The sequence below is a fragment of the Carcharodon carcharias genome, chromosome 1, assembly GCF_017639515.1.
Source record: "Carcharodon carcharias isolate sCarCar2 chromosome 1, sCarCar2.pri, whole genome shotgun sequence".
Taxonomy (NCBI): Eukaryota; Metazoa; Chordata; class Chondrichthyes; order Lamniformes; family Lamnidae; genus Carcharodon; species Carcharodon carcharias.
In genome coordinates, this window is record NC_054467.1 from 6,591,665 (window position 1) to 6,713,141 (window position 121,477).

A 121,477-nucleotide genomic window follows, 5' to 3' on the forward strand; every position below is an offset into this window, starting at 1 on the left:
CATTCTCATTCATCACAAACTGTTTCCCAGACATTGACTCTACTCTCTCCCTGATCACTGCCTAATGCCTTTGAACCTTGCTGTCCTATTTGATCCCAAGATGAGCTTCCAACAGCATTTCCACTCGATTACTAAAACTGCAAGCTTCCACTTCCAAGTAACACTGCCCAAGTATGCCCCTGTCTCAGCTCATCCGTCACTAAAACAGTTGTTCATGTCTTTGTTACCCTAAGACTTGACTATTCCCATGCACCACTGGCCAGTCTCCTATGCTCTACCCTCTGTAGACTTGAGGTCAGTCAAAATTCTTCTGCCATGTCCCATCTCACATCAAAACCCATTCACCCATCATCCCTCTGCTCACTGACCTTCAATAAAATTATCATCCCTGTTTTCAAATCCCTCCAAGGCCTCACTGCTCCTGACCTCTATATTCTCCTCCAGCACACAGCCCTCGGCGATACCTTCACTTGTCTAATTCTAGTCTCTTGTCCATCACTGACTTTCATCGCTGCACCATTGGTGGCTGTACCTTAGCTACCTGGGCTTCAAGTTGTGGAATTTCCTCCCTAAACCCCTTTCTGTCCCTTTAAGAAACCTGCCCTAATACTTAATTTTGTGTCAAGTATTTTGTTTTATAATGTTCCTGTGAAGTGTCTTGGGACATTTTATTATATTAAAAGCATTGTGGGGTGTTGGTTACAGATCAGTATGCCTTAAAGAAGTCTCCGTAATCTTCTGCAGGTTAACTGTAAGTCTTAATTAAATGCTAAAACTATTTACACGCGAGCAGTAAAAGGTACAAGCTAAGAGCTGTCTCCACGTTTAGGTCCACACATGTATCTGCTCAGCACCACACTGACCCCTGGGTCTGGATCATGTGCCTTCTTACATCACAATGTGGGCGGTACTGCACTCAGTCCCACATTAACACTATATTTGACAGACCCTTATACGACAAAACATGCCATGATAATACAAGTTGTTATTGCTGCTCAGGGCAGTGTATAAGTGCAAGTTGCTGTAATTACTGACCAGGTTATCTGTTCTTTGCCAACCTACTTCAACCCTGTAAGGTGATGACGGAGTGCCCCTCTCAAGCATTTGTTCCACATTTTTACCAATTTGCCTGCTTGCATTTATTTCTGGGAACAGTCTGTATCTGGCTTACAGTGAGGTACTCCTGCTTAAAGTCAACCAAGATTAAAGCAAGGTTAATTATCTCAGAGATGCTACAGTTCCGCCTAACATCAATCAATGTCCCATGAATTAAAGAGGCTGCTGATTATGCTGCTGGAGAATATTATTTAGAAACTGCGTCATGGAAACCAGGGAACTTTTCCCAATCAATTTCTTTTAAATAAGAACTTCCTTTGCAGTGAATTTTATTGGTCACCGAGGTGAGGGGTGTTAATGTTGAGTAAAAATCACAAAGAACTTGCATTTCTACAGCATCTTTCATGGCATCCTAAAGCACTTTAATTAAGTAGTTTTGAAGTGTAGTCACCATAATGCTGTGTAATACAGCAGCCAATTTACACACAGCAAGTACCCATAAATGGCACTGAGACAACGATCAGATAACCTGCCTTTAGTGATGATGTTTAATGATGAATATTGACCAGGAATAATTCCCCTGTTCTTCACAGGAGTAGTGCTGTGGGATCTTTTACCTGCACCTGAGAGGACAGATGGGGAATTGATTTAATACCTCATCCAAAAGACTCAGGCAGCTGCAGCAGTGCCTCAGTTTTGCATTAGAGTTTTGGTGTGGATTCTGTGCTCAGGTCTCTGGAATGAGACTTGAACCCACAACCTTCTGAATCAGGAGCAAACATGCTTGTTCATCCTTCTAATGATCATCATCTGGGGTATTTGGTGGGATTCTGGTGGGTACGTGGGTGATTGCTAAGGCCACTCTGAGCCTTGAAGGATCTGCAGCAAACAGGACAGGACACAGCGGATGATTAAATTTTGGATGAGTTGCTGGCTCCTTGCTTTTTCTCTCTGTCTCTGATATGTGCTTGCTTTCAAAGGAGGTGGAAAACTGTGTTGGTGATTAAGAGCTCATGCTCAGCACACATCTCCAGCAAGAGAAGACCATTGCTTTCACACCTGCCAATCCGTTTTTCCCGATGACCCCTTTCCCACGTCTGGTAATCTGCACCAACTCTTGCATTGAGGTCACCAAGAATGATTTGGCACAGTGGTAACCAAGGAGTGGATGTCATCATAGAATTTATCCTGCACTTCATCACGGCTGGCCACAGTAGGGGCATACACACTTATGAGAGTTGCTTGCCTTTGCTGGGTGAGTTTAAGTGCCATCAGACAATCATGAACACCCTTGGGAAGGCAAGTCAACTTACTAAGGAGATGGTTCATAACATCAAAGCATATGCCAGCTCTGCGCTTGTTCTTGTTTTCTATGGCCACTCCCAAAAAAATGTAACTTGCACCAATTTCCTTGAGCTTCGCCTCCTCAGGTAGACAGGTCTTGCAAGGGGAAGGTGATGACCAATACAAGGTGAACCACTCCAAAGAGTGCGGTGAGTCCACCTGTGAGAGGTCCTACCCCTCCCTTCCATTTCCTAGACACCTTACTCACTGAGCCTCAATGGATCTGTATGTTCCAATTCAACTATATATATATATATATATTGATTGACTGAGCATATTTCACGTTGAAGCCTCAGTTAGCAGACAGATTCAGGGGCGGATCTGTGTCCCAACTCACATGAGTAAACAGTAGGATCTCCCAATATAAAAGATCCTCGCCTCCTCAAATTTCCTGAGCAAGAAAGTTATTTCAGGATTGTTCCTTGGGCATCTATTAAGGTTGAGGAACCTCTGAAACCTAGCACAGCTGGGAACTGAGGAATTGCCAATTTATCACTGTGTGGCGTGGTGTTGACATTTAGAACCACTGTAGCTATACAGATGATCGTGGGCCCAAATTTTGCTGGATAAATGATGCCAAGTTTATAACCCACGCTGTTATTAATGTGCAAATTGGCCAGCAAATTCTGGGGAGTAAGAAATGCGGTGTGAGTTGTGATTCGGCAGAACATACTTCGCGCAAATAGCATCTCGCCTTCGCCTCCCCATTACTTTTTAAAACTTTGATTTGCACATTAATTGCCCATTAAACTTGTCATGAAAGTTAGGTCTTGTGCTTAACAGTATAAGTACTCTTTCAGAATTGTGGTAATTGTTAATGCAATAGCAATCAATGTCTCTGGCCAAGAAAGGGAACAATTTAAACTGTGGAGTTTTATTCTTGCACGTAGTAAATTATTTTAGAAAGTTTTTATTTTAAATTGTCCTTGCTTTCTTTACTGTCTCTTTTTTTCTCTCATTCTCATTCCAATCTCTTTTTCCCTCTCTTTATTTCTCTTTCTGTCCCTGAATTGACTCTAATTCACCCACTTTCCTTCTCTGTTGTTCCTCTGCTTCTTTCTCAATCCTTAAATCTTATTGGTTAGGTGTGATAGAGAGTGTCTCGCTGTTCATGGTGGTCTCAAAGGTGCCGTGTTGCCTTACTGCACTGTTACCAGCTCAAACTTCCAACAAGCTACAAGACAAAGAACTTTGGCGTTGAAGGCTGCAGGAAAAATGTTGAATAGAGGACACTGGGAAATTCCTTAGTCCATAAAGATTTGGGTCAATGTGCCCTGTTACCATCCTGAGCTCCAGGATTGGGTAGCATAGTGGTAATGTTACTGGATTAATAATGCAGGGATCTGGATTGAAGCTTTATAGACGTGAGTTGAAATTTCCCAGCTGACAAATTTTAGTATCAATTAATTAAATGCATCTAGTATTTTAAAACATTGTCTTATTAATGGTGGTCATGAAATTACAGATTGTTGTAAAAACCAACTGGTTCACTAATTTCCTTTAGGAAAGGAGATCTGTTGCGGTTTCCTGGTCTGGCCTACATGTGACTCCAGACCACAGCAATGTGGTTGACTCTGCCCTCTGAAATGGCCTAGCAAGCCACTCAGTGCTATGGAAAAGTCAAAGAAGACTAAAACCAGATGGGTCATTTGGCCATTGACCTAGACACTGGAAATGACAATGGCACACTACCTCATCGACCATGCAAAGTCTCGCTCACTAACATCTGCGGAGTTGTGCCAAAGCTGGGAGAGCTGTCCCATAGACTAGTCAAGAAACAGTCTGACATAGTCATACTCAGAATCGTACCTCACAATTAATGTCTCAGATCCTCCATCACTGGTTCAAGAAGGTGGCTCACCACCAACTGTCTAAGGACAATTTGGAATGGGCAATAAATGCTGGCCTAATCAGCATCGTCCACATCCCATGATGGATTAAAAAAAAAAATTGCTGAATTGTTTGAATTCTTTTTGGATTGTGGTGAGCTCCAGTAAAATCTGATTACAAAAGGGATTGAACATGCATAGCAGGCATGATCAGCTAGACTGCCTTGAGCTGTGTTCACACCTGTTAGGGCTGGAGATTAGCTCATTGTATCTACCCACTCATCCAGGGGCTGTGGGACAGATGTTGAATACCCAGAGGATGGGATCAACATAAAGTATAGGATCAGCCACAATAAAATAATCATCTTTTTTCCAATGCAGGTGAGTTAACAGGAGAAAGAATAATGGAGGGAGGAGAGAGGGAAGTTAAGAGACAAATTATGAAGTATTTCCCTTAATATTCTTTTTGTATGAAGTGCAGGTATTTGAGATTTTTAAGTTTCTTCATAAAATCTTTCAGGTGAGACAATAATTGAAGCCCATCTGACACCAAGCCACATTAACAAGATATTGGGACAAGTGATCTAAAGCTTGGTCAGACAGATAGATTTTAAGGAGCATCTTAAAGGAGAAGAGAGAGGTAGAGGGGCAGAGAAGGCTAGGGAGTGAATTCTGGAGTTTAGGGTCCAGGCACTTGTGCATGGTGAAGCGATTAAAATAGGGGATGCACAAGAGGTCAGAACTGGAAGAGCGCAGATATCTCAGAGGACTGTAGGCTGGAGGAGATTACAGAGATAATGAGGGGTGAGGCCATGCAGGGATTTGAAAACAAAGATGAGAATTTTAAAATCGATGCATTGCACAACCAGGAGCCACTGCAGGCCAGTGAGCACAGTGGATGTTAGGTGAACAAGTCTTGCTATGAGTTAGACATGGGCCGCAGGGTTTTTGGATGAATTGGAGTTTACTGAGGGTGGGTGGAAGGTGAGAGACTGACCAGGAATTCATTAGAATAGTATCTAGATGCAACAAAAGGCATGAATGAATTATGGTTAGTCAGGCATGGTTAGTAACACTGGCCTATACGATCGCTTCTGTAGCTCCTTGGATTCCTTGGTTAATATTGTAGAAAGATAGCATTGGGAATGGATGAATAGCCATCAACAACAACTTGCATTTCTAGAACATCTTAATGTGGTACAATGTCCTAAGGCTCCATTACCAAAGAAAATTTGACACCAAGCCACATAAAGAGATATTAGGACAGGTGCAAGCTTGGTCAAAGAGGTTGATTTTAAGGACTGGATAAAAGGGAGGAGATGAAGGTAGACTTTTGGTGGTTTAGGGAGGGAATTTTAGAACTTAGGGCCCTTGGCTACTGGAGGCACAGCCCCTGATGATACAGCGAAGGAAATCAGGGATGCGCACAGGCCAGGATAAGAGACGCAAAGAGATCTCAGAGGGTTGTAGAGCTGGAGGATGTTACAAAGATAAGAAGGGACAGGGGCAGGGAGAGATTTGAACACGAGGATGATAATTTTAAAATCAAGGCAATGATGGACCGGCAACCAATGTAGGTCAATATACAAAGGGGTGAATGGGGCTTTGTGCGAGTTAGGAAGTGGGCAGAGTTTCAGATGAGCTAAAGTTTACGGAGGATAGTTGATAGGAGGCTGACCAGGTGAGCATTGGAATAGTCAAACCTAGAGGTAATAGTCACCGTCTTGGGCACAAACACAAAGAATGGTCACTTGGATAAAGAGTTGGACAATGGTCACTGTTCGTGAAATGGTCCCCCAGAGGGAGGGAATACCTTCAGGGTGGCAAGAGAGAAAAAATGGCAAAACAAAGGGATAGGAAGGATGCTAGAATATAGCTCTCTTGCCTAGGGCAATGATGTTCCCATTCATACAGGCATGCATTAGTTTACTGATGATAGGTGGAATGGTAAACTGTGGGGAGGACACAGAGAGGCTACAAAGAGATAAAGACAGGTTAGGCGAGTGGACAACAAGACGTCAGAGGGAATATACTACAGGGAACTGCGAAGTCATTCACTTTGATCATAAGAATAAAAAAGCAGAATACGTCTTAAAAGGTGAGAAACTTGTAAGTGTTGATGTTCAAAGAGGCTTGGGTATGTTTGTACAAGGAACACAGAAAGTTAGCATGAGAGTGCAGCAAGCAATTAGGAAGGCAAGTGGCATGTTGGCCTTTATTTCAAGGGGATTGGAGTACAAGAATAAAGAAGTCTTGCTACACTTGTACAGGGTTTGGTGAGACCACATCTGGAATACTGTGTGCAGTTTATGTCTCCATATTGAAGAAAGGATATACTCACATTGGAGACAGTACAGCGAAGATTCACTAAATTGGTCCCTGAGATGAGGGGGTTGTTCTGTGATGAGAGGCTGAGTAAATTGGGTTTATATTCTCTGGAGTTTAAAAGAATGAACAGTGATCTCATTAAAACCTACAAAATTCTGAAAGGTGGACAGTGAGATATTGCTTCTGCTGGTCAGGGTATCTAAAACGTGGGGGCACAGTCTCAGGATAAGAGGCTGATCATTTAGGACTGAGATGAGGAAAAATTACTTCACTCAAAAGATTACGAATCTTTGGAATTCTCTACCTCAGGGGGTTGTGAATGCTCCCTCGTTGAATACATTTAAGACTGGGATAGACAGATTTTTGGTCTCTCAGGGAATTAAGGGATAGGAAGTAGGCAGGAAAAGTGAAGTTGTAGTCCAAGATCAGCCATGGTCGTATTGAGTGTCAGAGCAGACTTGATGGGCCATGTGGTCTACTCCTGTTCCTATTTCTTATGTTCTGGATCAAAGGTGCTATATACATTCAAGCTCCCCTTATTGTCACAGCCTCAGTGTAAGGGGTCGGCCATTTCGGACTGAGATGAGGAGGAATTTCTCCTCTCAAAGGGTTGTGAACCTTTGGAATTCTCTATCCTAGACAGCTGGGGATGCTCAGTCGTTGAGTATATTTACAGAATCACAGAGTCTTTACTGTGCAGGAGGAGGCCATTCAGCCCTTCGAATCTGCACTGGCTCTCTGAAAGAACATTTTACCTAATCCCATTCCCCTGCCTTATCCCCATAACCTTGCACGTTCTTTCTGTTCAGAGGCAATCTAATTCCCTTTTGAACATCTTGATCAAATCTGCCTCCAGGATAAGGGGGAGGGGGGTCAATAGATTTTTGGGCACTAAGAGTATTAAGGGATATGGGAACAATGTGAGTTGAGGTAGATTAACCACAATCTTGTTAAATGGCGGAAAAAGTTCAAAGGGCAAATGGCCCCACTCCTGTTTCTAATTCTTAAATTTTTTCCCAACCAGCTTATATTTCAACTCTTTCTTTGACTCGAACTCAAGTTCTGTCGAAGGGTCATGAGGACTCGAAACATCAACTCTTTTCTTCTCCGCCGATGCTGCCAGACCTGCTGAGTTTTTCCAGGTAATTCTGTTTTTGTCTTAAATTTTTATGTTGTTGTTGGTGTACATAGGCTTTTAGAAAGTATTTCAAAAAGTCAGAGATAAAGGCCATTCCATGAGATTAAGGCAGTCAAATTCACAGATAGGAAGCTGAGAGCCTTTTCTGATGAGTCAACCAGTTAAAAAGATAAGATCTGTAAGTAAGCAGAACAATGGGAGATCAAATACCAGGTAATAAATGATACTTAAAAGATGAATGGTGATGAATGGCAAAATATGGAGCTTATGTCACAATGCTGTAACATAATGAGTAACCAGCATATAATAAACATGGCAGTCATTTATGATAAAATACAATTTAAGACTGAGATAAGGCAGAATTTATTTTCTCAGAGGGTTGTTAATCTTTGGAATTCTCTTCCCTGGAAACAACTGAAGGCTGAGTCATCGAATATATTATATTCAAGACCGAGCTTGATAGAAGTTGATCAACAAGGGAGTTAAGGATTATCAGCGTAGTATAATAGGGTTAATAGATGGGATATGCTATTATATGATATAATTGATGTATCATTGACATCAGTCAGCCATGTGTTGGATTCTTGAGAGGGAGGTTGGAGAGGTCAGGAGCAACATGCCTACTCTGTAGCTTGTTTAGGTGTAATATTAATAAACAAGTGTTAAGCAAGTATCAGAGTATGACTACAGTCTGTCCAGTAACCAAGGACAGGGGGACCATCTAACAGCATGGTGGGAGCAGTAGAGATATCAATATAAAAAATAAAAACAGAATTACCTGGAAAAACTCAGCAGGTCTGGCAGCATCGGCGGAGAAGAAAAGAGTTGACGTTTCGAGTCCTCATGACCCTTCGACAGAACTTGAATGAATCCAACAAAGGGGTGAAATATAAGCTGGTTTAAGGTGTGTGTGTGTGTGTGTGTGTGTGTGTGGGGTGGGGGAGGTTTGGGTAGGGGGGAGAGAGAGAGAAGTGGAGGGGGTTGGTGTGGTTGTAGGGACAAACAAGCAGTAATAGAAGCAGATCATCAAAAGATGTCACAAACAACAGAACAAAAGAACACATAGGTGTTAAAGTTGGTGAAATTATCTAAACGAATGTGCTAATTAAGAATGGATGGTAGGGCACTCAAGGTATAGCTCTAGTGGGGGTGGGGGCAGCATAAAAGATTTAAAAATAATGGAAATAGATGGGAAAAGAAAAATCTATATAATTTATTGGAAAAAACAAAAGGAAGGGGGAAACAGAAAGGGGGTGGGGATGGAGGAGGGAGCTCAAGACCTAAAGTTGTTGAATTCAATATTCAGTCCGGAAGGCTGTAAAGTGCCTAGTCGGAAGATGAAGTGTTGTTCCTCCAGTTTGCGTTGGGCTTCACTGGAACAATGCAGCAAGCCAAGGACAGACATGTGGGCAAGAGAGCAGGGTGGAGTGTTAAAATGGCAAGCGACAGGGAGGTTTGGGTCATTCTTGCGGACAGACCGCAGGTGTTCTGCAAAGCGGTCGCCCAGTTTACGTTTGGTCTCTCCAATGTAGAGGAGGCCACATTGAGAGCAACGAATGCAGTAGACTAAGCTGGGGGAAATGCAAGTGAAATGCTGCTTCACTTGAAAGGAGCGTTTGGGCCCTTGGACGGTGAGGAGAGAGGAAGTGAAGGGGCAGGTGTTGCATCTTTTGCGTGGGCATGGGGTGGTGCCATAGGAGGGGGTTGAGGAGTAGGGGGTGATGGAGGAGTGGACCAGGGTATCCCGGAGGGAACGATCCTTATGGAACGCCGATAGTGGGGGTGAAGGGAAGATGTGTTTGGTGGTGGGTGGCATCATGCTGGAGTTGGCAGAAATGGCGGAGGATGATCCTTTGAATGTGGAGGCTGGTGGGGTGATAAGTGAGGACAAGGGGGGCCCTATCATGTTTCTGTGGGGGCGGATGCGCGGGAGATGGGCCGGACATGGTTGAGGGCCCTGTCAACCACCGTGGGTGGAAAACCTCAGTTAAGGAAGAAGGAGGACATGTCAGAGGAACTGTTTTTGAAGGTAGCATCATCAGAACAGATGTGACGGAGGCGAAGGAACTGAGAGAATGGGATGGAGTCCTTACAGGATTTTTTGTTTTTGTTTTGGATTTCCAGCATCCGCAGTATTTTTGTTTTTATCTCTGTGTTTAATTGACTGCCACTGCTCTTCAAGAAATGCCTACCTCCTTGAAGAAGTTCTGTTCGTCTCTGCGACAAGATTTCCGTATCTCTCTTTTGCCTTGCTCACCTTCATTGCTTTCCATTTCTCTCCTGGTGTTTGACAAGGTGTTTACTAAAACCTGCTTTCACAGCCATATCTCCTTTCTCAGTGACTGTCTCCATCTCCGACTTACCCCACGTGGATTTCAACTGAAATTCCACCCCTCATGTTTCGAACCCACCCAGGATTACAGGTATCTCCGGGACATTAAACGTTTCGCGGACTGCTGTCCCCGTCACATTCTGAAATCCACACTCAGTGCCATGCACCGCCATATGAACACACTCGACCTCTCCCTCCAGCAGCACCACCGTACCCTTTTTCAAAGCTGCGCGTGCCCCCAGTTTCATTTTATTCTTCGGCTCATCCGACGCCTCAACAAGAAACTTTTTCTCTTTCTCTCAAGTGCTAAGGAACGCAAGCTCCAACAACTCATCGACACCAACACCCATCTAGGACCCTCCACCCCTGCCTGTCCCTCCGTCCCCACCCCATCTTCCAATCCCAGCCCCAGCCGTGTATTCACTATACCCCCTGACCTTCCCCTCTCCGATGCTGAACGTTCAGTGCTCAGCAAAGGACTTAGTTTCATACCCTTATGCCCTCACCTCAATGAATTTCGGGCTCGGCATGATGCTGAAATCTTCTTCTGCCGTCTTCGTCTCCGGGCTCACTTCTTTGGGCAGGAGTCCTCTCCCCGTTCAACGGATCCTTTCACCCACCTCCAATATTCTCCCTCCACCTGGACCCCTCCCTCTGGATTCTTACCTTCTCTTGACCTTTTCATTGAGAACTGTCGGCGCGACATTAGTCATCTCAATTTCTCTGCTCCTCTCACCCTTTCTAATCTCTCTCTCTCTGAACATACTGCACTCCGTTCTCTCATGTCCAAGCCTGACATTGTCATCAAACCCGCTGACAAGGGTGGTGCTGTTGTTGTCTGGCACACTGACGTCTACCTTGCGGAGGCTGAGCGTCAACTCGCAGACACTTCCTCCTACCTCTCCCTGGACCATGACCCCACCACTGAACATCAAGCCATTGTTTCCAGGACTGTCACTGACCTCATCTCCTCTAGGGATCTTCCTCCCACGGCTTCCAACCTGATAGTCGCCCAACCTCGGACGGCCCGCTTCTATCTCCTACCTAAAATCCACAAACAGAACTGCCCCGGTAGACCGATCATGTCAGCTTGCTCCTGCCCCACAGAACTCATTTCTCGTTATCTTGACTCCCTTCTCTCTCCCCTTGTCCAGTCCCTTCCCACCTACATTCGTGATTCCTCTGACACCTTACGTCACATCAACAATTTCCAGTTCCCTGGCCCCAACCGCTTCCTCTTCACCATGGACGTCCAATCCCTCTACACCTCCATCCCCCACCAGGATGGTCTGAGGGCCCTTAGCTTCTTCCTCGAACAGAGGCCCGAACAATCCCCATCCACCACTACTCTCCTCCGTCTGGCTGAACTTGTTCTCACGCTGAACAATTTCTCCTTCAACTCCTCTCACTTCCTCCAAATAAAAGGTGTGGCTATGGGTTCCCGCATGGGCCCCAGCTATGCCTGTCTCTTTATGGGGTATGTGGAACATTCCTTGTTCCAGTCCTACTCTGGCCCCCTTCCACAACTCTTTCTCCGGTACATTGATGATTACTTCGGTGCTGCTTCGTGCTCCCGTCGGGACTTGGAAAAATTTATTAATTTTGCTTCCAATCTCCACCCCTCCATCATTTTCATGTGGTCCATCTCTGACACTTCCCTTCCCTTCCTTGACCTCTCTGTCTCAATCTCTGGTGATAGACTGTCCACCAATATCCATTAAAAACCTACCGACTCCCACAGCTCCTCACACCCCGCTTCCTTTAAGGACTCCATCCCATTCTCTCAGTTCCTTCGCCTCTGTCGCATCTGTTCTGATGATGCTACCTTCAAAACCAGTTCCTCTGACATGTCCTCCTTCTTCCTTAACCGAGGTTTTCCACCCATGGTCGTTGACAGGGCCCTCAACCGTGTCCAGCCCATCTCCTGCGCATCCGCCCTCACACCTTCTCCTCCCTCCCAGAAACATGATAGGGTCCCCCTTGTCCTCACTTATCACCCCACCAGCCTCCACATTCAAAGGATCATCCTCCGCCATTTCCGCCAACTCCAGCATGATGCCACCACCAAACACATCTTCCCTTCACCCCCCCATCGGCATTCCATAGGGATCGTTCCCTCCGGGACACCCTGGTCCACTCCTCCATCACCCCCTACTCCTCAACCCCCTCCTATGGCACCACCCCATGCCCACGCAAAAGATGCAACACCTGCCCCTTCACTTCCTCTCTCCTCACCGTCCAAGGGCCCAAACACTCCTTTCAAGTGAAGCAGCATTTCACTTGCATTTCCCCCAACTTAGTCTACTGCATTCGTTGCTCCCAATGTGGCCTCCTCTACATTGGAGAGACCAAACGTAAACTGGGCGTCCGCTTTGCAGAACACCTGCGGTCTGTCCGCAAGAATGACCCAAACCTCCCTGTCGCTTGCCATTTTAACACTCCACCCTGCTCTTTTGCCCACGTCTGTCCTTGGCTTGCTGCATTGTTCCAGTGAAGCCCAACGCAAACTGGAGGAACAACACTTCATCTTCCGACTAGGCACTTTACAGCCTTCCGGACTGAATATTGAATTCAACAACTTTAGGTCTTGAGCTCCCTCCTCCATCCCCACCCCCTTTCTGTTTCCCCCTTCCCTTTTTTTTCCAATAAATTATATAGATTTTTCTTTTCCCATCTATTTCCATTATTTTTAAATCTTTTATGCTGCCCCCACCCCCACTAGAGCTATACCTTGAGTGCCCTACCATCCATTCTTAATTAGCACATTCGTTTAGATAATATCACCAACTTTAACACCTATGTGTTCTTTTGTTCTGTTGTTTCTGACATCTTTTGATGATCTGCTTCTATTACTGCTTGTTTGTCCCTACAACCACACCAACCCCCTCCACTTCTCTCTCTCTCCCCCCCACCCAAACCTCCCCCCACCCCACACACACATACACACACACCTTAAACCAGCTTATATTTCACCCCTTTGTTGGATTCATTCAAGTTCTGTCGAAGGGTCATGAGGACTCGAAACGTCAACTCTTTTCTTCTCCGCCGATGCTGCCAGACCTGCTGAGTTTTTTCAATGTAAAAAATACATCGGTTATCGAAGGGACCACACAGTGAAGGAAAACTCAATAGCAGCTTGTACCTACAACCCAACCAAAGGAGGAGGCAAACTGGGGAGTGGTAATGAAGACCTTACCTAGTGAGCAGTCCCTGCCTAAACCCTGCCTGTCTGACTGTCTCGGGGGTCCACAGAGAGGCCACCAGTGGGAGTTATGGAAATGCCATTTCCTTTGATATCAAGCAGCACCCAGGCAGCCTGGGAGTCTGTGAACCTATTTAATGGGATTGCTCTGTGCAACATTCTCCACACCCGGTTCTTCTATTGTTTCCTGCTGAGCCTAAAATTTTGGGTTTAATTTTATACCCATTTTGAACCGGCCTAACTACAGGAAATTCTCAGCCCTGGTGCACTTAAGTGCAGGAATTGACAGGCAGGAGTGAATGGATCAAGGACGAGAGGGCACAGATTTGAAGTAATTGGCAAAACAAGCAAAAGTGACACGAGGAGAAACTTTTTCACGCGCTGCGTGGTTAGGGTCTGGAATGCATTGCCTGAGAGTGTGGTGGAGGCAGATTCAACTGAGGCATTCAAAAGGGGACTAGGCAGTTATCTGAAAAGGAGAAATGTACAGGGTTATGGGGAAAAGGCAGGAGAATGACGCAAAGTAAATTGCACATTCGGAGAGCCGGTGCAGACAAGATGGGCTGAATGGTCTGCACTATAAAAGTATTGTGAATTCCCTGTGATTCTACGAGGAGTAAAAATTTGAGGACATCCAGGAGCAGCATCATTATGTGAATGACACAATTACACCAGAGCTCACTTGATATTTCACTCCCTGATTGTGTGCATCTCTGGGTGCAAGCACACAGGAAATTCCTACACCATGACCAGAAAATGGTGTGGGCTGCAAAGTGTTTGTGTTGGCCTCTGTCCTTGTATTCCTGGCATCCACTCCAGCTATGTGATGCTATGTGTTGGGAACACTGAAACAAAACTTTAAGCTAAAAACATGTGTCACGTTGCCCTTTATTGCAAGGGGATTGGAGTCCAGAAATAAAGAACTCTTGCTAAAATTGTACAGGACTTTGGTGAGACCACATCTGGAATACTGTGTGCAGCTTTGGTCTCCAAATTTAAGGAAGGATATAATTGTACTGGAAGCAGTACAGCGAAGGTTCACTAAATTGGTCCCTGAGATGACGGGGTTGTCCTTTGAGTAAATTGAGCCTATATTCTCCAGAGTTTAGAAAAATGAGAGGCGATCTCATTGAAACATACGAGATTCCAAAGTGGCTTGATAGGGTAGGCGATGAGAAATTGTTTCTCCTATCCGGGAATCCAAAACACAGGGGCTCATGATAAGGGAACCGATCATTTTGGATTTAAACAAGGAGAAATTTCTTCACTTAAAAGGCTGTGAATCTTTGAAATTCTCTACCCCAGAGGGTTGTGGATGCTCTCCTTGAATACATTTAAGGTGGGGATAGACAGATTTTGGTCTCTTGGGGAATTAAGGGATATGGGGAGTGGGCAGGAAAATTGGAGTTGAGGCCCAAGATCAGTCATGATCGTATTGAATGACGGAGCAAGCTCGACAAGCCATATGGTCTACTTTTGCTACTATTTCTAGTGTTCTTGTGTGTCAGCAGGTTAACAGAAACCCCTGATCCACTGCGCAAAAACTCAGCCAAAAAATCTAAGTCTTAAATCAGTGCGAGATTGAATTTCTTTCTCAATGAGCTGACTGAGAATATCCTCAATTGTAACATTTAGGGGAAAATTATATTTGACCCAAATCAGTACAATCTCAACTTTTCCTTTACTCATTATTTCCATATCGTTCTCATCTCTCCCTCAATCCTTATTTATAGATTCATACAGAAGGAGGCCATTTGGCCGATCCACCCAGGCCTCTTTGCAAGAACTAATGGACTAGTCCCGTCTCACCCCACCCTACGCCGATCTTCCCCCCACCCACCCTACGCCGATCTTCCCCCCACCCACCCTACCCCGATCTTCCCCCCACCCACCCTACCCCGATCTTCCCCCCACACCCTACCCCGATCTCCCCCCCCCACCCTACCCCGATCTCCCTCCCACCCTACCCCGATCTCCCCCCCACCCTACCCCGATCTTCCCCCCCCACCCCCCCCCGATCTTCCCCCCCCACCCTACCCCGATCTTCCCCCCCCACCCTACCCCGATCTTCCCCCCCCACCCTACCCCGATCTTCCCCCCCCCACCCTACCCCGATCTTCCCCCCCCACCCTACCCCGATCTTCCCCCCCCACCCTACCCCGATCTTCCCCCCCCACCCTACCCCGATCTCTCCCCCCACCTTACCCCGATCTCCCCCCCCACCCTACCCCGATCTCCCCCCCCCACCCTACCCCGATCTCTCCCCCCACCTTACCCCGATCTCCCCCCCCCCACCCTACCCCGATCTCCCCCCACCCTACCCCGATCTCCCCCCCCACCCTACCCCGATCTCCCCCCCCCACCCTACCCCGATCTCTCCCCCCACCTTACCCCGATCTCCCCCCCCACCCTACCCCGATCTCCCCCCACCCTACCCCGATCTCCCCCCCCACCCTACCCCGATCTCCCCCCACCCTACCCCGATCTCCCCCCCCACCCTACCCCGATCTCCCCCCCCACCCTACCCCGATCTTCCCCCCCACCCTACCCCGATCTCTCCCCCCACCTTACCCCGATCTCCCCCCACCCACCCTACCCCGATCTCCCCCCCCCACCCTACCCCGATCTCTCCCCCCACCTTACCCCGATCTCCCCCCCACCCTACCCCGATCTCCCCCCACCCTACCCCGATCTCCCCCCCCACCCTACCCCGATCTCCCCCCCCACCCTACCCCGATCTCCCCCCCCACCCTACCCCGATCTTCCCCCCCACCCTACCCCGATCTTCCCCCCCACCCTACCCCAATCTTCCCCCCCACCCTACCCCAATCTTCCCCCCACCCTACCCCAATCTTCCCCCCACAGCCCTTTTTCCTTTTCAAATATTTATCCAAATCCCCATTTGAAGGTTATTATTGCGCCCTGCTATCCAGATCACAACTTGCCACATAAAGAGTTCTCATCTCCCCTGATTCTTTTACCAATTACCTTAAATCTGTGTCCTATGGTTACCGAACCCCCAGCTAATGGTGCAGTTTCTCCTTTTCTACTCTAACAAAACCCTTCATAATTTTGAATAGAACCTGCCATCCAGATCTCAATCATTCACTCATTAACTCTCTCTCTTTCATTTCATCACCTTGTTTTTCCCTCTCTCTGTTTCTACCGTTGTTTCTGTCCTTAATCCAACAGCCTCTCTCCCTCTTTATTTCCATCACTTTGATTCCATCACTCATTCCTTTCTTTCAGACTTTGTTGCCTTAATTCTCCCTCCTTATTTGGGGCAGTTAATTGTTTCCCTCTCTATGTCTTTTCTCTCTCTCTTATTTCCATCCTCCAGGTTCTTGTTTGCTGCCGTCTCTCTCGTTTCCAGCAGTTTATTTTCCCTCCTCCTACTCCTCACTATTTTTCTCTACCTCCTATTTTCCTCCTCCAGGCTTCTTGTTTGCTGTTATCTCTTCCTCCGCCCCCCACTCCCTCCCTTCCGGAAGTCCCGCCTTTGCTTATCCCGAAGCGCCTCCTTGTCCCGGGATTTGGTTTTGCCTCTGGTCCCGGGATATGATGTGTTAAGCCCGGAGTTGCGGCTGTGCAGGGTCCGCCGAGCGCTACCTGTCCAGAGGCGGGAGGAGGCTCCCCCTCCACCTCTGCCCCGCCGCCAGACACATTGTAGCCGAGCCCGGAGACACTTTGTAGCCACGGCCTCGCCAGCGCTGGTATCAATCTCCCCCCCCCCTCCCTGCCTGACCGCCTTCAACCTTCCGCCTTTCCAGCCAATCCTTACTCCATGAACAGCCCAAGATGTCAGGGAAACATTACAAAGGACCTGAAGTCAGCTGCTGCATCAAGTATTTCATATTCGGCTTTAACATTATATTCTGGGTGAGTAAAACGCACGCACAGCAACACCAGCTGGGGAGTCTTATTCTGACAGCTGTGCTTTGGGATGCCTGTACACGAGGGGGAGAAGTGGGAGGGAGGTTTACAGAGAAGGATGCAGGATAAACCGGCCTGGGAAACACTGTGGGAGGCTAAAGACAGATAGAAAAGATCCAGCAATTGTTCAGTGTTAGAGATTATACAAGAGAGGCTTTGTGTGTGTGTGTGTGTGTGTGTGTGTGAGAGAGAGAGAGAGGGAGGGAGAGAGAGGCCAGAGAGTTGTGTGAATCATGTACACTGGGCGTGCTGGCATTGTTTTTACAAAAAGAGAAAGTTATTTTAAAAATTGTACCATAACAAAATATATTGCAAACTGACCTTGTACAGTATTATTAAAGTGTATTTATCTCCTGTTTGTTTGGCTTGTGTCCACAGACCAGAACGTGTGACACTTTGTAATTTGCACAGGCTGCCTATGGTATTCAAAGGACCCACTCTCAGCACTTTTATAATCAAAATCCAGGATTTTTTTTTGTATTTACTCTGGTCAAAGTCTTAATTTAGCATGAATGAGTTCTGCGTTAAACTATAAGATAAAGGTCAGTCACTCTGTTGCAACATCATTTACATGGCCAGTGTCATTCTGAATGTTAAACATACCCATGTAGTTGATTGGAAATTATTGGGTCAAAGCAGTCATATTTGTGTACGTGTGTGTCTGTGTGTAAATGTGTGTGTGTGTGTATATATACATACATGTGAGTGTGTGTGTGTTAAATATAATTGCCATTGCTCATGGCAAGGCAGGAATGTATTGTTTTTATAAGGACAGGAGCTGTATGAAAATGTAAATGAATAGTAGGTAATTGTGTAAAATAGTATGTAGGCGTGTGCCCTATTAAGGCTTGAAAGTGTAACTGATCTTTGAAATGAATGGTGGGTTCACATAGAGGTTAGGTTACAGTAAGAATCTCATTTATTTGATGCATAGGTTAAGAGTTTGCAGATGTGAAATTTCTTGGTCAGGTGGATTGGAAACAAAGCATTTTAAGACTGCTTTATATCTGTAGGAAAGAGAATTGTGACAGTAGGAGGTGAGAAATGTTATGAATTATCCTAATTGTAGCATTCATTGTTTTTAATAGTGTACTTTTAAAAATTTATGCCCCTGCCTTGTGGCTGTTTTGTTTTTAGCTTGTTTTATTGCTTATTGCAACTTTTGAGGAAATGGAAGTGAAGTTGGGGGTGATGCACTGAAGGGCGGTGGAGAATAGTGGAGCAGGGGTGCCAGAATTGGGAGCCAGTTACATGGAAACAATGATCCAATAAGTGGAGTAGGAAAAGAATGTCGGTGACTAAGAGTGACATATGTTTCATGTAAAACTCTGATAGAAATTGGTGTTTGCTATGTGAAAGACATAGTCTAATAGTTACTAGATATGGCCAGCTGATTTAAAAAGTCAATGAGCTATATTTTCAGGTAGAACTGAGAGGCTATCACTATCAGTAAATACTGAACAGGCTGGGTCTCATCTCTCCAGGAACAAGGATGCAAGGTTGGGGACAGGGGGGTGACCTGAAAGAGGCCTTTTGAAAGGATTCAATAGGTTAGACATAGAGAAGATGTTTCCAAAACCGTCAGCCATAAATATAAGATAGATGCCAATAAATCCAACAGAGGATTTAGCAGAAAATTCTTTACCCCAAGAGTGGTGAGAATGTGGAACTCATTACCACAGGGAGTGGTTGCAATGAAAAGCATAGATACCATTTAAGAGGAAGCTAGATAAACACATGAGGAAGAACACTATGCAGATAAGGTGGGAGGTTTATGTGGAACATTAATGCCAACATAGACCAACTTGGATGCCCTGTATCTTTTGTACATTCTAGGTAATCCAAGAATCCCAGGAACATCCTAAAAACCAGGAAAAGTCCATTTAAAAAGTTGTCCTGTAATGTAGCAATCCTTGACAATCTAGGCCCATTTGGTGGATTGCATTTGGAGTAATCATCCATCTGAATTTGGTTTCCCCTGCCTCTCAATATAACTGAACTGTGTATTCTAACTACTAATGAAACGAGCCAATACTTATAATTTAGCAGGCATTGCAAAGAATTGTAATGTTTCCATACTATTTCTTTTTATTTGTTTAAATGGTACCCTTAAAGCAACAGCATTTTTGGTAAAGGACGAAATGGCCCTATAAGTTACCCAGTCAGCTAGGCCGGACATCTGGTAACTCTGTTAATGCAACAATTGCCAATGAGAAAACCACTTAAAAGAAAAATAAAAATACAGGCTGTATGACATGCATTACACTTTAAGAAATAATTAATACAGAATGCTAGGAAATGTCTTTGAGATAATTTGTTATTTTATTTTTGATCATTTCTGTGATGCCTAGAGGGCAACTAATAAATTATTGTGGTGTAAAGTGCTGTCAGAAATCTACAGCATTGTAACTTTCTCCCCTGCAATGCACTGTGACCCAGCAACACTGCAAAACTCAATCTGTCAGGGCATGTTCATGCTCTATTATTTTTCAAAAGATCCTCTGCAGCAGTAGGGTAAAGGGCAGCCATCAAAGGTTGCTCGGGGAGGCAAAGAATTAATTCCGTGTACCAGGGATGAGGCACTTCACTTATGTGGGGAAAGAAAGGCTTGCATTTATATAACTTTTCACAACCGCTGGACATCTCAAAGCCATTTACAGCCATTAAAACACTTTTTGAAACATAGCAACCAGTTTGCACACAGCAAGCTCCCACAAAAAGCAATATGATGTTGACCAGGTGAACTGATTTTTATGATGTTGTTTGAGGTAGAATTAATTAGGGGACTAGAGAAGCTGGAATTGTCCTTTCAAAGAGAAGGTGAAAGGGAGATTTAAGAAGGTGTTCAAGATGATGGGTTTTGATAGAGTAGATAGAGATAACTGTTTCTCTTGATAGGAGGGTCAGAGGAGGCAGATTTAAGCTAATTGGCAAGATAGGCCTCTGCAAAGTCTTGGGATGCATTATTAAAGATGGTGCTGTATTACAGCTTTGATCAAAATAAATTCAGAATAAATATTTTGTGGTCTGAACTAGGTAATTTGAATAAAATAGATAAAGGCAAAATACTGCAGATGCTGGAAATCTGAAACAAAAGCAAGACATGCTGGAAAAACTCAGCAGGTCTGGCAGCATCTGTGGAGAGAAAGACAAAGTTAACGGTTCAAGTCCGCATGACTCTTCTTCAGAATAAAATAGTGTTAGAGGTTGTTTTTATTGGAATTGGCAGATAATTCACGTGAAGCAGCTTTAGAATTAAGGATAGACTGTATTTGTGAAAGAGCTGGCACTGTTTAAAACAGCCGTTAGTAAACTTTCAGATGCAGACAACGTCAAAGGAAAGACAGCAAATCAGAAATAAGGGCTCTGTTTCCTGGACTTGGAAAATCTGGGGGGGTGGTGGTCACTGGGCCTTGGACCCCCTGCAAAAGCCACAGAAGGTTGGATATCCCTGGGTGTTTAGATTGTTTGACTGCTCTTTGTGAAGCTGTTGAATAATAATGTTCCAGTTAAGCTGCTTAAATAACAGGGTCATTTCAACTTGACCACGCAACTACATAGGCTGGGTGTTGATGTGCAAGGGTTGTTGAAACATTCAGTCTGGTATATTGCTGCAGTATTTTTTTGGGGGGGGGGGGAAGTCAAACAAGATTTCATGATATCAGAGAGGCAAAAGACAAAATACAAATCGGAAGAGCTAATGTTGCTCTCTTAAGTCTCTGGTCAGGTCCTATTAGTGTGCAGCGTGCAGTTTTTGATTCTACCCATTCTTCCTCTGCTAGGGTAAACAGTACAGAGGAAACAAAGACTATACTGGGAGCCAAGGGAGGGAGGCTGAGGAAGTGCAGCTTGTTCTCCTTGGTAAAGAAGCTTTCAGACTACTGCATAGAAGTTTTTAAACTTACAAAGAAGTTGGGCTCAGGCAAATTGTTTGCACTTGTTGGCATTTATTCAGCCAAGTGCTGCTTTGCACGGAACATTGGGGAGAAGGATAGAGATGCACTCTGCATGTGTATTGTGCCCTTGCATTAATGAGAGCATTAGCAGGGAGAGCATACGCTCATTAAAGTCAGCAGATTCAAATCAGTGGCACTCTCTGGTGCTATGGTGACTGGCGTGACACTCCTGAAACATGGGTAATTCAGCTGCTGTGATGGAACCTTAGCTACAGACAAGCTGGTTGCCAGCTGCATAAATTGTTGCAAAAGGGCTTACCCGGGGCGCGCGCGCACACACACACACACACGCGCACCCCCCCCCCCCACCCAAGGTGACCAACTCTTATGAAATAAGGGACATTTTGACCGGTAGGGTGCTGGTGACCAATTGAACAAGGGGCTGCTGGTGACCTTAAGATAGTTTGGGGAGGAGGGATGGGTTTCTGGTAAGTGTGAGAGCAGGGGTGGGGATTGTGTCTGGTACAATAGGAAAAGGGGGTTGGTGCTGGGGGGATGGTTGTGGTTTAAAGCAACCAGAACTTACAACTTTCCTTTTTGGAGTCACAACATCATCTCTCTGCTGGCTAATTCACAGACTTGCTGTCCTAGAAATATGGAACAAAGATATGGGACAAATGGTCAAAATGAGGGGCAGTTGGTCACCCTGACTGCCCCTTTCCCTCCCCACCCCGGGCGAGGTAAAGGCAATAGTCTCTCATTGAGGGCACAAGTCATCCCAGCATAACAGTGGTGCAGATTCTTAAGTTGCTGCCTGCTTCACTGAAGGAGAGTTTGACAGGAGGATACGTAACTTTAATATTAAGAGCAAATGCAGGAATTCATTCAGAACAATTTCTCACTGTGTAATTGATACTGAATCATGCAGGCCATTCAGCCCATTCTGCCTGTGCCAGCTCTTTGGCCCACTTCTTCGGCCCTTTTCCCTCCAACGTCCTGCAAATGTTTCCTTTTCAAGTGTAGAGCTGGCATAACTTCATAAATATTAATCGTGTTATCGGAGAAGACCATTGAGGCAGACAGCAGGTTGGACCAATTTGTACTATGGCTTTTGTGTTGAGGGAGAAAATGGCATCAGCCAAGAAGGTTGGGCTTGTTGGCCCAAAGCACTGTTCTTAGTCCCCCTTTTGATTCTGTTTTCCTTGGTACGAAGGTGTAATCCGTGAATACTTCTCATTACTCTCTTGGACGTTGTTTACAAACGTACAACATAGATGGATAAGAAAAGACCGGCTGCTCCGTAATCCTGCCCCTCACTCATGACCCTTAGCACCCATCACAACTGGACACCCACCCACCCCCCCCACCACCTGCCCCTTCTTGCCAACTGCACCTGGGTAATCTCCTGAAGAGGCATAAAAAAAGTTCCAAAGAAATAACCCGGGGTCAGTTCGACCCTGACTTGAGTTTCCAACTACATGACCATGTGCTCACGAAGGCAGCCCATTTCCAGCATTGTCACATCACTAGACTCCATCCCTGCCTCAGCCCACCTGCTGTTGAAATCCTCTGTCCATGCCTTTGTTAACCTCTCAACAATTATTCCGATACGCTCCTGGCCGGCCTCCGTCCCTCCACTCTGCATAAACTTGAGCTCGTACAAAACTCGTCCCCTGCATATTAACTTGCAGCGATACCCGTTCACCTATCACCCCTGAGCTCACTGATGTACCTTGTATCTTGGTTAAGCAATGCCTCAATTTTAAAATTCTCATCCTTGTCTTCAAATCCCTCCATGGCCTCACCCCTCTCTATCTCTAATCTCCTCCAGGACCTTTGCGCTCCTCCAATTCTGACCTTTTGAACATCCTTGATTATAATCGCTCCACCATTGGTATAAGACCACCCACGGGTGCTTTTTTCCTGCAGCGGTTCAGTACAACTGAGTGGCTCGGCTGGGCCATTTCAGAGGGCGACTAAGAGTCAGCCACATTGCTGTGAGTCTGGAGTCACATGTAGGCCAGAATGGGTAAGGATGACTGATTTCCTTCCCTGAAGGACATTAGTGAACCAGATGGGCTTTACGACAATCTGGTGGTTTCATGATCATTATTAATGAGAACACCATTTCATTCCAGTATTTTTATTATTGAATTCAATTTCCCCTGACCCTCCCCAGCTGTTAAACTGGAATAATCTTTCAAATAGGCAGACTGTCTTAGTCCTTTAATTATTTTACAAGACATAATCAGATCACCTCAAAGTCAATGCCACTCTAAATTGAAAGAGAAAACCTTTTCTCGGGAGTGCTTGCTGACTTGTTGATGAAAATTTGGTCCATGGGAGCTTGGCATGAAATATATATTTACGTGAAATAGTTATGATATTGGAGATCAAGTAGCACTTTGACCCAGCTGGACTCTGCTCACTGACCTGTGAAGCCCTTTCTGTCTTTAAGGAGAGTGCTCATTAAGGCTGGAAAGCAGGACAAGCAAAGATAGCCCTAGTAGGGGTGGGGTGGGGTGAAGGAATCAAAGCAGACTGGGTGACCGCTTTGCGGAACACCTTCGGTCTGTCCACAATCATGACCCAGACCTCCCTGTCGCTTGCCATTTTAACACTCCACCCTGCTCTCAGGCCCTCATGTCCGTCCTTGGCATGCTGCATTGTTCCAGTGAAGCTCAACGCAAACTGGAGGAACTGCACCTCATCTTCCGACTAGGCACTTTACAGCCTTCCGGACTGAATATTGAGTTCAACAATTTTAGATCATGAACTCTCTCCTCCATCCCCAGCCCCTTTCCGATTTTCCCCCCCACCCTTTTTTTTTCCAATAATTTATATAGATTTTTCTTTTCCCACCTATTTCCATTATTTTTAAATGTATTTCCATCCATTGTTTTATCTCTACCTTTTAGCCTTTTTTGATTCCTTCACCCCACCCCACCCCCATTAGGGCTATCTGTACCTTGCTTGCCCTGCTTTCTACCCTTAATTATCACATTCCTTAGATAATATCACCACCTTCAATACCTCTTTGTCCTTTTGTCTGTGACATCTTTTGGTTATCTCCACCTATCACTGGCCCTCTATCCAGCTCTACTTGTTCCACACCCCCTTAAACCAGCTTATATTTCACCTCTCTTCTATTTTTACTTAGTTCTGTTGAAGAGTCATACGGACTCGAAACGTTAACTGTGTTCCTCTCCGCAGATGCTGCCAGACCTGCTGAGTTTTTCCAGGTATTTTTGTTTTTGTTTTGGATTTCCAGCATCCACAGTTTTTTTGCTTTTATTTAAGCAGAGTGTATCAGCTTAAGGGACTGAATGGCCTACATTCCTAAAAGTTGAGTAGAGACCAGAATCAAGTGATCTAGACTGCATATGAGCCAGAGGGTGAATTTGGGCGTTACTATAGTATATTACTTAAATTGCTTCTTTCTGAAATGGGGGAGGGGATCATCCAAGGAGCGCAATAGAAAGTAAATGATTGCCAGGGAAACTTGGTATATCCCGCATTGGCAGGTTGAGAATTCAGTTACTAATGGAGATATTTTCACTTCACTGAATACATGATGGTGAATATTTCTCAAAAGAAAAGTCCAGCCGTCTTCTGCCCTTATGTTCCGTGTTGCTATGGCAATGAGTTAAGAGACCAAGTAAATGCTACTTTTGCTTTTAAAGGGGATTTATCCTTTCTTTTGTCCTATTTTTCTTTGCTATTTCCACCCTACAGCTAGTGGCCTTTGCCTATGGTGCTCTGAATCAATTGCTCAGAAAACATGAGTGTGTGGCCCAAGAATAGTTATTTGGCTTTGTGATATTTTTTTTGAATTTGTTCTCTATTGACCTGCTTTCCTGAAACCCTTCCCTGCATCCCAAGAGTGATGAATGCAAACCCAGCAAATTGAGAGTACAGGTGGATTGAACACCATTGCTACTGCAGTGTACCATTGCTATCCCACTCTACTGGATTTTATAAAAACATAATGCATATAGAATTGTAAAATGACACAGGACAGAGGGAGGCTATGTGGCCCATTGTGCCAGTGCTAGTGCATTTGAAAAAGCCATCCAAATTATAGTCCACTGCCCTGCAGATTTTTCCATTTCCAGCATTTATCCGACTCCCGTTTTGAAAGTTACAGTTGGATCCGCTTTCACTGCCCTTTTAGGCAGTGCATTTATGGGGAGATGGTGGCATAATGGTAATGTCACTGGCCCAGTAATCCAGAGATCCAGGCTAATGCTCTGGGGGCACAGGTTCAAATCCCACCCCAGCTGGTGGAATTAAAATTCAATTACTAAATCTGGAATATAAAGCTAGTCTCAGTAATGGTGACCATGACAGCTACCGTCATCGATTGTTGTAAAAATCCATCTGGTTCATTAATGGAAATCTGCCGTCCTTACCTGGTCTGGCCTACTTGTAACTGGGTCTTAACTGCCTTCTGAAATGGCCGAGCAAAAAATCAGATTGTAACAACTCGACGTGTAAATTTGTCATTCCTCATGTCATCTCTGCCTTTTTAATCAATTACCTTAAGAATATAAGGACTTTTGGGCCCATCTTTGCTGATCAGTCCAGATCGAGACACCCTTCAGTTTGTGCACTAAGGGTTTCCAGTGTTTAATTGTAAGTACTGATCACTGTGTGAAGAACAACTTCCTCACACGAGTTCTAAATTTTGCTTGATGTAACCTCTACTCTATACTTAGCTGGTTGTCATGGTTTAATTTGAAGTCGTGTTCCATGTCCACCTTTCCTATACCACTCAATGCCTTATAAACCTTTGTAGGGTCACCAATAGTTGCCTTCTTCCAATGTTCAAAAGCCTAAGCTTATTCAATCTTTCGTTATATCGGTTCTGTGATTCTAACCGTCAGTTTCTTGGCCCAGCCCTACACTAGGATTTGAACACTTTTCTCCTGTCAGTCTTCTGCCACCAGTCTTACTCTAACCATTTTGCTGATTTTTCTTTTTTTGCAATGTCTCTGTTAAATTTCAGCTGTCAGTGTTTGTGCATTATGCCAAGTTCTTAATTTGTAGTTCTTGGGGTCAGAATCATTTTTCCTTCCTAGTTTGTTTTGGTTGGTCTGTTGAGTTTGACCAGCTGGGTCATACAGTCAAAGTCCCAACACTAATCCTGGGGCATTCCATAATGCACTTTTTCCCACCTAACCCTGATCTCTCTAAGAAGTATCCATTATTTCCCATCCAACAACCACTTTGGTTTTCTTTAATTTCCAGGTTTTATCTTGTGTCATGACTCACTGGAGATAGCACGCTGTAATATCAAACCCTACTGCTCCCCAAACCACGACAAATGTGAAAAAGTCTGGCCAAACCATCAGATTGCCCCAATTCTACCTAACAGTTTAATTTAGGTTAACAGAATACAAGCGTCGGGTTTGTAAACTTAATAAGTAAATAACTGTTTATTGAAAAAATTGTCTTTAACTAGTGGCAAAAGAAAGAAAATTCTGGAGTACAGGATTCAATGGGTTGATTTTGATTGATGTCTTCCAAATTCCTTTCAATTCTTGATGATGACATGAGGTGGTCTTCCAGCACTTACAATATTTAGTTCACTGGTTGAGCACTTGCCTTTCAATGTCTTAACAATGATTTTGCCCTCTGTCTTTTGACAGGGGTTTTCAGAGAAATAGCAGGTTATAGAGATATGAGAAGAAAAGCCAGCTGGCTAATTATTGTGTAATTACTGGAATCTTCCACACACAGGGGAGAGAGGTTTTAGGTCTTGTTCTTTTCAGGCTAGGAGTTATTCAGCTGCCCTGCTCTTCACACTAAACCTTGATTACATTGTCAGGCAGCTCCCTTGGTCCAGGACTCCTTTCCAGCACCATCCTGTCTTTCGTGACACACTCTGTTCCAGGTCTGCAACATTGCATATACCTCTCACCCTGTTTCAGTGGACATGACTTTCAACATGCAACCATTGTAATTCTAATCCGCAGCCCAACAGAAAATAAAAAGAAATATTCCTCACACTTGTTAATAACTGAACCTTTCATCTGGATCTTTGGCTTTCGGGAAGCCAAATAAATTCTGCTCCAGGGTTCACCTGGGAGACAATTCCTCAAAATAGTGAAGGGGTTCTGTCAGGCAGGATGTTCCCCACTTGAACTAGTGTTGGTCACTGTTGATACTAAATTAATAAAAAGAAAAGAATTGAGCCTGTAATGATCCCCATATGTCCCAAAGCACTTGAATTTTGAAGTGCAGTCACCATTGTAATGTAAGGAATGAGGCAGCAAGCTCCCTTAAACAGCAGCATAAGTACCAGGTAATCTGGTTGCGATGTTGGTTGAGGGATGAATATTTGCTCCAGGAACCCAGGTTTCCTTCATAATTGTGTTCCAATCTTCCTTTTGTTTCAGTGTTCGGGGCAGACACACTCCTGTTCCCTGTGTGTGTGTGTGTGTGTGTGTGTGTGTGTGTGTGTGTGTGTGTCTATACATATATATATCTTTATCTATATCTCTCACACACACACACACTCTCTCTCTTCTGATCAACTCCCGCAGTTGCACACCTACCTGTTTTGCAGGTAGTCAATACCTACCCTGCATTGACTTCTCCTCCCTGTACCTGAATGGTCCCTTTAGGAGAGCCCCAAGGTTAGGATGGAGAGCAATGAAATGGAGGCTGAGAAGAACCAGCCACATCATCAGCCACTCATCTTCATCCTGTAGCTTGGTGTCTGTTTCTGCTCTGTCAGATACTTCTGGATATTAACATTGCTCACTCAAACTTCATAAGTGTAAATTATGGTTTTTTTTTTTGTAATCCATGTATCGCCACGAGCCTTCTGCATTACCCTGGGACCAATGTGTCCATCTCTGTGCGAGACAAGATGCTGCCATGGAAACTGTGAACAGCCAAACCAAAATCTACTCTACTCATATTTGGCTCAGGTGTTGGGGGGAGTTGGAAGAAGGAAGAAGAGAGGAGATCAGCAAAATGTTTCTTGTGCAAATTTGACCAGTGCTGCCAAATGTTGGAGTATCATATTGTCAGGAGATCAGGATGGTATATGGTTCAAGCAGATAGTCTGACGTAAGTTTATTGTCTGCAAGAAGAACCTTTTGGATGTGGTGAAGCTTTGCTTTGTCTCAAACAATATTGTAGAATAGAACATTGCACGAATATGGTAGTGGATGAAATAATTACTTGTGCAGACTTGCATTAACGAGCAGTGATTTAGGAGTCACTAATGAAGCAGTTAATCTAAGGATTGTGTTTTTTTTTGTTGCTTATGTTGAATTTGTATTTTTTAGTTTCCTTTCACTCATCATTCCATTTAAAAAATGCCATTTGACATCATAGAAACAGGAGGAGGCTATTCAGACCCATGAGGCTGTTCCACCATTCAACTACATCATGTTTGATCCATATCCTAACTCCGTCTACCTGTCTTGACATCCTAATGGAAAGTGAACATCCGTTCAGTCTGCCATCAGTGGGTAATTCTTAGAATATAGAGTAGATTTCCCAGCAGTGTAAAGGAAAAATCATGGGTAAATCATCCTGGATGTGCAATTTGCAGAGCTCCCAGCAATTGTACAGAGCATGGCATTAGTTAATGCCAGTAGGAGGTTAATTATCAGCCTGCAGCAATGGATCAGTGGGCAGTATCCTTACTCTGAGACAGCAGGTTATCAGTAAAAGTCCCACACTGGGGTCACAAATTCCAAGCTGACACTCCAGTGCAGTAGAGAGGGAGTGCTGCACTGTCAAGGTGCCATCTTTTGGATGAGTTATTAAACCGTGGCCCTGTTCTCTCTTCTAGGTGAATGTAAAAGATCCCATGGTAATATTTTGATGAAAAACAGGGAAGTTTTCCCAGTATTCCGGTCCAATACTTATCCCTCAAACAACTTCACTTAAAACAGGTTATCTGGCCATTATCACGTTGCAGTTGTGGGATCTTGCTGTGCAAAACATTGGCTTTTGTGTTTCCTACATTACAACAGTGACTATGCTTCGGAAGTCGTTCATTGGCTGTAAAGTGCTTTGGGAACAATCTGAAGTTGTGAAAGATGATGTATAAATACATGTCTTGAATTTTTTCAGTAGCTCACACATGGAGCACAGGGACATGAGAGTGATACCAAATACTCTACTTGCAAAGCTAAATAATTCTACCATGGCCAAATGATGTGAATAGGCGAATGTTTGTTTGCCCAATGTAAATTTAAAATAATGATCAATGTGCACGATTGGGACAACGTATGTTTTCTGTTAGCCTGCAGAACAGTGTCACAGAACAGTTGCACATCGTGACACTGCTGTTTGATTAAATCTAGCTGAGGAATTAACAATGTTTCTTGTTGAAAATGAAAAACCAGGCGAGGGAGAGAGAGATAGAGAGAGGAAACCAGAAGTGTTTCAGATAGATAATGCTGCAAAAAGCCAGATAATGACTGACGTGGTCCCATAAGAAAAGAATAAAAAATATGGTTACAAATCCTGGTTTTACGTTTACAACAGCTCATAACATAAAAGCTATCTGAATTGGGGAAAAAAACAAACTTGTATTGAGAATCCAGCCTCAGGATGTCCAGCGAAGGTCTTTTGAAGTGCAGTCACTCATGTAATGTACAAAATGTAGTGGACAGTGCACAGCAAGCTCCCACAAACATCAATGATATAATGACTAGATCATTATTTGTTACATTGATTGAGGGATAATTGCTGTCCATGACACTGGGGAGAACTCCCCTGAAGGTCCCAGAAATAGTGCCATAGGACTCTTTGTGTCTACCTGACAGGATAGAGGGTGCATTGATTTACTGTCTTATCTGAAAGATGACATCTCTGACAGTGCAGCGTTCTGTCAGTACTGTAATGGGAGTATCAGCCTAGATATTGTGTTCAAGCAGTATGTGATAGGGTTAAATGATCCCACAACCAATGGACCAGGTCTAAGCTCTGCAGTCCTGCTATATCCAGTTGTGAAGGTGGTGGACAATTCACTGGAGGAGGAGGCTCCACAAATATCCCCACCCTTAATGATGGGGGAACCCAGCACATCAGTGCAAAAGACATTGCAGCATTTGCAACAATCTTCAGCCAGAAGTGCTGAGTGAATGATCCATTTCAGCCTCCTCCTGAGGTTCTCAGCAACACAGATGCAAGTCTTCAGTCAATTTGATTCACTTCACGTGATATTGTGAAATGGCTGAAGGCACTGGATACTGCAAAGACTGAGCCCAACAACATTCCAGCAATAGTACTGAAGACTTGTGCTGTCAGCCAAGCTGTTCCCATACAACTAAAACACTGGCATTTACCTGGCAATGTGGAAAACTGCCCAGGTATGTCCTGCACACGAAAAGAGGACTAATCCAACCCGACCAATTACTGCCCCATTAGTTTACTCTCGCTCATCAACTTAGTGATGGAAGGGATCATCAGCAGTGCTCTCAAGAGACACTTCCTCAGGAATAACCTGCTCACTGATGCTCAGTTTGGGTTCCACAAGGTCCACCCAGCTACTGACCTCATTACAGCCTTGGTTCAAACATGGATGATAGAGCTGAACTCCCGAGGTGAGGTGAGAGTGACTGCCCTTGACCTCAAGGCAACATTTGACCGAGTGTGGCATCAAGGAGCCCTAGCAAAACTGGAGTCAATGGAAATCGGGGAAAACTCTCCACTGGTTGGAGTCATGCCTAGCATAAAGGGAGATGGTTGTGGTTGTTGGAGGGCAATCATCTCAGTTCCAGGACATCACTGCAGGAGTTCCTCAGGGTTGTGTCCTCGGCCCAACCATCTTCAGCTGCTTCATCAATGACCTTCCTTCCATCATAACGTCAGAAGTGGGGATGTTCACTCTTGATTGCACAACGTTCAGCATTCACGACTCAGATACTTTAGCAGTCCACGTCCATATGCAGCAAGACCTGGACAATATCCAGGCTTGGGCTGATAAGTGGCAAGTAACATTTGTGCCACACAAGTGCCAGGCAATGACCATCTCCAAGAAGAGAGAATCTAACCATCTCCCCTTGGCATTCAATGGTATTACCATTGCTGATTCCACCACTATCAACATCCTGGGGGTTACCATTGACCAGAATCTGATCTGAACTAGCCAAATAAATACTTTGGCTACAAGAGCAGATCAGAGGCTGGGAATTCTACAGAGAGTAACTCACCTCCTGACTCCCCAAAGCCTGTCCACCATCTAGAAGGCACAAATCAGGAGTGGGATGGAATACCCTCCACTTTCCTGGATGAGAGCAGCTCCAAAACACTCAAGATGCACTGCACGAATTCACCAAGGCTCCTTTGACGGCAGCTTCCAAACCCATGACCATTATCATCTAGAAGGACAAGGGCAGCAGATAGACGGGAACACCAGCCTCTACAAGTTCCCCTCCAAGCGACTCACCATCCTGACTTGGAAATCTATCACAATTCCTTCACTGTCGCTGGGTTAAAATCCTGGAACTCCCTCCCTAACAGCACTCTGGGTGTACCTACACCACATGGACTGTAGCGGTTAAAGGCAGCTCACCACCACCTTCTCAAGGGCAATTAGGGATGGGTAATAAATGCTGGCCCAGCCAGCGACGCCCACATCCTGTGAAAAATAAAAAAAAAAGTCTCTGGAACAAGGTAATTTAGTTGAGTGCAGGTACAGCAGTGGAATGAATTGTGAATTTTGGAATGCAAAGTGTTCAGAGGAAAAATTACATCTTGACCAGATTACCAATATCTTCTCTATCACAAAGCACATAATACATGGCATTATGATAAATGTTCTGTACTTTACACATATGATTAGGGTGCCTGGGTTGGTCAGTACAGTGATACTCATTATCAGCTGGTGAGATGTGAGTGAGGTAACCCTCAGGAACTCTCAAGCCCTGAATACGTTCTTGTGACTACCAGAAAGAGGTTTATATAGCTGGCTAAATCAACAGCAACTTGTATTTAAATAGCACCTTTGCTGTAGTAAAACTTCCCAAGGTGCCTCACAGGAGCATTATAAATCAAAATATGATACCTCCTGATGTGGCTCGGTATGTGGACAGGTAACCAAAAACTTGATCAAAGAAGTAGGTTTTAAGGGGCATCTTAAAGGAGGGTATAAATGTAGAGGGGTGGAGGGAAGGCAGGAGCTTGGGGCCCAGTCAGCTGATATCGGGAACGCACCAGGTCAGAATTGGAGGAGAGCGGAAATTTCAGAGGGTTGTGGGTCTAGAGGAGATTAGGGATAGGGAGGGTGAGGTCATGGAGGGAGTGAAAACAAGGACGAGACTTTTAAAATTAAGGATTTGCCTAATTGGGGCCCAGTGTGATTAGTGAACGGGTTTTAATATGAGTTTGGATGCTGTTGAATTCATGGAGGGTAGAACTTGGGGGTGGGGGGAGCTGGTCATGAGTGGGTTGCAATAATCAAGTCTTGAGATTACAACATGGAGGGTTTCAGCACCCGAGGAGCTGAGGTGGAGCAGAGTTGGGCAGTGTGACAGAAGAGTAGAAAGGGGGTCTTAGTGACGATGCAAACATGTTGTCGGGAGCTCATCTCGGGGTCAAGTGTGACACCAAGTTTGTGAACAGTCTGGTGCAGCCTAAGGCAATTTCCTGGGAGGGAGATGGTGTCTGTGGCTAGGGAGTAGAGTCCTAGGTAGGGACAATGGCTTTGATCTTCCTGGTATTTAGTTGGAGGAATACGGCAGAAGGAAGTTGCTAGCAAATTCGCTGTATTGGAGTGAATTTCTGATCACCCTGGACTGGACACTGGATAATTGTTCTGATAACATTGTGGAGGTGGGGGGTGCAGGGGAGGGTGGGAAGGTTGGAGTAAGTGATGTCAATATACATGTGTACCTTGACATTGCGCAATTTTTAAAGTCAACATTTTTAGAAGAAAATTGGCATAAAATGCTTTGAACTGGGGTCTGGATGCCCTCCCAGTTACCATCCCACAGTGCAATTTAATGTTTGTGGTCAATAGCAGCAACCACTGTGTGCTGTGCAGCATGTTGTATTCTTGATAACTAGGTCAAATGTAATTTCCCCCCCCCCTTAGTTGGTGTCAATTGATGTGGTTGGATTGGTCAGAATGATATCCTATACCAATTACTGAGACATCATGAGTTAGAGTATTCTCAGGAAATTAGATTTCTTATACTCAGAATATGTGCAACATCTGTTGTGCCTGACACCTACATGGTGACTGTAGCAGAAATAGTCTTTGTTCCAGTAAATCCTCTGAGTGTTTCTTTCATCTTGACCCCTCTTTCTATGGCGTTGGCTCAGTGGGTGATCCTTTTGTCCCATTTAGAAGGTCGTGTGTCAAGTTGAACTCCAGAGACTTGAGCACAGAATTCAGCCTGACGCTCCCAGTGACTAAGGCTGCCAAGAAAAATAATTTATGTCACTTTAAGAAAGGAACATGTTCATTTATATAGCGCCTTTCATGATACCATAGATCCCAAGTGAGTTCATTTACAGCCAATGAAGTATTTTTAAAGTGTAGTCACTGTTGTAACGTAGGAAATGCAGCAGCTAGCTTGTGCACAGCAAGCTCCCACAAACAGCAATGTGACAATGAACGGATAATCTGTTTTTTTAGTAATGTTGATTGAGGGATAAATGTTGACCCAGGACACCGGGGATAACTCTCCTGCTGCTCTTCGAAATATTATCACAAAATCTTTTACGTCGACCTGAGACATCTGACAGGCATCCTGACAACACAGGCAGCAGATAGGTCAGGAGGGCTGGCTGCGTTCAGCCCACACGTGGAACTAGATCGTCTTTTTAGTATATCAACATGTTTGGATGAAAACAGGATTAATATGTGCTAGGCTTTGAACTGGTAGCCTGGCTGCCATTCACCATTGTGTTGTGAAACTTAAATGTACTTGATCAATTGCAGCAAGCATTCTGCTCTGTACGATATATTGAGTCTTTGATAATTGGGTCAAATATAAGCTTTCCCTTGCCGTGTTCCAATTGCTGCACACGCTAATGTCAATTTATTCCCTTGTTTCATGTGAAACTAATACTAGAACTTTAATCTTTCACACAGTGTCATCTTTATGCTGTTTCTTTATGAAGTAATCTAATAACAGAGGATTGTGCCCTTGCAATAATTGGTGCCCTCCTTTAATATGTCAAGTAACTGATCAATTCATGTTATGAAAGATTGTGGAGTTTATTGTCCATTTCCAGTTATTGATCTAATTGTATTGCACATTAGATATTGGCATCAAGTTTCCCTTGGTAATATCAATGTAACTCCTGTGGAATTGGCTAAACCTGTAAAAAGATCAAGGAATTCTAAATTCGAGTGAGTTACGTCCAAAACCACTTACATTCGAGATTTCCACAAAATGCTATAATTGCTTCAAGATTCAGTTGGTCTGAATCTGGCCCTGCCCACAAAATTGGCCACCCTTCACGTTTAAAATTGTGTGATTCTGTCGATTGCATTGGTTCAGGCAGACACTTCAAATTGTGCTCATTTTCTTAGGTATGCAGCACATTTTAAAAGCTTTCTCCACATTTAAAAAAAAAAAATTATTTTACTCAAAAACTGACCAGTTAGAATTGGTGGAACCATTAAATGTAGTTTTGTTTCACGTCATTTTTAGTGATTTTTAAATAAGGTTGCTCACAGTTGCTGACTGGACGTGAACCGATTTAAAGTGATTGGCAAGAGTGGGAAAAGGTTTTTAGGCAGCGAGCAGTTACAAATCTGGAATGCACTGCCTGAGAGAGTGATGGAGGCAGATTTAATCGTGTCTTCCAAAGGGAATTGGTTGAGCGTCTGAAGGGTAGTCATTTACAGTGATATGGGGAAAAGGTGTTGGATTGGGACTTGCTTAATTACTCACGCACAGACTTGATGTGCCAAATGACCTCCTCCTCCTCCTCTGCTGTAACCATTCTATTGACTCATTGTGAGAATAAGTTAAGGGGAATCAGTAGAAAGGGAAGCTTGAAATCTTCTGGCTCCAGCAACCCAGCACTCCAATGGTTACTAAAGGCCTAGACCACCCACCAGTACTGTTCTGAGCTAAACTGAGTGCCCGCCATGAGTAACAAACAAGTTGCCCCCCCCCCCCCCCCTTCAGGTACCATGCCCTAAGAGGGCTTTGGTGACCATGGACTGGTCCATGAATACACTTAGCAAAGTACTACAGTGGTTTGCTGTTGCCTTCTGCAGTATGGCTGACCAGGAAACTCTCCCACTCTTTACCGCCTGCCATCAGGCCTATTGGAAGGATTTACAGACTGATAATCAACCTATTCGACTTTGTTATGCATCACCTTCCATGGCCATCAAGTCCTGAAGTGGACTTTGAACCCTAAGATTCTGGCCCAGAGGAAGTGATGTTACTACTGCACCACAACACCTCTCTATGCCCCTCTACCACTACCCCTGAAACATTTGCACACCCATCCAGCACGAACAGTCCTGCCAAGGTATCCGGAGAGCAGGGAGAGCATTTTCCCCCTGCCCCGCCCTGCTATCAATTCCCACCCTCCCCAACCACCTCACCATTTTTATTTAATAGTTTGATTAGCTTTGTTGGGCAGATAAGTGGCGGATAGAATTTAACCCTGATAAGTGTGAGGTGATACACTTTGGAAGGAGTAATTTGACAAGGAAATATTCAATGAACGGCATGACACTAGGAAGTTCTGAGGAACAAAGGGACCATGGTGTGTGTGTCCATAGATCTCTGAAGGCGGAGGGGCACGTTAGTGGGGTGGTGAAAAAGGCATATGGGACACTTGCCTTTATCAATTGAGGCATAGATGACAAAAGTAGGGAGGTCATGTTGGAGTTGTATAGAACCTTGGTGAGGCCACATCTGGCGTACTGTGTGCAGTTCTGGTCGCCATATTATAGGAAGGATGTGATTGCACTGGAGGGGGTGCAGAGGAGATTCACCAGGATGTTGCCCGGGATGAAACATTTAAGTGATGAAGAGAGGTTGGATAGACTTGGGTTGTTTTCGTTGGAGCAGAGAAGACTGAGGGGCGACCTGATCGAGGTGTACAAGATTATGAGGGGCATGGACAGGGTGGATAGGGAGCAGCTGTTCCCCTTAGTTGAAGGGTCAGTCACAAGGGGGCGTAAGTTCAAGCTGAGGGGCAGGAGGTTTAGGGGGGATGTGAGGAAGGACTTTTTTACCCAGAGGGTGGTGACGGTCTGGAATGCGCTGCCTGGGAGGGTGGTGGAGGCGGGTTGCCTCACATCCTTTAAAAAGTATCTGGATGAGCACTTGGTACGTCATAACATTCAAGGTTATGGGCCAAGTGCTGGTAAATGGGATTAGGTAGGTAAGTCAGGTGTTTCTCACATGTTGGTGCAGACTCGATGGGCCGAAGGGCTTCTTCTGCACTGTGATTCTGATTTGTTTTAGATTTTTATCTCAAATTCTAATTTAACAAGCTTCCCATGGTAACATTAGGTTTAAGTGAGATCTGTGACTCTGTGGGTTTCACCATTTCATCTCGACATCTTTCATTGACCTCTTGTCACAACTTTCCTTTGATTCCGGTTGCACCTACTTGGCTAAGTTTTCCCTGCTTCCAACCCAGAATTCACCACAACCTCAAGAAATGCCACCGCCTCCTCAAGATTTCAAATGGGAAATTATTTTGTAACTGTTGTCATGACTCACTGGGGGATAGTGCACTGTAATGTCAAGCCCTGAGCTAATGTGAGAAGTTTGATTAGACCTCCGAATTGCCCCAATTCTACCCAACTATTTAATTTAGGTTAAAAGAATACGAGCACTGGGTTTGTAAACTTAACAAATAATTAACTGTTAATCAGACAAATTGTCTGTAACCAGTGGCAAAAGAAAGAAATATGAACTTTTAACTCTATAACTTAAACTCTACCCTTTCTTAAACCCCTATACACAAACAAACAAACAAACACACACACACACACACACATGCATAAACCACACAAAACATGGATTTCAAGGGTGAGATGAAACAGTTCAATAGCACCAATCTAGAGTTCAGGATTAGATGGGTTAACTTTGATTGCTTTCTTACAAATTCCTTGCAGGTTGTTGTGGCTGATGCAAGATGGTCTCCCAGCACTTGCAATCTGTGTTTCTCCGGTTGCATTTGCTTTTAATGTCTCTACTGGTGATTTTTCCCCTTTTCCCCCTGACAAGGGTTTCTCAAAGAAAGCAGGGTACAGCGATGTGAGGAATGGCCAGCTCGCCACTATGGCAGGATTACTGGAGTCTTCCAAAACACAGGAGAGAGAGGTTTCAGGTCTTTTCTCTTTTCAGGCTAGGAGCTTATCTATTGCACTATCCTCACATAGAACCTGGCCACTTGGTCAGGAGCCAATCAAAACGCTGTCGCTAGACAGTTCTCTCTTAAACCAAGTCTCCTTTCAGCACCATTCTGTCCAACCTGGTACACACTGTTCCAGGATAGCAACATTATAGATTTTCTTCTTCCTGCTCAATTGAGCATCTATCTTAAACTCCAGCCATGGCCGTTTTTAAAGCCACAGTCCAATCTTAAAGCCACAGTCCAAGAAAAAATAGAAATTCGTTATTTACGCTGGGCTGACTTTGCTTTTTGTCTAGCATTTATTGCCCATCCCTAGTTGCCCTTGAGGAGGTGGTGGTGAGCTGCCTTCTTGAACCGCTGCAGTCCCTGTGGTGTAGGTACACCCACAGTGCTGTCAGGGAGGGAGTTCCAGGATTTTGACCCAGCGACAGTGAAAGAATGGCGATATAGTTCCAAGTCGGGATGGCAAGTGACTTGAAGGGGAACTTCCAGGTGATGCTGTTTCCATGTGTCTGCTGCCCTTGCCCTTCTAGATGGTAGTGGTCATGGGTTTGGAAGATGCTGTCTAAGGAGCCTTGGTGAATTCCTGTCCTACTATTTAGATAGCTAGATAATTGGTCTATTAAAAATCATCATGCGGCAGGCACCAAATATGTTGAAGATACAAATAAAACAAGTGATCATAATTTATGACATAGTTATAGATGATCATTAAAATAAAAATAAAGTATAAAATAATAAAAGGATTGCACAGACATACGAATAATTACAATACGTTGCAAAATGTAGGTCTTGATTTACAGAATAGAAATGAAAGGTCTGCGTTTTGTATTAATGTCCATGGATTATATGTTGTCAGGTTGAATTCATTAAACTCTCAATCATTTACATACTGTTTGAGTCTTATAAAGTAAGGGACTGGGCTGTCTCATAGTCTCTTCGTTCTATATCTTATTTGTGAAATAGTGTCTTTCCTCCTTTGTTCCATCATGCATTTCCTTTTGTGTGGTTATGACAAGAGATGGAAGCGGTTCCTAATGTTGTCTCGGGCCACCTCATTAACCACCCCATCTGCAGGTGATTATGCTAAGGTTGCAAGTTTGCCATCGTAACTCAGTCTTTCCAAATCAGATATCGCTCTGGTGAATCACAATTGGAGTTTCTCCAAACTAGTGGACTTCCAAAACTGAACACGATCCTCTAACTGAAGTTTGACTAGTGTACTATGTGATTGCAGTAATATTTTATGTTCTGAATCTGGAATAAAATGCTAGTATCAGTCAAGTGACCATGAAACTACTGGATTGCTATAGAAACCCATCTGATTCACTGATGTCCTTTAGGGAAGGAAATCTGTCATCCAAACCTGGTCTGGCCTACATGTGACTCCAGACCCACAGCAATGTGGTTGACTCTTAACTGCCCTCTGAAATGGCCTAGCAAGCCACTCAGTTCAAGGGCAATTAGGGACGGGCAATAAATGCTGGTCTTGCCAGCGATGCCCACACCCCATGAACAAATAATCACAAACTCTTGTTGCTAAAAGGAAGGGGAAAATAATTCCAAATGCACGGGCTGGTGGTGCCTTTAAGTGTTTAATAGGCACAGGAGTTACTCTTTGATGTTTTGTGGCACTGTGCAGAATACTTCAGTAAATTAGCTGATTTAAAAAAAAAGCTTCAGTCTGTATTCAGGCTTTCAGATTTTAAAGAAGTACAACTATACATCATAGTTCACAAAAATACCCTTCACCATCATAAAGGTTTCAAAACAGGGAAGTGCAACAGGGTCATGGAGATTACTGGAAATGTCTCAGATTCGTTGTCTAGTGGACTGCCGTAAGCACAGCTTGATGCATAATAACTGACAGTGAACACGCAGCCTCCTCCGCGCTGGCATTCAAATGGCACAAAGCGTGTTGGTGAATGCGGCAGTGCTGTTGTGCAGGCAGGGCTGAGACAGTTGTTTCTGCTTTTGAGGCGCGAAACAAAAGAAAATTTCCTGAGGTAGAATGAAAGCTTTTCGGTCCCACCTCTAGCACCGGTGCCCATTTTACTTCTCCCCCTTGTTCCCAGTGCCTGCGATGGAGTGGAGCCAGTAGAATGCAAAGCTTCTCCACCCACCTCCCAACAAAAGGAGCAAGTATGTTTTAAAGACCGCATAACATCAGAGCGAATCAGTCAGGAAAGGCAAGTCCGAACTGCATCGAGTACTTAAAAAAAAAAGCTTAATTAAAAGGGAATGCTTGAGATAGTATGTCCTGTACAATGCAATAACACCCTTGACATTTTATATTCTTTAAGATTTGGTTTTATTGCCAGTTACCATGGGAAGCTTAATATAAACATCGTTCAGCGTTGATTCATTGTATTGCACCACTCCTCACTGTGTCAAAATCATTGCAATGGCCTGGATATCTATCAGGCTTATCATTGCACAGCTTTAGCACTGAACAGAGCAAGTTCATGCACCACCCTCACAATCGCCAATAATATTAACTTTAAAGGTGTTATGCTAAACTCAAAAATAAACCTGCATAAACTACGTGAAAAACTCCTGGAAGTTCCCATCCGGTTCCGTAGACCCTTAAGTGTACTTCAGATGATCTCACAAGTCCATGAGACATTAAAAGTAAAAGACTTGCATTTATATAATACCCTTCATGACTTCAGGATGTTCCAAAGTGCTTTAAACCCACTGAGGCACTTCTGAAGCGTAGTCACTGTTGTTATGCAGGAAATGCAGAAACCAATTTGTGTACAGCAAGCTACAACTAACAGCATTGTGTTAATGATCAGACAATTTTTTTTTGAAGGATAAATATTGGCCAGGACACAAGGGAGAACTCACCTCTTCTCTTCAAGTAGTGCCATGGGATCTTTTATATGCAGCAAGAGGACAGACAAGGCCTTGGTTCAAAGTCTCATCTGAAAGGCAGCACCTCTGATAGTGTAGCATTCCCTCAGTACTGCACTGGAAATGTCAGCCTAGATTTTGTGCTCGAGCCCCTCCAGTGGGACTCAGATCCACAACCTTCTGGGTCAGAGGCCAGACTGCTCCCCACTGAGTCATGGCTGATGACATTAGGAAATGCTAAGATTTTACTTACAAGGTCAGAGCCTGAGTTTGATGGTCATGACTCCCTGACCACTTGGAAAAGCTGTGGCAATGCTTAAATTAGTTTTATTGTAGCTGTATTTGTTAACTGGATCCACACCAGTTGGTGAAGTTAAAACTAAGACTCAGCTGCTTTCTTTGCTGAAGAGAGCTTATTGACTTAGCTCACAGTCAACACTTCTCAAACACACCATCTATCCCCACTTATAGGTGTACAAATAGGCGTCATCTATTTAACAATGTAATTGCCATTAAACTGTAACAGTGTAATTAATAAGACATTGACAGTATTTGGTCTGATGCCTCGAAACATGATTTCCATACCGTCAGCTGTGTTGGGATCTTGACTAACCGGTTGGGTTACCCAATACTAATGTTGTGATTTGCATGAATGCTTATTGCCTTATATACTTGGAATAAAAACTGAAGATGTTCTTGTTCAAAATTCTTTTTTTATCAACTCATGTCACCCATTTTGGTTCGTTGGGGGCAGGGGCGAAGGGAGAACTAAAGAGTCCTGATAATCATATATTACAACTTTCTCCTTCCCAAACAACTCCAATTGTTAAGTCTTTGTAATCCTCTACTCCAGAGGGCTGTGAATACTCACTGGTTGAGGATGTTCCAAGACTAAGATTGATGGATTATTTTTGTACGCTATGAGAATCAAAATATTTGGGAATAGGGCGGAGAAGGCGGATTTGATCAGCCATGATACTGAATGATGGAGAAGGCTAGCGAGTAATATTCCCTCTAAGCCATGCAGCAACCAGGAAGCTATCACTCACCTGCAAGTCGTCACCTGTAAGATACCTCGTGTGCCTGGCTATGCAAAAATGATTTAAAGGTACCATGCGCTTAACCTGCACACCAAAAAAAATAAATTAGAGGGGACGTTACTTGAGGGGCTACATCGAATCATAGAATGGGGACACAGAACAAAAGGAGACCATTTGGCCCATTGTGTCTGTACCGGCCCTCTGTAAGAGCAACTTACCTAGTGCCACTTCCCAGCCTTTTCCCCATAGCCTCTGCAATTTTTTTCCTCTTCAGACAATAATCCAATTCCCTTTTGAAAGCCATGATTGAATCTGCTTCCGCCAACACTTTCAGGCAGTGCAATCCAGATCCTAATCACTCCTCGTGTGAAAGTTTTTCCTTTGTTTACCATTGTTTCTTTTGCCAGCCACCTTAAATCAGTGTCTCCTGGTTCTCAATCCTTCTACCAAAGGGAACAGCTTTTCCCTATCTACTCTGTCCAGACCCCTCATGATTTTAAATATCTCTCAAGTCTCCTCTCAACCTTCTGTAAGGAGAACAGTCCCAACTTCGCCAATTTATCCTCTTAACCGAAGTTTCTCATCCTGGGAACCATTCTCTTGAATCTTTTCTGCACTCTCTCTAATGATTTCACATCCTTCCTAAAGTGCCGTGCTCAGAATTGGATGCAATACTCCAGCTGAGGCTGAACCTATGTTTTATACAGGTTTACCATAAGTTCCTTGCTTTTGTACTCTATAAGAGGGGCATGGAGTACAAGAGAAAATAAGTTATGTTGAGCTTGTTTAAGTCACTAGTTTGATCTCAGCTGGAGCATTAAGTCCAGTTCTTGGTGCCACACTTTAGGAAAGATGTGAAGGCATTGGAGAAAGTGTGGAAAAGATTCACAAGAATGGTTCTGGGGATGAGGAACTTGAGTTATGAAGGTGGATCGGAGAAGTTAGGACTGTTATCCTTAGAGAAAAGAAGGCTGATAGGAGATTTGATAGAGGTATTCGAAATCATGGGACTGGACAGAGCAGATAGGGAGAAACCGTTCCCATTGGTGAAAGGATCGAGAATGGGATGCAGGTTTTAACTAATTGGTAAAAGGGACATGAGGAAAACCTTTTTCACACAGCGCATGGATAAGGTCTGGAACGCACTGCCTGAGAGTGTGATGGATGCAGGTTCAATGGAAGCATTCAAAAGGGAATTAGACTGTTAGTTGAAAAGGAAGAATGTGCGGGGTTATGGGGAGATGATGAGAGAGTGTAATTCCAGGGTTTAGGGCTGAGGCAGCCGAAGGCACAGCTACCCATGGTGGAACGACTAAATTCAGAGACACACAAAAGGCCAGAACTGGAGGAGTGCAGCGATATCACTAGTTAGCAGGGCTGGAGGAAGTTACAGAGATAGAGAGGGTGCACGAGAACAAGGATGAGCACTTTAAATTCACGGCATTGCCAGACCGGGAACCAGTGCAGATCAGTAAGCAGAGGATGCGCTGGATGAATCCAGTAATTATAAGATGTAGGATAATGAGACGTAGTTATGCAAATGTAATTGATTAAGGATGCACTTCCTAAAGTGTTTTATTTTGCAAGCAAACAAAGCGAGTTGCACCAAAATGAACACCGCCTCAGGTGTTTTCATGCCAACACTGTCACACCCCCAGCAGATATTGGTTTGCCGAAAATTCTTTCGTGAAGATAGTAAAATATTTTCCAGTTCCGTGTTTTTTTTGTTTTTGATCTGTTATTTCCAGCATCTCTCCCGTTTTCCTGTGAATAAATTTCAAACAGTGTGGGTAAAAACAGGCAACATAATTTTTTAAAAAATTCTTTCATGGGGTGTGGGTGTTGCTGGAAAGGCCAGCTTTTGCTGCCCATCCCTAATTGCCCCTGAGCTGAGGGGCTTGCTTGGCCATTTCAGAACAGTTAAGAGTCAACTACATTGCTGTGGGTCTGGAGCCACATGTAGGTCAGACCAGGTAAGGATGGCAGATTTCCTTCCCTAAAGGACATTATTGAACTAGATGGATTTTTGCAATAATCAATAGTTTCATGGTGACCATTAGTGAGACTTTCAATCCTAGATTTTATTAATTGAACTTAAATTCTACCAGCTGCTATGGTGGGATCTGAACTCGTGTCCCCAGATCATTAAATCTGGGCCTCTGGATTACTAGTCCAGTGACAGTACCAATACTGGCCTCTCTCCCTGAATGCCAGGATTGTCATGCTATTGATGTTTAGGTACTAGATGCCATTAACTGTTTCCATACTGAAATGTGTAGGGAGCATTTGGCCTTCAAGCCATTGAGATCAACTTGAAGGGATTCAAATCAATATTGCAAACAGGCTGTCATAAATGCCACTATAAAGTAATGTTACATCATAGAAAGAGGCCATTCAGCCCATTGTGCCTATGCTGCATCTTTGAATGGGTTATCAAATCAGTTCCACTCCCCCTCCACTTTCCCCATAGCTTTGTGAGTTTGTCCTATTTACGAGTATTTGTCAAATTCCATTTTGAAGGTTACTATTGAATCTGCTCCCAGCTCCCTTTCGGGCAGCCTGTCCCAGATCACAAAACTCTGTGTAAATTAGAAAAATGTTGCCTTTTTGCCAATGACCTTAAATCTGCATCTTCTGGTGACTGAACCCCTGCCAGTGAAAACATGTGCACTGAAAGAACAAAAATGTCTTTGCGTCGAGAAGTCAACTTGCTGACTCTTAGAGCTGTAAAACAGTTTGTGGTACAAGGTGGCTTGGGAGGAATATCCATTGGATGACTGCGTTGAAAGCAGTTGAATGTTCTGTTAACCACACCACTCACACTAATTCCCCTGCACTTCGGTCAGGGACCAACACTGCCCAGGTGGTAGAACTAAAGCAATGATCCACACTTTACATACCTGTTCATGATAGAGTGCACTCAGAATCTAAACTGGTCAGAGGAGCAGTAAGAGGCTATTCAGCTCATCAAGCCTGTACCGCCGTTCAATTAGATCATACCAAATCTATATCTGAACTCCTTAATATCCCTACCTAACAAATCTATCAACACAACAGCAAAAGACTGCAGATGCTGGAAATCTGAAATAAAAACAAAGAATATGGAAATCTTCAGGTCTGGCAGCATCTGTGGAGAGAAGCAGTTAACATTTCAGGTCAATGACCTTTCATCAGAACTGGAAAAAATAGAAATATATTAGTTTAAGTAGGTCAAATGAGGGAGGGGGAAAAAGGAACAAAAGGGAAGGTCTGTGAAAAGCTTAAGTTGTCATTAAATGACAAAAGAGTTGGCAGAGCCAAAGGGGGCAAGTAAAGAAACAAAAGATGTGTCTAGAAGAGGTGTGAATGACAATAATGAAAAGCTGCCTTCTGAAAACATAAACAAGAGGAAAAACAAGATTTAGACTGAAACATGCAAAGACAAAGAAACAAAATCTGAGGCGAGATCACGGTCTGAAATTGTTGAACTCAATGACGAGTCCATAAGACTGTAAAGTGCCTAATTGAAAGATGAGGAGCAGTGACTTATTTCAACTCCTAACGAATCAAGAGTTGACAGGTCAGGTGGAATGAACTCCGGTTTGTCTATTTACATTTTTCTAAAAAAAGATCATGATCAGTCAGCTCAAGCAGGAGACAAAGACAATCTAGCTTTGAGAATTCATCATTGATATTGAAGTCACTGGTACCTATCTGTTTGTTCTCTGCGATTCCGTACCAGGAACCTCTCAGATCAGTTCAGATCACTGCCTTTAGACCATAAGACATAGGAGCAGAAATTAGGCCATTCGGCCCATCGAGTCTGCTCCACCATTCAATCATGGTTGATAAGTTTCTCAACCCCATTCTCCCGCCTTCTCCCCGTAATCTTTGATCCCCTTACCAATCAAGAACCTATCTATCTCAGTCTTAAATACACTCAATGACCTGGCCTCCACAAACTTCTGTGGCAATGAATTCCATAGATTCACCACTCTCTGGCTAAAGAAGTTTCTCCTCATCTCTGTTCTAAAAGGTCTTCCCTTTACTCTGAGGCTGTGCCCTCAGGTCCTAGTCGCTAGGACTAGGACAAATCATTCCATTTACAAACATTGAATTTTCAATTTCAATCACATATGATGTAATGCATTAAGAAGGGGAAAGGCTAACAAATGTTGTGGCAGCTCTCCATCCCAACAGTCTGCTCTCTTGATTCTTCTTCATTGTCACTATAAAATATTTTGTACCTCCTTTATTGCTAGAGTGTGACTCTAGCAGAGACTGAGATGACACAACTGGTTCTGCTGAATACCAGTGACTTCACTATGAATGGTGAACTCTCAAAGCTAGATATAGTCTTTGTCTCCTGCTTTAGCTAATTGGTCATGATCTGTTTTTAGAACAATGTAAATAGACAAGCTGGAGTTCACTCCACCTGACCTGTCAACTTTCGATTCATTAGGAGTTGGAATAAGTCACTGCTCGAGGAATGTTAATGTGTTACTGATTTGTCTTGCTCTTTGATATAATAGCTCCTTGATGTTTACAGCCCTGTGGTATCATGGAAAGTACCGACAGGAAATTTGACTATTTGCAGGATGATTGAATTTAAGGAGTGCACTGATACTGTACTCCATTGTATAATTGTTTTAACACGGACCTAAATGTCAGTTTTACTCTTCAATAATCAGAGTCTATTTCTGCCAGGCCACACCCCCGACTGGTATTTACTCCACCTACAATGCAGGATAAGCTTGGCCTAAATAGCCAAGTGGTTATGGTACTGGGCTTGTAACCCCAGGATCAAGAGTTCAAATCTCACAATGGCAAACTATGAAACAATGTAACTTCATCTGAAACAGATGGAAACGTGTTTGTACTCGAAAGAGTTACAATGCAGGATAACCTGTTCAGGAACAAACTCATGCCCTGTCACTTGGAATGTTCCAAAATGCAACAAACTCCTACACTAGACTGTGGAGATGGGAATAGAAACATGAAAGTATTTTAGGCAGAAAAGATCAAGAGAGATAAGATGACCCAGTGACATTGTCTGTCACAGTTTGCTATGGAATGGTAAGACTGAGGCCTGTGTGCATAATTCCACCCATCGCAATGAGCACGTGCGTATCTGTAGAACCTGTTCACATTAGCTGATGGTATGAGAGCTAGGGGACACTGATTTAAAGATTTGGCCAAGAGTTGCAGGGAGGATGCGAAGAAGAGCTTTTTTGTGCAGCAAGTGGTAATAACCTGGAGCTCGCTGCCTATAAAGGTGGTGGAAGTGGATATGATCAATGATTTCAAAAGGAAATTGGATGGACGGTTGAGGGGAAATAATCTTGCAGGACTATGGGGATAGAGCAGGGGATTGTGACTGACAGGGTTGCTCTTGAGAACGCTGACTCAGACTCAATGAGCCAATGGCCGCCTCCTGTGCCATAATGAATCTATGACTCTTTAAGTGCATCTGTGTACACGTGTACAAACTCGTGCACACTAACCTTTATCATTGTGATGTAATAAAAGGAAGTTATGTGCTTTTCTACAACTGAAAATTCACTCCAGGACTATCCTTATGCATCTCTCCTAACCACCAACTGTATAGAGAAATTGGCAGTGGCTGGGAAGAGTCAGTGTGGGGGTGGTGGTTTGGGATGGGGGTGAGGTTGATTATCTCACCTGCCAACAAAAAAATGTTAGAGATCCCTACCTTCTAAAAAAAACAAAGCTGATTTAAGCCATCACGTCATCGCTACATCAGTTTTTGACATCAACTTTAATCTCTGCCCTAGGTCTCACTTAATTTAACTGTCCAATTAGTTCACCATTCTAACATGTCACTTTTGAAATGTTCCATCTTATAACTATGCCTGCACCAACATAAAAAAACGCTGATACTTTTAAGTGAGATCACAGTTTGTTTATTTATTGTGTACCAAAGTCAATTTATTACAGATGTTTTAAATTCTGAAATTGCTGTCTCTTACTCATACTGCTTCCTCCTCATATAATTATCATGTTAATAAGTACTGTAATGTATCTTTACACCACTCAACAGGGAACATAATGTACAAAATATTCATGGCTTACTTAAAATGCTGCCAGGCAGGAATACCTAATACATTTTGCAATAACAACGTATCTGGAAGGAAGTAAACACGCACACGCACATGCATGCATACGTGTGCGCGCACACGCTGACACTAAAATACTGCATCAGCAACTTTGGAACACAACATATGAGAGACACCAGATGAGTTGTAAGACATAATGCAGCTTTTGGCTCACTGCAAAAGTTCTTGCCAACTAATAATGGAGATAGTTACTCCAGATACTCACAATGCAAACTTGCTACAAAAATACAAAACCTGAAATGAAACCAGCATGCTGATCCATAAAGCCCTTTCACAACAGGGGATAAAGCACAAACTGGTTTGTGATGGAGTGCTTGTCTGCAATAATCACACTAGAAGCTTTCCAGGCAAGCTTCTATGTCGTCCTTCCTCTCTGCAAAGGATATCAATTTAACATTATAATATCTACCCGGCTAAGTGGAAAATTGCCCAGTGACGTCCTGTATACAAAATGCAGGACAAATCCAACCCAGCCAATTACTGCTCCATCAGCCTACTCTCCATCATCTGTAAAGTAATGGAAGGGGTCATCCAACAGTGCTATCAAGCAGCACTTGCTTAGCAATAACCTGCTCACTGATGCCCAGCTTGGGTTCCGCCAGGGCCACTCAGCTCCTGACCTCATTACAGCTTTGGTTCAAACATGGACAAAAGAGTTGAGCTCCTGAGGTGAGATGAGAGTGACTGCCCTTGACATCAAGGCAGCATTTGACAGTGTGCCATCAAGGAGTCCTAGCAAAACTGGAGTCAATGGGAATCGGGGGAAAACTCTCTGTTGGTTAGAGTCATGCCTAGCACAAAGGAAGATGGTTGTGGTTGAAGTCAGTCATCTCAGCTCCAGGACATCACTGCAGGAGTTCCTCAGGTTAGTATCCTCAGTCCAACCATCTTCAGCTACTTCAATGATCTTCCTTCCATCATAAGGTCAGAAGTGGGGATGTTCGCTGATGATTGCACAATATTCAGCACCATTCGTGGCTCCTCAGATACTGAAGCAGTCCATGTCCAAATGCAGCAAGACCTGGACAATATCCAGGCTTGGGCTGACAAGTCACAAGCGACATTCACAGCACAAAAGTGCCAGGCAATGACCACCTCCAACAAGAGAGAATCCAACCAGGGCTCTTGACATTCAATGGCATTACCATCACTGAATCCCCCACTATCAACATCTTGGAAGTTACCATTGACCAGAACTTGAGAACTGGACTAGCCATATAAATAATGTGGCTACAAGAGCAGGTCAGAGACTAGGAATGGTACGACGAGTAACTTGCGCCCTTACTACTCAAAGCATGTCAAGCATCTACAAGTCAACTTATTACAGATGTTTTAAATTCTGAAATTACTGTCTCTTACTCATACTGCTTCCTCCTCATACATTACAGTACTTATTAACATGATAATTCTATCTTTACACCATTCAATAAAGTCAGGAGTGTGATGGAATACTCCCCACTTGCCTGGAAGAGTGCAGCTCCCACAGCACTCAAGAAGCTTGATATCATCCAGGATAAAGCAGCCTGCTTGATTGACACCTCATTGACAAACATTCATTCGCTCCACCACCAACACACAGTAGCAGCAGTGTGTACCATCTACAAGATGCACTGCAGGAATTCACCAAGGCTCCTTCAACAGCACTTTCCAAACCCACAACCTCTACCATCTAGAAGGACAAGGGCAGCAGAAAGATGGGAACACCACCACCTGGAAGTTCCCCTCCAAGCCACTCGCCATCCTGACTTGGAATTATATCGCAATTCCTTCACTGTTGCTGGGTCAAAATCCTGGAACTCCCTTTCTAACAGCACTGTGGGTGTACCTACACCACCATGGACTGCAGTGGTTCAAGAAGGCAGCTCACCACCACCTTCTCAAGGGGCAATTAGGGATGGGCAATAAACACTGACCCAGCCAGCGAAGCCCACATCCTGTGAATGAATAAAAAACAACATATTATTCAACCTGACAAACTATTCCACTTGCCACCATTTTTGCAAGGTTTTAATAAACACAGAGATGATCTCTAAATATTCCTGGATCATCATAGTATATGCTTTTCCTTAAAACCACCAATCCTTTTATTATAAAAAACAAAATCCTTTTATTAAACTGATAACTTAGTTTCTTGACAGGTGCAAGTTCACGTTTTTAAAAATATTCATTTACAGGATGTGGGCTTCGCTGGCTGGGCCCAGCATTTATTGCTCATCCCTAATTTCCTTGAGAAGGTGGTGCTGAGCTGCCTTCTTGAGCCGCTGCAGTCCCTGTGGTGTAGGTACACCCACAGTGCTGTTAGGGAGGGGGTTCCAGGATTTTGACCCAGCGACAGTGCAGGAACGGTGATATATTTCCAAGTCAGGATGGTGAGTGGCTTGGAGGGGAGCTTCCAGGTGGTGGTGTGCCCATCTATCTGCTGCCCTTGTCCTTCTAGGTGGCAGTGGTCGGTGGTTTGGAAGGTGCTGTCTAAGGAGCCTTGGTAAGTTCCTGCAGTGCATCTTGTAGATGGTACACACTGTTGCCTTCACACACACCCCTGCTCTTATAAAGATTAAAATGAATGACGTGCTTTGTTATAGCACCATTCATGACTGCAGGGCATCCCAAAGTGCTTTACAGCCAATGAAGTACTTTTGAATTGTAGTCACTGTTGTAATGTAGGAAACACATCCACCAAATTGTGCATAGCAAACTCCCACAAAATTCCATGTGATAATGTCCAGATAATAAGACCATAAGACATAGGAGCAGAAATTAGGCCATTCGGCCCATCGAGTCTGCTCCGTCATTCAATCATGGCTGATAAGTTTCTCAACCCCATTCTCCCGCCTTCTCTCTGTAATCTGGTTTTTGTGATGCTGATTGAGGATAAATATTGGCTAGGGCAACGGGGTAACTCATTTGCTCTTCTTTGAAATAGTGCCCCAAGATCTTTTATGCTCACGTTAGAGGGTGGACAGGCCTCTGTTCAATGTCTCATCTAAAAGACAGCTCTTCCAACTCTACAGCATGTCCCTCGGTGCTGCAGTGGAGTGTCAGCTTTGATTTTTGTGGTCAAGTCCTGGAGTGGGATTTGAACTCATGATCCTTTGACTCTGAGGCAAAGGTGCTACTATCTGAGCCACAGCTAACACTGTACAGAAAAGGTGTCAGCCTTGACGCGTTGGAAGCGCTGTCGCCTCTCAGGTGGGAGGGTATGGGTTTAAACCCCGCTTCAGAGACTGGGGCGGCAAGATGGATACTTCAGTTAGCCTGTGCACCCTTTGGCTCCTGTTATCGCAGCCCTGTTTATCTGATGCACTGTTCCAATCCTGGGCCCTAAACTGTGGACTTCCCTCCCTAAACCTCTCTGCTTCTCTCTGCCCCTTTAAGATGCTCATTAAAACTCTTCAGTCAAGGTTTTCATCTCCTTATATAGTTCAGTGTCAAATTTTGTCAGATAATCACTCCTGTAAAGAACGTCGGGTAAGGTTGATATAGCAGTGCAAGTTTTTATTGTTTAACCTTCTACCGATATTGGGCCCAGTGACATTGATCAATCCCATTTACTCATGCGATTGTGTTCCTGCACGATTATGACTCCGATGAGGAGTGTGAATGGCAGGTTCAGTAGCATGGGAACCAGACCACAACACAGAAACGGTGCTCTGGTTGGACTGGAATGTCAGATTGCTCTGGTCCGCAGGTGACAGCAAAAATGAGGAACAAAGCACGGTAAACCTTGGTTCAGTGAGGAGCCCCCTTGGCTTTGAGTCAGGCAGTTCAAGTCTCACTCCAGGGGATTGAGCATGTAATCTAGGCTGACACTCCCAGTACAGTACTGAGGAAGTTGGTGCACTGTGAACAACCTTTAACCTTCCCTGCTCTAAGGAGAATAATCCCAGTTTCACTGGCATCTCCAACTTTTCCATCCATTCCTTGAATCCGGCTGTGGTATTTAATTCTGATTGGATTAAGAATAGGCAAAGTGCTCACTGATAGCATTGTGCCAGCTAGTGAGTTGGAGGTGAGGTGGGACATAACAGCAGGGCTAATGGTGAGCAGTCTTTTTAAATAGAGTCACTGTGACCCACTGGAAAACAGAACTCATGACAGAATCTACAGTAATGTCTCCTGATAAAAGATTGATTGCTCTCAGGGGAAAAAAAAAGTACAGAGAGTAGAGGATAGTTACGCAATATAAATTGTGTATGTAAAATCAATATTAGGCAATAGTGAGTGATTGACAGGAGAAATTACCCAATCATCCTTTTTTTGGCTGGGTGTAGAATATCACTATAATTTTTAGGACTAGGGGCAAAGGTGGGGAAGTGGGACTCATTCAGTTGCTCTTGTAGAGAGCTAGCAATTGGCCAAATGGCCTCCTCTTTTGCTGTAACTATTCAGTGAGATCATTCTGAGAGATTATTTGAGATCAGCCATGGCTCGGTGGATAGCACACTCACCTCTGCGTCGCAGGTGTAACAGTAGGGTCTGGTACATGGTTAAAGTGGGACTTAGTACAGTACTGCCCACGCAGTGATGTAAGAAGGCACATGACCCAGAGTCAGGGTCAGTCTACAGATGGACAGAGATGTGTAGAGACCTAGGATGGAGTCAGCTCCATATCTGTACTCTCTATTGTATGTATGTATATAGTTATGAGTTGTTAATAAAGACTTGCCGTTCATATACTCAAGACTATGAAGTCCTCTTCAAACAGGATTCTTCAACAAGGTTCTGGGTTCAAGTTTTACTCCAAGGCTTGAGTAAAAAAGTCTGATGTTTCCATGCAGTACTGAGGGATTGCTGCGCTGTCTTTCAGATGAGACATTAAACCTCATCGGGTAGATGTAAAAGATCACCTGGCACCATTTTGAAGAAGAAGAGGGGAGCTATTGCTGGTGTCCTGGCCGATTTATTTATCCCTTAATCAACAACATGAAAACAGATTATCTGGCCATTATACCATATTGCTGTTTGTGGGAGCTTGCTGTGCGCATATTGGCTGCTGTGTTTCCTGCATGACAACAGTGACTATACTTCAAAAAGCACTCCATTGGCTGTAAAGTGCTTTGAGACATCTGGCAGCTGTACCAAGCGCTACATAAATGCAAGTCAGAATTTCTTTTCCTTTTATGATTTTGTGGTTCTTCCTTTGGTCTGTGTTCTTGTAGCAGTCAAACCATATTGGCCATTTGCCTCAAGCAGTTTTGCGGTATGTAGAAAAAGAATGTTTGTGGGATTCACTTGGCCAAGTGTCCAAAGCATTTAAAACAGTGAAGTAGGTGAAAGTTCAAGATGATTGTGCTGTGCTGTTGCTGATCCTTGTTGGAGCAGGGCATCTAACAGGCAGTCCCGTTAGTTAGATATTTTCTCTCACCTTTCAGCTTGGAATTGCTTGAAGTGCAATTTGATAATGGGGTCAACAGTCTCCCTCTTTTAACTAATGTGATTTAGAGATTGAGCAAGAGACAGGAATGATGGAGAAGAAAATCAGGTGAGTTGGAGTCAAGTCAGGTAGAGAAAGAGAAATTGAGAGAGAAAGTGACTGGACTGAGCGAGAGAAAAAAGACAAATGACTTAAGAATTTTAAGTGTCATTAACAATTTGCAGGAATGAGGCCCTACGGTTTCAATTATTCTCTCCCTGTGCTGGAGAGATTGAGCATTGCAAGATAGGAAGTCTCATCATTAAAAAGGGTTCTTGAGTCATTAAGTAGATACCCTAACTTCAACTAGTGATTAAGATGCAAATGTAGCCATCTCATTACAGTCACGAGGAGCTTGAGGGCAAGTCAGAGTGTTCGTGAGGCTGACGGAGGAGAGGCATAAGATGTAATTCAGCAATTTGTGGCCATTCACACCTCACTAAATACCTGTTCCTCATTACAAGTGGCTGGGTTGTTTACGTGATTAATAACAATGAGCCCCATTAAACTCACCAGCAAACTCAGTCTCATTTATGAAACTTGCTCTGCTGCTGTACTCTATAAGCAAGGTGAAGGTCACAGTGGAGAAGATACCATTTTAACTTGTTTCAGTGGTTTAAAGAGATAAAGCTGCTGAAGACATTCCACTGGCAGAACTGATGCATCCTTTTGAGACTCTCTGCACAGTGTCTTCTAAAGACTGCATTCACATTGCACTTTGGGCACAGTTGCTTGAGCACCAATGTCATGTAGGCCAAGTGTAGCCATTATCAGCAGCCCCAATTTGCATTTATTCTGTAGACATAACACAAACATCCTATGGCACTTTGCAAAGATCTGGATAAAACATTGATGCTAAACCAAATAAAGGTCCGTGAAGTGGGAGAGGTGGGTTCTAAGGTGGGTTTTAAAGTTTGAAGGGTTTAGAAAGGGAATTTCCAGAACATTTCCAAATCTCCTTGGAGGCTAATGACTGCAAGTTGGATGTAGGAAGGTGGGAGTTGGGTGAGGGAGAAATGGGATGATGCACAAGAGATCAAGTCAGAAGATTGAAGAATTCGGGGAGAGGTTGTAACCTCCTCCAGCACTACAACCCCTCAGATCTCTGCACTCCTCCAACTTCAGCCTCTTACATGCCCAATTTTAATCACTTGATCAGTGATGGCTATGCCTTTAGGTGCCTCGGTCCTAAGCTCTGGAATTTCCTCCCTAAACTTCTCCACCTCTTACTCCCGTAACCATCTGTTAATGTGCTGAACATCCATCTGGCAAAGGAAGAAGTTGGAACCAGCCTGTCTTCAACATGGGTATATTCACAAAACCCAGTATCACATAAGCGCAGACTACTTTTCCCTTCCACATATTGGAAACTGATTCTTATATCTGTGCCCTAACATTTCCTCAATTAGTATCAGCTGCTCTTAATCACAACTAGAGCACACACTCAATTGTCACAGCATTTGCTACATTAACAACTATCTGAGCAATGATTGCCTTAAGACAGATGCACTGCTGTTTCAACAACACCGCCTAAATCTTTGACCTCTACTACCTAGAAGGGCAAAGGCAGGTGGGGTATGGGAACACCACCACCTTCCCTCCAAGTCATGCACCATCCTGACTTGAAACTGCTTCGCTGTTCCTTCACTGTCACTGGGCCAAAATCCAAGTACTCTCTCCCTAACAGCCCTATGGCTGTACCTACATTAGATGGACTTGCAGAAGCTCAAGAAGGTGGCCCACCACCACCTTCAGGGGCGGCCAGGGATGGGCAACAAATACTGGCTTTGACAACAGTAAAGAAAGGACACCTGCTTCAGGTGATAGAAACCTGCTTATTGGATCTTCAGTCATGTCAGAGTGGCAGTCATGTTAAATAGAAGCTTTCGAAAATTTCAGCCTTTGTATGCTAACCAGATAGAGCAACCAAACAGAACATTTTGGATGATTGGTACCAATGACTGGGAAGCTTAAAGGAACAAGGATCCTCTCCTGTTTTATCTTTCTTCCCTTTGCTGGAAAGGAATTTGTCTTTTCCAAGTTTTGAAAGTCAAGGCTGTCCCTTCAGGAAGCACATGTCAGTGGTACTTTGTGTTCAGTGCAAACATTCGCTGGCAAAGAGCTGATAATCCAGGGACATGAGCATGGCAGCTGTACTTTGAGAGCCAAAAGGCAGCTTGAGGCGGTTTAACATTTACACTGCCATATTGTGTGTGTGAAATTAATCAAATGGCCTTTAATGTGCAGGCCAAGATGCAATAGAACCCTCTAGATTGATGAATCCCCTTGTGTTTTCAGCCTTCAATAGTGAAATTAGCTGAGAGTTTCGGATGATGTCCCGTACAATAGAGGATTGTCCTTCTAACAGAGGTTCTGTTGAACAGCCATAAACAATGCTGCAAGCTAGGAATGCAACTGAAGTTTCCCAAAGCAATTTTCTATCACAAACAGGGTTGGAACACTTTGGTCTTATCACAGACAGCCTTGTATATCCAGCAAATAGAGCTGTCCATTTCTCATCATCAACGGCGTCGATTACAAAGGCACAGCTTATAATGTAGTAAGCACGTGAACTATTTTGTGCAATTCAGTGAGTAGATGTGACCCGTTGAGTCTGCGTTGACTGTTTGAAAAAGAAATCCAGTTACTCCCACTCCCCTGTCTTTTCCCCATATCCATGCAAATTTTCACCTTCAAGTATTTATCCAATCTCCTTCTGAGGGCAACCAGTGAACCTGTATTTACCACAGGTTCCAACAGCGCATTTCCAAATCCTAACCATTTGCTGTATAAAAATATTTTTCCTCATGTCGTCTCCAGCTCTTTTGCCAATCACCCAAAGTATGTGCCCATGAGTTATCAATCCTTCAGCCATCAGAAACGACTTCTCTGGTTGGAATCCTTCCATCTGCGAGAAATTATAGGATTGCAGCCTCTGGGTGAGGTCAGGCGAGATCGTCTGCTGCCCTTCTATTGATGGCTGAACAAGCCGATTCTGCAAAGGCAAAGTCTGCCACAAGTGCCACACATGAAGTTGCCCCTTGCCGGTGATGTGGGATGATCTCTACTGATGCCTTATTTGCAGGGCTGGCGTCTGCTTTGGACAACATGTAGTCATGGTGGCGAACTCCTTCCCACAGCTGGTGTCGCCATTTCCATCGATAGTCAGCTAGAGTTTCCCATTTGTCGTGATTGATGTTGAGGGCTTTTGACAGCATGAGAATGCGCATGAGTTGAGTGGGTTGGAATCAAATGATGGCAGAAAAAACGGTGGTTGAATAATGGGCCACCTTCAAAGAAACAGCATTGCAGGCAATGTCAAGGTATATTCGTTTGAAAGGGGAAATGTAGGACTAATAAATTCAGAGCACCCCAGATCTCGAGACAGATAGAGGTAAAGATGAAAAAGAAGTGTGCGTATGACAGATGTCAGGTAGAAAGCACAATGGAAAATCAGACTGAATAGAGAAGGATTAGAGGGGAAGTGTAAAAACTAATAAGGTAAGTAATAACTAATAACTAATAAGTGAGGTGATAGCATGAAAAGAGACTGGCAGCTAATATAAAAGGGAATCCCAAGGTCTTCTATAAGCATATAAATAATGAAAGGGTGGTAAAAGAAAGAGTAGGGCCTATTCGGGATTAAAAAAAAAGGGGACTTGCATATGGGGGCAGTGGAAAAAGCAGAGGTATTAAATGAGTACTTTGCATCTGTCTTTATAAAGGAAGAGGATGCTACCCAAGCTAAGGTGAGAGAGGCGGTAACTGGTACACTAGAAACATTTACAATTGAGAAGGAGGTGGTGTTAGATAAACTATCCTTTACTTAAAATAGATAAGGTACCAGGACCGGATGAGATGCATCCAAGGGTACTGAGGGAAGTAAGAGTGTGTTATGGTACAGCTGATGGTAAATGCTGAGCTGCTCAAATCCCAAAGGGAAACTTGAAACAACTGCCACAACTGTTTTGCAATTTGTATAAATTTCAAGATGTGTGCCTTGAATTCTTATAGGTTCCTTACAAACTAAATGAAAACTTTATTAATATAAGAAATGATTTTAAGTACACATATAGACCGACAAATTACTACTGTGATGACTTCTAAATCCCCTAGTTAATGTAACTCTCAGTTACACTTTTTTTAAGGCAACAGTAAGACACATAGATTTTAAAAGACTCAGGCAAAGAAACATGATACCCTGAACAATCCAATTCAACATGAGTTATATTAACTTCAGTTCTTTGTAGACAGCAGCATGAGGCTTAGATGCTGGAGGCTTTTTCACACTTGTTTTAGATCTTAGAATGCCTTCCCTTCGTCACAGCCTTCTTGAATGCAAATTCCCATTGTTTCACTATGTCTTTGGACTTTACCTCTTTAATAATAAAAAATCTATCAAAGTGCCAATTTTACCAGTAATCTTTGGGAAAAATAAACACTGTTTCTGAACTTCTCCTGGCTAGGTGAAACATTTCAATCCTCCTTTGAATTCAAGCTAGTCTGGTTTATTTAAAAATGCAAATGTTCCCTTTAACACCTATGTTTACCTACTTAATATTTCAAACTTAGCTTATCCTCTGTTACATCAAAGCCTTCAGACCAACTGCCTTTAATTCAATTAAGTCGCCCTCACACACACAGATATAGACACAGACTCCACTATTACTCTACAATAAATTCCAACAACATTATGAAATTATTATATCTTCCTGACAAGCGGAAGTTGCAGAAGCAGTAGTGATAATCTTCCAGTCTTCCTTAGACACAGGGAAGGTGTCAGAGGACTGGAGAATTGCGAATGTTACACCTTGTTCAAAAAGGGGTGCAAGGATAAAACTGGCAGCTGCAAACCAGTCAGTTTAACTTCAGTGATAGGGAAACTTCTGAAAACTATAGTTCAGGACAAAATCAATAGTCATTTAGACAAGTGCATGATAGTTAAGGAAAGCCAGTATGGATTCATCAAGGGAAAATTATTTTTAACTAACTTGCTGGAGTTTTTTGAAGAAGGACAGAGAACGTTGATAATGGCAATGCTGTTAATGTATATGGATTTTCTAAAGGTATTTGATACAGTGCCACACAACAGACTTGAACAAAATTCTTGCTTGAATAAGAAATTGGCTGAGTGACAGGAAACAGAGTAGTGATAAATGGTTGCTTTTCAGATTGGAAGAAGGTTTGTAGTGGAATTCCCCAGGGGTTAGTTTTGGGACCCTTGCTCTTCTTGCTATATGTTAATGACCTAAACTTTGGTGTTCAGGGTATGACTTCAACATTTGCTATGATACGAAGGTTGGAAATGTTGTCAACTGTGATGAGGATAGTTGTGAATTTCAAAAGGACATAGACATGTTGGTGGATTGGACAGAGAAGTGGCAGATGAAGTTCAATGCACAGAAGTGTGACATGATTCATTTTGGTAGGAAGAATATGGAGAGACAGTATAAAATAAAGGGAGAAGCTCTAAAGAAGGTGCAGGAACAGAGGGACCTCAGAGTATATGTGCATAAGTCATTGAAGATGGCAGGGCATGTAGAGAATTTGGGTGAATTTTTTCACTCAGAGGGTGGCTGGAGTCTGGAAGAAACTTCCTGAGATGGTGGTGGAGGTAGGCTCGTTTGAGGTATTCAGAAGGGAATTGGATTACTATCTGAAAAGAAAGAATGTGCAAGGTTACAGGGACAAGGCAGGGGAGAGGGACTAGGTAGAATGCTCTTTCAGAGAGGCAGTGCAGACTCGATGGGCCAAATGGCCTTCTTCTGCACTGTAAAGATTCTGTGATCATTGAATGGGAATTTTGGGTGCCCTGCTGCTCTCTTGGCACAGGCTACTGCCCTGTGTAGCATATTCTGGGGGATGCAGTCATCTTCCATCCTGCACACATGCCCAAGCCAGCGAAGTCGTCTTTGCTTGATTAGTGCCCGCATGTTTGCCCTGAAAAAGACTGCTTTGCTGGTGACTTTGTCTTGGGGGTGGGGGGGTGGGGGGGTTGGGCGGAACCTGATAGTGATCAATAAGTTAATAGAATTTTATAGGATAGACGTAAAGAAAAATTTTCCACTTGAGAAAACCAGAACTAGGGGCCATAAATATCAAAGAGTCACTAATGAGGTCATTAGCTGCTTACCACGAAGGGTTAAAGAGATCTCTGTCCATTAGAGAGAGAGAGAGAGAATTGGTTATATAGCTTGAGGCACACCACTCAGCATCAAGCATGGGGCAAAGGCAAGGAGGCAGTCCTCCATGAACCACCACAGTCGATATGTGGATTGAACCTTTGCTGATGTCATTCTGCACCACATTTTAGTCATCTTTGCAACGGAACTAATACCCCATGGTCACTGATAAACCCATAGGAAATTCAGGAAGAATATCTTACTCAAAAGAGTGATTAGAATGTGTAACTTGCTACCACGAGGAGTGGTTTAGGTGAATAGCATAGATGAATTCAAGGAGAAACTAGGCCCACACATGAGGGGGAAAGGAATAAAGGGCTATTCTGTTAGGGTGGGATGAAGTAGGGTGGGAGGAGACTTCTTTGGAGCATAATCACTTACACAGACCTGTTAGGAGATAGGCCTGTTCTGTCCTTTAAATACTATATAATTCTATATCGCATCTCACTATGCCACATACAAAGATATGTCCATTTGGATATTCTAAGTAAGGAGTTATTGGGCCTGATTTTAACTCTGTGAGTGAATGTATTTTGAATGCGTTAAAATCTTGTCCACCATCACATTTGCTTGATTTTAGTATTTCTTAAGAAAAGTCTTCAGTTCCAGCTATGACTTGCTAATTTGGCACAACTGGTCATCTGATATTCGAATTGCCAGAGCTTTCTTGGCCTCGATGCAGTCTATATGATTGGCTGAACAATGTTTTTCTAGCCTCACCGGGCTGATTTCCATAATAATGCAAGCAAAATACTGTGGATGCTGGCGATCGGAAATAAAACAGAAAGTGCTGGAAAAGCTCAGCAAGCCTGCCAGCATCTGTGGAGAGAGAAACAGTGTTAACGTTTTGAGTCCAATATGACTCATCTTCAGAACTTGATTCCAAGGCTGATTTCCATGCCCGAGTGTGAGAGAAATGTGTTGTTGTATGTAATGCATCTGTCAAAACAGAATCCCAAATGCCTAATTTCTGCAGTGGAAAATTCAAAGCACTGATCCCCTAGTGTTGGTGTAAAGCAAATATTGCCTTTTATAGATGTTTCATCATTTGTTGTAGTCTGGTAATATCAGTATGGTCAAAAGAAACATGTTTGGCCATTGGAGTGATTTTTGATGTATAGATTAGTTCATTGTGCAGTGTAATGAATGAGCTGCTCCTTCATGTGACTGACCCATCTATGTTATAAACTGAGAGTCGGTATTGACAAGAGTATGACATATACATAGTCTTCTGTCAAGCTCCATCAGCTTGTTTCAATAGCTCTCACCACTTAGTACAAAGCTTTTGGGAAGCCAAGGTTAATCACTTCGGTTCTTCACGAATTATAAGGCTTATATCAGAACTAGGAAGCAGCCTTATAGAATGACCAGCATTGAGGGTAAATAGTTAGTGGGGGGAAGATTTTAATTGGTTAGGTGAGTGGGAGGGGAAAAACAGACTAATTTAATGGACAAGCAGAAGATATGGGTGGTGTGCATATGTCCAATAGAAATAAAACAAGTGTGTTACAAACACAAATTCAGCTTAAAGGGTACGATGCAGCCACAATGCAGACATAAACATAAGGAATAGGAGCAGAAGTAGGTCATATGACCCTTGAGTTTGTCTGCCATTCAATAAAATCATGGCTACTCTGTCAACTCAACTTTCCAATCCTATCCCCATATCCCTTCACTCCCTTAGTGCCCAAAAAATCTATCAATCTCCAAGCTGAATACACTTCACAGCTGAGCATGCTCAGCTCCCTGGAGTAGAGAACTTCAAAGATTTACAGCCCCCTGAGTGAAGAAATTCTCCCCATCTGAGTCTCAAATGGCCCATCCCTTATCCTGAGGCACCCCCTCATTTCCTCAACCCCATGTTCTGGACTCCCCAGCCAGGAGAAACATCCTCTCCATATCTATCCTGTCAAGCCCTCTTTAAGGTTTTATATGTTTCAATGGTGTCATCTCTTATTCTTCTAAGTTTCAGACGAGATAGGCCCATTCTACTCAGATAATGATCAATCAAGGAGATTGAAATGGATCTGTTTTCACAGCAGAAAAAGGGGACAAATTGCCAGCGGTACAAGCTAATCTAAAATACGTCAAAGGGAAGAACTTAGTGGATTTAATACAAGTTGTAAAAAAAAAAATGGGAATAGAGAAATTAATAGGGCTTAAGTCAGACAAATTTTCAGGACCTGAAGGTTTCCATCCTGGGGTATTAACATAAATAGGTGTAAAAGTTGCAGATTGATCATAATTTTATAAAGATCAGGAATTGTGATGTTGAATTGCAAACCTCACACTGTTATTTAAGGAGGGAGGGAAATACAAAGCAACTTCACATCAATTGTAAGGAATTTATTGGAATCTATCATCAGAGTGATCGAGTACTAGGACAAGCAGCAACTTGGATTTATGATAGGTGGGTCATATCTGAGTCACCTAATTGAATTCTTTTGTGATCATATTATGGTGCCTATGAGTGTTGTCTATGTGGACTTTGACTTCCAGAAGATATTTGATGATGTTCCACACAAGAGTTTATAAACAAAATTGAGATTGGTTGACAGGATTGGAGGTAACCTTATGACATGGGTTGGTAATTGGTTGGGAGGTAGGAGACAGAAGGAGGGATAAAGAGAGTGTACTTCAATTGGTGGGATGTGAGCAGTGGTGTTCCCCAGAAATTTATAATGGGGCCTCAACATTTCACCATGGTTTGAATGAAGAGAAAAAGAGAGGTTGTCTATCCAAGTTTTCAGATAGCAGCATGAAGGCACAGTAAACTGTACAGGTGGGAGGAGAAAGTTACAAAAGGACATTGGCTGGCATTTGCCTTGAGCAAGGGATCCAAACTTAGTTTTCATGTGCAATGTAAATGCATATCTTGGAGAGAGGGGGCACTTAACATATAAAATAATGAAAACTTCTACATCAGTACTCACCTCATTTTGAGCTATGGTTTTGCCACTGGGAACTTGTGATTTGTCTTTTAGAATTAATTAATTTAATGAATCTGCTTCCACCACCCTTTCGGGCAGCACATTCCAGATCACAACAACTTGCTGCATCTCTTCATCTCCCTCATTATTCTTTTGCCAATTATCTTGAATCTGCGTCCTCGGATTACTGACACTCCTGCCAGTAGTAGGAGTTTCCCCTTATCTGCTCTATTAAAATCATTTCTAATTTTGAGCACCTCTACTAAATCTCTCCTTAACCTTCTCTGCAATAGGAGGTTTTCTGGTGTCTCCTTGTAACTTAACTCCCTCATTCCTGGTACCATTCTTCTCAACATCATCCCCAAGGTCTTGGCTTAAAAGAAGAAGCCAACCGAGTCCCCTCATTAGATAATTAAATTTAAGGTTTCCCCATTTAAACTTGGGAAGAATACATTGGAATGGGAATATAGAAACAGAAGTGGAAAAGGAATACAGGAACAGAAGGAACAGCCTTTCAAGCCTGTTCATTTAGAACGTGGTGTAATTAGATCTCACATACACTCTGTTTTTACTTTGAGTTATCTACGTAAATGACTTAATCACATTTCCAGTACATATTTCAATTTTAAAAATGAGATATTATTGTGTAAAGAAAACATGTCATCAGCCTGGCTCCAGCTGGTCTAGAATTAAAGTTGAACATTGGATCTGTATGAGCAGCCAGTACTTACCAGGGACTGGAAAAGGAACTCAGAGTCTAGAGGGAAATAATCTATTTAAAACATTTAATTTCATCTTAGGCTGTGCAAAACCCAAGTCCTGGCTTCCAAGAAAATTCTTCCTGATAATTGAGAGTCCAGTTTAATTACAATTGTGGGGATTGTGTTCAAAGTAAGGAAAACAAGGAAGTTAAAAGACTAGAATGCGGACCCCACACCCCCCTGAAGTTTGGATTGAGAACTGCAATAAATTGGCTCCAGTCTCCACCTGCACGCTGTTTCCTCACTAGTCCTTGGAGTATTGAATCTTTTTGGCAGGATCATGGTGCGATGTGTTTTCTATGTTAACATCTGTCTTAGTGATCTGTTGATTGCTAACATTGCAAAAAGGTTTTTTTTTAAAAAAAAAAGAAACAACTGAAGGAAATTGATCCTTGGTAACACAAAAGCAAAACACTACGGGTGCTGGAAGTCGGAAATAAAAACTGAAAATGCTGGAAATACGCTGCTGGCTAGGCAGTATCTGTGGAGAGAGAGAGAGAGAGAGAGAAACAGAGTTAATGTTTCAGGTTGATGACTTTTCATCGGGATGGTCAAAAGTTATGGATGTGTGTCAGCTTTTAAGCAAGCACTATCTCCCCTGCCAGTGCAGTATGGCTATTTGTGCATGTGCACTGGTCTGTGCTGAGCTTGCTCCACTGCACCCAGCCTGCTGATTATTCTATAAAAGTGCAGCTAAAATGTGGCTTTTATAGGCAGGAGGTGTGTGCAGTACTTAAGATTTGCAATATTTTATAGCTACAGATGAATGGCAGAAAAATGATTAAATAATTACATTTCCACTAACAATGTTTAAACAGTAAAATTCACAAAAGAGGAAAGAAAAATATTGCTGATGCTGCAATTGGAGATGGAAAACTCTGGAGGCATTCGATGGAAGATGCTGCCTGATTGCCTGCAAGATTTTCTGTTCCTTCGTTTGCTGCTTTAAATTATCCACTTCTGCTCTAAAATGGTGCAATAGTTTTTTCTTTGATACTGAATGAATTTCAATCTAGCACTGTCAAGTCTATGAAATCCTGTTCAGCTGATACAACGCGCCAGTCCCAAATATGGACACCCCAATTAATCACGGCTGAGAGAGCCAGTAAACATGGCGGAGAAACACTAGGAACTGCGCGGAAGTGTCACTTTGGCAGCAAGCGCACCCTTAAGGAAGTGCAGAGGCAGAGAAATGGGAAGGGGAGGAAAGGACAAATGGAAGTCTATGATAGGGTGGATGGCAGGAGAGGTTAAATGAGAAAGAGAGGGTTTATGCAAGGTAAAGAGATAAGAATGGGGCAAGTAAGATGGGGCAAAAGATGCATAATAACTTTGTTGATGCAAACAAAACATTTAGTTGTGGTGGCTTATTTTATGCTGTGACCCTCAAGGAGCTGGTGAGTGAGTCTGGAGGGATAGGGTTGCATGAAACATCAGCCATCTGTAATTGCTGGTTCTTCACATATAATTTTAACATCTTGGAAAGTTACTTGAGTTTGAAGGTGTGCGTCTCGGCCAGGTCCTATCCATACCACAGAAGAGCGATGGATTCATTTTTTGATGTTCATTTGGAACCTCAACTTGTGATGAGTGAATTCAGTCCGGAGGAGCTGAAAACTTCTAGATTTCCTGATTCAATGCCTCGTCTGTCAGCTCACTAGGACCCCAAGAAATATGTTCCAACAACAACAACTTGCTTCATGTAGCATCCCAAGTGCTTCATAGAAGCGTTATCAGACAAAATTTAACACTGGCCCACGTAGAGAGGTTCATGAGTTTACATTTGCAATCTTCTCCCAGATATCTGACAATTATCTGTTAGCCTTTAATTTGTCTAAGTAGTATTTTTTAAAAACAATTTATGCTTTTGTTGAGGCAAGTTCAAGGCAATCAAGCACTTTCCCTTGGGGCTCCCAGCTCCTCTTCTCTGGCCTAACCTCAGAAGAGTGTCCCTCCTAAACTAGCTCATCTGCTGCTGAAACCTTCAACTATTCCCCTGTTACCTCTAGTCCCAGCTATTCCAGCGCTGTCCTGGCTGGCTTCCCACATTCTATCCTCCTCAAACTTGAGGTCATCCAAAACTCTGCTACCTGGATCCCAAATCGCACCAAGTCCTTCAGCGCAACCCTCATCTAATTCCAGATTCCTACACATCCCAGATGTCAATCACTCCACCATTGGCAGTCATGCCTTCAGCCACCTAGGTCTTAAGCTCTGTAGCATCTCCTGTTCATTCACCACCACCCCCCCCTTCAAAAACTCTGCCTCTCTGTCCTCCTTTAAGATACTCCTTAAAATCTATCTCTTTGACCAAGTTCTTGGATATCTGCTCTCATACCTCCTTATGTGGCTTGGTATCAAATTTTGTTTGATAAATGCTCCTATGAAGTCCCCTTGGTATGTCTTACTAGGGCCATAGGTGCTGTATAAATACAAATTGATGTAACATGACAATTTTCCAATTCCCCATACCAAGCATGCTAAGGTGTGTCTTAAGTAAAGATGCCACGTAAAATGGGGTAGTTTTGAGCCTAGGAAGATTTTGCGTGGCTGAAACTCAATTCACACTGCGGCCAGTTGAGATGAACCTTTGTCCCACTAATCTGATTTTGGGTTTCAACTCTGGTCTTGGATAATGAAAGGTCATAATCTGGCCTGTTTAGCCGTCTCTATAATCCAATAACAGCTGCCTTGCATGAATCAGAATCCCAAAAATAGAGTCTGAGGAGGTTGGAAAATAGGGAGTGAGTGGGACAGAGTTAAAATAATTAAGCAGGCAGAATAAGGCTCACGTTTGAGTTTAGTCACTTGTCAGCTCCCAAACCAGTTCTCTTAACTTTAATGGGCGCTTCAATGTTATACTATGGCCAAAAGACCCACTCTGCAGATTTTAAAGGATTTGTGGAATTTTATGACCAGCACTACACTGAACGATTCACATGTGTTTGGCTCTAGAATGCTTTATGCTCCTGCATTGAATTTTCAGTTTCTTAGGTCACAAACTGTCTGGCTAGAGGTGCACCTTGTTCTCATGTAGCTGCTGCCAACAATTTTTAAAAGAGACCTCTGACTTTCTTAAAAAAAACTTGAGTCTAATTCCTGCCTTCAGGTACTACCCCAAGCTGGTCTTGTGTGACTGCAACACGTGAATGTTTACTGGAAAAGTTGGAATGTGCTCTTCTCTATTGTCTCAAACTGTTGGGACAATCCAATTTGAGAATTTTGTTTTGTTTTATATATTTAAAAAAAAACAAGTCCTCCTTCATCCCATTGGCCCCTGGACATTTCCTCTGTCTGCTTTGGGAATTAACCCTTAGAATTCTGAACTTGACTTCATATCAAAATCGTACTTCATTGGCTGTACATTGCTTTGGCATGTCCTGACATTTTGCAAAGCACAATATAAATGTAAGTTCTTTCTTTTACCCATTTGCAGAAACTGGCTGTCTCATCAGTGCAGTGACTGACATTTTTAAAAATATTCAGCTGCTGCCATTTTTGGAAGTTTTAAGAAGTGAAGTAATTCAATTTTAAGTGCTGTACATTTTACCATCTGAAAATGCATTGGTTCGTTATGTCTCTGTTGCAGCTGGTCCTGGATCAGCTGAAGTGACAGATGGGGCGTTGATCTGTCACGATCTCATGTGCAGCCTTTGAGAAGTGGTCAGGATGCCAGTGAGCAGGAGGATACAGCTGCAGGCTGCCAATCCAATCTGCACCTGAAAGCCCCACTCTCTGCAGGGCAGCCTGGCTTTTAACACTTCTGTTTTTAATTAAACTGATTTCAATTGACAGGTGCTGACAGATTCACTGAAAACCATCAGTTATACTGTCATCGGTTAAGGGAAGGTAGCTTCTTAAAGGACTTCAGATGTGGCTATGCTAATGTTTTGTAAAGTTAACTTTAACATTGTGACAAAGTTTTCAATTTAACTGGTTTAAATGTCTCCAAAATGTAACTTGATGGAGGTTTATGGATAACTTTCTAAATGTGCATGTGCTGCTGACTTGACTTTTGTTGTAGTTCACATACTAACCCTTGTTGGCGTTCAGATGGCTGAGATAGCACTGTGTCTATATCTCTGTGCGAAATTGTACTGTGTTTTTGTGTGTGTGTGTGTGTGTGTGTGTGTGTGTGTGTATATGCACCTGTGTGTGTGTGTGTCTATCTCTGTGTCTCTGTCTGTCTGTGTACACATGCAAAAATATTGCACACCAGTGGACACGGTAGTATTACTGTGAATGTACGAGACAGCGTTGCTGTGTGTGTGTATACATGTGCACAAAATGGTCAAGATATACACATACAAGTCATATGAAAACGCCCCTGTTCTTCGAATAGTGCCATGGGATCCTTTAAATCCACCTGAGAGGATAGATGTCTCACTTTAACATTTCATCCGAAAGACAGCACCACTTACGGTGCCTTACTTCGGTGCTCCACGGAGAGTGTCTGCCTGCTTTTTGCGCTCCAGTCTCTGGACTGTCTGTCTGTGTGCACTAATCCCTGATTCATTCATATTGCAGACTTATGTCTGTTTGTTCCTTTTCAAGTGTTGTAGTTCTTGATCTCTAGCATAAGTGAGGTGATTTGCGATTAGCAGTGCCAAAACTGAAAAGATTGTGACAGTGCAGTTGCTTAAAAGTTGTAATCACAACTCCCATCTCTGTCCTTGTCAGGGACATTACTTATATAATTTACTGTTGAATATTTTTTTGTTTTTAATATGCTCAATCTTTAATGTTTCAGTTGCTAAAAAGTCAACTTTTGTACAGAGAAAGTCAAACTGTAGAAACTGAAACCAAGGGGTACAGCTGGAGTGCTCTCAGAACTTATTGCACCGTATCCACTTGTAAAGTTACAGACTGAATCTTGAACTCTCATCACAAACTGACTTATACTTCACTGATATTATGCATTTCCTATTTATTAATGACTCTTATATTTTTGTCCTACTTCTGCTAACAAGCACAATAATCTCTACAAGTCTTTAAGCATCGTAATCATTTTGAGTGTTGCACTCAATCTACTGTACACAAAATAGCGAAGGTCACCTGTTGACATTATGTATATCAGGTCGAGGTGCCCATGTTGTCATTTGTGTAGCACCACATAGAGTATTCAGAATGAGTGCATTTGGCCCGTGCTGTCCCTGTTAAAGAGCTATCCGAATAGTTCCACTCCTCTTTCAAAGCCGGCAGTGGCACGATGGGCTGAATGGCATCCTTCTGTGCTGAAAGATTCTCTGATTTCATGAACTGTTTGCCCAAATAATTATTCAAGGCTAAAGCTTACTTCACCTTAGTAAATTAAGCCTCTGTAAGATGTGATAAGTAACAGTGTGGGACAGTGAGAGGAATTATCTTGGAAGGACAGACCTTTCTTACTGTAAGTAATAGAAAGAAACCCATCACCTAACTCTCCCGAACGGTACAAAGTCAACACAGCTCAGATCCCATTAGAAAAATTTGTCAAAAAAAATTGGGTTAAATCAAAGAACACTAGCAGTGTACAGGTAAAAGCACCTCATGTTAGATAACAGTAATGCAGCTGTGGTAATGATAGCCATTATATTTGATTTTTATTGGTTTGATCTGTTTGTTTCTTAAGAAAAATACTTGAAAGACTTGAATTTAGATCAGGCTTTTCATGATCTCCACATATCTCAAAGTGCTTTACAGCCAATGAAGTACTGTTTTGAAGTGTTGAAGTAAAAATTCATTCATGAAATGAGGCAGTTGCTGGCTGGGTCAGCATTTATTGCTCTTCGCTAATTGCCCTTGAGAAGGTGGTGGTGAGCTGCCTTCTTGAACTGCTACAGTCTATGTGGTGTAGGTATACCCACAGTGTTGTTAGGGAGAGAGTTCCAGGATTTTGACCCAGAAACACTGAAGGTCAAGACAAGTCAGGATGGTGAATGGCTTGGAGGGGAACTTCTAGGTGGTGGTGTTCCCCATATGTCCTTGTCCTTCTAGATGGTAGTGGTCGTGGGTTTGGAAGATGCTGTCTTAGGAGCCTTGGTGAATTCCTGTGGTGCATCTTGTAGATGGTACACACTGCTGCTACTGTGCATCAGTGGTAGGGGAGTGAATGTTTGTGGATGTGGGGCAAATCAAGCGGGCTGCTTTATCCTAGACTGTGTCAAGCTTCTTGAATGTTGTTGGAGGTACACTCATCCAGGCAAGAAGGGAGTATCCCATCACACACCTAATTTGTAGATGGTAGACAGACTTTGGGCAGTCAGGAGGTGAGTTACTTGCTGCAGGATTCCTAGCCTTTGACCTACTCTTGTAGGCACAGTATTTATGTGGCTGTTCCAGTTCAGTTTCTGATCAATAGTAACCCCCAGTATGATGACAGTGGGGAATTCAGTGATGGTAATGCCATTGACTGCCAAGAGGCGAAGGTTAGATTCAGTCTTGTTGCAATGAAGGAAATGTGGCAGCCAATTTTCACTCCACAAATTCTCCAAAGAGCAATGTGATAGTGACCAGATAATCTGTCTTTTTTGATTGGATACTGTGGAGAAAACCCTCTTTTCTTCTTCTTCGAAGTAGTGCCATAGGATCTTTTACACCCACCCAAACAGGGAGATGGGGCCTCAGTTTAACGTCTCATCTGAAAGACGGCACCTCCGACAGTTCTTCCTCAGTACTGCGCTGAAAGTGTCAGCCTTGATTTCTGTGCTCAAGTCTGGGGTGGGATTTGAACCTGGAAACTTGTGATTCAGAGGCGAGAGTGCTACCAACTGAGCCAACTGACACTACTTAATAAAAGACAATGGGAGGAAGCTGCATGCAGGTTTAACAGAGGAGAAGCAAGGCTGGAAACTGATTTTTAAAACATGATGAGAGTCAAGGAACTGGGCCATCCATTTCAGCCTAGAGAGTAACACTACATCCTGATCTTACAGAGCCTTCTGCATGTCTAACCATTTGGATCCACTAACCTAAATTAGCTCCTGGTTTGGTAATGCCTTGATATAAAAGTTCACACTCTTGTTTTCAAATTCCTCCATAGCCTTGCCCTCCGCGCCCCCCCCCCCACTTCACTGCAAGTCTCCTCTAGTTGTTCAGGCCCCTGAGATCTTTGTGCTGCTCCAATTCTGGCCTCTTGCACATCCCTGATTTTAAACATCCCACCATTGGTCGGTAGAGCTTTCAATTATTCCTTCTCTGTCATTGGGTCAAAATCCTGGAAGATCTTTCCTAACAGCGCTGTGGGTGTTCTTACAACACATGTTGTGCAGCGGTTCAAAAAGGCAGCTCACCACCACCACCTCAAGGGCAATTAGGGATGGGCAATAAATGCTGGCCAAGCCAGTGACACCCACATCTCATGAACGAGTATAAAAAACAGCCCTAATCACAAATTCCTTCCCAAGACTTCTCTCTCTCCTGTCTATCTCTACCTTTAAAATGCTTCTTAAAGCCTACCACTTAGACCAAGCTTTTGGTCACCTGTCTGAATGTTTCTTTGAGGCTCAGTGTCAGATTTTGTCTGATAATGCCTATTAAGTACCTCACAATGTATTACTATATTAAAGATGCTGTATAAAACAAGATATGTTGGACAAGATTAGTCAGGGCTGACTCTATATTAGTCACATTAGGTTGGCCTGTGTGCTGCTTCCATTGTTGTGTCTGCCAACTCTACTGTTCTGACTCATATGTGAAGAAATTTGTCAGAAATCATGGAATCATACAGCCTAGCTCTAATTGTCATCTTGTTTTGGAGTAATCCCCTACTCCCACCAGAGTAAATTGTTTCTCTCCCTCTACCCTATCGACTAGGGCCTTGGCCAATGCCTGGGCTGGAGAGTTTTAGTTATGAGGAGAGATTGGATAGTCTGGGGTTATTTTCCCTGTAGCAGAGGAGATTGAGGGGGGACATGATTGAGGTGTATAAAACTATGAGGGGCATAGATAGAGTAGACAGGAAGGAACTTTTCCCCTTGGGGGAGGGATCAATAACCAGGGGGCATAGATTTAAGGTAAGGGGCAGGAAATTTAGAGGGAATGTGAGGAAGAATTTTTTCACCCAGAGGGTGGTGGGGATCTGGAACTCACTGCCTGAAAGGGTGGTAGAGGCAGAAATCCTCATAACATTTAAGAAGTATTTGGATGTGCACTTGCGATGCCATGGAATACAAGGCTATGGGCCTAGTGCTGGAAAATGGGATTAGAATAGTTAGGTACTTGTTTGACCGGCGCAGACTCGATGGGCTGAAGGGCCTTTTTCTGTGCTGTAGACCTCTGTAACTCTAAATACTTTAATTATTTTGACCTGAATTACCGACACACAGTAGCAGCAGTGTGTACCATCTACAAGATGCACTGCAGGAATTCACCAAGGCTCCTTAGACAGCACCTTCCAAACCCATGACCACTACCATCTAGAAGGACAAGGGCAGCAGATACAGGGGAACACCACCACCTGGAAGTTCCCCTCCAAGTCACTCACCATCCTGACTTGGGAATATTTCGCCGTTCCTTCACTGTTGCTGGGTCAAAATCCTGGAATTCCCTCCCTAACAGCATTGTGGGTGTACCTACACCATATGGACTGCAGTGGTTCAAGAAGGCAGCTCACCACCACCTTCTCAAGGGCAACTGGGGATGGGTAATAAATGCTGGCCCAGCCAGTGAAGCCCACATCCTGTGAATGAATTTTTAAAAATTGAGATCACTCCTTAATCTTCTATGCTGGAGAGACCATAACCTAGTCTATGCAGCCTGTCTTTATGCTTTAATCCTTTTAACCTTTTAGTTTTTGTCTCTGATTGCACACAGGTTAATTGGTTTTGTTTACAAGATTGCCTGTCCTAGTGCTTTACTCCATTAGAGGTAGCCATGCATAGTAAATGGGTTTTCAGTATTGTGTTATCATTGTGCCAGGCTGGGGCTCTTCCCTTGAGAAGAGAGAAGGCAGCTGAAGGGTGATCTGATAGAGGTCTTTAAAATTATGAAATCGTTTGATGGGGTAGAGGTAGGGAAGATGTTTCTATTTGGGCAGGAGGTGGGGGTGAAATTAGGGGGCATAAATATATGATACTCACTAATAAACCTATTAGAGAATTCAGGAGAATTTTCTTTCCCAGACAGTGGTGAGAATGTGGAACTTGCTATCACAGGGAGTGATTGAAATAAATAACATTGGTATTTAATGCATTAAAGAGGAACCTGGACAAACAAATACGAAGAAAGGAGTGGAAGGATATATTGATAGGGTGAGAGGAGACTTGTGTGGAACATAAATACCAACATGGACCAGTTAGGTTGAATAGCCTGTTTCTGTACTATGGAATTTGATACAACAAAAACATTTTGTAGTATGAAAATCCTTTTACTTTGCTTTAGAACTGCAAAATATTCCCTGTTATCATGGAGAAATTCTAAGGCAAATAAAAGACATTTCCATGGTAACTTGACCTCAATGTAGTTTCTTTAAGGCAACTAAAACTGTGAAAATTGCATCTAAATTTAATCTCCAAATTTTGCAATTTATCATGGACACCTTTATGATACAGTATTTCTTTCACTTCTTGTCAATTGTCTTTTACTGAAGTAGGCCATTTAGCCCATCGGCCCATTGCTCCTGTGCTGGCTCTTTGAAAGAGCCATCCAATTATTCGCACTCCCCTCTACTCGTTCCTCATATCCCTGAAATTAGTGTCCTTTCGAATATTTATTCAATTTCTTTTTGAAGGTTATTGTTGAATTGGCTTCAGCTGTCCTTTCAGGCAGAACATTCCAGATCGTCGTAACTTGTTTTTTAAACACAGCGAGTTATTTTCATCTCTCCTCCTTATCTTGCCTTAAATCTGTTTCCTCTGGTTACCGTCCTTTCTGCCAGTGAAACAATTTTTCCTTATTTACTCTATCTGAACCCTTCATGATTTTGACCACCTCAAATAAGGACATATTCTCCTGCCAATCCCATGCACAACATTCTGCAGTTCTGACACCATAATAACCTCTCAGCCAATTTTACTGCTTATTAGCAAAGCTTCAGCTTTATTTAGACAGTATCATAAATGCGTTGAGCAAATAGGAGCTTGTAATTTAATCTTTGGGTCTACTTCAAACTACACAAGCATGGTTGCCACGTTGTATTATAACAACTGATATAGTACCTTCAACATAGTAAAATTTCACAGAAGCAATTATCAAACACATTTTGACACTTAACCACGTGAGGAGATATTAGGACAGTTAAGCAGAAGCTTTGGTCAAAGTGGTAGGTTTAGTGTTTGAAGATGTGATAGTAAATTTTCTTCAAAATGGGTATTGTAAATCAAGGTCTCACTTGCCCACTTTGGATCGACTTTGAAAAGCTATAGCTGTGTATTTTGCTCTGAAAGGTGGATGTCTGTCTGCAGCAAAAAGGGGTTTCTGCATCCTACTAAGTGAATTCTTTATGGAATCATACTGCACAGAAGGAGGCCATTTGGCCCATTGTGGCTGTTTTGGCTTTTTTGAAACAGCTAGCCACTTAGTCCCACAGCCCTGCTCTTCCTACAAAGGACTTGGGAACAGGAGTAGGCCATGAAGCCGTTTGAGCCTGCTCTGCCATTTGGTAAGATCTGATTGTGGCCTCTACTTTCGTGCCTACCCCTTATATCCTAAGAGAGGAGAAAGAGGTAGAGAGCCGGAGAGATTTAAGGAGGGAATTTCAGAGCTCTGGGGCCAGGCAGTTGAGGGCAGGACTGCCAGGAGTGGAGCGATGATGACCAGGGATGCTGAGGAGGCCAGAATTGGAGGAGTGAGAGACCTCTGAATGTTTTAGGGCCGGAGGAGATTACAGAGGTAGGGGGGGAGGCCTTGGAGGGATTTGAAAACAAGGATGAGAATTTCGTAGAGTCATTGCCTGACTGGGAGCCAATGTAGTGAGCACAGAGGGCGATCGATGAATGGGACTTGCTGGGAGTTAGGATACCGGCAACAGAGGTTTGGCTAACCTCAAGTTTTATTATAAAAGCAAAAAAACTGCTTTGCATCTTCTTTGCAGATGCTGCCAGACCTGCTGAGTTTTTCCAGGTATTTTTGTTTTAGCTCAAGTTTTATTTGAACCCCTAGAGCAAATGACAGCTTTTTTTTTTTTGCTTACTTGCAGGTTTCCACACTTCAAGGCATGAGTAGATTGCAAAGGCTATCTCTACACATTTGAAGTCTAGTGATGTATGCACATAATGTATTAGCTCTAAGCGCTTCATTGAAGAGCTGCAAATCTTTCAAAATAAAACGAGGGAGGTGCAGGTAGGGGAGTGCTCAAGGAATATTCTGCAGCTGAAAGAGTTTCTTTGCCAGCTTGTAAATTAAATAATTTACTACCCATAACATTCGATGCTACAAAAGGATGATTCTTTGGCAAGCTGTAAGCTCAGAGCTTTAATGAACATGCGCAATGGTTTATGTGATGTGAATAAAATAAGACCGAACAATACATTGCTGCATAACTATGTTTTATAAGAACAGATCCACATATGTAGTTTCAGTGAGTAATTGCATTGCGTACTGTTACTTTAGTTTGCAGATGTGTTAGTAGATTTTTTTGAAAATGGGTACTTGTAAATCAAGGTCTCGCTTGCCCGCTATGGATTGACTTTGAACAGCTAAAGCCGTGTTTGTTGCCCTAAAAAAAATACAGGTGGATCTCTGTCTGCAGCAAAAAAAGGGATTTCTGAATCCTATTAAATTATGTCTTTTTATAATCATACTGCACAGAAGGAGGCCATTCTGCCTGCCATGCCTGTGTTGGCTCTTTTTGAAACAGCTAACCAATTAGTCCCATACCCCTGCTCTTCCTTCAAAGGAAACATAAGACTTGGGAACAGGAGTAGGCCATTAAGCCATTTGAGTCTGCTCTGCCATTTGGTAAGATCTGATTGTGGCCTCTACTTTCCTGTCTACCCCTTGTATCCTTTGACTCCCTTCTCAGTCAAGAATCTATCCAAATGAGCCTTAAAAATGTTCAATAACCCTGCGCCAACTGCCCTCTGGGGAAGAGAATTCCACAGACTGATGAACTAGCTCTTATAGCCATGTAATATTTTTCCTTTTTAAGTCTTTATGTCTTTATCTAATTCCCTTTTGAGAGGTGTTATTAAATCTGCTTCCACTGCACTTTCAGGCAGGGCCTTCCAGATCAAAACTCGCATTTAAAACAGAATTTTCCTCATCTCCATCTCTGGTTCTTCCACCAATTACATTAAATCAGAGTCCTTTAGTTACTGACCCTCATGCCAGTGATAATAGTTCCAATTTACTTACTCCATCCGAATCCCTCCTGATTTTGAGCATCTCTATTAAATCTCCCCTTCGCCTTCTCTGCTCTAAGGAGAACAATCCTGGCTTCTCCTGTCTCCCCATATAACTGAAGTCCCTCATCCCTGGAACAGTTCTAGTAAGTTTCCTTTTATTATCTCCAAGGCCTTGATGTCCTTTCTGAAGTGTGGTGTCCTAAAGTGGACCCAATACTCCAGCTGAGCCTAAACCAGTGATTTGTAAAGGCTTAGCATAACTTGTTTTGTATATTTTTAATAGATGACGTAGCAGGAGAGAGCAACAGGGGGGAAAAAATGTTGCTGGGAGCAGGGTAGGACTTTTATTGTCGTTGCAGGCACCAACAGGCCAGAGACTTCTTCACCTAGACTTCCATAACCTTACTTAAACCATTACACCGGAGATCTAGGACCTTACATCACTCCTGACTTCACAGGAACAGTTGACAACTATTTAGCCCCGTGAGGCCTGTTCCACCACTCAATAAGAGTGTGACTGATCTGTAGCCCAACTCCGTCTGTCCATCTTAGTTCTGTAACCTTTCATACCCTTGTCTACAAAAATCTGTCTCAGTTTTGAAATTTTCAATTTGGCCTTTGGCTCAACAGCTTTTTGGGGGGCAGGGTTCCTGAATTCACCCCTAAATGGCTGATCTCTAATTTTAAGGTTATGGCCCCTTGTTCTGGACTTACCCTCTGCCCCTGCCACCACAGGAGACTTTCTCTCTATCTACCCTAATCAAACCCTTGTCTCAAGCATCTCAACTGGATCATTCCTTAATCTTCTATACTATATACTTCAGTGTCTCTACAAGCCTAAAGTTTATTAGTGAATGTTGATCTTCCAAAGACCAAACTAACTTCCTCCTTGTTTATTTCTGTTTTGCAGTTTTTGGGAGTGGCCTTTCTAGGAATTGGTCTGTGGGCATGGAGTGAAAAGGTAAGGCCGCCGAAATACGGAAAACACACAAACAGCATTACATAAAATAGCCCCAGGCTTACTTTGGTTTCATTTTAACAAAATGTCCTCAGTGGAGAATATTCCTGTTTGATTAGGGTGACCAGATTTTCAGAAGTCAAAATTGGGACACGTTGAAAAATGTTGGGAAGGTTGGGCCCTGTGATGATGCATATGTTGGGTGACCAATGACTATAGTCTGGGGGAGGGGCAGTTTAAGATGGGAGGTCACGTGATGACATCTCCCAGAATATATCTAGTCAGAGTTGGCAACCCTACTAAGACATCAGTTGAACATGCCCCATGATTCTTGGACCTCACTAGTTGCCTAGCAGTCTGTCATGGCACCATGCTGCGCTTGGGCCTTTGTGATTGGTCCTTACTACTGTCAATCATCCTCATGCCCACTCACCTTCTTAGAAAAGAACAAGCTAGATCTATATCATCACTGACTATTAAATTGGATGGCATTGGAGGAGCCAGGAGGACTTGAGGTGACCAGAGATTAAGCGTGACCTTTAATTAACAAGTTCAACTGCATCCATTACTTCTGATGAGTGATTGACCAGTCACGGGGCCACATAGCACACCCCGACAGTCTCCGACTGACCAATCAGAACTGGATATTCACCTTGTGGGCTGTAGTTTTTGGGGGAGAGAAAGTAATTTGAGAAATTATTTATTTTTCTCATGGGGGAAGATATAAGAGGTAGGGTGTAAATAAAGTTAATGCAGCTGGAGACTGTGCCAGAAAACAAATGGAAGAACACACAATTTTCACGATTAGAGCTGTCCCATTGAGTACCATTTTGGGGGTGGGGGGGGGACAAAAACTTTACTCCCAGCTCTGGATGCCGGCGAGAAGGATTTGTGTGTGTGGAAGAGCGCCTTGGCACAGCCACTTAATGGTCAGTGAGTGGGTGGCGTTCTGATTCCCAGGGTGCAGAACAGTGCAAGAGGGTTTTTTTTGGGTTTACCAACAGTAAATGACATAAAGGAGAGGGGAGAGGAAGTGAAGAAAAGGGACACTGATGTTGTATGAAAAGATGAATGCTGACTTAGATATGGTTCATGTAAGAGGGAAAATTGCAAAGTGGGACACCAACTATTATGAGTAAATTGGGATGTTTAATGAAAAACCAGGGGGACATCTGGTCACCATGTATTTGGGTGGAGGGAAAGGGGGATGGGGTACAGAATGGGATAAGGGAAACAGAGGAGGGGGGGGGGGGGTTAGGGTAGAAGAGAGCGAGAAAGTGGGGAATTGAACAGGGTAGAGAGGGGAGAGAGCTGGGGAGATTGTAGCAGTGGGAGGGGGAGAGAGGAGACATTTGAAGTAAAGCATGCTGAGTTCTTGACAACCCCTGAGTTATAGAGTGACATCTTTAAATCGCAGTCAAGGGATAGAAAAGATTCAGTGCAACCAATTTCTAGCTCAATTTGCTGATTGAAATTCACTGCAAGTTGGACTGCTCTCTGAACAGTTCCCACTGCCTGAAAGGTCAGATTTTCAAAAGGAAGGAATTAAATTGAAGGGCATTGAGGCGCTAGAGAAGGTACAAAAAAGATTTACCAACATGATACCAGAACTGAGAGGGTATAACCATGATGAAAGCCTGAACAGTCTGTGGTTCTTTACCCTAGAAAAGGAAGGCTGCTGGCGGGAGCCTGATGGTTTCTTTTCAAATGATGAAAGTGTGATAGGCTAGATGTGGAGAAGATCTTTCACCTGTGGGGGGAGACCAAAATTAGTCGGTATAAATATAAGATGGTCACTAATACTCTAACAGGGAATTCAGAAGAAACTTCTTTATTTGGAGAGTGGTGAGAATGTGGAACTTGTGACCAACAAGGAGTGGTTGAGATGAATCATATAGATGCATTTGTGGGGAAGCCAAATGTACAAGCAGAGGGAGAAAGGAATGAAAGGCTATGTTGAGATAGTGAAATGAAGGGGGTGGGAGGAGGATAATGTAGATCACAAACACTGGCATAGACCAGTTGGGCCAAATGGTCTGTTTCTATGCTGGACATGCAATAGTAATTTTCCAAAGGGAATTTAGTATATAATTTGAGGGCTTTAGGGAGAGAACAGGTGGGAGTCTGGACTAATTGGAGAGCTCTTTCAAAGCACTAGCATGACAACAATGGGCCAGATGGCCTCCCTCTGTGCTGTATGATTTTATGATTCTGCATCAATGCCTTTTACTTGGGGCTGCAGATCGTGACTGATTCAGTCCTGGAATGTAGTGGTATTATTTAATGAATAATGAATGTAGTCAGAATTTTTTTTTAACGCATACAATTGGCCCCTGAAAACGACAAATGAAAAGGATACAGAGAATTTTTGTTGCAGTGACGTGTGGAGCATTGGGAGTGGATAGCAGATGGGTGTCTGATGAATTAAATACAGAGTTATTAATAATACACTGGATTGTTTCAGTAGTGCTCAGTTGTCTATCTGGGTCACTAAACCTCCTTGGCCCATGTTCTAATGTTACGGGCTCATTAATTGGGTCCAGAATTAGTGTTATTTGAAATTTAATGGTTGTAAATGTTTATGACATTGAAAACAAAATGGTTTGCAGCAGACGCATTTTCAAAATTTTGGTTGAAAAAAAATTTGCATTTTTATATTTCATAGCCACAGGACATCCCAAAGCGCTTGACAGCTAATGAAATACTTTTTGAAGTCTAGTCACTGCTGTAATATAGGAAACGTGACAACCAATTTACACACAGCAAACTCCCACAAACATCAATGACTTGATAATCAGTTTTTGTCGTTATTATTAAGGGATAAATATTGCAAATTATTGGGCTGGATTTTCTCTCCGGGGTGGGGGGGCAGGAAGCAGAGGACGGGACTGTTTCCGGGTGCGGAACCCACCCCTGGGGGGTAGAAACACAGCCAGAGGTGCCATTTAACGATAAGCCGTTAAACTGAGGCGCTGTCTGCCCACTCAGGTGAACGTAAAACCTCCCATGGCACAATTATGAAGAGAAGGGGGCTCACTAAGAACAGATTCTCTAGTCATTATCACATTTATGTTTGCAGGAGCTAGCTGTGCGCAAATCGACAACGTCTCCTTTCTATTCAGTTAGGTATAGTGGATGGGGTTGAGACTGGAAGGAGCTGGAGAGGAGGAAACTAGAAAAAAAGAGAAGCTGTTTAAAGCAAGAAGATCTATCCCTAAAGCACCGTTTTTGACTTTGAGTTGAACTAAAAAATAAACGATGGTGGCACATGCACGGGGGTTTTATGTACCTTGTTATAAGACTGCAGTGAGTTGGAATCTGTGGGTTTACTTGTGGTTGTACGCAATATGCACATTTGGGAAAGGTACCAGAATTTGGTGAATGGCCCGTTTGTGAAGTTTGGTTGTGAGTTGAAGTGTTTTTGCAGCGTGGGTTTGACCAGCTTCCTCCTTGCAGGAGTCGTAGATCAAAGCCAGTTGGTGGCTCTCGCACCTTTATTGTGCCAACATCATTAAAACAGATTACCTGTCGCTGTTTGTGGGAGCTTGTTGTGCGCAAATTGCGGCCGTGTTTCCTAAATTACGTCAGTGACACCAGTTCGAAAGGAAAAGTAGTTCATTGACTGTAAAGCGCTTTGGGAATGTACTGAGGTTCTGAACAGTGATATAAATGCAAATTTGTTCTTTCTTTAGCAAAGTAAGAATCCTGGCAGAATTTTGAGTTTCTTCCTGTTCTTCCATCCACTCCTCCCCTTACCGCCTCCTCCAACTGTCGTTTTCCTTTTAAATTATCCTGGCAACACTTCCAATAGGATCATCCACTAACTGCTGAAATCGTAATCTGATTTGTACCTTTAAGAGTGCTGTACTTTATAAATAGGATTACCTAGAAATTGAAAGGCTGAAACTAGGCTGTTCAGCCCAACCAGTCTGCATTGAGGTTTATCCTACACTTACGCAACAACCTTAATCCCATATACCCCTGATCGCTTCTCGGCTTTTTGGCTAAGATCAAGTGTAGTCGTGAAGCGATGGCTATAACCAGTCGAGCCCCATACCATGGGGTACATAACACCGTTCGGGTGACGATGAAGGACAGCGAAGGAGGAGCACCCATGGATCGGGCCTTCTTCATCAAGTGGATCTTGTTGAAGGCGTGTGGATTTGAAGTGGAGGAGATCTACTTCCTGCAAGACTTCCCCGGTGCTGGATTTTTCAATGTGACTTTCAAGCGTGTGGCAGCCTGTGTCAAGTTCCTGAAGGTGTTCGAGGAGAAGAGACACCAGCCGGAGATCAAGATCCTGACGGTGGAGCCGCTCTTTGCTCTGCCGTTGCAATGGGACCGTGTAGTGACGGTGGATCTCTACAACCCCTACGTCCCTGTCGCCGATGTGTTCACCTTCCTCGCCAGGTACGTCTACAAGGTTGGGAGGTTAGAGATGCCTTCGGCATTTGGACATGCAAACACCAGGTCAAGGTCATGCTCAAGACCAACGGTAAGGGAGCCATCTTCCACCCTCCTTCCAGCTTCGCTATTGGGGGAAGCCGTGGCTACTTTGTCTATGCTGGGCAGCCCAAACTTTGTCGCTCATGTGACAAGTCTGGTCATGTGGTGACCAACTGCAGCACCAGCCTCTGCAAGACCTGCAAACAGGAAGGGCACCCGACAAAGGACTGCAAACAGACTAAGTGTGTGACAAGGCAGGTCACCTCTACAAGACCTGCCCCAAACGCTGCCTCACTTATGCACAGGCAGCCAAAGCCAACGAGGGGTTTGTGTCACTACTTCCAAGGATACTTGCAACCCTCCAACAACCAAGGTCCCAGGGAGAACAACGGGACAAAGGAGGATACAGAGAGAGACAAGGTGGAGGAAAAGATTGAGGCAGCAGACAGCCAATCAACAGCACTGCCCCCTGAACCTCCCACTCCTCAGGAGCGCGAATCAATGGAGGAGGAAGCAGTGGAAAATCAGCAGGGGGAGTGGCAGCTGGTGAAGAGAGCCAAAAGGAAGAAGGGGCTGAGAAGGGACCAAGCCACTTCCCAGACAAATGGCAAGAGGCGTCTCCCATCCGACACAGATGACAAGGGGAGCTGCTCTTTGGATGAAGAAGGGCCAGGGCGGCACCTACAGAAGAAGTGGCAAAGCTCTAGGTAGTTGGAGGACGAGACACCCAAACTCCAGAACATTGGAGACAATGAGGAGACCAGCGCACCCCAACTGTGCCCACAACCCAAAGAGGCCAGCGCACCCCAGCCCCAGCAATCTGGGGGCAGTGAAGTGCTCAGCGCACCCCAGCTCCGGAAAGCCGGGAGCAGCAACGCCCCAGAGGGGGAGAGGATTGGAGAAGCTTCTCCAACAGAGGACATTTCAAACCCCGCTCTCTGCACGGACCCCCAGATACCACCCGAGCAGAACATCTCCAATGGGGAGGTTCAGGACAGTTTCCTCAGCCCATCCAAAGTGAGGCAATTTGTGAACACCATGGGTATGCAGGAGCAGACCAAAGGCCTGGGACTCTCAGAGACAACAGGTTTGGTAAGAGACTTAATGCTTTAACATGGATCTAAAGATTGTATCCATAAATGTGCGTAGCATTAAATCTACTCCCTGATGTGTTGCAACCTTGGACTACCTTGCCAACGTCAAAGCTGACCTGTTGTTTCTGCAGGAGTGTACGATACCGCACCTCAGCTCCTACAGGCAATGGTCGTGATGGTGGTCCCATGGGCCATCGATCTGGTCGGGAGGAAATGACTCTTGTTCCTCCGGCCTGGGGATTCTGCTGCGGGGAGGCAATTTCACCGTCTCCCAGGTTAAGGAGGTGGTGGGCGGGCGCCTCCTCGTAGCAAACGTAATGTACAAGAACGCTCCACTCTGGTTAATTAACGTGTACGCCCCGTCACAAAAGGATGAGTGGCTGGAGGTTTTTCAGCAGCTCCCACTGCTGCTGGCGACCTCCAGGCCGGTCATTCTGGGCGGTGACTTCAACTGCATCATCGATGCGGCTGGACGATCCGGCAGGGCCAACAGCAGATTGGACGCTACGTCCAGATCCCTGATGGAAACAGTTAAGGATGCCAAGCTGCACGATGTCTTCAGCAACCCTGCAGACGGAGCGCAGCATAGATACACCTGGTCGCAGCCAGACAGGTCCATCCGTTCCAGATAGACTTCCTGTTTGTGTCCCGTGCGTCCACAGTCAGATCCACCAACGTCAAGCCCGTGTTCTTCTCTGACCACTGCCTCCTACTGGCTGACTGTCACTTAGAGGAAGACCAGAGGGTGGGCAGGGGGGCATGGAAGCTAAACGTGCAACTACTGACCCCAGAGAACATTGAGGAGCTCAAGAGGGATTACAAACATTGCAGAACCGTGAAACCCCTCTTTGTGTCCCTGACACACTGGTGGGAAGCGATCAAGGAAAAATAAAGAGGTTTTTCATCCTCAAAGGCACCCAGAAAGCTAGAAAGGGACAGAGGGAAATGTCCCGACTCCAGAAAAACATGCAGAATCTGCTCCAGCTGCAGTCGATGGGGGTCAGTGTCAAGGAAGAACTCCAAGAGGTGAAGAACCAGCAAGCCTCACTCTTTGCCTCTGAGGCCTCCAAGATCATCTCCCATTCCAGAGTCCGCTCTGTGGAGCAGGATGAGATGTGCTCACGTTTCTTCTTCCAAAAGGTACACAGAGAGAGCTCTGTGATCAGCAGCCTGAAGGAAGAAGACGGCTCAGTAAAGTCATTGCAATCTGACATTTTGAGGATCAGCAAATCCTTTTATGCCGGATTGTATGACGTGAAGCCCACAGACAGCACGGCCTCCCAGTCCTTCCTGTCCTCTATCACGGAGGTCTTAGACAACAGTACACGGGAGAGCCTGGACAAACCGCTAACTCCTGACGAACTGACTAAGGCCCTTGAGTCCTTCGAGAAGAGTAAAACTCCCGGAAGCGACGGCTTGCTGGCGGAGTTCTATTCGGCTCTGTGGGACTGGATCGGCCCAGACCTGCTAGAAGTGTACGAGAGTATACTCCTGGCCGGCAGTATGTCACAATCCATGACGAAAGGCATCATCACCCTCATCTACAAGCACAAGGGGGTAAGGGAGGAAATTAGAAATTGGCGACCCATTTCACTGTTGAATGTGGACTATAAGATTCTGTCCAAGGTCATCGCCAATTGGGTCAAGTCTACTCTGGAATTGGTGATTCACCCTGACCAGACCTGCACTGTGCTGGGCAAGAAGATCTCGGACAGCCTCGCGCTGCTCAGGGATACGATTGCCTATGTACAGGACAGGGGTGTGGATACCTGCCTCATCAGCCTGGATCAGGAGAAGGCCTTTGACAGAATATCGCACACCTACATGGTGGATGTGCTCTCCAAAATGGGGTTTGGGGAAGGAATTTGCAATTGGATCCAACTGCTCTACACTAACATCAGTAATGCAGATTCAATCAATGGGTGGGAATCAGATAGCTTTCCTATTAAATCTGGAGTCAGGCAGGGCTGCCCTCTCTCCCCTGTCCTAATTGTGTGTTGCATAGAACCCTTTGCTGAGTCCATCAGGAAGGATCTGGGCATAAGAGGAGTGACGATCCCAGGCAGTGGAGACACTCAGGTCAAAGCCTCCCTGTACATGGACGATGTCGCCGACTTCTGCTCAGATCCGCTGTCGGTGCGCAGATTGATCCATATCTGCGACCAGTTTGAACTGGCCTCGGGAGCCAAAGTAAATCGTGGGAAGAGCAAGGCCATGTTCTTTGGGAACTGGACTGACAGATCCTTTGTCCCCTTCACTGTCAGGGCTGACGGCCTGAAGGTGCTGGGGATATGGTTCGGAGGGACCGGGGCATGCATTAGAAACTGGAAGGAGCGAGTGTCTACGGTGCAAAGAAAACTGGGCATGTGGGAGCGACGCTTCCTCTCCATTGCGAGTAAGAACCTGGTCATCAGGTGTGAGGCACTCTCGCTGTTGCTGTACGTGGCACGGGTCTGGCCCATTCCACACTCCTGCGTGATGGCGATCACCCGAGCCATCTTTTGCTTTATCTGGAGGTTGAAAATGGATCGTGTCCGCAGGGACGCGATGTACAAGCCTCTAGATAAAGGGGGAAAATGTGCCCAACATTGCCCTCATACTGATGGCCACCTTTGTGTATGGCTGCATCAAGCGGTGCGTAGACCCTCAGTACACAAACACCAAGTGTCACTACGTGATGAGGTTCTACCTGTCCCCGGTGTTGCGAAGGATGGGTCTGGCCACGCTGCCGCGGAATGCTCCAAGTAGTTGGACCGTGCCGTACCACCTGTCCCTCATGGAAAAATTTATGCAGAGAAACGCCTTTGACCACAAGTCCATCAGGCAGTGGTCGGCACATAACGTCTTAAAGGCCCTGAGGGAAAAGGAGAGGGTGGATCCTGTGGGATGGTTCCCCGAGCAGACTGTCAAAAGTCATTTGGCAGAATGCCTCATCGCCAGAACTTTCCAACAAACACCAAGATGTAGCTTGGCTGGTGGTGAGAAAGGCCCTCCCCGTCAGATCCTTCCAACACGCCAGGAGTCTCACCCCCTCTGCAAGTTGCCCTCGAGGTGGCTGTGGTGGGGACGAGACTGTTATTCACCTCCTTGTGGATTGTGCCTTTGCAATGAAGGTCTGGAGAGAGATGCAGTGGTTTCTATCGAGGTTCATCCCGAGCAGTTCTGTGACACAGGACTCTGCGCTCTACGGGCTGTTCCCAGGGACACACACCGAGACAAACATCAACTGCAGCTGGAGGATCATCAACTCGGTGAAAGACGCTCTTTGGTCTGCCGGAAACTTGTTGGTCTTCCAGCGCAAAGAGTTGTCCCCGACTGAGTGTTGCAGACTGGCACATTCCAAGGTCCAGGACTACGTACTGAGAGATGCATTAAAGCTTGGGGCAGCTGCTGCAAAGGCGCAATGGGGAAAGGTCGCTGTGTAAGACCTTTCTGTCATAGTGCACCGAGGGGCTGGGAACTGTTGAGAGCCCCTCAGGCTGTACAGCTCAAAATGAATGTATGCAGTGAATACTAATTGTATTATAATTATACTGAAGCACCTCAGAGTGCAACATGATGTATGCTGATAACTCCAATATCTTTGTCTGCATTGACCACATTGAAATGACTGTAATATTCATTGGTTGTATTGATGCACCTTGTGATCCATGTGTAAAAGTTGAATCTGATTGTACTTTTGTGATGTTGATTTTGAAATGTTTTGGAATGTTCTCCCAGATATTTTATGAATGAAGTATATTTTTCAAAAAAAAAATACCCCTCCTCTTCTCAACTCTTTATTTGCCTTTCCTTCAAACACCTGTCTATCCTTTACTTCAATGTTTGTGTGATTATTGCTTCAATCACTAAGTGTTTGCTGCCTGTTCACCTATCACCCCTGAACTCACTGACCGACATTGGCTCCCGGTCAAGCAACATTGTGACTTTAAAATCCTCATCCTTGTTTTCAAATCCTTCCCTCCCTATCTCCATAGTCTCCTCCAGCCCTACAACCCTCCACAGTCTCTGCATTCCTCTAATTCTGGCCCATTGTGTATCTCCAATTTTAATCGCTGCACCGTTGGGGGCTGTGCCTTCAGTTGTCTAGGCCCTAGGCTCTCAAATTCCCTCCTGACACCTCTCCACCTTGCTTTCCTCCTTGAAGACACTCCTTAAAACTCCTTTGACCTACCTTTTGGTTCATCTGACCTAATATCTCCTTTTGTGGCTTGGTGTCATACTTAGTTTTACAAATTTTCCTCAGAAGCACCTTGGGACGTTCCATTTTGTTAAAAGTGCTATGTGAATATGAGTCGTTGTATTTTGCAGTCTCTCAACCCTCCGCGCATATTAAAAAAAAAAGTGCTTTCCTGCTAAAATCCTAAAGCTCTTAGGTTTACGTACATCCCTATTTCCTCGTTCTTCACTGCTTGACCCTGGCAAGCAATTGTTTCTATCAGCACTCTCCCAGGCCTTCATACTAAGGAGATAAAATCAAAAAACTGCGGATGCTGGAAATCCAAAACAAAAGCAGAATTACCTGGAAAAACTCAGCAGGTCTGGCAGCATCGGCGGAGCAGAAAAGAGTTGACCTTTCTGTTGAAGGGTCATGAGGACTCGAAACGTCAGCTCTTTTCTTCTCCGCCGATGCTGCCAGACCTGCTGAGTTTTTCCAGGTAATTCTGTTTTTGTTTCATACTAAGGAGCCCAGCCTGTTCAATCTTTCCCGATAGGTATAACTGCTCAGTTTTGGTATCATCCTTGCAAATCCTTTTTGCATCTTCCGCAGTGCTTCTACATCCTTTTATCATATGGAGACCAGAACTGTGCTCAGCACTCTTAAGTGCAGCCCAACCTTTCTACTTGTTACTTAGAAGTCTGGCTGTCAGCAAAAATGAACCATTGTTGATTCATTGCATTCCTGCTTGTGGTCATAATTGCTGTGTGATGTGTGCCATTCATAATTCTTGGAAATCCCCATTCAGTTTTTAAAGCTTCACCAGGTTTCTGGATCAATCAGTTGTGCAGGAACCAGCTCTTGCTACCAATGTTTAACATGTGAGCTGATTCCTCTGGGGCCCTTCAACTGACTCCAGGTTAGATTGTTGGTGAAACTGTGACATGTAATTAGCACCATGTTTGCTTCAGCAGCAGAGAAGTTGGAGAAAAGATTAAACTGGGCTATTCAGAATTTCCAAATCTTTCATGCATGCTTTAGCCACAGTTATTTGTGGTGAATCAAAGTATTGTAGTCCTTAGGAGTGACTGAAATGCTCGATTTTTAAAGCCTTGGTCCTTGCTGAATGAAAGTTCCGGAAATTACAACACAATCCCGGAATTTAGTATACAAGCGGATAAGTTCCCATTGCTTTCTTGTTTTAATGCACTGTCTGTAAGATATTTTGAGGGTTAAAATAGCTATTTAACAAGAAAGATTGAGCTTATAATTTTTAAAATTGTATCTATAATGTTCTGAGAGTTGTGTATCTATTTTTTTCCTCTTTCAGGGAGTGTTGTCCAATATTTCATCAATCACAGACCTGGGTGGCTTTGATCCCGTCTGGCTATTCCTTGTGGTCGGAGGTGTGATGTTCATTCTGGGATTTGCGGGATGTATTGGGGCTCTGCGAGAGAATACCTTTTTGTTGAAGTTTGTAAGTACTCCAAATATTCTGCACAGGGGAAGTTCCTAGAACTTCCAGTTCTTACCCCCTGTGCCGGGGTGGGTGGAGGGGGGTTGACAATGGTAACAAAAGTGGCATCAAGGGCCACACAGAGCTTATAGAAATGAAGCTATTGAGGGTGTGAGCATGTAGTCCATCAAATTTACATGACTGACCTGGACTGGCAATCTCTGTGAAAGGGAGTGAAATTCAGTGGATTCGGCAGAGGTATTGCAAATGGTCCTTAACTGGGCTAATAACTGGACTGAATTATAGAAAGCTTGCAAGATGCCTATAGACAGGGTATAGAACGGCATAAATTGAGAGGCATAGGTAATCGGTATGTGGCTCAGAACTTACCAGCTGGCAAAAACAGAAAGTGCTGGAAATACTCACTGGGTTGGGCAGCATCTGTGGAGAGAGATTCCAGCACTTTGTTTTTATTTCAGATTTCCAGCATTTGCGGTAATTTGTTTTAACTTAGCAAGTTGGGGTGGGACGGGTATTTGATAAAGGCTGTAGGATCAGATGGCCAGCCCACTTCTGCTGACTCCTATGTGTGAACGTAAAACAAAATGAACAGAATGCTGCATGGACAATCGCCTAATTTGGCTGCATTGAGAAAGTGGAATCCTTTTTTCACAGCAGTGACTTTGTGTCATTCTTCTACACTTCTTAAAAGAAAATCAAATTTAAAATGAATCTTAAAGTATGTAAGATAGCGAAGGTGAATTATATAATTCTATTTTCATCTTGAGACAAACTGACTGAGGACTGACAGGTTTGAAGTGTTGTAATGTAAGAAACAGGGCAGCCAATTTGTGCTCAGCAAGGTCTCTCAAATAATTATGGCCAGAGTCTTCGGGTTGGCGTGCAGGGGCAGACCCCACTTGCCGACATGTAAAATGATGCATTGATGTCAGGCGTGCATCCCAACGTCACCGTGTGTCATTCCGATTTTCAGTTTGGCGGGATGAGATTTCATGAAGGTTTTTAAACTTTAATAAAAATTTTTGGTAAAATTCATTGACGTGTCCCAGCTCATGTGACACTGTCTTAAAAATTTGTTTTTTTTCCTTTATTTAAGTTTTTCAAAATCAAACTAATCTCCCTGAGGCAGCTCTGTGCCTGAGAGATTTCTGTGCTCAGGCCCCGACTCAGCCTACTCCCCCCCACCCACCCCCCCCCCACCCCCCACCCTCCCCCCTCCACCCCACCCCTGCCCACACAGCGCTTCCAGGTGCACGTCATGTTGGACGGGCCTTAATTGGCCCGCCCACGTAAAATGGCAGCGCACAGCTGATCGCAGGTAGCAATCGGCTGTGGGCCCACCTTCACCCACTTCTAGTCAGCCCCCCTAACGGGGAGAAAATTCTCCCCTATGTGCTTGTGACCAGATAATCTGTTTTAGGGTGTTGGCTGAGGGATAAATATTGATTAGGACACCAGGATAATTCTCCTCCTTTTCAAAATAATGCCATGGCATCTTCTACGCCCACCTGAATAGGCATACAGCTTAAAGTCGCATCTGATAAATGGCACCTCTGACAGTGCAGCACTCCCTCAGTATGGCACTGGACTTGTTGGTCTAGATTTTGTGCTCAAGTCTCTGGAGTGGGACTAGTACCCACAGTCTTCTGACTCAGTGACAAGAGAGCTATCCACTGAACCACCGCTGACACCTTTTATATGGAGCACCATAGCCTCTAGCTCAGGCAGGAGGAGCAAATGGAAATCTGAAATCAAAACAAAGTGCTGGAATCTCTTTCCACAGTTGCTGCCCAACCCGGTGAGTATTTCTAGCACTTTCCGTTTTTACTACTTGATAAGTTCAGGTGCGATTTGAACCCTTGTCCCCCCAAGACCATTAGCCTGGGTCTCTGGATTAGCTGAAAGTCCTCAAGATAACAGCAAAATGGTGAGCCCTGAACATGTATCACAGGCTAAAAATGTTCCATCACACTACGAGAAATGAGGAATCATCCTGGCATTCATCTCACCCATTACTATGATAATGTTCACCAGATCCACTGAACATAACAGGATGTGTTCTGTTGCCAAGTCTGCAAAGTGTAGAGGGCATTGGAACTCCATGTATGTAAGAGCCTGGGAACAATGTAAGTACTGTGCTCAATGGCAGAAGACAGAAACACCCAAAATGAAAGAGAAACCATTGAACACAATCAGTTTTTCCACCTGAGCAGTGAGGACTGGACCGCTCCAACTTAGAAGTGACTGCTCCAAAATCTCTAGCCTCTTGCCCATCGCCACTTCCATCATCATATGTCTGGCAGCCATCACGGATTTGATTCGTCATAGGAGCGGGCTATTTATTAGAATTTTGTTTTACAACCGAAATTAACTGACTTAGAAACAAATGATCTGACGCATAATCGACAGCAGAAAAAGTTCCGTAGCTGGCTCCAGTACAGGCAGAACTTTTAAATAGGCTGCTCCTTCTCTCAAGAAGAAAACAATCAATTACTTGGTCTGAATTGGGGGGAAAAAATCTTTGCCATTTGCTTCCAGCTGGTGGAATTTGAATTCAGTTAATAAACCTGGAATATAAAGCTCGTCTCAGTGATGGTGGCCATGCCAACTACACCTTTCGATTGTTGTAAAAACCCATCTGGTTCGCTACTGTCCTTTTAGGGAAGGAATTCTTCCATCCTTACGTGGTCCGGCCTACTTGTGACTCCGGACCTACAGCAATATGGGTAACTTTTAACTGCCTTCTGAAATGGTGTAGCAAACCACTCAGTTCAAGGGCAATTAGGGATGGGCAATAAATGCTGACCTCCGGCAATGCCCACACCCTATGAAAGAACAAGTAAAAGACACCTTTGAGGAAAACAAATAGTAAAGGTTATAAACAGCGAGAGAAAAAGCTTTCATTTATATAGAACCTTTAATGCAGGAAAACCTCCCAGGGTGCTTTACAGAAGCCTAATCAAGCAAAATTTGACACCAAGTCACACTAGGAGATATTAAGACAAGTGAGCAAAGCTTGGCCAATGAGGTCAGTCTTAAGGAGTAACTTAAAGGACGGAAGAGAGGGGGAAGAGGTTTAGAGAGGGAATTCCAGAACTTAGGGGCCAGGCAGCTGAAGACATGGCTCCTAGTGGTGAAGCAATTAAAATCAGTGATGCTCACAAGGCCAGAATTGGAGGTGTGCGGAGATCTCAAAGTGGTTGAAAGAGGTTACAGAGACACGGAAGGGGACAAAGATGAAAATTTGGAAAAGAAACCAAATGATATCATTTCCAATGATGATTACACACACCAGTCGCTCTGGTGCCCACTGGCCGTAGAATACCTCTCACATAACTGGATATTGGGTGCTGTCTCCCCAAGGCTACCTGGGCACAGACAAGACCATGGAAGAGAGGTGAACAGACTCAGAGTGACCCCGACAGGCCGTACCCATCTTAGATCTGTAAATGGCCACTTTTGCCAGCCTCAGCAGCCGACCATCGGGAAGGCCCTCTAACTATCTGCTGTTATTGAGTAGCCAGGATTTATTTTCTGTATCCCCATCCACTTTTCCTATCTGAAGAGCAGCTCTGAAACTCAATCTGATATTCATGCCTGAAATATATTGGAAGAATCTGTAGTTGACTAGCCTTTAAAGAGCCAATGCCTTTCTCCATTTACCCGTCATTGACCAAGGAATGAATTTTGCAAGTTTTGGATTCAAGCATGCGCATTCTGACATACAGCTGAAACCAGCTTAGCTGAATTGTTTACATAGAATGAACAGCATAGAAACAGACCTTTCAGCCCAACAGGTCTATGCTGGTATATCAACAGAAAGTGCTGGGAAAACTCAGCAGGTCTGGCAGCATCTGTGGAGAGAGGAACAGAGTTAACGTTTCAAGTCCGCATGACCCTTCTTCAGAGCAGGTTTATGCTGGCGTTTCTGCTCCACTGGAGCCTCCTCCCAACCAATTTCATCTAACCCTATCAGTATATCCTTCTATTCCTTTCTCCCTGTTCCCCTTTAACGTATCCATATTATTCACTTAGTCACTTATGTGGTAGCGACTTCCACATTCTCTCTGGGTAAAAAAGTTTCTCCTGAATTCCCTCTTGAATTCATTTTTTATAATTTAGGGAGTTTTTTTTTTGATTTGGAAATTAATTACTTTAAATTTTTTCATCACTTTTATTTCTACTTATAACCCAATCACATTAAGTGGTCTTATTTATTCCCTGGTGCATCCTCCATGCTAACACCCAGACCAATCAGAGTTGACATGTTAACCAATCCACACCCTTTTCTCGTGCAGTATAAATTGTTGCTCCCTTTGAAATTTGGCATTCTTGCATCTGTCCTGACGAGTGCAAGACAAAAAGCTTCAACAGCATGTCCCTTTTTGGCAATGCCCAAGTTCTGTACCATCAAGCAACTAATTGGTTTTATTTAGTTTGATCATTCAACTCATTTTGCCTTTTCAAAAGGGAATAATGGGAAAAAAAAACTGTACAACCTAAATACATTGGGAGTGCGTTCTTTTATTTAAAAAAGAACAAATCCCTTAAAAGGTTAATGAGAAATAAAATTTTGTAAAAATGTCACTTATGCTATGCAGAGCAGCATGAATATGTGTATGGGAATTCTCTGGTTTTAGGTAACGTGCTCATGAAAGTCACTTTGTTGCAATCTTCGGAAGGTTAAATGTGTAAGTATTTGTACAGAAGCTCTTAAGCCACACTACTCTTCTTTTTGCCAAAACAGTTCTCTGTATTCCTTGGAGTGATTTTCTTCCTGGAGCTTACGGCTGGGGTCCTGGCTTTTGTCTTCAAGGACTGGATCAGGGATCAACTTAACTTCTTCATTAACAAGAATATCAGAGCGTATAGAGATGACATTGATCTCCAGAATCTTATTGATTTCACACAGGAATATGTAAGTACTTTGTACTGGGGTTTAAGGAAACCTGAAGGTCAAGCAGAGCAATGTGAGCCATTTCAGGAAAGAGTGAAGCTGTCTCAAGAGGCTTCTGTAGCTTTGGGTCAATCCGGGACTGTCTTGCAAGCGGGACAATGACGATTCATCAGGATGTTACCAGGCCTAAAAGCGTTAAATTTTGAACATACGAACAAGGAGCAGGAGGAGGCCGTTCAGCCCCTCAAGCCTGCTCCACCATTTAATAAGATCATGGCCGATCTGATAGTAATCTGAAGTCTGCATCCCACCTACCCCCGATAACCCTTCACCCCCTTGCTTACCAAGAATCTATCTGTCTCGGCCTTAAAAATATTCAAAGACTCTGCTTCCTCCACCTTTTCAGGAAGAGAGTTCCAAAGACTCACGATCTTTTGAGTGAAAAAAGATTTCGCCTCATCTCTGTTTTAAATGGGCGACCCCTTATTTTTAAACAGTGACCCCTAGTTCTAGATTTTTCCACAAGAGAAAACATCCTCTGCACATTCACGCTGTCAAGACCCCTCAAGATCTTGCATGTTTCAACCAAGTCGTCTCTTACTCTTCTAAACTCCAGTGGATACAAAACTAGTCTATCCAACCTTTCTTCATAAGACAACACACCCATTCCAGGTATTAGTCTGGTAAACATTCCAACGAGGGGAATTTCCATAAATTAGGCTTCTATTCCCTGGAATATATAAAGATAAAAGGTGATTTGATTGCTTTTTTTAGGATTTGGGAAGGAATTAGTAGGGCAGATGGAGAGAAAGCTTTTCTGCTACTGGGGGAAGTACAGGACAAGGACACAACCTTAAAATCTGATTCAGGCCATGTTAATGTTGCAATCCTGTCATGATGAAGTGCGTGCTCTAGTTGTAGGTGAGAGCAGCTATTACTAACTGGGAAAGGTTAGGACATTATTCATAAGTATATATAAGAGTCGGTTTCCACCTGTACGGGAGAAGGAAAAGGAAGCCTGGAGCTGTGTTCACTGGGTTTTGTGAAGAAACCTATGTTAAGGAAAGACTGGCTCCATAGTCCTCCTTTACTCAGTGAATAAGCAGCAAATTTTAATATGTTCAGGAGGGGAGGATTAGGAGACACTTCTTCACACAAAAGGTGATGGTAGCGTGGAACTCTCTCATAAAAAGCAGTAGTGGCACACGCAATTCATTTTAAAATGGAGATCTATAGATGTTTGCTGGCAAAGAATATAAAATAGATATAGATCGAAGGATACAGTAATCTCATTGGCAGAACAGACTCAAGGGGCTGAATGGCCTCCTTGCTCCTTTGTTCTTAAGGCGGAGATTCAAGGGAACCTAGTTTTTGGAAACAGTGAAGGAGTGTTAGCTGCAGGAATTTTCATTTCACCATTAGGTGTTGCATATGAACTGTGATTTACTAAACTCTCCAATGAAAACCTGCAGAATCCCACATTGTTTTGATACAAATATGGACTTATAACAGAGGCTCTTTCGTTTCCCTCTGCCCTCCTCTCATCTTCCCTCCTCCTCCTCCTCCTCCATCTCACTCTATTTATTCATCCTCCCCCCCACCTGTCATCCTTCCCCCTTTTCCTCCATTTTGTCTCTCTCCTCTCAGTCTTGCCGCTTAGTTGAAGGCCTGTAGCCCAGGACATTATCATAATTAAAGGGCCAAGGACAATACTGCAGGAAGATTGGGGAATGATATAACTGGGGTGTTTGGGGGACTTGTTGGGATAGATGAAGAAAGAATGTTTCCGGCCATTTGGGAGGGGTGATGCCAGGAAGCACTTCATCAAACAAAGGGTGGTGGAAATCTGGAACTCTCTCTTGCTCCAGGAAGCTGTCACGATTAGGGGTCAACTGGAAATTTCGAAACTGAAAACAATAGGTTCCTGTGGGGCAAGGATGTTAAGGATTACTGAGTTAAGACACAGCTTAGTCACGATCTAATTGAATGGTGGAGCAGACTCGAGCGACTGAATGGCCACTTCTTGCTCCAATACTCCTATATCCAGGACACTGCTAAAGTTGAGATGTGTAGAAGGGAAGACTAGGAAAATCTAGAGGTTGAGTTTTGAGGCTGTGTAGATAATGGCTGGAGAGGGGTAAACTGCACTGGTAGAATGTTTTTCAGTTGAGACTTGCCAATAACATACAGATTATTCTCTTAGTGCTTTTTGGTCTTGCATCATCACTGCTATTGGACAACTTCAGTTGCAGTACTTCAAAAGTCAAGTTAGACTGCAGATTATTGTGGTGTGATTGTATGTGCATATTTGGTTTGAAGCTTGTAAAAGCAGTGAGATTTGAACTCATGTTAACCATTCCTCCTTTTTCTAAATCCAGTGGGAATGCTGCGGTGCCCATAATGCTGATGATTGGAATTTGAATATTTACTTCAATTGTACAGATGGCAATACGAGTCGGGAACGCTGTGGAGTGCCCTTTTCCTGCTGTACAAAGGACCCCACGGTAAGGCAGCAGTTTAAGGCATTTATCTCAATTACCAGCAAGATCCTTAAAATAGAGTGTGGCAGCAACAACTTGCATTCATTTGTAGGAGTGTTTCAAACAAGATTTGATACATAACAACGTGAGTTATTGGGACAGGTGACCAAAAGCTTGGTCAAAGAACTAAGTTTGAAGTAGTGTCTTAAAGGAGAAGAGAGAGGTAAGGAGGCAGAGAGGTTTAGGGAGGGAATTCCAGACCTTAGGGCCTCGGCATCTGAAGGCTTGGCCACCAATGGTGGAGCGATTAAAATCAGAAATGCTAAAGAGGCCAGAATTAAAGGAGTGTGGAAATTTCCGAAGGTTTTGGCGTTGGAGAAGTTAAGTGATAGGGGTGAGGCCATAAGAGCTTTGAAGATGTCGAGGCAATATGAAGACATTGAAGGAAAGAATGAACAGGCAAAAAAACTAAGATGATAAATATGGCCACACAAGGACAAGGCAAAAACATGAGGAGAATTCAAGGGAAGAAACCTCAGAGATGCAGGACATTTGAAATTAAAACAGAAAATGATAGAAATGCACAGTTGGTTCTAATCTAAAGATTAAATTTACACTGATGCCAATAACCTGGACACAAAATGCTCTCCTCCGAGTTAGAATTGTCCTTAAAATAGACTTGTTGTCTAGATTGGGAACCAATGTTCAAGGGCCTCTTACCTTTAAACCTAGACATGGAAACTGACAGAATATTAACAAAAACAAAAATAAAAATACCTGGAAAAACTCAGCAGGTCTGACAGCATCTGCGGAGAGGAATATGGTTAACAGAACATTAAACTTTTATAGCTAATTAACGACTATAAAATGGACAAAAAGAGAAAATGGTAAAGCAAACTTGTACATGGAATGCTGCATTGTTGGAGGTGCTGTCTTTTGGATGAGATGTTAATCCACAGTCCCATCTACCCTCTTGGGAGGATATAGGAGATCCCATGGCACTATTTCAAAGAAGAGCAGGGGAGTTCTCACTAGTGCCCTGGCCAATGTTTGTACTTCAACCAACATCACAAAAACAGACTATCTGGTCATTATTGCATTGCTGTTTGTGGGAGCTTGCTGCGTGAAAATTGGCTGGCACTGTTCCCACATTACAACAATGACTGGACTTAAAGTATTTTATTGGCTGTAAAGTGCTTTTTGGATGTCTTGAAGTCATGAAAGACACTATAGAGAAGTAAGATCTTTCTTTATCGCAATTTCATCCCTATCTGAGAGTCAACTAGTGAAAATATAATGCACTTCCACCTACAGATATAAATCTATATACTATATATATTGTATAACTCCAAGGGCTATGACGTTAGTAGAAACTTATTTAATTCATGTGGTAAAGCTTATGTTTGCTAACAGTTCACGTTGTTTCAATATTATCTTCTTTCTTCAGGAGGATGTCATTAACACCCAGTGTGGTTATGATGTGAGACTGAAGGAGGTGAGTAGGAAGGCGTGATAGAACTAAGGGCTAAAGGGACCTTGATGCTAAACATTAAATGAGCTTCTTTAGTTCCATTTTGGCTTTCTCTGCATGTGATACATTTAAAGCATAGACATTGGGTTGGCTGCAGACAGAGACACCACTATTCCAAGCCAACCTGGAGATAGTTGGGTAATCCACCAGTTTATCAAGCCTGGTGCTCATTTAGAGAGCCGGTGCAGACATGATGGGCCGAATGGCCTCCTTCTGTGCCGTTAAGATTCCGCAGATACTACACTGGTGTAGGTGAATGGATTGAATTTCCACACATCATTTGTATTATGTAACTATCCCCCACTCACTGCATTTTGTTGGACAAATAAATCTGCTTTTACAAAGATACTCACTGTAGCTTCAGCAATGAGTTCTGCCTGCTGTAGTTTGTAGGGCCTCTGTTTAAATACAGTCTGTAGACTGCTGTAGCACACTGTTCGAATAGACTCCTGCTGTAAAATAGACCTTTTGCTGTGAGTTCCGTTAAGTCCCAGCCCATTTCCAATGCATTGTTTGACAGAGTGCTGTGCATAGATGTGGACATTTTGCAGTCTGGGAGTGTTTGGATTTCTATTTCTTGCTTTTGAGTCTGCCATTATAGCTGTGTTGAAAATACCAAGTGTATGAAGCAGCCACGTGAAGTGAAGGAACAGTGAGGTGTTCTTGTGCTGCTGGTTAGAGTTGGTGTTTGGTGGTGACCAGGAAGCAGACATTTGAAGTGTGAGGTGATTCATTTTGGTAGGAAGAACATGGAGAGTCAATGTAAAATAAGGGGCACAATTCTTAAGCATGTGCAGGGGCAGAGAGACCCAGGTGTATGTGTGCATAGAGCATTGAAGATGGCAGGACAGGTGGAGAAAGCAATTAATAAAGCATATAGTATCCTGGGTTTTATTAATAGGGGTATGGAGTATAAGAGCAAGGAGATTATGCTGAGCTTATATAAGATACTAGTTAGACCTCAGCTGAAATATTGGGTACAGTTTTGGGTGCCACACTATAGGAAGGATGTGATCGGACTGGAGAGAGTGAAGAGGTTTACAAGAATGGTTCCAGGGATGAGAAACTTGAGTTATGAAGATAGATTGGAGAGGTTGGGACTGATCTCCTAGGAGAGGAGAAGGCTAAGAGGAAGTTTGATAGAGGTGTTCAATATCATGAGGGGGCTGGACAGAGTAAATAGGGAGAAACTGTCCCCGCTCGTCAAATGATTGAGAATGAGAGGGCACAGATTTAAAGTGATTTGTGAAAGAAGCAAGTGTGGTGTGAAAAAAAACTTTTTCACACAACAAGTGGTTCAAGTCTGAATGCACTGCCTGGAAGTGTGGTGGAGGCAGGTTCAATCGAGGCATTCAAGAGGGCATTAGATTGTTTCTATTCAAATAACTATGTGCAGAGTTACAGGGAAAAAGCAGGAGAATGGAACTAAGTCATGATGCTCATTTGAGGAGCCAGTGCAGACATGATGGGCTGAATGGCCTCCTTCTGCGCTGTAACATTCTGTGATTTCCAGCCTTGACTTCAGCTGCAATGCCTGAAAAGATGAAGAATATTTGGGAAGAGATAATAGGAACATGGGAACGAGAGCAAGCTTTCAGCCCCTCAAACCTATTCCAGCATTTAATTAGATCTGTATCTCAACTTCATTTAACCATCTTGGTTCCATATTCCTTGATAAACTTGCTAAACAAATATCAATGGATCCCCACTTTGAGATTTTTGATGGAGGTATTCATACTCTCTGAGAAATCTGGGATGGTTCTACTGCTTTGTAAATGTGCATTTTTCACACTGCTAATCTGGTCCATGGTGTGGTCCAAGACTTGATGTTGACTAAGATCTGTTTGCAGTTCTGTTAGACTGTGAGCATAGTCAGGGGATGTAGTCCAGCTTTGTGTTGCAGTAAAATGAGAATAACATCAACCTCACCCCCTGCATCAACTTCACTCATGCTCCCGCCCATCCGATAATCTAATAATAAAAATGTCAGTAAATCCCCTGGACGTAGACACTGCAATAGATTTCTTTCATTGGAGGAATATTATAGATAGTGGAATAATTTCCCAGGGTTCTAACTTGCCATTCTGGACATTCCAAAATGGACAACGGTACTCCTAGGGGTTCACCCTAGACTGAAATTGAGAAACACTTATAACGATACAAGTTTGGGGAGGGCTACTACATTGACCTCCTCCTTCCCCACTTGGTCATTTTCTTCAAGGAAGTGCTCATCCATGCCTTCTGCAGTTCCAGGCTTGACTGTTTCCAATGATCTCCTGGTCGATCTCCCACCATTCTGTAAACTGCAGCTGATCTAAAATCTCTGTTGCCTGTTTCTTATCCCACACCATGTCCTACTCGCACATCAATCCTGTTTGCGTTGACCTATGTTGTGACCTCATTTTCCAGTGCTTGAGTCAGACTGTTTCCTAATGAAGCAGCACTTCCAACTCCCAATTACTTTTACATCTGCTTTTTCAATGCAGAATTAACACAAGTACAGTATCTTGAATCTTTATGATCTGCCGTAACACAAACCTGCTCACTTCCAATGTGAAGAAAGCACCGCGTTCAGTTTGGAATGTTCCTTCACCACCACCCAACCATATTTTTATTTTAAAAAGAAATATTTATTATGTTATAAAGTGAGCTATGATGATCTGGAATGGGCTGCCTGAAAGGGTAGTGGAAGCAGACTCATTCGCAACTTTCAAAAGGGAACTGGGTAAATACTTGAAAGAGAAAACATTTGCAGGGTTATGGGGAAGGAGCAGAGAGAGTGGGACTAATTGAATAGCTCTTTCAAAGAGCCAGCACAGGCACAATGGGTTGAATGGCCTCTTTCTGCTCTAATATTATATAGCTTTGTAATCAGTCCTTGTAATTGAAAATAAAATATTGCAGTCTATTTCCAATGTTTATACCATTTGACAAGTGATTCAGCTCTAGTCACTGCTGAATATGCAGCTTGATAGTGTTGTTCAGTCCTTCAACATCCATCAAGGTTTGTCTGCTACTCCCAACACCTAGGGTTGCAGTTTTGTCATAATAAATGTGCTTGTCTTTTAATCCTGATTAAAAGTATCAAAAGGCATGGAAATTTTAGCAAAAGTCCTGAAAAGCCACAGAAATGAGAATTCTATGTCAGAAGACGTGGATTCAAGTCCGGTTCAGAAATCTGAGCATGTAATCTAGGGTGACACACCCAGTGCAGTGTTGAGGAAGTTCTGCACTGTCAGAGGTACCACTCGCCGCGAAGACACTAAAGCGAGGCACCGTTTGCTCCCTCAGGTGGAGATGATCCCACGGCACTAAGCGAGGAAGAGTAAAAGAGCTATCTTAGTCTCCTAGCCAATAGTTGTCCCACAACAATTATCACTAGGACAGATTCATTGATAATTATAATCTATTAACACATTCGCTTTCAGCACCTTCTTTAGTCTTTAACACTCCCATTAACACTCCCTTTGTCTTGTGTCCATTTCATCTTTGTCAATCTCTCCTGAGCTCTCAACTATCCCTACCCTTCTATTTTGCTCCATCTGCTCTTAAACAGTGTAAAATCCATCAAGTTCTACTTCTCTTTAGCTCTGAAGAAGAGTCATACAGACTCTAAATGTTAACTCTGTTTCTCTGCCAGACCTAATTTTTTTCCAGCATTTTCTGCTTTTATTTCAGATTTCCACCATCTGCAGTATTTTGCTTTTATTCATTGATAGTTAATTTATTTTTTTCATGGGATGTGGGTGTTACTGCCAAGGCCAGCATATGTTGTCCATCCCTAATTGCCCTTGAACTGAATTGGTTTGGCTTGGCCATTTCAGAGGGCAGTTAAGAGTCAGCCCCATTGCCGTGGATCTGGAGTCACATGTAGGCCAGACCGGATAAGCATGGCAGATCCCCTTCCCTAAAGGGGATTAATGAACCAGATGGGTTTTTGTGCCAACCGATGACTGTTGTCATGGTCACCATTACTCAGACTAGCTTTATATTCCAGATCTGTTAATTGAGTTCAAATTGCACCATCTGCCGTGGTGGGATTTGAACCCATTTCTCCAGATCATTAGCTGCGGCCACTGGATTACTAGTCCAGTGGCATTAACACTACACCACCATCTCCCCCTGAGTTCATCTCTTTGCTGTTTGTGGTGGCTTGTTGTGGCAGTCGCATTTCCTACTTTACAATGGTGGCTGCACATTGAAAGCACCTAAATTGGCTGTAGAGCACTTTTGGAACTACCTGAGGACTTGTAAGGCACTATAGAAATGCAAGTTCTTTATTTCCTTCTTCATCCTAAGCTGCTTTCCCTCTCTCGGCTTACCCTGGAACACACCATCTTGTAGACTATGAGCTGGAGAGGAAACGTGACATCCACCTCCTGGATCCTGTCTATGGATATCCCCTGTGTGTGTAATTTAAAAACTGACCCACCTCACTTTTTACTCCAACTTCCTACTGTTTATAAACTATGCCCTTTTATTGTTTTGTAGACGTCACCAACAAGTAAATAATTTGTTAATTCCCTTCCATTGCTTGATGTATTTTGATTCAGACTGAAGTGTAGCAAAAACTCATTACCTTCTAGAAAGAAAGGATGACATTTCTATAGTGCCTTTCATGACCACAGGATGTCCCAAAGCATTTACAGCCAATGAAGTACTTTTGAAATGTGGTCACTGTTGCAATGTAGGAAACACGGCACTTTTCTGCACAGCAAGCTCCCACAAACAGCAATGTCTAGATTATCTGCTTTATGATATTAGATGAGGGATAAATATTGGCCAAAGCACTGGCAAGAACTCCCATACCCTACAAAAAGTGCTGTGGGATCATTTATGTTCACCCGAGAGAGCAGATGGGCCCCCAGTTTGATGTCCAATGCAAAAGAGAGTGCAGCACTCCCTTGGTACTCCACTAGAGTGTCAAGCCTAGATTTCGTGCAGGTCTCTGGAGTGAGACTTGAACCTCCGACCTTCTGACTCAGAGACGTGAGTGTTACCCACTGAGCTATGGTTGACATCAAAAATGATTTGTAATCATTGCTTTTCCCTGCTGTGGCCCGCTAGGAACATAGGAACAGGAGGAGGCCATTTAGCTCCTCAAGGCTGTCCTCCCATTCTATGGAGTCATGGGTGATCTGTGACCTAACTCTATCAGATTTTTCTACCCAGCTGGATTAATGTTGAAAAGAGATTTTTCAAACTAAATGTAACACGAGACTCACAGGATCAGTTTATTTAAATGTTGACCGCTCAGGATTTTCACTGCTGATCATAATATGACATTAATTTTAATTACATTTTCTTTATTTATAGGTGCTTGAGCAACAGAATTATATTTACACTAAAGGTTGTGTGGGACAGTTTGAGAAATGGCTTCAGGAAAATCTGACTGTGGTTGCAGGAATATTTATTGGAATTGCATTGTTACAGGTGAGGATTATTGTCATATTGTGTTTTTCTTGAGTTTGCTTCACTTAGTTCCATGGCATCATCCCTTCCCCATCTCTGTAGCCTCTTCCAGCCCCACAACCCTCTGAGATCTTGGTGTTCCTCCAATTCTAGCCTCTTGAGCATCCCCGATTTTCATCGCTTCACTACTGGTAGCCATGCCTTCAACTGCCAGGGCCCTACATTCAGAAATTCCTTCTCCAAACCTTTCTACCTCACTCCTCCTTTAAGATGTTCCTCAAAACCTACCTCTTCGATCAAGCTTTTGGTCACTTTTCCTAATTTCTCCTTATGCGGCTAGATGTCAAGTTTTATTTGATAATCACTGCCTATGTCAAGGATGCTATATAAGTGCAAGTTGCTGTTGTTCAGTTTTGTAATGTGTGGTGTCTCTAGGAAAAGAGGATGATGTATTATTGTTACATGATTCACACTGGCATCTTCTTTAGGGTAAATCTTGCTGGAACATTATTAAAGGTAAACATGCACTCCCTGGAGACAGGGCGGTGCTGTGAGGAAAAAGTGTTTTCTTTTCAGTTCTGAAACCTGGGCCTGATCCAACTTGGACAGATAGCATCAGTATTTCCTCTGTAAGGTCTGGAGAGTGAGTAGTGTGCAAAGTGAAAATGCAACACTGCCATTTTTAAGGTTCACTGTAAATTTGACAGTCACAGGATTGTTACAGTGCAGAAGGGGACCATTCAGTCTGTCATGTGTGCACCGGCTCTCCGAACGAACAGTTCACCTAGCGCCTTCTCCACATAACCATGCACGTTTTCAGATAATAATCCAATTCCCCCTTGATTGCTTTGATTGACCCTGTCCCCACCAGTCTCAGGCAGTGCATTCCAGACCTTAACCACTCGCTATGTGAAAACGTTTCTCCTCACATCTCTATCGCTTCCTTTGCCAGTTACATTAAATCTGTGCCCCTTTGTTCATGATCCTTCCACCAATGGGAACAGTTTTTCCCTATCTACCCTGTCCAGATCCCTCAGGATTTTGAACACCTCTATTAAATCTACTCTCAACCTTCTCTTCTCCAAGGAAAACAGTCCCAACTTCTCCCATCTATTTACGTAACTGAGATTCCTCGTCCCTGGAACCATTCTCATGAATCTTTTCTGCTTTCTCTTTAATGCCTTCACAACTTACCTGTGATCACCCCACAGCTGACACATGAATACTTTGCTGCCTCTCCTATTTCCCCTGATTACTAAATTGGACTAAAAGGGGGATAGTACAAAGTTGCTATTCTTCAAGTCTGCTTTATTTGCAGTGATTAGATAATGAGGGAGCATATATGCTGAGTAAGGGGGGAATTTTCCACTTCCTACACTATCAATATCAGATGTGGCTCTCGCGGGTGGCACTCGCCTCTGAGTCAGGAAGTTGTGGCTTTAAGTCCTCCTGTGGAGATTTGAGGCCAAACTTCTAGGCAGACACTCAATTGCAGTACCTAAGGGAGTGCTGCAGCTGTCAAAGGTGTCTTTTTGGATGAGACATTAAACCAAGGCCCCCTCTGTCTCCTCAGGTGAATGTAAAAGAACCCATGGCCAATATCTTGTAGAAGTGAAGAGTTCTCCCCAATGTTCTGGCCAATCTCTCAACCAATATCACTAAAAACAGATTATCTGACCATTATAATCTTACTGTTTGCGCGAGCTTGCTGTGACTAGATGTCAAAAGTACTTGATTGGTTGTAAAGTGCTTTGAGATATCACGAGGTTGTGAAAGGTGCTATGTGAATGTATTTGTAACTTATTGACTCTTCTTCATTTTGTAGAATGCACTCTATTTGCCTCTCTTTATATGTGAGCGTTTGCAAAATACTGTGTAATGTTGCCTATATTTATTTGTACATCCTCATTCCTCAGTATCAAGTGCCACATATCCTGTTCATCAGTGCTCTTCCAAATGCTTGTCAGCCTTTAGCCCTTTCCTCAGCACATCCTGTTCAGATTTACAATAACTCCAATTTACTGAAGCTCAGACTTTCTACAGCTCTTCGTATCCTTCTGGTAATGTAAACGCTGTTGAGTGCGAGATCTCGAGTACTGAGCCAGGCTTCGCTTCATTAAGCAATTTTCCATTGTTCCCGTGGTGTTCTCTTCGACCACAAGTCTCATGGCGTTATATGGAATGCACAGCACGGAAACAGGCTTTTCGGCCCAACTGGCCCTGGCTGGTGTCTGTGCGCTACTTGAGCCTGCTCCCACCCCTCTACGTCTCACCCTATCAGCATGTCCTTCTATTCCATTCACCCTCATGTGTTTATCCAGTTCCCCACTGCCTCCCCCCACCCAACTCCCCCACAAACACCCAAATTCGTCTATACTATTCAGCTCAACTACTCCCTGTGGTAGTGAGTTCCACATCTCACCACTCTCTGGGCAAAGAAGTTTCTCCTAATTAGGTTATTGGTTTTATTAGTGACCATCCTTATCTTTATGGCCTATAGTTTTAATGTTCCCAACAAGGGGAAGCATCATCTCTATCGGACCCCTCCATACTTTTAAAGGCCTCATCAGGTCACTCCTCAACCTTCTCTTTTCCAGAGAAAAGAGCTCCACCCAGTCTGTTCAGTCTGATGTGTATAATCTCTGAGTTCTGGTATTTTTTTTTGCACCTTCTTCAGTGTCATTATATTCTTTTGGTGCTGTGGAGACCGGAACTGCGCATGTAATATTGTGGAAATTAGCAAGTCTGCACAAATTGCTAAAATCGCTACCACGCATTAAGTTTCTGCTTTGCTTTCCTGCTTAAAGCTGGGGTTTCACCCCTGGCAACCTCCAGTTTTCTGACCACTATGTTGTTTTGTTTTTTTGGCTGACAAGGCCAGCATTTGTTGCCAACTCCTTTTAAGGAGTGGAACATTTACACGCAAGGAAGTTCAACTAAATTGACCATTCTTTTGCAAATTGTGGGAGCCCATCAAAACATCTGAAGCTCACTCTGCCTTTTCAAAACTGGTACATTGGCTAATTGGCTTAGAATTACTGGCTTCTCTTGCTAATCATATTTTTGAATTGCTTCTGTTAGGATAAACATCTGTTTTCTTGTAAGCACAGCAGAAGCTAGCTAGCTCGGTCTGTTGTTCTGACCCTTTGTAGCATAACATGGTTGTTTACCAAAGTCTTCCCTCGATGACCAAGCTTCAAACAACATCTTTGACAACTCCCCATTCTTTTCCTCAGCCCAAACCTCAGGAGAACAAGCTGAGACACAGCTGCTCCCTCTTGCATATATTCTGTAATGGGGGCAGCTGGTCCCTCCAGTAAACCTTGCGAAAGGTCGCAGTGCTTCTTACCTGTGCAGGTATGGTCGCCAACTCTGATTAGATGTTTCTCTGGAGGTTTCATCACATGAGAAACTGGACCAGTCAGACAGTTTTATCCGCTTCCCATCTCCAAAATATTTTATCACCAATGAATAAAAGTGCTCTAGAAAAGTGGAAAATATGCAAAATACTGGACATACTCAAGCAGGCCAGGCAGCAACTATTGAGAGAAACAGAGTTCGTGTTTCAGGACAATAACCCATTCGTCAGAACTCGGGCTCTGTTTCTGTTTCCTCAGATGCTGCCAGACCTGCTGTTTCCACCTCTTTCTGTTTTTTAATCTCAGATTTCCAGCAATTGCAGTGTTTTGCTTTTGTATTTTGCATTCTTATTTTTAATGTCCCTGTGACTTCTTACCTTCTGGCTTGCTTAATTTTTAATTGCTGGAGAATCCAGGACATCCCTGGAGGGTTGGCAACCCAATTGCTCAATGGGCTGTGGCTGTGGTATTTGGGAGGGTTGGCATGCATGGTGCGCAGAGTAAAAATGTGATGTCGACAGCGATGGGGAAAGGTTTGAACATGATTGACAGGATGACGTATTTTCCAACGGCTCCCAAGAGGACCACAAGGGAGTCCGGAAAAAGCGAATTTTTCCTCACAATCTTGTCAAACAAAATAGGAAAGACTGAACAGACTGGGCTTATTTCTCTAGAAGATTGAGGGGGTGACCTGATAGAGGTCTTTAAAACTATGAAGGGATTCGATAGGGTGTGTGTGTATATATATATTTCTATATATGAGATGTTTTCACTTGGGGACGCATTTTGGGGAATAGAATAGAATTGTTACAGCTATTTGACCCATTGTGTCTGTGTTGGCTCTTCTAAGGAGCAGTTCACCTACTGCCACTCCCCTCCCTTTCAGATAGTTAGACAATTCCGAAAATGTCGAAACATTTACGGCACAGAAAGAGGCCAGTCTGCCCATCGTGCTTGCGCTAGCTGAAAAATGAGCCCCCCACCTAATCCCATTTTCCTGCACTTGGTACATAGCCCTGGAGTTTGCGGGACTCCAGGTGCATATCAGACACCTTTTAAATGAGTTGAGGGTTTCTGCCTCTGCTACCCTTTCAGGCAGAGAGTTCCAGACCACTATCACCCTCTGGGTGAAAAACATTTTCCTCATCTCCTGTCCAATCACTTTAAATCTATGCCCCCCAAGTCACTGACCTCTCTGCTAAGGGAAACAGGTCCACCCCATCCAGTCTATCCAAGCCCCTTACAATCCTATACACCTCAATCAAATCTCCCCTCAGCCTCCTTTGTTCCAAGGAGAACAACCCCAGCCTATCCAATCTTTCCTCATAGTTGCAATTTTCCAGTCCTGGTAACATCCTCGTAAATCTCCTCTGTCTCCTTTCCAGTGCAATTACATCCTTTCTATAATGAGGTGACCAGAACTGCACACACTACTCAAGTTGTGGCCTATCTAATGTTTTATATAGTTCCAGCATAACTTCCCTGCTCTTGTATTCTATGCCTTGGCCAATAAATGAAAGGATTCCATTTCCCTTCTTAACCACATTTATTGGACCTCCAAGGTCCCTCACGTCCCCTACACCTCTCAGTATCGTCCCATTTATTGTGTAATCCTTTGCCTTGTTTGACTTCCCCAAATGCATCACCTCACGCTTCTCTGGGTTGAATTCCATTTATCATTTTTCTGCCCACCTGACTAGTCCATTGATATTTTCCTGCAGTCTGCAGTAACCCTCCTCCCTCTCAACCACACGGCTAATTTTTCTGTCATCTGCAAACTTCTTGATCATATCCCCTACGTTTAAGTCAAAATCATTAATATATCTCTCAAAAAAAAGGGAGCTAGTACTGAGCTCTGTGGAACCCCACTGGAAACAGCCTTCCAGACACAAAGACACTTATCAGCCATTACCCTTTGTTTCCTGACACTGAGCCAATTTTGCATTCAGCTTGCTACATTCCTTTGGATCCCACGGGCTTTTATTTTTTTAAACCACTCTGCCATGTGGGACCATGTCAAAAGCTTAAAGAAAGAAAGATGGATAAACACATGAAGGCGAAAGGAATAGGCTGATAGGGTGAGGTGAAGTAGCTTGGGAGGAGACTCTTATGAAGGATGAGCACTAGCATTGAGCAGTTGGGCCGAATGGCCTATTTCTCTGCTGTAAATTCTACCTTTGTGCAAATGTGAACTATGGAAACTGGTAGCTACATTTAAAACAAAAACTTTTAAATTTCACCCAGAATTCATGTGCATTTCATGGGATAGTAGACCTTTTGGAATATTTAAACTCACTTTGAAATGACCGTAATATTTGTAAACCAAATTGTACCTTGGTATTTAAAATTCAATATTTAAAAACATTTTTTTTCTCTCTCTCTCTCAGATTTTTGGCATCTGCCTGTCTCAAAATTTGGTCAGTGATATTGAAGCAGTCAGGGCGAGCTGGTGACTGGACACCCCCATCACAGAGTGAACACAGCATGGGATCAAGACAAGAAAACTCAGCAGCTCTCAGAATGTCACTTGCGTGCTGAATCATGCAATGTTCCATGATAAGGGTGGGGAGAGATGCACATGATGCTTTGAGAAATGGTTGTTTCCCTCCCGTCTTTCTCCCAATCGCTATCCCCCACCCCACTCCCGCCACCCCATCTGCTCTCCAAAAGTGTGACTATGATTGGATTTAGGCGGGATTGATGCTGTCATCACAAACTGCCTAGAGGAGATTCAAAATGAAGCATCTTCAGTGAAAGTCTGGCTGAACGTGTGCATCCTACTTAACAGTTCTACACATTGGGTCGTGGTGTTGAACATAACAGATAACTGAAGACACCAGCATGCCAGAGATAACTGTCCTGCATTTGAAAGCACAGAGTTAAAATGTCTCTCCCTTTACCCTGCACAGTGACAAACTCTGACCTTCTCCCCCTAGTAAAATTAATGACATTGATCATAGAATTTGCAGCACAGAAGGAGGCCATTGTAGTTGGGCCAATGCCAGCTCTTTACTGGGATCTGTCTACTGCAATCCCCATTGCCCTAACCCTTCCTTGTACCTTGTTTCGTTTCTCTACCCCCCTCCCAGGTGAAAACTTCACAGCATCTTGAAACACAAGATTGAGGGAGTAACAGCGCAGATGAAGGACCTTCACAGGATGATTTGGATGGTTGAATTTCATGTGCCTGTGACGCAGGGTAGTAGTTTAATGTTGTTTTTGTGAAGTTCTTTGCCAAATATATATATGCTTTTCATTAAGTGGAAAAAAGGGACAATGTACCTTACCTAATTCTATTGAGTGGTATTTTCCTCCTTTAAACTTCCTTTCTGTTCTAAAGGAAGGTGACTACCCTTCATGTAAATAAATGAAAGATCAAAGTTATTGTGTTATATGTAGGAAAATGTCTTCAGTTAAAAAGTTTTTGTGGAAGCACAAGATAACATAAAGCAATGTTATTCATGGGCATGTTTAAGGTTACTTTGTTAAAGCAAAACCCTATTGTAATATATTAAAAAAAATTGATGTACCAAAAGCATTCGTTCAAAGCGTTTCGCAGAAATGCAACAAGTCGATCACTTAACTCACCCACTTGCAAATAATAATTGATATAATAATGGTCCCCTTTATCTTGCAGTATAACCCAAGGTGAAAGCAAGAGCTGAAACTGGGCGAGTTATTAAAAAAAAAATGCATTTTCCTAGTGATAAATATTCAGTATTACATAGTCCTAAGTCTCTCAATTTCCTCGTGTACTTTTGTTAATACTGCTTGCATCCAGCTTCTGTGCCAGTGTTGGGTTTGACAGTTATGAGCATGTTTAATCAGCTGCCTTCTGTTTGCACAGTGTTGCATGATAATGTGCTGGGATCTCTTGCTGAGATATGATGAGTGGATAGCCCTTCACATAAGAGTATTACGTATTCACCCAAATTACACTGTGGACTAACCTTATCTCTGAATGATACTGTAGTGAGATCCACAGAAGATGAAGATGCTGTTTCTTTTGAGGTGTCACTGTACTGGTTTGTGGATAGTAATTATCCACTTTTAAATAAAAGAAACACTTTTATATACTGATGGATGTGTACTTTCAAAATGCAGACCTTTCACACCAAGTATTAAAATATCAGAATTTATTTCCCATGACAATTCCCAAAATATAATTGCAGCTGTAAATTGGAGGGTATATTAATCTAAATTTGTCAGAAGTGAGCAAAAATACCACATATTTTGACTTCAGTGCAGAACTTTGGACAAAAATAAATCTGCCAGAATAAAAATATTTTTTTACCAAGTGAGTTCCTGATTTTGCTGCACTTTTAAAGACACGTGGATTAACACTCGAGAACTGCTTTGAAAGGTGATTGGAGCCTGTCCCAGATACTGGAAATCTGAAATAAAAACAGAAAATGCTGGAAATAATCAGCAGGTCAGGCAGTATCAGTGGAGAGAGAAGTAGAGTTAACGTTTCAAGTCAGTGACCTTTCATAGGATCTGATGGAAGGACACAGACCTGAAATGTTAACTCTGGCAGCATCTGTCGAGAGAGAAATTGAGTTAACATTTCAGGTCTGTGACCTTCTATCAGATGGAAAGGTCACTGACTTGAAACGTTAACTCTACTTCTCTCTCCACTGTTGCTGCCAGACCTGCTGAGTTTGGGCATTGTTGGCTTTGCCAGCATTTGTTGCCCATCCCTAATTGCCCTTGAGAAGGTGGTAGTGAGCCATGGCCTTGAACTGCTGCCATCCCTGTGGTGTTGGTACATACAGTGCTATTAGAAAGGGAGTACCAGGATTCTAACGCAGTGACAGTGAAAGAATAGCGATTATAGTTCCAACATTTTTATATAGTGTTACCAGCATTTTCTGTTCTTATACCTGAATGTTAATGGTCACTTTTGATCATCTCCTAGCCTAATAAATTAAGGGTAGGGCTACCAACCCTGCAGGGTTGTCCTGGAGTCTCCAGATTAATCTCCAGGACACACTTGTGAGCAAAACCTGGGAGAAAAAAATCATAGTGTCAGAATTTTTTGTATTTCATTTTTGATAGTTAATAAAATATTGCAAATGGAAAAATGGCTGCTTGATCAACAGTCAAGATTTATCCAATGGGAGGATAAAGACTTAATTTCGAATTGGCCAAGGGAGGATGGGGCGGCCCTAAAGGATGGACATGCCAGACGGTCAATGGCAAGAGTGTGGGGGCCAGAGGGGGGTGGGGAGCAGCTGGGGGTTTGCAACCAAACCTCCTCGAATTTATCCAAAGGGAATTAGCAGGCAACCCCTAATTGAGGCAAAAACCTATAGAGATCAAAGTAGCTTGGTTTTGGGAAGAGGTGCCTCATTTACCCAGTGTTGGGACAGGGTGGGATGGCTCAGTAATGTACAGCAATAGCTAAATGAAGGTAAGTAATTACCGAACTCTTCACTTTAATCTCTCTATTTTACTGCGGTCACATTGCCCATGAAAAATAACTTTTTCTCGACAACTTAACAACAGAACTTCCTCTGAGTGGGTTATTGACATGATGTTGTTGACAGGTCGAGGCTGTCCGTTTATCTGCAGCTTTTGTCAGTGTCGATTGCAGCCTCGGCTCTGAGTCAGAACTCTAGAGACTTGAGCACAAAAATCTAGGCTGTTGACGTTCTCAGTGGCAGAGTGCTACACAGTTAGAGGTGCCATCTTTTGGATTAAATGCTAAACTAAGGCCCTGTCTGTCCCCTGGAATGGTCGAAAGGCTCTGAGTGCTATTTTGAAGAAGAGCAGGACAGTTTTCACTGGACAAATACTTTTCCCTCAACCAACACCTAAAAAATAGTTTATTTGGTCATTATCACATTGCTATCTGTAGGAGTTTGCTGCGTGCACCTTAGCTGCCATGTGGACTAAAATTCGAAACAAAGTGTGAAGTACTTTGAGATGTCCTGAGGTCGTGAAAGTTGCTGTAAGAATGGAAACCCACTCTTTTTGAAACAGTAGCATTCCTGAGTTAGGGTAAGGAAAATCAATGTGGGTTTATTCCCTCCTCCTCACAACCTTTGTGATTCCGAGAACATTGGGCATGTCAGGTGAGCAAAGGTTTGGCCTTAGATATGGTGGCCTCCAGAGTCAAATAGCTTGCTGCCAAGGTAAAGGAGAATCTCCTGGGGTCTGTGACCGAATCTGTTCCTAACACGGATGGTATTCATTCACTCAAGTGATTCAGTAGCTTGACCCAGGGAACAGTCATCTTTGTGGTGGACACCAGAACAACTTGCATTTATATAGCATTTTTAACATTGTCAAACGCCTCAAGATGCTTCACAGGAACATTATTAAACACAATTTTACACAGACCCAGTACAGGCGGCCAAAGGTTTGGTTAAAAAGTCAGGATTAAAGAGCATCTTTGAGAAGAGAGGAGGCAGAAAGGTTGAGAAAGGAAATTCCAGAGCTTGGGGCCTAGGTAAGTGAAGGCACCCCACCAATGTGGACCAATTAAAATTGCAGATGTGTAAGTGGTCAGAATTGGTGAGTTTTAATCTAGGTTGATACATGAAGGTTGAATCTTAGGCTGAGGTACCAGAGGATGCCCGATCCCCATGAAACTACCCCATTATGATGCAACATCTTTATACAGAGTAGAGAGAATTAGCAAGAAGAAAAACGCAAGAAAAATATTGAGCTAGTTCTAAACACACGATTTTACAAGGCCAGTTGCTGTATATAGAATCTTATCGTACAGCAGGAGGCCATTTGGCCCATTGTGACTGTGCCAATCTCTGTAAGAGCTATCCAATTGCCCCACTTGCACTGCTCTTTGCCCAGAGCCCTGCAGCTTTCTCCCCTGCAAATATTTATTCAATTCCTTTTTGAAAGCTACTGTTGAATCTGCTTCCACTACCCCTTGAGGCAGTGCACTCCAGCTCTCAACAACTCGCTGTGTAATAAAATCTCATTCTTTTTTTCAATGATCTTAAATCTGTGTCCACTGGTTACTGAGTCAATTGCCAGCAGAAATGGTGTCCCCTCATTTGCTCTTGGGAAAAGCACTCATGCTTTTGATCAGGGTTGTGTATCTTGAATCTATTTTAGTTTTGAGAATGTTGTCTAAAGTTGAATTATATTGAAATTCTTAAGTAGTATGTGGAGTGGAAATGTACTGTATCCTTACTTAAGTCGCGTTCATTCGGTTTTTCAGGATATTTAGGATTGAACACAGGTTTGTTCAGCTGCACCTCCTAGTGGGCATTTTGGCACATTGTCTTGGAGTACCCAACCTAAACACTGAAAACTGGACTCTTCTGGAATGAAAATGCTCGCAAAATACTATTTCATTGTTCAATGTATACATCAAAAAAGTATTAATGAAAATTATTTTATTAATTTTCCAGATTTCCCATGTAGTTTTCTCTAGAAGGCCGAGGGATGATCTAAATGAGTAGTAGGCATCTGTCCATCTCAGGAGAGACGATGGACTGTGCCCAGGGTGTATGTCACTTCTGGATTGAACATTGTTGTGGTTGTAGAGGCCGACTGGTGAGTGGCAGTCCCTTCTGCAGCTGGTACGGATGAATAGCGTTGGCCCGAGGTCGACTTTTTTTTTACTTCCACAGAGCTCCCCTTACACGAGGCCTTTATAATTACAAAAGGGTTTGATAGGATGGATGTAAAGAGGATGTTTCCAGTTCTGGACAAGACCAGAACCTGAGGCCATCAATATGACATAGCCACTAATAAATCTAAAGGGGAATTCAGGAGAAACTTCTTTACCCAGAGAGTGGTGAGAATGTGGAACTCTCTATAACATAAAGCATTGAGATAAATGGTTTAGATATATTTAAGGGGAAACTAGATAAGCACGTGAAGGAGAAGGGAGTAGAAAGGCATGCTGATAGGGTGAGGTGAAGAGGTATGGGAGGAAGCATGTGTGGAACATTAATGCTGGCATAGAGCAGTTGGGCCAAATAGCCTGTTTCTTTTTATTATTCATTCAAAGGATGTGGGCTTCACTGGCTGGGCCAGCATTTATTGCCCATCCCTAACTGCCGTTGAGAAGGTGGTGGTGAGCTGCCTTCTTGAACCGCTGCAGTCCCTGTGGTGTAGGTACAACCTCAGTGCTATTAGGGAGGGAGTTCCAGGATTTTGACCCAGCAACAGTGAAGGAACAGTGACTCTAAGTCAGGATGGTGAGTGGCTTGGAGGGGAACTTCCAGGTGGTGGTGTTCCCATCTGTCTGCTGCCTTTGTTCTTCTTGATGGTAGTGGTCATGGGTTTGGAAGGTGCTGCCTAAGAAGCCTTGGTGTGTTTCTCTGCTGTGAATTCTGTGTAATCTAGCCTTATGTTCCAGTTGAGAGGATAATCCTGCTGACACTTGTGTGTGTGTGTGTGTGAGGCTTTGTCAGATCCCTTGCACCATACTGGCATGAATCGGCCTCTATTTTTTTTGTGTGATTGAATTGTGGTTGCCCTCTTTCTCCTCTTAGTCTCTGTCACTAATTTCCAGAATCCTGCTCCCGCCCACATCTTATTTTCATGTACAAGTTATTCTCAGGGACACAGATTTTAACTAAATGGCAAAAAAAAGCCATTTAGAGGGGAGATGAGAAGAATTTTTGCAATCTGGAATGCACTGCCTGAAAGGATGATGGAAGCAGGTTCAACAGTAACTTCCAAATGTAATTGGATAAAAAGTGCAGGGCTAAAGGGAATGAACAGGGGGAAGTGGTTTTAATTGGATAGCTCTTTCGAAGAGACAGCACAGGCATGATGCGTTGAATGGCCTGCTGTACTGTATGAGTCTATGATTCAATAAGTCAGAGGTTAAGTTTAAGATACGTGGCAGAGGAATGTGATAATAGGGAATAGGGAAGGCAAATGGAATGCTAGCCTTAATTTCAAACGGAATGGAGTATAAAAATAGGTTTGTCTTGCTAAAATTATACAAGGCACCAGTTAGACCACACCTAGAATACTTTTGGTCCTCTTATCTAAGGAAAGATATTGGAGGCAGTCCAGAGAAGGTTCACTAGCTTGATCCCGGAGGGACCTTCTTATGAGGAGAGGTTGGAGTTTTAGAGAACAGGAGGTGACCTTATTGAAACATATAAGCTTGACAGGGTAGATGCTGAGAAGTTGTTTCCCCTTGTGGGACAGTCTAGGACCAGAGAGCATAATCTCAGAGTAAGGGGTTACCCGTTTAAGACAGAGATAAGGAGGTATTTCTTCACTGAGGGTAGTTAATCTGTGGAATTCTTTACCACAGAGGGCTGTAGAGGCTGGGTCATTAAGTATATTCAAGGCTGAGATAGACAGATTTTTAATCAGTAAGGGAATCAAGGGTTATCGGGGAAAGGCAGGAAAGTGGAGTTGAGGATTATCAGATCTGCCATGATCTCATTGAATGGCAGGGCAGACTCGATGGGCTGAATGGCTCACTTCTGCTCCTGTGTCTTATGGTTTTATGATGTGCGTGGTTGGGGTTTGTGGTGCATGCTTTATATTGTATTATCCTCTCAACATAATCTTCCCAAGGACCTTTTTGTCTCTTCGATGTAGAAACCCGATAAAGATATCTGTAATTTTACTTGGAATGTGCACACCACAGTAACAAAGTAGTAACACGGCTGCAGCGTTAATGCCTCCGTGGAACAGCAGATACTGCAGCCTTCCGTAATGCAGAACATCGCAGGGCTTGTGTTTAACAAAACGAAATCAAATCGCAACAGTGACAGTAATTAGCTAAGACCCTTCCCAAGCACATAAATGCACAGAGTATGCAGGCACTTTCACACAAGAAAAACTAATATTTCAGAAATGCAATAATCTCATTCCAAATTTAGATTTCTACCATGAGACTATTATAAAAAATCTACTTTGACTTCATAGCTGTTTCAAGCTGATAATTTATAACATGATATTTATAGAATGTTACCAGAAATGAGAAGTCAGGTCTATCAGGAAAGATTAAAAAGGCTGGGTCTCTATAGGAAAAGAAGATGAGAGGTGACCTAAACTCTAAGATTATAAAAGGGGTTTGATACAGTAGATGTAAAGAAGATGTCTCCACTTGCAGGGAATTCAGGAGAAATCTTTTCTCAAATAAAGTGGTGGGGATGCGGAACTTGCTACCATGAGTGATTGAGGTGAATAACATTTAAGAGGAAGCTAGATAAACACATGAGGGAAAAAAAGAATAGAAGGATATGTTTATGAGCTAAGATGAAGTTGGGTGGAAAGAGGGGGTGCGTAATTACCAGCACAGACCAGTTGGGCTGAATGGCCTGTTTTTGTGCTGAAAGGAACATGTCTTGTCAAAGGAGCAATATTCTGCACGTTTCATTAACAAATCCTGCTGGGATTTAAACCTGTTCTGGAATGAGCTGTTTTTGATGGTTTCACTGAAGTGAATGATAGTTTACTACAGTGAACCTGAAAACCATCTGGTCCCTTCACACCCCTTGATTAAATCCCTCCTGATGCACATGATCCCCATGTTTTTGACTTTCTGCTGAAATGTGTTCTCAGGAAAGTAAAATTTAATTTTAGTAGTTCTTGTCTGGTGCTTAATATCCTTTCTGTCCCTGATTGCGAACTTTTAAAGAACGGGCTATAACGAACGAACTATAGGATTTTGTTCTGACCTTTTCCAGCATGCAAAATACCATAAAAAGTATCACTCGACTGACTTTGCAATTGTCACATTGCACTGAAGTCAACATCTAATTATCTCTTATAAAAACGTCCTGCTTAATTATTCATCGGCAAATAAATGTCTACTTACCTCTGAATCTTTTAAACAGGAATTAATTTTTCTGTAAAAATTCTCAGGTTAATGGGGGTGGGAGGGAATTTCACGGCCTGAATTTAACCTTTGGGACGCGTGTGTGATGGGCAGGCCTGGGAGCAGCTGGGAAACAGACTGCCGACTGCGTTCGGCCCCCAACCGCGATTTCACGCTGACTGGCCAATTAACGACCAGCCAGTGTGAAACATGCGCTGAAGGGCTCAGTGCTGCCAGAATGGGGGTGGGTGATGACATCACTGCGGGCACAGGTGAGCGCTCCCTGAAGGTAGACAGCCACCTGAGGGAGTTGCAGACCTTCGAATGATGAAATAAAGGTTTAAAGAGCTGCAAAAAATGTCCATGCATCACAATTACCCTGCAATTTGAGAGGAAAAAGCTGGAATCAGATGTAACGGTGTTACAGTTGAATAAAGGCAACTACAGAAGCATGAGGGAGGACTGGCCAGAATTGACTGGGAGATAAGCCTAGTAGGAAAGACAATGGAACAGCAAAGGCAGGAGTTTCTGGGAGTAATTTGGGAGACACAGCAAAAATTCATCCCTAGGAAGAAAAAGCATACTTAAGGGAGGATGAGGCAACCATGGCTGACAAGGGAAGTCAGGGACAGCATAAAAGCTAAAGAGAAAGCATACAATGCGGCGAAGAGCAGTGGGAAACCAGGGGATTGGGAAGCCTACAAAGACCAACAGAGGACAACTAAAAAAGAAATAAGCAGGGAGAAGATTAAATATGAGGGTAAACTAGCCAGTAATATAAAAGAATATTGTAAGAGTTTTTTTAGATATATAATGGCTAAGAGAGAGGGAAAAGTGGATATTGGGCCACTGGAAAATGACGCTGGAGAAGTAGTAGTGGGGAACAAAGAAATGGTGGAGGAACTGAATAGGTACTTTGCGTCAGTCTTCACAGTGGAAGACATGAGTAACATCCCCAAAGTTCAAGAGCGTTGGGGGGGGGCAGAGGTGAGTATGGTGGCCATTACCAAGGAGAAGGTGCTAGGAAAACTGAAAGGTCTGAAGGTAGATAAATCACCTGGACCAGATGGATTACACCCCAGAGTTCTGAAGGAGATAGCCGAAGAGATAGTGGAGGTGTTAGTGCTGATCTTTCAGGAATCACTGGAGTCAGGGAGGGTCCCAGAGGACTGGAAAATTGCTAATGTAGCCCCCCTGTTTAAGAAAGGAGTGAGGCAAAAGACGGGAAATTACAGGCCGATTAGCCTGACCTTGGTTGTTGGTAAGATTTTAGAGTCCATTATTAAGGATGAGATTTCAGAATACTTGGAAGTGCCTGGTAAAATAGGGCAAAGTCAGCATGGTTTCATCAAGGGGAGGTCATGCCTGACAAATCTGTTAGAATTCTTTGAGGAGGTAACGAGTAGGTTAGACAAAGGAGAGGCAATGGTTGTTATCTACTTGGACTTCCAGAAGGCCTTTGACAAGGTGCCGCACAGGAGGCTGCTCAGTAAGATAAGCCCATGGTGTTAGAGGCAAGGTACCAGCATGGATAGAAGATTGGTTGTCTGGCAGGAGGCAGAGAGTGGGGATAAGGGGGTCCTTCTCAGGATGGCGGCCGGTGACTAGTGGAGTTCCACAGGGGTCACTGTTGGGACCACAACTTTTCACTTTATACATGAATGATCTGGATGAAGGAACTGAGGGCATCCTGGCTAAGTTTGCAGATGATACAAAGATAGGTGGAGGGATGTAGTATTGAGGAGGCGGGGAGGCTGCAGAAGGATTTGGACAGGTTAGAAGAATGGGCAAAGAAGTGGCAGAGGAATACAACGTGGGCAAGTGTGAGGTCATGAACTTTCGGAAGAATAGAGGCATAGACTATTTTCTAAATGGGGAGAGAATTCAGAAATCTGGAGTGCAAAGGGACTTGGGAGTCCTGGTCCAGGATTCTCTTAAGGTTAACTTGCAGGTTGAGTCGGTAGTTAGGAAGGCAAACGCAATGTTGGCATTTATTTTGAGAGGGCTAGAATATAAAGGCAGGGATGTGCTGCTGAGGCTTTATAAGGCTCAGGTCAGACCACATTTAGAATATTGTGAGCAATTTTGGGCCCCGTATCGCAGGATGTTCTGGCCCTGGAGAGGGTCCAGAGGAGGTTCATGAGAACGATCGCAGGAATGAAAGGCTTAACAAATGAGGAACATTTGAGGACTCTGGGTCTATACTCGATGGAGTTTAGAAGGAGGAGGGGGGATCTGATTGAAACTTACGGAATACTGAGAGGTCTGGATAGAGTGGACATGGGGAAGATGTTTCCATTAGTAGGAGAGACTAGGACCCGAAGGCACAGCCTCAGAGTAAAGGGAAAACCTTTTAAAACAGAGATGAGGAGAAACTTTAAAGATTAGTGAATTTATGGAATTCATTGGCACAGAAGGCTGTGGAGGCCAGGTGATTGAGTGTATTTAAGACCGAGATAGATAGGTTCTTGATTGGTATGGGGATCAAAGGTTACGGGGAGAATGGGGTTGAGAAATTTATCAGCCATGATTGAATGGTGGAGCAGACTTGATGGGCCGAATGGCCTAATTTCTGCTCCTGTGTCTTACGGTCTAATCAGGCACCTGAAAATATACCTCATAAAAATGCTATATTATTTCATAATGGAGATTTGATCCTGGCTCTTGGATGAGGTTTGGTGAAAAAATATAAAGGCTGCCTGGCTGATTTGCCTGTCTGCCGGCTGTAAGGTAAAATCGAACACAATTGTGCTGTTAACGGGCTTAATTGCCTGCTTAATTGCCGGCAGGCATGCTTCCGACTTTTATGCCTGCCCGCCGAGCGAAGTATTGCACGATGACACTGTGACACTTGCCCAACGTCCTCTCCCGCAATTTTACACCCAATCGGGTTGGACACGCGCCTGCCCGTTGGGTGTGAAATTCTGCCATTTTATTTTAGTTGATTTTAGTCGAGTGTATATGAAGGACACGAAAAAGCCTAGGGTCAAGACACGTTTCTAATTGATCCATCAGTAATTATGGACAATAAATGTACAAGAGGCTTGTTCACTCTACCTGACCCCTTCTCTTCCTAATTTCTCGACCTGAGTCTCAACTCACTAGCGATATTTGACAGAGGTAAAATACTGCGGATGCTGGAAATCTGAAATAAAAACAAAAAATGCTGAAAGTATTCCGTTCTGATGAAAGCTCATCAACCTGAAATATTATCCCCGTTTCTCTCTCTGTAGATGCTGCCTGACCTGCTGAGTACTTCTCGAAGAGGTCAGGACTATGAAAAGGTCCTGAGTGATGGGGTGTGTGACTACCAGTGGCAGAAAGTTTCGCTAAGTATTCCTCAGAAAATGCAATGTGTAAAATACCATATTACATCTGCATTTAAATCATTTTTCTATTTTGCCTAGAATACTAAAAACATTGACTTATAGCAGTGAATAAATTTACCAAATTACTGTGAAGAGTAGCAGCTTTGTCAATAATATAATGGAGTGCTTATCTGAACGTGTGGGTCTGAGTCCCATCCTCAACTAGCTTTGCCTTGGCTGCCCTCTAGTGCCCAGGATCACTGCTTTGTGGCAGGGCCGATCGTTGTCAGCTGTCCCTCGATTCGTGGATAACATCTACTTGGGATCACGAGTTTCTGCTGTGGGTCTTCAAGTGACTGAGCAGGCTGATTTTTGACCCTTACATTTTTGGGTACACGGGACTGGACATCCAACGAGGCTGTGGGATCCAGAGTGCAGGATTTGCTTCCTTTTCTTTGCTTCCCTGAAGCCACTCTGCCCCCCATCAATACGGCATTGGGGTTTGAAGCGTGATGCAGCTTAATGGTTCCAGTGTGAGCAATTGGTAGTACAGAAAACCCCAGTCACTAATGTCAATGCTGCTGTGCTCCGATGGGAGTTTGAGTATTTTTGATTCCTTTGTACTTCCCTGGAACGTGAGCCATTTGAGAAAACAGGACCAAGTGAAGGAGATGATTTTTGGCTGTTAGACTTATAAGGTTGGCAGCAATCTGGTAACAGCATGTTTATTAGGAATGAGGGGCTGATTAACTGAGCTGTACCTCCTCCAACTCCATTCAACAACCATTCCTATTCTTCATCCTGTCTTCCTCCTCCCTTTTCCCCACAGTATTGTTTCTATCAGTCAATGTAGCATAGATATATTTGAAAAGATATTCAGCAGAATATTAACATACATCATGCCAGTGGCTATTGATTACTTGCAATTAAAAAAAATACTATATAAAGCTGTAAGGTTTTTCATAGCTTTTTTATGCTGTCATTTTGAAAGTTATTACAAATTCTATAAAACAGAGGGATAAAAATTCATTTTTAAACCAATTAGCTAAACTATCAATTGCTAGGTTATTGGCCAAATTTATCATTTGGACAAAACTGTAACTATTAACCTATTAAAGTATTTCCCTCACCCCTCAGTTAACAGTGTTGCTGGAGAATTGCTGTCAATGTTCGCATTTTGAAGATTTGTGTTTGTCTTTAATGTTAAGCCTGACAGACATTCTAGCTTGAATGGCCCTTCAAATGCAAACCGTGTGGCTGTGTATTATATTTTTGTGCAGCTCACATTTGACTTTAAGCACTGGTCAGTGCAGTTTGAATATTTCTCTTCTTGCCAAATACCCAAGTTTTTAATTCTAATAAAATCTTACTAAAAATACTGCTTAATGGTTGAGTGTACAGCAATTCACAATAGGCAATTTTACTTTGCTTGTTACAATTACATTTAAGAGTTGTTTACTAGGGCTGCATTTTACACTTTCCCATTGGCAGGTTTGCAGTTGGGGGGTGTGGTGGGGAAAAAGGGTCTTCCCATCACCCTCTTGCATGTCTGCAATTTTACAATGGGATAGGGGAGGCGTAAGCCAGCTTGCCCATCCTTGCTCTAGTTAGGCCCTTAAATGGAGCCAGGAAGCCCAGAAAGGCTGCTCAAAGGGGAGCTGTGCCTCCTTTTCCATGTTGAGCAGCCCCCTCACAAGATCTTGTGGTTACTCCCTGCAACACCACCCCACCCATCTCCCCAGCCCCTAGGGCCTCACCTCCCCTCCTTGAGATCATGTCCACTTACTTGGTTCTGGGAACTGCTAGTAGTCCCAGTACCAGCCACTGTGCTACAGGGGCTACTGCCAGCCAGATTGGCTGGCAGCTCTCTGAGGCAGACTTCCTTCCCTGTGAAAGGCAAAATGATTGTGAGAAACACATCAATGACCTTTCCTGTATGTGTAATTGTTGGCAGTAATGGTTAGCATTATATGCTTAATTCCTATTGTCTATTGAATTGCTTATAAATGTAGGAAAACATCCATTCCTTAAAAACCTCTTCAACCAAGCTTTTGGTTATCTACTGCCTTGGTGTAAAATTTGCTAACGCTCCTGTGAAGCATCTGAGAGGTTTTAATACATTAAAAGGTGCTATATAAATGCATGTTGTTGCTGATGCTGCTGAAACATCTTTTCGTTCAGGTGAGTACTGACAAGACATGGTTCCTGGCTCCAAAGCCACAGCAGTTTAGCCATCTGGCCCTAATAGAAAGATAACACATTCTCACTGAACAGGAGCAAGAGTGGATCACCTGGTAATCAAGACAGCGTTGATGGTAATTCCTTGTGGATGAGATATATCTGAGCTCGTAAGCACGAATCAAAGCTATTGCACCAGTGAGAGACTGAGGGAGTTGTGGCAAAGAAACATGGGCAAGATTTTGCTCCTCCAAGTAATTGATTTTAGGGTCAATAGCAGCACATAACATTGCCTCCTCACCCCACTTAATGCAGCGTGCATTTCTGTAGTTACTAATTTTACTTCTGCAGTAACTAATTTTAAGAGGAAGAGTACATTGCTTCTTAGTAAATATTACATTTCTTGCTTGAGATGTTATCTTGCATTATTAGGTGATTGGACTTTTTTTGGCCATGGTCAGCAGGATG

The 121,477-nt window shown here is 43.4% G+C and overlaps 1 protein-coding gene across 1 annotated transcript; it reads left to right on the plus strand.

The window, feature by feature from the left end:
• Positions 1-16,969: 16,969 nt before the first annotated feature.
• On the plus strand, positions 16,970-108,828 carry tspan5a (tetraspanin 5a). The gene is made up of 8 exons (XM_041199484.1): positions 16,970-17,108; positions 75,850-75,900; positions 86,927-87,073; positions 91,821-91,991; positions 94,349-94,474; positions 95,898-95,945; positions 101,298-101,414; positions 107,140-108,828. The coding sequence occupies exons 1-8, from the start codon at positions 17,028-17,030 to the stop codon at positions 107,203-107,205; spliced, it is 807 nt and encodes a 268-aa protein (XP_041055418.1). The 5' UTR covers positions 16,970-17,027; the 3' UTR covers positions 107,206-108,828.
• The last annotated feature ends 12,649 nt before the right edge of the window (positions 108,829-121,477 follow it).

Coding starts and splice junctions, on each gene's coding strand:
- tspan5a (XM_041199484.1), top strand. CDS start 17,028: ATGTCAGGGAAACATTACAAAGGACCTGAAGTCAGCTGCTGCATCAAG. Junction 17,109..75,849: donor GCTTTAACATTATATTCTGG/GTGAGTAAAACG, acceptor TCTGTTTTGCAG/TTTTTGGGAGTGGCCTTTCT. Junction 87,074..91,820: donor ATACCTTTTTGTTGAAGTTT/GTAAGTACTCCA, acceptor TTGCCAAAACAG/TTCTCTGTATTCCTTGGAGT.